Source organism: Malus domestica, chromosome 01, assembly GCF_042453785.1.
Source record: "Malus domestica chromosome 01, GDT2T_hap1".
NCBI classification, from domain to species: domain Eukaryota; kingdom Viridiplantae; phylum Streptophyta; class Magnoliopsida; order Rosales; family Rosaceae; genus Malus; species Malus domestica.
The window spans coordinates 15,788,844-15,931,926 of record NC_091661.1 but is presented as its reverse complement, the minus strand read 5'-3'; the positions used below and the strand labels follow the sequence as shown (position 1 = coordinate 15,931,926).

General features: G+C 37.7%; 9 protein-coding genes and 2 long non-coding RNA genes across 35 annotated transcripts; 4 read left to right on the top strand and 7 right to left on the bottom strand.

The window, feature by feature from the left end:
• Window positions 1-21,879: 21,879 nt before the first annotated feature.
• On the top strand, window positions 21,880-22,530 carry LOC139197472 (secreted RxLR effector protein 161-like). The gene has a single exon (XM_070824954.1). It carries the CDS (start codon window positions 21,880-21,882, stop codon window positions 22,528-22,530), a length of 651 nt encoding a protein of 216 aa, XP_070681055.1.
• A 6,100-nt stretch (window positions 22,531-28,630) lies between these two features.
• LOC139197067 (uncharacterized) lies at window positions 28,631-33,975 on the bottom strand. The gene is made up of 2 exons (XR_011582072.1): window positions 32,012-33,975; window positions 28,631-31,925 (listed from the first exon to the last, which is right to left on the bottom strand). It is a non-coding gene; the product is annotated as an uncharacterized lncRNA (long non-coding RNA).
• Window positions 33,976-41,253: 7,278 nt separating this feature from the next.
• LOC103423168 (trans-resveratrol di-O-methyltransferase-like) lies at window positions 41,254-43,890 on the bottom strand. Of its 2 annotated transcripts, none has more exons than XM_029092746.2 (3): window positions 43,192-43,890; window positions 42,024-42,446; window positions 41,254-41,747 (listed from the first exon to the last, which is right to left on the bottom strand). In XM_029092746.2, the coding sequence occupies exons 1-3, from the start codon at window positions 43,594-43,596 to the stop codon at window positions 41,421-41,423; spliced, it is 1,155 nt and encodes a 384-aa protein (XP_028948579.1). In that variant the 5' UTR covers window positions 43,597-43,890; the 3' UTR covers window positions 41,254-41,420. The 2 variants fall into 2 exon arrangements, with proteins under 2 accessions (XP_028948579.1, XP_028948602.1); XM_029092769.2 differs by having other exon boundaries at window positions 42,024-42,404; window positions 43,192-43,839.
• An 8,324-nt stretch (window positions 43,891-52,214) lies between these two features.
• On the bottom strand, window positions 52,215-52,793 carry LOC139197459 (uncharacterized). The gene is made up of 2 exons (XM_070824912.1): window positions 52,660-52,793; window positions 52,215-52,530 (listed from the first exon to the last, which is right to left on the bottom strand). Exons 1-2 carry the CDS (start codon window positions 52,791-52,793, stop codon window positions 52,215-52,217), a joined length of 450 nt encoding a protein of 149 aa, XP_070681013.1.
• Window positions 52,794-55,865: 3,072 nt separating this feature from the next.
• On the bottom strand, window positions 55,866-59,086 carry LOC103430235 (uncharacterized). 23 transcript variants are annotated; one of them, XR_011582053.1, is made up of 10 exons: window positions 58,873-59,086; window positions 58,727-58,789; window positions 58,151-58,449; window positions 57,874-57,940; window positions 57,684-57,773; window positions 57,533-57,607; window positions 57,246-57,416; window positions 57,073-57,151; window positions 56,331-56,472; window positions 55,866-56,161 (listed from the first exon to the last, which is right to left on the bottom strand). XR_011582053.1 is itself a non-coding variant. In XM_029092209.2 (7 exons), exons 1-7 carry the CDS (start codon window positions 58,903-58,905, stop codon window positions 57,294-57,296), a joined length of 750 nt encoding a protein of 249 aa, XP_028948042.1. In that variant the 5' UTR covers window positions 58,906-59,086; the 3' UTR covers window positions 57,081-57,293. The 23 variants fall into 23 exon arrangements, 6 of the variants coding, with proteins under 6 accessions (XP_028948042.1, XP_028948110.1, XP_070679717.1 ...); XR_011582056.1 differs by having other exon boundaries at window positions 57,246-57,344; XR_011582061.1 differs by having other exon boundaries at window positions 57,246-57,344; window positions 57,533-57,581.
• Window positions 59,087-68,715: 9,629 nt separating this feature from the next.
• Window positions 68,716-71,166, bottom strand: LOC139197060 (RING-H2 finger protein ATL7-like). Its single transcript, XM_070823592.1, has 3 exons — window positions 70,664-71,166; window positions 69,594-69,691; window positions 68,716-69,391 (listed from the first exon to the last, which is right to left on the bottom strand). The coding sequence occupies exons 1-3, from the start codon at window positions 70,820-70,822 to the stop codon at window positions 69,106-69,108; spliced, it is 543 nt and encodes a 180-aa protein (XP_070679693.1). The 5' UTR covers window positions 70,823-71,166; the 3' UTR covers window positions 68,716-69,105.
• A 6,186-nt stretch (window positions 71,167-77,352) lies between these two features.
• Window positions 77,353-95,383, bottom strand: LOC139197448 (uncharacterized). Its single transcript, XM_070824886.1, has 5 exons — window positions 91,959-95,383; window positions 91,062-91,787; window positions 77,630-77,866; window positions 77,469-77,573; window positions 77,353-77,379 (listed from the first exon to the last, which is right to left on the bottom strand). The coding sequence occupies exons 1-5, from the start codon at window positions 95,214-95,216 to the stop codon at window positions 77,353-77,355; spliced, it is 4,353 nt and encodes a 1,450-aa protein (XP_070680987.1). The 5' UTR covers window positions 95,217-95,383.
• A 12,040-nt stretch (window positions 95,384-107,423) lies between these two features.
• LOC103401317 (serine/arginine-rich splicing factor RS41-like) lies at window positions 107,424-112,029 on the top strand. Of its 2 annotated transcripts, XM_029092056.2 has the most exons (7): window positions 107,425-107,648; window positions 107,994-108,125; window positions 109,180-109,425; window positions 109,645-109,757; window positions 110,179-110,411; window positions 111,091-111,507; window positions 111,759-112,029. In XM_029092056.2, the coding sequence occupies exons 3-7, from the start codon at window positions 109,347-109,349 to the stop codon at window positions 111,793-111,795; spliced, it is 879 nt and encodes a 292-aa protein (XP_028947889.1). In that variant the 5' UTR covers window positions 107,425-107,648; window positions 107,994-108,125; window positions 109,180-109,346; the 3' UTR covers window positions 111,796-112,029. The 2 variants fall into 2 exon arrangements, with proteins under 2 accessions (XP_008338280.1, XP_028947889.1); XM_008340058.4 differs by lacking the exon at window positions 109,180-109,425 and having other exon boundaries at window positions 107,424-107,648.
• A 954-nt stretch (window positions 112,030-112,983) lies between these two features.
• LOC139197441 (uncharacterized) lies at window positions 112,984-113,838 on the top strand. Its single transcript, XM_070824867.1, has one exon. The coding sequence runs from the start codon at window positions 112,984-112,986 to the stop codon at window positions 113,836-113,838; it is 855 nt and encodes a 284-aa protein (XP_070680968.1).
• Window positions 113,839-121,919: 8,081 nt separating this feature from the next.
• On the bottom strand, window positions 121,920-123,020 carry LOC103403731 (uncharacterized). Its single transcript, XM_008342593.1, has 2 exons — window positions 122,914-123,020; window positions 121,920-122,541 (listed from the first exon to the last, which is right to left on the bottom strand). The coding sequence occupies exons 1-2, from the start codon at window positions 123,018-123,020 to the stop codon at window positions 121,920-121,922; spliced, it is 729 nt and encodes a 242-aa protein (XP_008340815.1).
• A 2,466-nt stretch (window positions 123,021-125,486) lies between these two features.
• Window positions 125,487-126,698, top strand: LOC114826554 (uncharacterized). Its single transcript, XR_003775452.2, has 2 exons — window positions 125,487-125,808; window positions 126,519-126,698. It is a non-coding gene; the product is annotated as an uncharacterized lncRNA (long non-coding RNA).
• Window positions 126,699-143,083: the final 16,385 nt, after the last annotated feature.

Genomic DNA, 143,083 nt, shown 5'->3' with positions numbered 1-143,083 from the left:
TAGTGTAAAAATATGATTTTTTGTTAAAGTGAATAGTACCGGAAGCTTTTCGTTAAAGTTCCGTTAATTTTATCATGAATTGAGTCCTTTTGTTAGGGCTAGTGTGTACTCTTATCATGAACATCTAATACTCTTATTTTATATTAATCTAAGTTATTTTTCATGTTGAGTAATTGTTATTGTGCTTTATTGTTATCAAATAATTGGACATTTATTTGTGTGAATAACTAAATTGTGACTGATAGGTTGTGTTTAGTAAATTGGCTCCCATAACAATCACTATGAATTACTTCATTGAGTAGACATGGTGGTTATGATTTGTGCATTTTCGTATAATTATCCATTGAGCGTAAAGAGTTTCGATTATCTAAATCTATTGCTAGACATAGAGTTGCTTGATTTGGACTAAGATCTATTATTAGTTAAGAGCAATTTGATTACTGAAGAGAGGAGAAGGTGCACTGCTACTTTGCTGCAGAAATTGAGCATTGCTGCTTCCTTGAATTCATCTACAGGTAAGTTTTTCCTTATGTGTTGAAGGGTTTATGGACATGGGTTTGTATTTGAAGTACTGTGGTTCATATTGCATGTTTCTGGTGATATGTTTATGTTAACATGTGGTATTTGAGCCTGAATTACATGTTTATGGATTCAGCCTTAAAATCGAATGGTTTGTAAATAAATAAAAAAACTGCAAACATGAGGAATCGAACACGGGTTCCAGGTTGCAAATAAACAGATAACAACAAAACAGCTTTGAAAATTTACCGTTGGATTTCTGAAAAATGTTACCGTTAGATTTCCTATAATTCTATTGGATGGGGGCTTTCTGATTAGGTTTCCATTAAAACTTCTTCATATGAAATCTTGTTTGGGTTTTCCCTTGTGAATTAAAAATAAACTTCGTTCAATTGGATGACTGATTCCGCTGCGCTGTTCCAAATTGAAATCATCTACCGAAGGTATGTCTTGTTTTACATACTGCCTTGTAGAAGTCATGCATCCAAGTTTATTCTGATGCATAAATTGAATTTAGGTTTTCTTTTGAGTTTTATCAAAATTCTGATGTAGAAGACAGGATGATCAAAATTAGTTCAAGGAAATTTAACATTCTGTGATATTAATGATGAAGCCTTTATATAAAAGACTAACTATTCTGATGAAGAATGCAATTATTTCGATATCTTGCAAAAAATATAAAAAATAAAAAATAAAATAAAATAAATCATCTGCAACATGCATGAGAACTGTCTATTATTGCATATCTGATTGTGATTTACTAAGTTCTTGATGAGTCAGTCATTCTATGTATGCTTATCAACCATGGGTTGATAAGTCTATATGTATGGATCATTAATTTAAGTTATGATGTGCAAACTGCAAAAGAAATCAGGAACATAATTGATTCATGTTTGTGATTTCATCTACAGTGTCTACAATATCCTTGAAGACTTTGAACTTAGCAAATATCCCAATTCTTATTGGCGGGAGTAACTACAAGAAATGGAGGAGAGAAATTGGCTTGTTGTTAAAAAAGAAACTCGACAAAGGCAAGAAAAATGCAAAGATGTTGAGACTACGAATTTTGTGCAAGGAGGAAGAGGGAAGAAATCATACAATACTAGAAATAATTCAGGTAAGAACTTCAAGAACTCTAGGAATTCTGATATGACTGGTATTTCTGCTAAAATATTTGAATCTTCCAAAGGGTCTAACAATCTTAAACCTAAAGTTAAAAACATAGCTAAACTTAAGTGTTTTTTCTGCAAAACTCAAGGTCATTTAAGAAAAGATTGTGAACTATTTAAGGACTATCTAAAAGCTAATGGGAAAAAAAATAGTTAATGTATGTGTAGAGTCAAACTTAATTGAGGTTCCATTTAACTCATGGTGGTTTGATACCGGCTGCACAATTCACATAACTAACTCAATGCATGGTTTTAATGTTTTTGTGGGGGAAGGGACAAAAGTTGCAGTTAAAGTTGTTGGGTCAATTAGGTTAAAACTGAATTCTGGTTTCATTTTACAATTGAATAAGTGCTTTATGTGCCAAAGATAAGAAGAAATTTGATCTCAGCCTCTAAACTTGTGAAAAATTGTTTTTCCTTCCTAGGTGATTGATAAGATTTTTAGTACCTAAAAAAAGAAGGGTAAAATCACACAAAATACTTGCAAGAGTACAAGGTTGTTGTAGTATAGATGCTCATGCAACGTCGTTCCCCACAAGAACAATTTTAATAATTTAAGCAAAAACAATTCCTAATAAACTACTTAAGACTAAAAGTTGACAAAGGAGATTTTGAATTTGGGTAATATTAAAAACAAATTTTAATTAAATACAAATAGTAAATTCGCCCAAAACTAATATGATAAAAGAAAAGAGTTTAAATACCAATTTATAAAAGCACTAGGGTTCCACTGTTACCTAGCAATATTATGTATTCTTACCAATTACTTATGATATTGTTGATCCTAAAAACTACCAAGCCTACGTGGCGCACATGCCGAGTAATTAAAAAGCTAACTACGTCATTCGGTTGTATGTTGGGCGTGCTAACGCATCGGCCGAGCTCGGCCAGGGAGTAAAATGTGTTGACGTCACGTTGGGCGCGCTGCTAACTTCTTGATCTTGCAACTGCAACCAAGGAAGGAACACGTCTCGACCTTCGGGTTCTAGAGCCTGAAGAAAAGGCTGCTAGTTCTGCGAAGTTCATGGATCATTGGCGCCAGGTTCGGTCATGGTGATTATATTCGAAAGAGTATAAGCATGCCAAACCACCAAACTATACGGACACAAGTACTCAAAAGAGATGTACGTCTTGATTATGAATGTGGTTCGGCCGTCAGAATGCCGTACTCTAAAACTTACTTGTGAATAACCAATCATAAACAATTCAACATTTAATGTGCCGAGCCCAATAATTTGTAACACCTCACTTCACCTAGAAGGCTAATGAGATGACCTCTGCCAATAAGGATTCGAAAATGTTTCTCAACCAAGACTTGGATAGATAACTAGTCGGCCTTGACGCAGTGCTATTTATCCAAATTGAAGGTGCTCCGCGATCGCCTAATTCCACGACAACAGTGTTGTTTATCCAAATTGAAGATGTGTTAGTGGAAAAAGAAAATAAAAATCTCAAGGTTGTTGAGAGGTTTTGCATAGAGCGTGGGTTTGTGCAGGGTAGTTTGTGTGTTGAATTGGAGATGACTTAAATGTTACACAACCTTATGTATTTATAGCACTATTTTCTTATGTTTCTCGCTGAACATCCGTAGTTGGCCACAATTTGAACCTCCTGAAGATAAGCAGTTGACACAAATAAAACTCTTGATAGCGATCCCATTCGTTAATTGACTCATGAAGATAAGTAGTTGATACAAACAAAAATATTGATAGCCATCTCATTCGTTAATTGACCACTTGACAATGATCCATCCTTATTGGACATTGGTTGTTGGATTTGACGGAATCAGACCAATTTGGATGCACATGAAACTCTTTCTATAGAATCCTGAGGAACCATGCAATGTTAGTGCCCATATTTGAGTCCAAGTGCATGCATCGCCAAAGTTTAAACACTTTAGCCCATGTCGTACTCATCTTGACTTATCTTTATCTCATTCTGACACATTTGATTAACTCAAAGCTCAACCCCAAATAATCATCTCATGCAAACTGGACCCACGTGTTCATTTGTAGCAAACTGACGTACTACCACTTTATCTTCAAGTCTTGCATGTGATGCCATTTGACTAAAACTTTTGGCATCCTACAAGGATATTCAGTCCTACCATCATTTCATAATCTTTATCTATGCATGCATGGTAACCTCCTGCAGCATTACGTCACTATTTCCTTATTTCATCTATACGTTGAAGCCTATCATCCAAATGGCTGACTTTTCAAACAAGATAAAAGCCCATCCTGACTTATCCTATCATGACCAAAAGCCTAGCCTATCTAGGCTTCTTACCTCATCATTATTTTAGCGTTACCTTATGCTTTCTACAAAGAAAAGCAACTCTGAAACTTTGTTATCACACGGCACTTAAGCCATGTGCACAGAACCGACCCATAAACAGCTACACTTTTAGAAATAATTTTCAATCCAACGGCTCTAAATTTTACTCATTCTATGGACTTGATTGCTCAGACCTATAGTGTTAAACATTGCCTCCTAGTTTCCTTGAGCTTCGGCTGGTAAGCTGAATGGTTAAGGAAATTAACGCAGTCAAAAAACCCCTCTATCACCGAAAATGAAGTGATTTGGTAAAGCAGAGGACTCTCTTGTGCACTCAACGACTGTCAGTTCAAAAAATCTAGAACCAATAATCGTACATTCCCTGACCACTGAGCACTTCTGAGTGACACCTAGAAATATATGGTTAAGGAGAAATGAGCATCCACCGCCGAATAAAAATTCACTCCGTACCATGTTGTTCTAAATTTGGGCCAAGTTTCCTGGCCTTCAAAAGTTATTTGGTTACATAACTTGGAAAGTATACCTCGATGAGTTGGCCAAGCTCAGCCTAAAAAAAACACTTGTCTTTCCAATGGTATTTTGACAGCTTGGAAGCAAATCATGATTCCTCATTAGCCTTGTACCTTGAAGCAGATCACGATTCCTCATGCCATAACATGTCCATAAGCTGAAGCCAATTACTTCTGTTGGTAGCTAAACCCCGTAATCACTTCGACCATTCAACATATACGGTCGATAGACTAATGAATTCCAAATGGGGCCGAGAAAAACCATTCTTGGCGGCTCAGCACATTACAATCACGTGGATAACTGGCTCTGTTCTGCCACCTTGGCCGAGAAAAACCATTCTTGGCAGCTCGGCCTGCCCCCAATCATGAACGTTCTAATCACTTCTCGGTAGTGGCAACCTGAATCAAGCTAACATTATATATATATATATATATATTATCAAAAAAATTTAGTCCGAGTCGATCGCAAATCTGCAAAACATGTTTTACAAAAAGATGTTCAAAACATTGCATCAAAACAAATTTTTGCACCATGGCAGGCCATATTAAGCATTTTCGATTTTGACATTGAGTACATTAAAGGCAGCCATAACAGCATCCCCGATTTCCTAACAAGAGAATTTTTGCAGGGGAAGAATGACAAACAAGAGCAATAGCAATAGCCAGATGACGCTTTCAGCCACTCTACCTCCACCACCAGTAAAACAGGAATATATTCCCGATTCCTCATCGGCCCTAATCATTACCAACCGTTTTACTCCCTTAGGTTCCACAGTAAGTAACCTTAGGCTAAATTATCATCAACCACAACCCAATTACCAAACGGAATTAGTCAGTTCTTATGATCTAATTCAATGGCCAGCACTAGCTCTAGATCTAGTTTAGGCACAGTTCCAGATATTGTTAATGAAGAACAAAAACTTGATTTTCAAACTGATGACAATGTTGATTTTGGAGATTGGAATATCCCCAAGGTTTCAAGTAAAAATATTTACAAAAAGAAATGGTCAGTAGCCTCATTTAGAAGTGAACATCATGTTAAAATAGTTGAAAAAGCTTATGCTCTTAGTAAAGAACATGAAACTTGTCAATTGTTTTCCCCTGAACAAATTAAAATACACAAGAAAGATGGTCATAACTATATCCACATAGGTTTAGTTCAAATAGCTATAAAACCATTAACACGTAGAGGCCTTAACACCTCTATTTTGTTATGTCTCCGAGATGCTAGATTTACTAATTTTAGTGATAGCATACTTGGAATGATTGAATCCAGTCTTTATAATGGACCTATCCATTTTGATTGTTTTCCAGACTTTACCATAAGTCTTTCAGATCTGCACATGCTGAAAACACTTACATTAAACATTAAAACTTCATGATATCAAGTCCTTGAAGGAACACAACCCTTGGCATTAATTTTTAGAATCTATTACAAAGTCACTGGCACAAATATGAATTTCCAGGCTGCTGAATTTTTGATCTTGCGACTGCAGCCGAGGAACGAACACGTCTCGACCTTCGAGTTTTAGAGCCTGAAGACAAGGCTGCTAGTTCTACGAAGTTCACGGATCGTTGGCGCCAGGTTCAGACACGGTGATTATATTCGTAAGAGTATAAGATCGCCGAACTGGCACCAAACTATATGGACACAAGTACTCAAAAGAGATGTACGTCTTGATTGTGAATGTGGTTCAGCCGTCAGAATGCCAAACTCTAAAACTTACTTGTGAATAACCAATCATAAACAACTCGGCGTTCAATGTGTCGAGCCTAGTAATTTGTAACACCTCACTTCACCGAGAAAGCTAATGAGATGACCTCTGCCAATAAGGATTAAAAAATTCTTCTCGACCGAGACTTGCATAGGTAACCAGTTTGCCTCGATGCAGTGTTGTTTATCCAAATTGAAGGTGCTCCGCGATCGGCTGATTCTAAAACAACAGTGTTGTTTATCCAAACTGAATGTGTCTCCGATTGCCTTCACAGTGCTGTTTATCCAAACTGAAGATGTGTTGGCGGAAAAAGAAAATAAAAATCTCAAGGTTGTTGAGAGGTTTCATGTAGAGCGAGGGTTTGCGCATTGCAGTTTGTGTGTTGAATTGGAGGTGACTTAAATGTTGCACAGCCTCATGTATTTATAGCATTATTTGCTTGTGTTTCTCACGGAACAGCCGTAGTTGGCCACAACTTGAACCTCCTGAAGATAAGCAGTTGATACAAATAAAACTCTTGAAAGCCATCCCATTCGTTAATTGACTCCTGAAGATAAGCACTTGATACAAATAAAATTTTTAATAGCCATCTGATTCGGTAATTGACCGCTTGACAATGATGCATCCTTATTGGCCATTGGTTGTTGGATTTGATGGAATCAGACCAATTTGGATGCACATGAAACTCTTTCTATAGCATCCTGAGGAACCATGCAATATTAATGCCCATATTTGCGTCCAAGTGCATGCATCGCCAAAGTTTAAACACTTGAACCCATGCCATGCTCATCAAGACTTTTCTTTATCTCATTCTAACACATTTGATTAACTCAAAGCTCAACCACAAATAATCATCTCATGCAAATTGGACCCCACGTGTTCATTTGTAGCAACCTAACGTACTGCCACTTTATCTTCAAGTCTTGTATGTGATGCCATTTGATTAAAACTCTTGGCATCCTGCCAAGGATATTCGGTCCCACCATCATTTCATAATCGTTATCTATGCATGCATGGTAACCTCATGCAGCATCACGTCACTATTTCCTTATTTCATCTATAGGTTGAAGCCTATCATCCAAATGGCTGACGTTTCATACAAGATAAAAGCCCATCCTGACTTATCCCATCATGACCAAAAGCCTAGCCTATCTAGGCTTCTTACCTCATCATAATTCCATCATCATTATTTTAGCATTACCCCATGCTTTCTACAAAGAAAAGCAACGCTGAAACTTTGTTACCACACGACAATTAAGCCACGTGCACAAAACCGACCCATAAACAACTGCACTTTTAGAAATAATTTTCAATCCAACGGTTTAGAATTTTACTCATTCTATGGCCTTGATTGCTCAGGCCGATAGTGTAAAATCGGGTTTAAATAGATATACACATGCTACTTTGAAGGTTAGGTTTTCCTAATATACATTCTACTTGGAACCTCCAACATAGAACGTATATCTAACATGCAATCCGTCCGGATATTTGGATCAAATATGAACATGAGAGACTCATTGTGCTTTATGAAAACCCTTTGGAAAATCCATGCAATGCTTAAGACGTGTGTTCATCTTAAGTGAAATTACAATTACTAACCACAAGAAGCCAGCATCAATTTCAAAGAACCCTCCGACCAAAATTGCATCAAATTACTTTTCTAAAGATCTTAATGGTCACAAATCACTAAGACACTTAGATGGTTTAAAACGGTAATCAATAATTCAAAGAATGCATGCATAATATCATAAGTAAATTGAAAATAAATTACATATTCTTGCTAGGGAGTTTAAAACAGTGATTAATAATTCAAAGAATGCATGCATAATATCATAAGTAAATTGAAAATAAACTATATATTCTTACTAAGACTCGTGAACTCGCCCTAGCACAAGAACGTCGAGTAATATTACTCATACCATGTTTTTATACCACATTTCTATATCACCTTAGGTGGCATGTAGACAACCACATTATTTGAAAAATTTGCAAAACCCAAGGAGAGGAAGGAGAAAGACTCCTCGTATACCACAATCATCATTTAATTAACTAGTTTTTCTTAATTATTAGTTTATTAAATAATGAACTAAATTTAAAAATCTGATTAATTCAAATGATGTGGCTGTCTACATGAAATGCCACCTAAGGTGGTATGAAAATGTGGTACAAAAACATGGTATAGATAACATTACTATAGACATTTAAACATGCTGAAATCGATTATTACTTTATTATTAAATATTAATGTGGTGACTTAACATTATCTATCATTGTGACATATGTTTTACTAGCGAGGGTGTCCGCGCGATGATGCGAAATTTAAAGCCATATAAAACATGTACAAAATTCTAAATAAATATATATACACACACACATATGGTAAGCATCAGTATTTACATACATGATACATGTGACTCATGTGCAAACTTTAAAATTTTGTTGTACAAACTTCCATAAAACATCAAGACCAAATATCTAACTTCACACATTTAAGTGAAATTTGATAAATCATGCGGAACAACAAAAGTAAAATGGAACTGAATTTTATTGCATCACGATCATAGTCTGAAATATCGATAATATCGACGAAATATCGAGGATATTTCAGTTTTTTCGAATCACGGATATTTCGGAACATATCTATGTACATATCGTACAAATATCGACAATATCAACAATAATATCGGAAAATATCGATGTCGATAATTTCGCTCACACTTCAGCAATATTTTGTCACAATATCGGTGTAATATCACTAAAATATCGAAAATATCGATGTAAAGGAAGGAAAAAAAAAGGAAAAAGAAGGAAAAAAAAAGGAAAAAAGGGAGGAAAAAAAACACAAAGGGGATTTGAACCCCTCCCATTTTACTCCTACAACACCTTAACCACGATATATCACTTATGTTTTAGTGATAATATGCTAAAATATTTATACTTATATGAGTCGCATGTTAACAATTACATGCAAAACTATTTTGGGGATTTATCATCTGATGAATACTCTTCACAATAAACTTACTCTACACATAAAGATGATGAAGATAGTGAAAATTTTGAACCTCATAGGAACTTTATGTGGTACTAAATCACTCATGTATCTTACCATGCAATGTATAAAGTGTAAAATATTGTAGTAAATCATTATATATAAATGATTATGGTGCATTTAATCTTTTTTTCATTAATTACTACATATTTTCTACACTCACAGTGTTTACCAGCTCACTGTATAATCAACTTAAATCAGTTAAATCCATCATGTAATGCATTTCCTTCTAATATTTTTTTTATAAACTAATAGATAATTGACTAAATAAACATTCTCCAAAGTTTCAATAAAAATTTCCAAGTTTTTCTTACAATTTCCGTGGTTTTTATTCAATTTTTATCAATATCGATAATATCTTGATATTTCCATTGACATTTTCATGTTTTTGGACTACTGATATTTCCGATATCATCGATATTTTATACCATGATCACGATCAGTGGGCTCATGAGTTTAGTTCTTCATAGTTAGAAATGATTAAGCATAATGCCTTGCTAGACCCTTAATAGAGCCATTAAAAGAAAAAAAAAAGTAGTTAACTTCGATCCTAATTACAAAACCTAATGGCATATTGTTAGGTTGATATTTACATATATTTTGTATCTCTTTTACCTAATTTTAGTCATAATTTTGTTAGGTTTAATACGTTTTGTGCGATTTTGGTAGAAATTATAATTGAAGAGAAAAACATGTATTTTACGGCGAAAATATGAAAAACACAAGGAGTTATCAAGGTTGGGCTGTGTGAGCTTTGCCGATCGGTGCAGAAATTGGATTATTCGACTTAGTGCATGTCAACACACTATGGTTGTAACTTGTATGTTTCCTACTCTAATTGGGCTAGTCTGTTCCCAGTCAAGTGGTGCGAATTGGTTTAATTGGTGTGGATTAATTGGTTTAATCTCCTTGTTGCGTGAGACAAAAGGAAGAGAAGAAGATAATATAAAAAGGGATATGCTACACAAATTGAAGAGAATCTCCCTGCGCAACAGGGAGGGAGAGAAGCTGAGAGCATGAGGAAGGAATTAATTGGACAATTCAAGCTTTGATGTGGAGCGGAGATTGAAATTCCGGTTGTTTTTCACTATGTTTTAGAATTTCAGCTTGTGTACTTTAATTTTATCATGAATTCAGTCCTTTTGTTAGGGCTAGTGTGTACTCTTATCATGAACATCTATACTCTTATTTCATATTAATCTAAGTTATTTTTCATAATTTGTTATTGTGTTTTATTGTTATCAAATAACTAAACATTTATTTGTGTGAATAACTAACTTGTAGCTGACAAGTTGTGTTTAGTAAATAGGCTCTCATAACAATGACTATGAATTACATTGTCAAGTAGACATGCTTGTTATGATTTGTGCATTTTCTTATAATTATCCATTGAGCGTAAAGAGTTTCGATTATCTAAATTTGTTGCTAGACATAGAGTTGCTTGATAGTTTGAAACATTGTTAGTATATTCTGACAAGAAATATTAGCGAATTAAGAGATAATTGCTGGAAATATAGAAAAGAAATAAATTTGCATGCGTGGATAGCACTATAAGAAAGAAATAAATTTGCATGTGCGGATAGCACTATTATTCCAGGAACCATAAAGCACAGTGAAATTTATGTTTGGAACTTTGGATTGAGTGAAATCAGGAGAAAAGACAAATAGATGCTGCAACTTCAAAATTTTCATGGACATATTATACTGTTTTCTTTAAAACTCCCATGAACTGACCTCTATCTGTTGTTTTCATTTCCACGAAATATTGAAGTGATACATGCTACCATATCACATACGAAAACTCACTTGTTATTTCCCCTATGGTAGAGAAACTATATCTTATAGTCCTCGCTTTGTTAAATTAGAACCAGCAAAACTCACCATCACGGAAGTTCAAGATTTTCGTCACACTCGTTGTTACCTAGATTCATATTATACAAAATTCAAAGTTAGTATTCTAAATTGGGATTAGAATTTGTCCACATTATTAATATTATAATACATTAGCCATAGAAGTATAGTTCATATTAACTTTATTATACATTAATTTATGTTTTCATACGTTAGCCCTTCGTCTTAACTGTATTAGAAAAGAAAGGAGAAAACACAAAAACCTGAGCGAACAGTACGTCATGACTTTTTTTGAGAAAAAATACAACATTCATTAAGGATTCAGTAGAATATGTACATATGAGGATATAATGCATATATGAGTTTCGATAAAAACCTTGTCAGGATTTCAACTCAATCGAAGGGAAAAAGAGTGTCTCGCACAATTAACTATCCTCAATATGACAACGAAAAGAAAACATTACAAAGGATTGTTTTCTAACAAAGCATCGCAAATTAAGTCTGGTGGGTCTCCATTCCATCGGGTCTCGACCAAGCATCCCAGTCCCACGCGAGCCAAACGTTGGGCAACATTATTTGCTTCCCTATGCACGAAATTTATCGTTATGTTCTCCAAACCTTGTAATAACCATCTGATATCATTGATTACTGGACCCAGAGTCGAATAGTTCTCCAAACCCTGTATAACTTTCCGTTGAGCTATCTTTGTGCGCGTAGGTAAAGCATCATGACAACCCCTCCATGCACAAACCTTCACCTTACCTGGTATACGAGCACCCCAGATTTTCCTCCACAGTACCACATCGTTGCCATTTACCCCAGACCGATCAGCCAACACTCCCATTAATGGCATCATTCCGTGCCGGTATGCACTGCGTATCGAGAACCGGCCGTTCTGTTCGTGGTGCCAAGTTAATCTATCATTTAAATTGCGAACACTGAGTGGTATACCTTGGATAGAAGAGAATGCTTGAATGGAATAATTGTGTATTTCATTGATACGTGAAGGAGAAATATATACAGTTGATATGTAAAATCAACTCCATAGAAATTGGCATTAACTTCCTAACTAGGCAAATACATAAAAAACTAAGTATACAAATATGGCTTCTTATATTAACACCTCACACATTATTGAATACACCCCACATTCTTAATAAACTCCATATTTGTTTTTTCAATTAAAATTTGTTTTAATACACCCCACATACCTTTCTATAAACACCCTCACACTCCACACTTTCAACATAAACCTTACACTCTTCACAATGATTTCGTTCTTTTTTTTTTTTTTTGTGCCATGTGCCTTTGATACAAAATCATTCATGTCATACATACAAGTATTTTCTTACTGCTACTGAGGATTCAAATAAAGGAAAGTAGAAGCTGCTTGGGGAACCATACAAAAGTGAAAGGGCAGAAGTTTTGACACAATAGAGAGGGTTAAGAGCATAGATGGTGAGAGCGATCTGTTTGAATTTTTTCCCTTAACCTTTTTCCATCTGATCAACATTGATCTGCGAGGGGGTGTATCTCAAAAATGATAATTTAGGAAATAAGGTGATGATGTGAGGAGCTTAGTTTCTCTATGTCCATTTGGTAGTTAAATTCGGCAGTATAAAGTATTGGCCTTGGCTGAGATGCACACTAAATGATATTTTATGCATCACATATCATACTCAAACACCATGCTGTAAATGCAAAAATTGTCTCTTGAAGGCACAAATGCAATTTAGTATTATCTGATCATTAGATTATTTTTAGAACATGGCTTTTGTGAACCAGCATCACCATTATCTTCTTTGCGAAAGAAGGGGAGGAATGTAATCTAATACCAATGAAGTTTAACCTTCATCCACCTGTGACAGTACATTTTGAACAAGGTGCAGCTTCCGAAACATCAATTTCATGTACTTTTCGTCAAAAATAATTTTTTTCAGTCAATATGTTTGTAGTTTCATCGATTAGGCTTTAGTTCTACAATGGAGAGTGAGAATGGTTTAGAGAGTTGAAGAAGATAAATAATCTTGCAATATACATGTAAAAGTGATTTGAGGTGTATTTAGTATTTTAAAAAAAAATTTAAACCCTACAAGGTTGAAATTGTCATTGCATAATAGAGTATATAAATCATTTAATATTAAATTTTAATGTGGAGTGTATTCAACATTATGTGGGTTGTTAATAAAAAAAAAGCCTACAAATAATTAGGGATTTGTTCCAATTGAGATCTCATTGATTTGTCAACACTCCCCTTTAAGTTGGTGCATATATGTCACTCATGCCCAACTTGTCTAAGAAACATGAAAACTTATGACTTGAAATAGCTTTCGTGAGAATATCTGCCAACTGATCTTTTGTTCTAATTGATGGTACTTCAATTATTTTTCCTTCCAATTTTTCCTTGATAAAGAATCTATCAACTTCAACATGCTTCATTCTATCATGTTGTACTGGATTACGTGCAATGTTACGGGCAGCTTTATTATCACAAATAATTTCATAAGCTGATCATTTTAATCCCCAAATCCTACAATAGAAGTTTAAGCCATAAAATTCACAAATTCCAAGGGCCATTCCTCTGTATTTGGCTTCTGCACTCGAATAGGCAACCGCATTCTACTTCTTACTCCTCCATGTAACCAAGTTACCCCCAACAAATGTAAAGTAACCTGATGTTGAGTGCCTATCATCAACTGAAATTGCTCAATCTGCATCAGTATAACCTTCAACTCCAAGATGGTTATTTCTTTTAAACAAAATCCCTTTTCCTGGACTTCCTTCAAATATTGGAAAATCCTCATCACTGCATTTATATGTTGTTCTCCAGGATCATGCATATATTGACTCACTACGCTCAAGGCATAAGCAAGGTCCAGTCTTGTGTGTGCTAAGTACATTAAACAGCCACCTAACCTCTGGTATTTCCCTTTGTCAACTGGTACTTGATTTGGATCAACACAAAGCTTTAATCCTTCCTCTAATGGTGTAGATATTGGTTGACAAGATGACATGCCGGTTTCATGTAACAAATCAATAATGTACTTTCTCTGAAACAAGAAAATTCCCAAATTACTTCTCGATGCCTCAATCGCTAAAAAAATATTTCAATGATCCAAGGTCTTTCATCTCAATTTCAGTAGGCAAGTATCTTTGTAAGGTCGAATGTTCTTCCAGATCATTTCTTATTACCACCATATCATCTACATACACAATAAGTGCAATAAGCTTCCCATTTCGTCTTTTCAAGAACAATGTATGATCAGAGTTACTTTGTTTGTAACCAAATGCTCTCATTGATTTTGTGAATCTTCCAAACCATGCTCGAGGGGACTGCTTCAAACCATACAAGGATTTCTTCAACCTACATACCTTTCTTTTGTATTTATCTAGAGTATTACATCCTGATGGAAGATCCATATAAATCTTTTCTATCAAATCTCCATACAAGAAAGCATTCTTCACGTCGAACTTCTGTAAGGGCCAATTGAGATTTGCAACCAAGGACAACAAAATTCGAACTGTGTTAATCTTGGCCACATGTGCAAATGTATATGTATAGTCAATTCCATATTTTTTTTATTCTACTCTTTAGCTACTAGTCTTACCTTGAAGCGATCCTACCGTCCCATCAACTTTGTACTTCATAGTATAAACCCATTTGCATCCCACATGTTTCTTACCAATTGGCAAGTCTGTGATCTCCTAGGTAGCATTCTTCAAAGACTTCAACTCTTCATTCATTGTTGCTTGCCAATGTGGATCAACTAAAGCCTTATGCACATTGTTAGGAATAGATACAGTAGATAATTACACAAATGACTTATTTGAGTCTGATAGGTGACTGTTAGACACATAATTACTTAACGGGTACAACACATTAGACTCAAGGTTGGGCTTATTCACCAAATACCTAGTTTTGCACTTAGGATTAGCTTTGTAGGTAGGTTTAGGAATACCTCAGTTGGCATGGTTGGGGAGACAACTTGGTGGTGGTGGTTCCAAAATTGAATGCAATTGATTATGGTTATTGGGGCTCAAAGATGGTGAGGCCAACTACTGTTCGGCAACGTAGGCTTGTCTCTTTCAAGGTTTTCAACATTATTTTCATGTGAATGATCACCACTTGCCTCCAATGAATTACCACTTAATTCCAAGTCATTCACATTATTTTCATGTGAATGACCACCATTTGTCTCCAAGACATTACCACTTAATTCCAAGTCATTAACAACATTAATTTCTTGTGAATGGTCACCACTTGTTTCCAAAACATCACCACTTGAATCCAAATCATTCATAATAACTGTATCTAGAATACTATAATCAAAAGTTTAAACTCTATCTGATTCTCCCCCTGAAGTGAAAACTTGAGATTGGCATGATACACATTATTCTCATGAAATGCAACATCCATAATGATGAACAACTTTTTCATTGAAAGGTGATAACATTGGTATCCCTTTTGATGTGAGGCATACCCCACAAACACACATCGTAAGGCCCAAGGTTCAAGCTTACTTTTCTGCTACTTATGAAGATGAACGAATGCCATACAACCAGACACGTGAGGTAGGAGATTGGGAACTGCAAGAGCATCAAAATGGGAGGCAAGAGCCTAAAACGGTGTCTAAAAATTAACCAATCAAGAGGGAACACAATTAATTAGATATGCAGCTGAAGTGAAAGCTTCTCCCCAATAGGATAGCGGAAGACGAGCCTCAAGCAAGAAAGCACAAACAACTTCCAAAAGTTGACAGTTCTTATGTTGTGCAAGCCCATTTTGTTAAGGAGTGTTTGAACGTGTAGATTGATGGACAATACCATGATGGTCAAGAAAGGCACGAAGCTCATTGTTCACATACTCACCGCCATTATCACTTGAGAACCTGTATTTGTGACTTATATTGTACTTGCACCATTTTGTAAAATCGTTGAAACAAAGAAGTAACTTCAGTTTTGGACTTCATCAAACAAACCCCAAGTCATATGTGTGCAAACATCAATAAAAGTAATGAACCAATGAGCCTCCCCAAACATCATAATGGATTATCATAAAATGAACAAAACTTTTAGTCATATTGGGCGGAAATGAAGTATGATGACTTTTAGCCAGTTCACAAATACCACATTTAAAGCTAGAAACATCACGCTTGACAAATAAGCTAGGAAACAACCTTCATAAATAACCAAAAGAAGCATGTCCAAGTCGACGATGCCACAACCAAACCTTTGAACCTTTATTCTTCTCCCCTTGAGATCCTTCCACTGCAAGAGCTTGAGTCAACATTCCGGTAATGTTCGATGTCAGCTCCAAGTGGTGCAGCTTGCCCTTCCTAATACCATAACCAATGGTTTTGCAAGTTCGAATATCCTTAAAAACATAAAAAGAAGACCAAAATTTCACAAAGCAATGTAAGGCAACTGATTTGAGCAACTAATAATCAATTATAGTCAAGGGAATGAACAACAGGTATGGAATCAAGATTAAGGGTATCAGAAAGGAAGACAGTGCCTTCCCCAATAATGGGGACAACGTTACCATTGGCAACACTCACGACAATTTTGGTGGATGGTTTTAGGGTTTGTACTTGTCCAGAATCACAAATCATATGTTCAGTAGCACCAGAATCAATTATCCATATATTATTTGTAATAGATGGAGAAACCTTTAAAGCCTTACCATCGTTATGTGTATGTTCAGAAGCTACCTTAGTTTTTGCAATCAATGCACGAGTCTGGACTACCATTGCTCTGGATGAATTTGGTGCAACGTGTATGGGTGATTGATAAGGTTGAAACTTCCAAATAAAGGTCTTATAAAACAAACAGAGACAAAAATGCCAACAAATTTCCTTTTTTCTGTTTTCTTCCTTCTTCCCCTTATTCTTTTTTCTTCTTTCTTTACTTCTTCACCCGTTCTTCTTCCTCATTTTCTTTTCTTCAAACAACAAGCTTTTTTTTTCTTTTTTTTTCACAACAGCACAACAGCTGTTTTTGCCTTTTTCTTTTTTGCAACAGCAAGTTTTTTTCTGTTGTTCTTCAAACAACAACAAGGGGGTCACGGAGTCTAGGCATAAAAACTAAACATAGCCGCTTCAATCGAATCTGGGCACACAAAACAGATTTGCAGGTCATAATCTGGGACAAATTTTAGGTAGGGGTTAAATCTTGATTCATGGTGGTGGATGCATGAAGCAACTTGGTGAACTCGGATAAACAATGACGGCATCGCTAGCTGGTCGGATGGCGACTGTACAATTGGTAGTTATGGTTCTCCATACAAAGCACGGCCTCGTCTTTTTTTTTTTTTTTTTTTTTTTTGGTGTTTTTTCTGAAAACCTAGGCTTTGGTGCTAAGAAGAGAAAGCTTGAATAGAATAATTGTGTATTTCATTGATATGTGAAGAAGAAATATATACAGTTGATATGCACAATCAACTACATAGAAACTGGAGTTAACTTCCTAACTATGCAAATACATAAAAAGCTAAGTAAACAAATAATTAGGGATTTGTTCTGATTGAGATCTCCTTGATTTGTTAACAAGTTTCACCTCTTCCGCGTTGAAGACTTGTTCCAGCAACATGCGGTCCCATTATCTCGTATATGAAAAAATTAATCGACTCACTGTTGTTTCCTCATCCCAGTTCTCTAGTATTGGACTGATGACTTTGAAAAAAAATCCTCACAAGGAACCCAGTTGTCCTTCCAGACTCTGATATTCGAACCATTGCTTGCCTGCCACCTCATTCCTTTATGGGCCATGCTCCATGTAGCAGTGATGCTCTTCCAGCAATATGAATCATTTGCTCTCACACGAGCGTCCAAGAAACCTGTTTGTGGAAAATGTTTAGCCTTGAAAAGGCGAAAGGCTAAGGACTCCGAACCCTGAACAAATTGTTGGATGATAAACACTTCCAGGTGGATCGAGAAGGGATGCAGCAACAACATCAAATGAAGCTAACGGCTAGTTTTTTAATTTGTAACGGCTAGTTAATTTTTTAGTGATAGTTTTTGACAAGTGTAAAGCTTAGATTAAAAGCTCCAATGAAGGGCTTAGATTAGCTTTATACTATCAGGTTGTTGTGGTTTTTGTCAGCTAGCTCTAATGGAGATAAGGGCTGACTGTACACACCAAAACCCTACTGACACCATATATATATGAGTGCTATGTGCTGCTGCAATGTAAGACTGCATATAGCCGAAATTCCCCTTCCATATTTATGTGAAGAACATTACCATTCTGCATAACACAAACCTTTCAAAACAATCATACAAAACATAAACCTTATAAAACACTAACATGGCCTCAGAGCCTAGTTCCTGATCTCAGAAATCTGGGCGTTGTGGAATCTGTATTTGGGGTTGTTCAGGTAGAGGCTGAAACCCTAGGTGTTAATACAAGTCGAAGATGAAAGGATCTTTGGATGGTGATCTTAAAGCTCCAATCTTTGATGGAGAAAACAATGACTATTGGAGGATCCAGATGACAACCATCTTCAAGTCGTATGATCTCTGGGAAATGGTTCAACATGGATATGAACTACCAAAAATGGAGATTGATGCTCTAGAAGAGGATCTTACAGAGAAGCAGATAGCTACACTGAAGGAGAATAGGATGAATGACGCTAGAGCATTGGGAATCATTCAAGGGGCTGTCTCAGACTTCATATTTCCCAGGATAGCAAATGAAGAAACTGCTAAAGCTGCTTGGGATACTCTGCAACAAGAATACAGAGGAGATGTGAAGGTACGGAAAGTAAAACTCCAGTCTCTTAGACGTGATTTTGAATATACACGCATGAGAGAAGATGAGCCACTTAAAGACTATTTTTCTAGGCTATTTGATGTTGTGACTCAAATGAAAACTTATGGAGAAGAACTGCCTAATGAAAGAATAGTGCAAAAGCTTCTAATTAGTTTGACTAAGCCTTATAACTCTATTGTGAGTGTGATAGAAGAAACTAAGGATACTGATACACTCAGTGTGCAAGATGTGATGGCTTCCTTGAGAGCTTTTGACCAAAGGCTCGAAAGACATGCTGATGGGACAACTGAGAAGGCTTTCCAGTCACTTAACATAGGGGCTTCTAGTCATTCTAATCAACATCAAAACAGACCGATGACAGATTGGAAAGGAAAAAAATAAGAAATGGGAAGGAAGACCAAGTGGGGAGAATAAACACAACAGTGGAAACAACAATGGTGGTAAAATTAAACCATTGTGCAAATACTGTGATAAAGCACACTTTGGTGAATGTTGGTTCAAGGGAAAACCAAAATGTCACAAATGCAATAGATTTGGTCACCTGCAGAAAGATTGCAGATCAAATACTACTCAGTAAGTGAACATTGCAAATCGAGTACAAGATGAAACAAATGTTTTTTGTGCTTTTAGTGCCAGTGTTGTAAAAGATAGTGAAGTTTGGTATATAGACAGTGGATGCAATAATCATATGACTGCCCACGAGTCTCTATTGACAGACACTGACACTACATATACTGGAAAAGTAAAAATGGGAAATGGCAATATTGTGGAAGCAACTGGCAGGGGCACTGTCATCATAGAAACCAAAAGAGGAAGAAGACACATTAAGGAAGTCATGTTGGTACCTGGTCTAGAGGAAAACCTTTTAAGTGTTGGACAGATAATGGAACATGGTTATTTCTTGCTGTTTGGAGATACTATGGTTGAAATATATGATGATAGAACTCTGTCGAATCTGGTTGTGAAAGTTCAAATGAAAAACAGAAGCTTCCCATTATTACTAAAGTGCTTGGAAGAAGTGGCAAGAAAGGCAAGCACAATTGACTCAGAAAGATTATGGCACAAAAGATTTGGACACTTGCATGTGCAGAGTCTGAAAAACCTGCAGAAACATGAAATGGTGCAATGTTTGCCCCAACTGGATGAAATGAATGAAGTTTGTGAAGGCTGTGCATTTGGAAAACAACATAGGGACAATTTCGAAATTGGAAAGGCTTGGAGAGTTGCAAAACCACTAGAACTAATTCACACTGATGTGTGTGGTCTAATGAAGAATGCATCCATCAGTGGGAACAAGTATTTTTTACTTTCATAGATGACTACTCAAGAATGTGTTGGGTATATTTTATGAGATTCAAATCAGAAGTCTTTAATATTTTCAAGAAGTTTAAAGCAATGGTGGAGTTGCAAAGTGGGTATCAAATCAAGAAGATAAGGAGTGATAGGGGAGGTGAGTATACCTCACTGGAATTCAATGCTTTCTGTGAGGAATTGGGTCTAGAAAGGCAACTCACAGTAGCATACACTCCTCAACAAAATGGCACTACAGAGATAAAGAACAGAACTATAGTGGAGATGGCAAAGTCCATGCTGCATGAAAAGAAAATGCCCTATTCATTTTGGGGAGAAACTGTGAACACTGCTGTGTATATCTTGAATAGATGTCCCACCAAGGCTTTGGAGAAACGAACACCATTTCAAGTGTTCAGTGGAAGAAAGCCTGGAGTCAAGCATTTGAAAGTTTTTGGCTCTGTGTGTTATGCACTTGTACCATCACAACTCAGACATAAATTACAAGAATCCAGCAACAAGTGCATCTTTGTTGGATATGGTACAAATGAGAAAGGCTATAGATTGTACAACTTGAAAACTCAGAAAATCAATCTCTCAAGAGATGTGATTTTTGATGAAGAAACATTGTGGAATTAGGAAACAACAGCAGTGGAAGAAGACAAAGTATCACTGCAAATTGGTGTTACTGAACAAAGAACTACACAAAATGGAAGTGGTGCAACTCATGAATCTGAAGAAGGAAGCATACAAAGCTCTCAGATTTCACCATATCAAACTCTTCAAAGTTCACAGAACTCAAGTGCAAGTTCAATGTCTCAACAGGAAGAGCAACAAAGCTCAAGCTCTAGCTTGGGATCAACACCAATTAAGATGAGAAGCCTGGATGAAATCTATGTTGCTTGCAATTTTTGTGTTACTGAACCAAAAACTTTTGAAAAAGCTGAAAGTGACAAGGCATGGCAGATAGCAATGGAAGATGAAATCTCAATGATAGAGAAAAATGGAACTTGGACTCTAATTGATAGACCAAGTGATAAACCTGTGATTGGTGTGAGATGGGTCTATAAAACCAAGCTGAACTTGGATGGATCTGTGCAAAAAAACAAGGCTAGATTGGTGGCTAAAGGATACTCCCAAAAGCCTGGAATTGATTTTAATGCGACATTTGCACCTATGGCTAGACTAGATACAATTAGAACTCTAATTGCATTAGCTGCACAGAAAGGTTGGCAGCTATATCAGTTAGATGTTAAGTCTGCATTCCTAAATGGTGTGTTAGAGGAAGAAGTCTATGTGGACCAGCCACAAGGTTTTGAAGTCAAAGGGTCCGAGAGCAAGGTGTATAGACTAAAGAAGGCACTTTATGGCCTGAAACAGGCACCAAGAACCTGGTACAGTGAGATTGATGCACATTTCACTAAGTGTGGGTTCAAGAAAAGCCTCAGTGAAGCAACACTTTACATCAAGGTTGAAAACAAGTCAGAAATTCTCATAGTATCTATCTATGTGGATGATGTGGTCTTCACTTGAAACAGTAAGAAAACGATGGATGAATTCAGAAATGAAATGATGGAAAAATATGAGATGACAGATTTGGGGCTACTTCATCACTTTCTTGGAATGGGGGTGATTCAAAAGTCGGATTGCATTTTCATTCATCAGATGAAATATGCACAAACACTTCTAGATAGATTTGGTCTTAAGGGATGAAACCAGTACGCACTCCCTTAATTGCAAATGAAAAACTCAAAAGTGAAGGTGGAAGTGAACCAGTAGATGCAAATCTCTACAGAAAAATTGTTGGCAGCCTGTTATATCTCACAGCAACAAGACCGGACATCATGTATGCTGCAAGCCTACTATCAAGATTCATGCACAATCCTACCAAAACACATTTGGGAACTGCTAAAAGGGTTCTCAGGTATGTGCAAGGGACAATCGATTTTGGAATCAAGTATAAGAAAGGACAGACAACTATATTAGTCGGTTTCTGTGATAGTGACTGGGGAGGCAGTGAAGATGACATGAGGAGCACATCGGGGTATGCATTTACATTTGGCTCTGGTGTATTCTCGTGGGCCTCAGTTAAGCAACAAAGTGTTGCACTATCAACAGCCGAAGCTGAATATGTGAGTGCTGCAGAAGCAACATCTCAAGCAATCTGGCTGAGATTTGTTCTCAAAGATTTTGGGGAACTGCAGGTTGAACCAACTAAGCTAATGTGTGATAATACCTCAGCAATAGCAATGACAAGGAATCCAGTATTTCATCAGAAAACACGACACATCAAAATGAAGTATCATTTTATCAGAGATGCAATACAAGAGAATGTCATTGAACTAATGTACTGCAACTGAAGATCAGGTAGCAGACATCTTTACAAAAGCACTACCAAAAGAAAGGTTCAATTACCTCAGAAGCCCACTTGGAGTCAACACCAGGAAGAGTTTAGAGGGGAGTGTTGGATGATAAACACTTTCAGGTGGATCGAGAAGGGATGCAGCAGCAACATCAAATGAAGCTAACGGCTAGTTTTTTAATTTGTAACGGCTAGTTAGTTTTTTAGTGATAGTTTTTTACAAGTGTAAATCTTAGATTAAAAGCTCCAATGAAGGGCTTAGATTAGCTTTGTACTATCAGGTTGTTGTGGTTTTTGTCAGCTAGCTCCAATGGAGATAAGGGCTGACTGTACACACCAAAACCCTACTGACACCATATATATATGAGTGTTATGTGTTGTTGCAATGTAAGACTACATATAGCCGAAATTCCCCTTCCATATTTCTGTGAAGAACATTACCATTCTCCATAACACAAACCTTTCAAAACAATCATACAAAACATAAACCTTATAAAACACTAACACAAATCTCCAAGCTTGTTTAGCTTGCAACCCAATATTGAAAGCAAGTCCCGAAGACCCAAGCCCCCTTCATTGTTTGGTTTGCATAACATACACCAATTTAACCAATGTAATTTCTTTTTACAGGGATCACCACTCCACCAGAATTTTGCAATCATCATATTTAATTCCTCGCATAAGGTTTTTGGAAGTAAGAAGCATTGCATCGTGTATGATGGTAATGCCTGAGCAACTGTCTTTATTAATATCTCTCTTCCAGCACTACTCAACAATCCACCCATGCAACCATTGAGTTTCTTCCACAAATGATCTTTTACATAAGCAAACGTCTTTTTCTTCGATTTTCTGATATACTAGCAAACCCAAGTAGCGATCGTGAAACGCCACTCTTTGAACCCTAAGATAATTAGCTAACAACTGTTGGTTAACCTTCGTAAGATTTTTACTAAAAGATACACAACTTTTATAAAGATGCACAGCTTGTCCTGAAGCCAGCTCGCAACTCTTTTAATATTGTTGCAATCTTCAAATGTCCCATTGGTAAATGAGAAACTATCGACCGTGAATTGCCGGAGCTCCATGACACAATTGAATCCCCTTAAGCCGACCATCAGTCTCTTCTTTCGTGAGCATCGTCGAAAGTCCTTCCGCACAAATTACAAATAGGAATGGAGATAACGGATCACCTTGTCGAATCTTCGGTGCGGCTGTACATATCCCACCAATTCCTCATTAATCTTGAAGGAGTAAGAAACGGAAGAAATACATACCATAATCAAGCGAATCCATTCCTCAGAAAATCCCAAACTACGCATCATTGCTTCCAAGAAATTCCACTCAAGACAATCATACGCTTTACTTATGTCGAGCTTCAAAGCCATGAAACCATTCCACCCAAATTTTCTTTTATGCATGTAATGTGTTAGCTCAGTTGCCACCAAACTATTGTCGGAGATAAGATGCCCCGAAACAAACGCACTCTATTGGTGAGTACCTTAATTAGCCATAATCTTGTACAGTACATTACATAAACTAATAGGATGGAAATGGCAAATTTCCGTTGGGTCTTTGATTTTTGGAATTAATGTCACATGTGTGTAGTTAACCTTTCTTAGCATGCATCCTAATTGTATTAAAGACCAGACACCATTGCACACATCCTTTCCAACAATCCCCCAATGTTTCTGGTAGAACCTCAGTGTCATTCCATCCGGACCTAGAGCCTGTGTCATTCCTTTCCAACAGTACATCCTGATTAAAAAAAAAAGATTGAGGAATTTTTTTCTCTGCATATTGATGTGAGAATAGTACAGGGGATTATATTTACAACGAAGAGCAAAAAGAACTCCTATATTTAAGCTATTCTAGATTCAAATCAAATATACAACAGGTATGTCAATTTCTTCCTTGATTCTTGTATATCAAATAATCCCACTTTGGTAGTAAATCATTGACTATCGTAACACTCCCTCTCAAGTTGGTGAGCAAATGTCATGAACCGCCAACTTGCTTACTTAATAAGGATCGAAAGTTTTCTTCCCCCAAGGCCTTAGTGAATATGTCGGGTAACTGCTTTGATGATGGAAAACAAATTAAGTGATTACTGCTCCTCCTTGACTTTTATCGTGCACAAAATGATTATTTCGACATATCGTGTTCTTAATTTCATGGAACCCTTGGCTCGTTGCAGTATGTAGGGCTTCTTGATTATGACAATAAAACACTGATGGACCCATTTCACCCACATGTAGATCTCGAAAAAGTTTTTGCAACCAAGATATTTCAGATCAAGTTGCTAACATGGAACGGGAATCCGCTTCTGCGGATGACAAAGAAATAGTTTTTACTTTTTACTCTCCAAGATATCAATGAATTTTCAAGAAAAACACGGTACCCGTAGTAGATCTTTGAGTTATTGGGCATCACGCCCAATTAGTATCACAATGAACATTCAATTACAAATATTTTTTTTAAAGAGAATATAATGCATTGGCTCAGAGTATTCTTGAGATACCGAATACACGTAGTGTTGCATCATAATGAGGCTTGCGTAGTTGTTGCACGAATCGACTCAAAGTATGCACATAAACTGTGATGTCAGGCCTAGTGATGGTGAAATAAATTAACATTCCTACCAATCTTCGATACTTCGAAGGATCTTGAAACAAGTCATCCTCATCGGTCAATACCATTAAATTTTGCTCCATTGGGAACCCGGGCAAGTCTCCCGCGTAATACACCAACATCCTTAAGAATGTCCAACAAATATTTTCGTTAGGAAATAAGAATACCCTTTTGAAATAGGCTATATCTATTCCCAAGAAATATTTTTGATCACCCGAATCTTTAATGCGGAACTGTGAAGTAAAAGCTTGTTTATATCAATGGGGTCATTACTAGTAATCAAAATGTCAACGACATAAATAAGAATACCACTTTTCTTTGTGAAGATAGTGTAATCAGATTTGGATTGAGTGTATCCAGCAACTTGAATAGCCTCAGAAAACTTGAAGAACCATTGTCGAGATGCTTGCTTTAGGCCATATATAGACTTGCTTAGGCAACACACCATATGTTACCCCTATCGCTGGAGACCAAGAGGTGGCACCATATAAATTTCCTAACAGAGATCCCGTGGAGAAAGGCATTATCAACATCCATTGATGAAGAGAGCAATTCTTGGAGGCAGTGAGGTCTAAAAGGCAGCAAAAAGTGACCAACTTTGCAGTGGGAGAAAAAGTATCCTGATAATCGATCTCTTCAAGCTTAGTGTAACTTGTGGCCACAAAACGAGCTTTGTAACGCTCGATGGTGCCATCAGAATGGTGCTTAATTTTGTAAACTCACTTGCAACCAACGGGCTCTTTGCCGAAAGGCAGAGAAGTGAGGGTCTAAGTGTGCTTGGCTTTCAATGCCTGCAATTTTGAGGTCATAGCTTTCTACCATTTTGGGTCTTTGACAGCTTCTGTATATGAGTTAGGTTTAATAAAATTGAGTAATATTGGCAATAAAAGAGTGATAAGAGGAAAAATGATGGTGTAAGAAATATAGTTACATAAAGGGTGCTGAGTTCTTGTAAAGGACAACGCTGAAGCTTTTGGAGGCGGTTACGCATCAGGCTTGCAAACATAATCCTGGAGATGGGCTGGTTTCTGTTTGGGTGGACTTTCGCAAATGAGGCTGCAACATAGGTGGATGGATGGTCTCGATGATAGGAGTTATTTGGTGTGATAATTCTAAAGTAGCGCAGGGTAGAAGTTTTGTATAATTGTATCACCATGCTATTAAGTATTTTGATTTAAGTTCTTTTATGGAAATTCCTGGGATGATCAGACATTGTAGGTGAAGATGAATCTACAGGACGGATAGTAATAGTCGCTGGTAATGCTAGAACGGATTAGCTTGGCTACGTACGGTGAGGTCAGCGAAACTGGTGATAAAGGAAATTGTGATTCATAAAATACAACATCTCTACTAGTGGAAACTTGAAGGGTGTTAAGATTGTATAGTTTATATGTCTTGGATTTTTTTTATCCAAGTGGGTGTTTGAAATGTGCCTAAAGATAATCATGAGATGCAAGTGGCCATTTACCACAGTATTGAAAAGGTGTTAAGCCAATGGCGTGGGTTCAAATTAATTATGTTCTTAGCTAATCTAACATCTAATCTAATCAAATCTATCGTTTGACAATATATATGTATGTGTATATATATATATATAATCATGAGATAATACTTTACAAACATTTACCATATTAAATTATTTCAATTTAATCTAAGGGCAAAGATGATTGTTTGAAGCCGTCTAATTAAATGTTATACACATTAAAACTAAGTCCAAGGAATGTGTAATTAAGATAATATAATATAAAGAAGTTAGATTCATAAGATCTTTTTCTTTATCCTATAAGTTCCTAATCATAGGATTGCCACTTGAGTATTTGACAATCCTGATAAATCAGTATATACTATGTTTTCTCTCTGAAGAATAACTGGTCTCGAGTCATTAGTGTGAAAGACACCAGACAAGTATGTAAGTGCTCAATAGAGAGTGAATACACTGAACGCGATTAACCAGGAGTTCTCATACTCATGTCACATGAGAACTCACTAATTCGGATAATGTAAAGTAGTATTTTGACCTGAGGCCTCATATTTGTCTTTAAGGGTGTCCATGACATTGTTAAGGTTTGTGGGGCCATGATTTTTCAGGGCCGGAGTAAGACAAATTTTGAATACGGACACCTCAGATGTCTGGTCATAGACTCAACAACTTCTATCGTAAAGTCATACAAATGGACCAACAATCCACCACATCATGTGTTCCAAATTAGTAGGCAAAGTTCGTTGACTTCATAGACAATAACCATTCTTGTTCTGGAAGATACAGAAATTTGATCTGATCGGGAAGCACATATGTTTCATATATTCTGATTTCTATAATCAGGGATTGGCGTACACTGCAAGTAATCACACTCCTAAGAGGACAATATCTACTCCTAGATATCTTCTTGAATTCTATATCCTAAAAGAACTCTCTTTATTATTATAAATTCTCCCATCTAGGATGTCATTGATGCACTCACTTATTGGGATGGTAAAACCCAGAAGAAGAGGTGTGAGTGAAGAAGAGCTGACCGAGACACCCTGCCTTACTCTCCTCATCGGAATGATAGGAGATGACACAATGATGGGCAAGCTCCACCTAAGACGAAGCTGTGCACAGCCTTGAATATTACCATCAACAATGCCCTTCGTAGCATCAAGGACAAACCTAAGGGTTAGAGTCATTATCTTTGACTCACTACATCTGGAGTTCATCAATGTCTCCTAGTGTAGATTAATCTAGAATATCACTTGTAATAATGGATTACGTATAGTAAATCAGATTAGTACAGGGCAAGTAGAAAATGTGGATTTGTGAATGATTCACAAGGGTGAGAAAACGTCATATCCCTGAAGTGTGCATTTTTGAGTTCTAATTTGATGTGGAATACTTTTTTTTACTGGGAAAGAGAAAAGAAAAAATACTTGGGAAAAAGAATGAAAAATCACATGCGATCAAATTTTCCAGTACCACCTTAACCACTCAAAAATAATTTATCAGCAATTGTATAATTTGGGACAAGGGACTTGCTTGATAACTGAGTACATCATCGAATTTTTTCAATCAATGGCCGGAATGACCTTTAAGATATCGTGCCACGATATATTGGAGACCTTCGTTCTCAGCTTAAAGATATTCTGAATTTATGTGATCTATTTTCAGCTTACTAAATCAGTCTACAATTTATTTGAAACTTTAGTAAGTCTTTCTTCTCCTTTCACGTGTGTGAGAGATGAAGAAAGAACAAATCAGCTCTAAAGAAGAAGGAATAACAAACGAGGCCAATTTGGTTTGCGCAAAATCTGAAACAAAAGATTAGTTTCGCTTTAAATTAACTTTCTCACACCATAGGTTTCTCATACCACAGCTTTACCAAAGGGTCTTGCAATCAAAACCTAATAAGAACTTTGTTTTAACGTTCAACGCATGGCACATAAACTCTGTTTGTATTATTACTCGACAATATACTTTTCTCAACATATCCTCCTTTGCACAATTAGTCTGCTATATATCTATCTCAAACTTGCAAGCTAAGTTTCTACACAATAACCACCTAACTAACTAACCATCCAATCTAATGACAAGTGTCAACCATCTAACAAGGGTTCAATGAACCAACAGAACATACACATATCTCATAATTTGGATAGCCCATCTTAGTATCCTATCATTAACCCCCTCATAAAAACAAACCTCGTTCTCAAGGTTGAAAACAAGGAAATCGACGCGTGAAATCTTCATACTCTTCCCAAGTTGCATCCTCCTTGCAATGATTCTTCCAATGAACAAGAACTTCAGGGACCTGAGAGTTGGCCTTGGTGACCACACGATGCTAAACAATGGCTAATGGGGTTGTTTGTAACAGATCGTCATCAGTGACATCCAGGAGCATAGTAGTAGGAGCCACATCCACACCCAACTGCTTCTTCAAACAAGATACATGGAAGATAGGGTGTAATTTGGAGTGAACTGGAAGTTTGATTTTGTAAGCTACTGTCTCAATCTTCTCCAACACCTCAAAAGGCCCATAAAACTTCGGTTGTAGCTTGTGAAATGGATAACTAGCCAAGGACTAGTGTTGGTAAGGAACAAGTCTGAGGTAGACCATGTCACCTACTTCAAAAGTACGTTCAGTATAATGTTTATCTGCTTGTTGCTTCATTCGTACCTGAGCAACTTCCAAATTAAACTTGAGTTGAGATAAAATCTGTGATCGGGTTTGTAAACATCTATCTACCATATCTAGTTTGGTGGTGCCAGATTCATGCGTTGAAACAGCATGAGAAACTTAGCCATACACAATTTCATATGGTGTGAGATTCGAAGATGAATGATAAGAGGTGTTGTAACTCCATTCAGCCTATGATAACCATTGGAGCCACTTCTTTAAATGAAACCTACAAGGACAGCGCAGGTATGTTTCCAGACAACGGTTGACTACCTCAGTTTACCCATCAGATTGGGGATGGTACCCAGAGCTTAAACACAGTTTAGACCCTTGTAATGCAAAGAATTCCTTCCAGAATGAGCTAAGGAACACGGGGTCTCGATCATTAACAATTGTAGTAGACATTCCGTGGAGCTTGAATATGTGGTCAACAAAAATTTGACCAACGGAATGGGCTGTGTATGGATGTGACAATGCCACAAAATGTGCATATTTAGAGAACCGATCAACAACCACAAAAATAATAGTCTTCCCTTTGCAAGGTGGCAACCCGACAATAAAATCCATGGAAATATCTGTCCAAACAGTTTGAGGGATCGACAGTGGGCTCAAGATACCTGGATAAGCCAATGTTTCATATTTGTTTTGTTGACACACCTGACATTCAGTAACCATTCTTCTAATATCAGCCTTTATACCTTGCCAATAAAAAGAGCAAGAAATTTGTTTATATGTCTTCAGAAAACCAGAATGTCCAGCCATTAAAGTACTATGATGCTCATGAAATATCTTGTCCCTCCAAGTGGTAGTAGGACTCAACACAATTCTTCCCTTATTCTTGAGAAAACCATTATCATAATGGTATTTAAAAAGAGACGTACCGACAGCACCAATAGAAACAGAGGACTCTTTGAGCTTAGAAATAATCCAAGGTTCTTGCTCCAAGTGTCTGCGCAAGTCATCTAACCAACCCATGTAAGGATAAGATATGGCACATAATTGAGCCTCCGAATGCAGCCAAGACAATGCGTCAACAACTTGATTTTCAGTGCCTAGTTTAAATTGGATCTCGTAATTGAAGCCCAACAGTTTCAAAATCCATTTCTGTTGGAATAGAGTATGGGCCCTATTTTGCAAAAAAATATTTCAGACTATGATGGTCTGTTCGTATAACAAAATGGTTGCCCTGAAGGTAAGTTGGTCACTTTTTAATCACATGAACGATTCCAAGCATTTCCCTTTCATAAGCCAACATAGCTTGAGATCTAGGGCCAAGAGCTTTACTTGTAAAGGCTATAGGTCTGCTCTCTTGTTGTAGAATAACACCAATCCCCGTGTTAGATGCATCTGTCTCAATAACAAATGTCTTCGAAAAATCAGGAAGGGCCAAAACTAATGGAGACAACATCGCTTCCTTAAAACTATGGAATGTAGCTGTGGCCTCTGAATTCCAGCGAAAAGCATCCTTTTTAGTTAAGGAAGTTAATGGAACACAAATTCGACCATAACCAGGGATAAATTTCTGGTAATATCCAGTCAACCCTAAGAATCCTCTCAAAGGCTTAATCGAAACAAGCAATGGCCAATTCTGAATAACTTGTTGAAGGGTCAGCTGCCACTTCTTGTAGTGAAACCACATGTCCTAAGTATTCAATATGTGACCTGCCGAAATCACACTTTGATTTCTTAACAAACAACTTGTGATGTTGTAGCAATTGGAAGACCGAAGTATGATGTGACAAATGATCCTCCCACGTCGCACTATAAACTAAAATATCATCAAAGAATACCAGAACAAACTGACGCAAAAAGGGATTGAAAATCTCATTCATGAGGCTATGAAAGGTTGTTGGAGCGTTGGTGAGGCTAAACGGCATTACAAGGAACTCATAATGGCCATTGTGAGTACATAAAGCTATTTTGGCAATTAAAGGAATCAGATACTTATCTTTGATGTTACCCGGCTCTTAAATTGAGCTTAGAAAAAAACTGAGCCCTAAAGAGTTCATCTAACAATTCATCAATTAAAGGAATCAGATACTTGTCTTTGATTGTCAACAAATTCAAGGCCCGATAATCCATACACATCCTCGAATTGTTGTCCTTTTTTTCTAACCAACAAAACAGGAGATGAAAATGGACTATTACTAGCATAGATAAACCCCGAGTCCAATAGCTCCTGAACACCTTTCTCAATTTCAGATTTCATAGGGCTAGAACAATAAGGTCTTGTAAGAAGTGGTTTACTGCCCTTCATAAATGGAATTTAATGGTCATGGGATCTTGATGGAGGTAAAGTAGTAGGTGTTTGGAAGATAGATTCAAACTGAGATAACAATTCCTGCACCGCTTGTTGACTATCAGAGAGATCTCCAATCATTGCTACTGCTATATTTGAGGCAAGAAGGAATAAAACTACCCCAAAAGACCCTTGATTCAACAACCGTTCCATTTGACACACTGATACGGAACTTGGTGCAGGAGAAGGAGAGCTATACAAACAATAGTGTTGTTGACCCAAAGCAAATTCTATCTTCAACTTCTCAAAATCGCAGAGAATAAGTCCCAAAGTTCTTAGCCATTGAGCTCCCAAAACAACATCACAACCCCTCAACTGCAAAACATATAAATCTGAGATGTATTCATAGTCTTGAATATTAATTTTGACCTGAGAACAACACCCTATACTTGAAATTGTACCTTCATTTGGAATCATCACATCAAAAAGGCAAAGTTGATGAAATTGTGAAAGTTACCCGAGTCGAAAAGAATCACTGCAGGACAATGTTTAATAGACCCCAAGACCTTTATAGTTGGAATACTATTAGGGGTAGAAACACCATACATAGCACAATCAGTAATACGAGCACTCGATAATTCATCATCACCATCTAACACAGGATCAACATCAAGAACCTCTTTAGATTTATCAGGTAAATCAAGTAGTAAAAGTTGCTGATTTTGGAAAACATGTCCTTTAAACCATTTCACAGGACAATAATCACAAAGACCTTTTTTCCGGCGTTCCCTAATTTCCTCAAATGTCATTTTCTTCACATTGCTCTGCTTAGGAACATTAACAAAAGAATTGGGAGTACTTGGATCCATATAGGCTGGTGTATCCTTACTGCCAACCGAATTATGCCAAGAAAAATTTGAGGCTTTTGAGAAATATCGGGTCTTAGAATCAACAAGCTTGGCAACTTTTAAGCATCGCTAGAGCAATCTCATGGGTTCGATTAGCCAAACGTCGGAACTCTGTTATATAATCTCTCACCAACCCAGTTTGCTTCAATTGAACCAAGGCCTCTGAGAAATCCTCAAACTTCGAGAGACCAAATGCTTGACAAAAAATCTTAACAAAATCAGGCCAACGAGGAAAATTCTTAAGGCAATTCCGCCACTAAAACCATTGAAAGGCTTCACGATCAAAATGAAAGGACGCCAATTGAACCTTGCAATCGTCGGCGACCGAGAAATAGTCAAAAAAGTGTTCCGCCTTGTACACCCAAGCTAAGGGATTGCCCCCGTCGACAAATCTTGGAAATTCAAGCTTGATCGGTGGTTGGTGAAACTGAAATTGAGGATCTTGATGGCGGAATCGAGGATCTTGACGCTGGAATTGAAAATTTGGATCAAGATTTTGATCGCTCAAAGTTTCTTCTGAATCAATTGGATTTCCCTCCAATTCCAACAGACCCACACGATCGCGGCCTTGTTCTTCCATGGTAGCAGAACGAGATTCGACCAACGAAAGACGGGTATCCATTGACGCCATGAATTTGGACATTTGGGCTACGAGATTTTGGACCAATTCTTTGATTCTAGAGTTCGAAGCTTCAAGGGCAATGACGCAAGCATCCATCTTTGTGGCATGAGTGGTTGCTCTCGACATACGCAAGGGAAAAGTGGGATCCAATTGGCTGATACCAATAATAAGAACCTTGTTCTAACCTTCAACGCATGGCACATAAACTCTATTTGTATTATTACTCGACAATATACTTTTCTCAACATATCCTCCTTTGCACAATTAGTCTGCTATATATCTATCTCAAACTTGCAAGCTAAGTTTCTACACAATAACCACCCAACTAACTAACCATCCAATCCAATGACAAGTGTCAATCAACTAACAAGGGTTCCATGAACCAGCAGAACATACACATATCTCTTAATTTGGATAGCCCATCTTAGTATCCTATCAAAACCTTTGAAAAAAATTGTCCAAATAATTTACCTCGAACGGACACTAGGGCTTTTCCTGACTGTTTGGATCACAAGGTGCGTCATATAATATCACAAACTATGGTGGTTATGTGTGATGATCTGGGACATAATTTCTTGGTTTAACAGTACTTTTTCAAATTTATAATATTCAAATCTTATCCCTCCATTTTAAAATTTCTATTTCATAAGAGGTGATATCAAGCATAAATTAAAAAGTTACGAACAAAAAAAAAAGAAAAACCGGAGAAAAATTCATCCAAACTAATGGGTACCAACCAACTCGAAATGGCACGAGGAATGCAATGGCGCCTTTAAATTCTTCGATCTGTGACTGGGAAGCTCACCTCGAGCTTGGTCCGTACGAGGAAGAAGAGAGAGAGTGTGAGTCCGAGAGAGATGCGAGAGTACGGGAATGAAGAGAAAGAAGGTAGGTGGGTGTGTGTGTGGTCTAGGATTGGTCAACAACCAAAATACACAATAACTTAATCCTAATTGGTTCCAAACAATTAGGATTTAAGAATAGTGACCCAAAAACAACACTTAAACCACATCACACAATCTAACGTCCATGGGCATTTTCGTCAATTCATGTCAACAAGAATTATCTCCCGGGATGGGCTGTGACACACTTCACTTATTATTTATTTGTCACATAAAACTGACACTCGATTAGTACACATGGAATATAATAGTAGGGCCACCAATATTAGCTAGAGCATGTGTCTACATAATTTTATGGAGAAATTAGGTTCACATCCTTCTTTTTTCTACTCCATTGATTAAAATCCTATTCATTTTCAATTTTTTATCAAGGTCCTTGGGTATTAATAACATCATTAATTATTTGAATAATAAAATATTTTTATTTTTAAATAGATTCCTTTAGTGTTAAAAATGTTACAATTAGTATATTTATATTTATGGCTAAATTTTTATCATATATTTGTATTTTTAGTTTGTACCTATTTTTAATTTGTACCAATTTTTTTTTCATTTTTAATTTGTACCCATATATTAGTTTCTTTTTTTGCCCATATTTTTTAAAGTTTTATTTGTGTTTGTACCCATATGTATACCGTCACGTAACATTGTATATGTAATCAATGATAGAAAAATTACATATGGTATATTTATGTTTTATGCCTAAACTTTGTATCATATATTTATATTTTTAGTTTGTACCCACTTTTAATTTGCAACATTTTTTTAAATTTGTAGTATATTCTTTTTAGTTTTATTTTGTACCCATGTATTAATTTCTTTTAGCACCTATATTTTTTAAAAATTCATTTGTACTCATAATTTTTTAATCTTTTATATGTACCCTAATTTATTTATAATGTACCCATTCTTCTTTATTAATGTACCACTTTGTTCTATGTGAAATGTACCAATTTTTTTTAACACTATGGATACATTCTTTTGCCATTTATTATTTCTTATTTTTTGCATAGTTTTTTTATCCATTTATTCAATTAAAATGTTTGAATTTTTTATTGTAACCATTTCTAATAGTATTATAATGAGGGATTTTAAATTTATAGGATTATAAATCTCATAAAATATCAAACAATTAATGTCAAAACTATAAAAAATATAAATATTAATTGTAATATAATGAGGTGTACAAAGTCAAGGGACTTTGATCAAACTTTGAATACCATTAAGGTTTTAGTCAAAGAATATTAAGGATTAGGGACCGCATCCAAAGTATCCCTAATTTTATTGATACAATAATAGTAGGAAGATTTATTTTCAAGGGTAAACTTCAATAAGAGACCTCAAACTGAGCGTATGAGTGATGTTATATATAGTGAGTGAATCCAGCAGCCAAAAAAATCTTTTCCCATTCTAATTTGCTACGCTCTTTGCCAATGATGGTAGACGTCATCAACATATCGAACCTGAGCTAGGTGTCAACTGATTTCTCATCCACCATCTTCTTCTTGTTATCAACATACCCCACAACACAACTACGTCTATAATGATAATCTTCTTATTCCCTCCCTCGTTTTTGCTTAAAAATATTACTTCTCTACACTTCTTCAATATCACGTTTTCTTCTTCACTCCAATCATGCAAAATTCATTGAGATATAGATCATTAATTATTTTCATACATCACACAATTAGTCACAACATTTCCCAATTAATCTTTTTATAGAAGGAGGATATGTACACACAACTACATTAACAATGTATGTATGCACATGATATACTTGCTTGTCGGCACTTTTTACATATCAATAATTCTATTTAAACACACTCGCTCATATTTTCTTTAATAGAGGTGGACCTACCATGTACGTGGGACAAAGATGCTAGCTAGAACTTCGCAAAGACAAGGGTGAGATGTTTTTACTAAAAAAAAGGTCATTGATTAGGAAACTAACTAACAAGATAAGATAAATAGTTAGAAAACTAGATTTTTAATCTTTAAATAAGATGAAGTTTAGAAAAATGTCTTGTACAAGATTTTTTTTTTTTTAACAAACGATAGCATTTACACTAGAAATGAGAGAGTGAGCTTTAACTAAAATTAATTTTTAATCTTGTTTTGTCTTACACAAGATTACAAATTAATTTTAGTCCCAAGACTCTATTTAATGTCAACGCATGCATTCAATGTCTCTTTTTTTAATAATTTTAAACTTTTCATGAATTAAATTTTATAAAAATATTTTAAATTTAGTACTCTTTTGAATTCCAATGAAGTAGCTCTTATTTTTTTAACATTTTGCATCAACAATTTATGCTAAGTATCTTGTATAAAAAAATATTTTGATAGAGACTTTTCAGTACACACGTTGAGCATGCCAAACATAAGCTATTCCATCTAATAAGATTTTATCAATCTATTGTAATGATTGCATGCATCATTATGATTCAAGTAATAAAAAATGTTAAGTAGACTCTCAAAAGTAGAAATCTTTGTGGACTCTCTGCTACTCATATTTTCAACACAATATTTTATAATATTGGTACATAAATCAATGTTAAACTGTGAAATGGAAGAAAGTCCCCTAAGTATATCTCTTCAAGTAATATATTATAACTAAGAATATCGTAACCTTTTTATAAATGACCTATTTGTCAATTTCCTCCCCTCAACATTGTATAGAGCTACCATTTTTCCCTCTGGCGTTATTTTAAAAAATTTCATCCAATTTGGTCAACCGAACAACACATGGCAATTGTATGAGGTAAAAAAAGGTAATTGTGTTTTAGAAAGGGCGCTTAGCCAATACTTTGTAGCTACATTGGACTCCCATGACTAATTCAAACAAAAAATGTCGGAGCCAACTAGCGAAAGATAAAACTATCTCGGAGCCAACTAGCGAAAGAAGAAAAAACAAAACAGTTTGTTGTCCACATAGGGATAGAACTACTTTATTGCCGTCAAAGATCTACCATTTGACCAAAATGGATAGAAAACTCCAAAAGGAAATTGGCTATTAAAAAAAGTTGAGGGGATAATCAGCTAAAATTAAAATTCATGGAAAAAAATAGCAATTCCTTACAAGTTTGGGAGGAAATCGGCAAATACGTCTTTATAAATTAATACATATACGTAGTGCCAACCACTCGAGTTAATCCAGTGATGAAGGTGAGTTGAAGACAATGAACAAAATATCGATATTATCGGCGAAATATCGCCGATAATATCGTTTTTTACAGAGAGCGATATTTTTACACATATCCAGTCATTTATCGTCAAAATATCGCGATAATATCGATAATAATATCGCGATATTATCGATATTACCGATAATATCGCCGAACTCCAAGGCTCCGTCGTCGGAAGGGAAGGAGAGGGCTTCTGCGGGGAAGAAATTGGGGAGGCTCTGGGAAGCAGTTATGAAAATCAATGGCAGGATGAGGTTTGAACAAATCTTACCAATAAAAAAGGGAAAATATACAAATGAAAACAAAAACGATAACACAATTCGCCCTTCGTTTTTCCATTTCCAAGGGCTGCGGCGATTGAAGGGTTGGGGGGGGAGATCCGCGGCGATTGAAGATTCGAAGGGTTGGGGGGGAGAGATCTGAGGATTCGAAGGGTGGGGGCGGATCTGAAGATTCGAAGTGTGGGGGCGGCGCAGCGGAGAAGAGATTGTTGGGGGGGGAGGGGGAGATGGGGGATTCAAGAAGACTGAAAGGAGAAGAGAGAGGGATTGACTGAGAGCTCTCGGTGTGCGTGTGTGGTGTGGGTTCTCTCGAACTCTGTGTGCATGTGTGGTGGCGTGTGTAAGAGTGTAATGTGAAAAAATTTATCTGTGCGTGTGTGTGGTGGCGTGGCGTGTAATGTGAAAAAAAAAACATGCAAATAATTTATAGGACGAATAAAGTGTAAAATATTATACTAATTCATTATATATAAATAATTATGGTGTGTTTAAACTTCTTTCATTAATTACTACATATTTTCTACACTCACAATGTTTGCCAGCTCGCTATATAATCAACTTAAATAAGTTAAATCCATCATGCAATGCATTTCCTTCCAATTTTTTGTGATAAATTAATAGATAATTAACTAAATAAACATCCTGCAAAGTTTCAATAAAAATTTCCAAGTTTTTCTTACAATTTCCGTGGTTTCCATATAATTTTTATCGATATCGATATTATCCCGATATTTCCATTAATATTTCCGTATTTTCGGACTACCGATATTTCCGATATCATCGATATTTAATACCTTGGTTGAAGATAAGAATAGGTTAGGTTTAGAATTAACCAAACGTATCAACTATTGGCTCGGGGGAAACATGTCAATTATTGCACGGGTTACATGAATCTTTCATCCATCTTTATTTGGTAATAAAGTGGCCAAGTCAGATTTGAATAATGTTATCATATCCCCTAAAGATTTCCAATCGTAGCTAGTGCTTGGCTCGGGGGAAACATGTCAATTATTGCATGGGGTTACATGAATCTTTCATCCATCTTTATTTTGTAATAAAGTGGCTAAGTTAGATTTGAATGATGTTATCATATCCCCTAAAGATTTCCAATTGTAGCTAAAGCAGACCACGCAAGCAATAGAAACATGCAGTTGCAAACGGCTATATGGGCAGGATGTTGAATTTCTACACATATGTGACAATTCGAACTCTTCCTCTTAAATGGGTTTGCTACTTGTAGGACATGCAAACAAGAAAATTATCCCCCTCCCCTTAACAATAATAAATTTAAAAAAAATAAGGGATGGTTTTGCTACTTGTAATGGGTTTGCTACTTGTAAAACATGCAATTTTTCCACATGTAAAATATTGGACACTTATGCCACACACTTATCTTTGATGTGAATACAATATTGGTTCGATTAGTCTCTAAACAGTGGTCATACATAACACTAAACATGTTAAAATTGATTATTACTTTATTATTAAAGTTTAATGTGGTGACTTATCATGATCTGTCATTCTGATATATGTTTTACTAACGAAGGCGTCTGCGTGATGATGCGAGGTTTAAAACATTATAAAACATGTAGAAAGTTCTAAATATATATGATATACAATACTATTTATATACATGTAATTCATGTGGAAGCTTAAAAGATGTTGTCGTACAAACTACCATAAAACAAAAAGACCAAATGTTTAGCTCCACACATTCAAGTGAAACTTGATAAATCGTGCGGAACACAAAAGTAAAATGGAACAGAATTTTGTTGCATCATGATCAGTGGACTCATGAATTGTGTTCTTCATAATCATAATATATGATTAAACATAGTGCCTTGCTGGACAATTTATAGAGCCATTAAAAGAAAAAAGCAACTTCTTCGACCCTAATTACAAAACCAATTGGCATATTGTTAGGTTGATATTTTACATATATTTTGTATATCTTTTACTTAAATTGTAGTCATAATTTATTTGGGTTTAATGTATTTTATGCAATTTTGGTAGAACTTTAATTAATTTGAGAACAAAATATGAATTTTACGGCGAAAATATGAGAAACCCAAAGAGTTATCCAAGTTGGACAGTATGAATTGTGCGGATCGGTGTAGAATTTGAATTATTCGGCTTAGTGCATGTCTGTTTGGCTTCGCGGCTATCCCAACTCGGATTTCCTAATGTGGTTGATTTTATTTATTTACCCTGTTGGGTTAGGGTTGTTGACCTTGCAACGAGGTAAGGGTAAGGATTTTGATGCGAAGCTTTCTCTTTTTTTGGTAAAGATGCGAAGCTTTGTCGGTTGCCCTGAGTTGATAGATGTTTCCCTAATCTAATTGGGCTGCTGCATTCCCAGTCAAGTGGTGCGAATTGGTTTAATTGGTGTCGATTAGTTGGCCCATATTTTTAGGAGCAGTGCTGCTCTTTTGTTTCCATCAACGATTGGGAATTATCTCCTTGTTGCAAGAGACAAAAGGAAGAAAAGAAGATAAAAGATAAAATATAAAAAAGGATATGCGGCACCAATTAAGGAGAACCTCCCTGCACAACACACGCACATACAGAGAGGGAGAGAAGCCGAGAGTAGGGGTGGGTTCAAAAAACCGAAAACCAAAAAAAACCGAAAACCGCACCGAACCGAAGCCGAAAAAAACCGAACCGAAACTGCCAAAACCGAACCGAACCGAATATGGCCAGTTCGGTTTCGGTTTTTGAGGTCCGAAAACCGAACCGAAAAAAAAAATCATATATAAAAAATAAAAAAATATGTTGGCATCAGGGTTTGAACCCCTGACCTCAGGTTGGGTAATCGTTTCAAGCCAACTTGACTGTCAGCTTTGGTTTGTTATAATTGTACCGGTAATTGATTTATAGGTTTCTAATAGTTAACACTTTATAAAATTTCTTAACTTACAAACCCTAGCCGTCATTCATATTCCCATTTCAGTTTTCACATTTTCTCAAACTCTCTCTCTCCCTCCGCTCCTCCTGCGTCTCTGCCTTTGCTTCCTCTATCTCTCTCTCTCTCTCTCTCCTCTTCATCTCTTCCTCCAAATCACTCTCTCCAATATTCTCCTGTCCTCCTCGCGGATTCTTTCTTCCAAATCATGATTGTTGTTGCAGATTTCCTTTTAATTATTTTGTTGTTGTTGCAGATTTCTTTTTAATTATTTTGTTGTTTCTGTGTGTTTTTGGGGTTTTTTCTTTTAATTATTTTGTTGGGGTTTTGCATGTTGGCAGTAGATGCATAAGTTTTTCTTTTAATCTTCCAATTTGGTAGCAGATGCATAAGTGTTCCATGGCTGGCAAGAGCTTTGGGACTAAAAATAAACCCCCAAGGTAAGAAACACTTATGGTTGCTATTTAGTTCTATTGGGTTTATTTTCATGGAAAAATCAAAAGATTTAACACATGCATGCATTTTCTCTGCGAGAGCTCTCAGATCCACAACAAGAAATATGCACCGACACCCAATAATGTCAGATCAATGGCCGATCGTCCCAGTTTGTATTCATTTGATGCAGAAGTTTCTGCATCTCCATTGCTCAATTGTTGCAGATTTCTTCCAGATTAAAAAAAAAATCATGGAAAAAAACCGAAAATAAACCGAAATCGAGCCGAAAAAAATCAAAACCGAAAAAAACCGAACCGAAAAAAACCGAATTTTTTTTGAACCGAACCGAACTGAACCGAAAATTCGGTTCGGTTTCGGTTTTGACAAAAAATCGAACCGTTTCAAACCGAACCCAGCCCTAGCCGAGAGCATAAGGAAGAAGGAAATGGAGAATTCACAAGTAATGCATTGATACAAAAACACTTCACTTATTATTTATTTGTCACATAAACTGACACTCGTTGGCACGCTCTTTATTCTAGTACATATAGAATATAATAGTAGGGCCACCTATATTAGCTGGAGCGTGTGTCCACATAATTTTATTGATACAATACTAGTAGGACGATTTACTTTCAAGGGTAAAGTTCAATAAGAGACCTGAAACCGAACGTATGAGTGATGTTATAGTGAGTGAAACCAGCAGCCAAAAAGATCTTTTTCCATTCTGATTCGCTACGCTCTTTGCCAGTGACGGTAGACATCATCAGCATATCAAACATCAGTTGGGTTTCAATTGATTTCTTATCCACCATCTTCTCCTTTTTATCGACATGTCCCACAACTATGTCTATGATGATAATCTTCTTATTCCCTTCATCATTTTTGCTCAGAAGTATTGCTTCTCTACACTTCTTCAATATCTTTACGCTTTCTTCATCGCTCCAATCATGCAGAATCCACTAAGATATAGATTATTAATTAATTTCATTCATTACCCAATTAGTCACAATATTTCCACAATTAACGTATAAATAAAATGAGGATACGTGCACACTACTACATCAACAATGTATATACTTGCTTGTCGGCACCTTTTATATATCAATAATCCTATTTAAATACACTTGTTCATACTTTCTTTAATAGAGGTGGGAGATGTTTTTACTAACAAAAAGGTTATTAATTACGAAATTAACTAAGAAACAACAAATAATTGAGTGTTATATATTACGTACCTTGAGCAAAATTGCATTTGCTGGGGGTATTTCCACAAACATGTCTCCCCCCACAAAACCCAAATTATGGGTGCTTCCTAGCAAGTTAGCCACCACATGTGGTTGGTCAAACACAATGCAGTTGATGCTGGGGAATGCATTGGCAATGGCCTTGGCCATGGTTCCTGTTCCTCCTCCAACATCCACCAGGGATTTCAAGCCCTCAAAAACTCCTCCACACTCTTCCACCACCTCCCTTCCGAGAAGCTTGGAGTCAGCCTCCATTGCTTCATCAAACAAGTTACCGAACCTTGGTTCCTGAGCTGCCAAATCCCAAAAGGGCATTCCATTTTCCATTTTAAATGGTGTACATATAGTAGCTGGATCATCACCACCGTTCATCTGCAACCAAGCTCCCATCAAGTGAAATGGGGTTGTCAGTACCTGATAGAGTATAACTTAGTTAGGATTCCTTGTTCCACAAGTATTGTAACTAAATGTAAATTAGTTTTTCTTGCTTTCCTAGTAATTCTAATATTCATTGTCATTAAATCCCAAGATTTATGATGTATATATAAAGATTCGGTCTCTAGCTATGAATGTTCTTTGACTAAAACCTTGTAGGTTTTCAGTTTTTTATCGAAGTTACTGACATTAATGTAATGGTGTGGTTCTATGTAGGCTATTTCAAATCAATGAAATAGAATGTACCCATATAAGTTTAAAAATGGATTAGAAAAAAAAATGAATAAATTTTATATAAAAAAAAGGGTACATTTTATATTAGAAAATGGTACATTTTACATATAGCAAATTGTATATTTAAGAATAGAGAAAATTGCAAAAATTATATGAATGGGTACATTTAAGATTAAAATTTTGAAAAAAAAATCCTTTTTATAAAGAAAACAATTAATGGGTATAAACTTATTCTAATTTTTTTGTTTTTTTTTTTTTGGAAATGTTTGAATTGAAAATTAATTAGGTAATAAGGGTGTGAGTATTAAACCCTAATCAACTACTAATTTTTATTTTAAAATTTATGTAACTAACATTTAAATTCATTAATGATAGGGACTTCAATCAAAATCTGAAAACTAATAAGGTTTCGGTCAATGAACATTCGTAAATAAGGACTAGCTACTAATTTTTCCTATAAATAATATATATCCAATTCAATATACACTACCGGATCGAGTATCATGAGTATAAGTGGTGTGGTGTTTGATGGCCCGTCTTTGAGAAGAAGCCTAGAAGTTGGTGTTAGGCTATACAATACAACAGCTTCTTCTTCCTCCATATCGTCACAACCACGATGAACATGATGATGTTGTGCAAAGAAATCGGAGTGGACGAGGATGCGCATCAGGCGTGAGACGAAATGAGCTCTCGAAGGGTGGACATTGAGCGCAGCGATGAGCTCGGAAAGAGAGATGGGTTGGCCGTGGTTGTGAATCACGTCTGGGATGCCTAGTTGAACTGCACATTTGAGTGCCATGGAGTTTATGAACTGGAACATGTGGTTCCAAATCTGAGCTTGAGCTCCAAGAAGCTCATGGCTAGTAGCACCCACTTCACCATTACTCAAACCCATGTGTGTGTGTGTGTATATTTCTATGTAGTAAGTCTGTGGCTTCCAGATTATATATTGTGATTGATTATTCTCTTGCTATATTAGTTTTGAATACATGGGTATGTGGATCGGTATATATATAGCACTGCCCAGTGCCCACATACAAATATTGAAGTGAAAAATCATATTATACTCGACACTCTTACCTATCGAGGTTTCATCTTTCACGCACACTTTAAGCATGTCAGGTGCTTTCTAATTATTCACACTTTGAGCCTGCCAAACATAGCTATCTAAGATTTTATCAATCTAAATTGTAATGATTGCATACATCACTATGATTCAAGTAATATGTTGTAGGGAAATTTTATGTGAATCGTATAACTTCTTTCTGCACAAATTACTCTCCAAACCATATTATTTTAAATCAAACTATCAATATGTCTTTAAATTCAAATTTATTACCTAAACTACCCTCATAAACTCCATTCAATATGTAAATTTATCTTTACACTCATTTAGAAAATGCTTAAATGTCAAAATGGTCCATGTGTTATAGCCATATGGCCAATTTAGTCCCTGTGTTTTCGATTTGGCTAATTTAGTTCTCATGTTTGTCTAGGTTAGCCAATTAAGAACATTCCATTCAATCTCTTTTAAGTCGTAAGAAAAATTATATGAGATATAATTACCATTTCTCTCCAATCTGAAAAATGATTAAGGTTGTGACATAAAAAAGAAAGGGGGTAATGTTAGGGAGAAAGTTGGAGAGTTGAGAGGAGAATAATTTTTCTTTTAATTTTTAATTTTATTTTATTTTTAAATATCTTAAATAATCAAACAAATAAGCCGAACATAATTTATAAATTTTTTTACAGAAATTAGATGAAAATGTCATTAATTGGCTAACGGAGATAAACACAACGATCAAATTGGTCAAATTGAAAACACATGGAGTTTATTAACCCAATGACTAAAACACATGGATCATTTTAATATTTAAGCCTTTAGAAAATAAAAATCCAAAAATAGTATTCATGAATATTTTGCAACTTCTAAACTTTTTTTTTTTGTACAAACAATGTTATCTACATTAAGGGGGTGGGGGAGTGTGATAAGCCTCACAACGGGCTAGAAATAATATGGTTCAAATTTGCGTTTGATGAGAATCAGACCTAAAAATAGAAATATATGATGCAAATTTTAGCCATAAGTAGTATTCCTCTTTATTTGTAAGTGAGATGTCTTAGCTTCGATTCTCGCCAAAGGCGAATTTGAACCACATTAATGCTAGCCCATTTTGAGGCTTACCCACTCACCATCCCCTTAGTGTAGATAATATTGTTTGTTAAAAAAAATATAAATATACCAAATGTAACATTTTTAAATATGCTAACATGTAAATATATTATTATTATTATTAAACTAATGACGTGAATAAAAATCAAAGAACCTTGATCAATAACTAAAAAAAAATAATGTTTCAATCAATGAAATAGAAAAATGAGGAATGAAAACCTAATTTCTCTTATAAAAAAAATTAGATTTAGAATTCAAAACCCTCTCTAAGGTAACCAAACGTATCAATTATTGGCTGGGGGGAAAACATGTCAATTATTGTAGGGGCAACATGAATCATGTTGAATCAGATCATCCATCTTTACTTGGTAATAAGGTGGTTAAGTATATTATTCAGGTTTAAATAATGTTATCATATCCTCTAAATAGAATGCTTTGTGCAAAATAAAAAATATATCCTCTAAATGGAATGCAATTGTAGATAGTGCAGAGTAGGAATTTTATGTGCGATGGGGGCCATTGACAGGCCATATGATACAAAAGATAAGATAAGATAATAATCGAATCTTTCAAATTTGACAAAATTTAGAAAAAGACAAGACACAAAACAATTGTTTACTCAATCGTGTATCTAAAGGACGGAAGAGGTGGATCTTGTGAGGATTTTAGGAATCTTCATATTATAATTTTTCATCATATATCATGATGTTAATTTTGGTTAGATACTATTTATGTTTACTTTTAAATAAAAATTTCAAAATAATTTCTAACCGTACGATTTATGATGAACAATTAAAATATAAGGATCTCTAAAATCTCTACAATTTATATCTGAGATCCAAATCCCTAATGTCATTTATGATTGACTTTTGACATTTCACAGAATGTCAAAATGATTCACGAAGATTTTTAACAGAATGAATAAAATGATTGACGATAAACAATTTCAAAAATCACTTTTATCGATTTTAAATTTTATAAGCCAAAATGCGAAATTATGACAATCTTAGTAACCTTTTAGCTAAAAAAAAACAATGGCCGTGGAATAACTTGATTTTCTATGCGGCTGCCATGCAGTCCTTCCTGGAGGATTTTTCGGGGTCAGGTATACAGGTAAAAGAATGTCACCATTTCAACTAGAAAACCTAAGTTATTAATATAAAGTAAACTTGTTATAAGTTCAATTTGTGAGTCATTATTAGGTTTCTATTCATTGATTATTCAGCATTCACATCAGATTATTTTTTATTATCTTTTTATTAAATTGTCATAAATATCATCCTTTATTTATACATGTGCAACTCAACTTTCTTCTCATTGTGATATGAGTTATAATTAATGTGCAATGTAAATGTCGTTTCAAAAAGAAAATTCATTTTGTTGTGATATGAGTTACATAACTTATGGAAAACAAATTACTAACATTAGTGAAATAAAACCAAACTCATGAGTTAAATAATACTTTGCATGGGGGAAAATGCAGAGGATGTGGGAACAAGTTGTTGGGTGATGGGTCTGGCAGAGGGCAACTAGAGTTTTGGAGGAGAGGAAGAGCCTTCATAATTTGCAGGTGGGTTAGAGACAGGTGGGGTAGGAGAAGGGGATGAAGGAGGTGGGGTGTTTAGATCGGTTGAAGAGGTTTTGGCAAGAAAGATGTAGAGAGAAGCCGAAGAGAGTTCATGAGAGAGAAGGTTGTGTGCCAATTTTTCAATTTAATTTTGGATTTTTAAATGTTTGTTATTATTACCTGGTTGTGAGGTTTACATAAAAAATAATAAAATTTGTGATCCTATATAACACTACTAAATTGCACATATTTTTATTTCTGTTCAATTTTAATTAGAGGGTTAGAGTGATAATTTTATAGAGATTTAGTTGATAACCAGAGTTCTATTAATATATGTAGTTTAGATATTTATCTTTTACTCAATTTTAGAATTAAATTAAAATATTGTATCTCATTTGTAGATCTCAAGAGCAGTTCATGCTTTTGCTCAAAATCCCCCCGGAGTACGAGATATTTTTTTCAATGTGCCCGGAATACGAGTGATACATCACGTGTCATTATACAAGTGGTGAGATACTTGTATTAAAAAATTAACAACTTAAAAAATAAAACTTCCTATATTCCGAGCACAACGAAAAATTTCTCGAAGAAAAGGCCATGGGTAGTGCACACACGGCTCCTTTACTGGTGTAGGAGAGATTTTGAAACCAACCAAACCCATACTGAAACCAAACAAATCCCTAATCGACAATACCAAAACTTTGGTACCTGAAACCAAACCAATACCGAAAATTTTAGTACGAAATACGATATGCCACTTGCATTAGGTTGGTAAGACCGAACAGAATCGACATAGAATCGACACATATATATATATATATATATATATATATGTTATAAATATGTAAAAATTAGAGAGATAACCTTTTTAGTGAATGGAGCGAGGCATGTGTAAAATATCACACTGTAATTATAACTCTATTGAATGACAAATAAAAGAGGGAGGAATGGATACTGATATTATTGATCTTTTTGTTTTCTGTGTATTGAAAGTATACGGAGTGCTCTATTTATAGAGCAACTCCAAACTAATACATTAACTGCACATTGAAGTTTACAGCACTTCCTTTGACAATACAATCTCCATGCATTTCCAAATTCAATTTCACTTTTCATGGGCATTGAAAATGATTGTGTGGGCATTCATAACAATGCCAACGTTTTCAACACTCCCCCTTGGATGGCCACATATCAACATGAGTTGCCTTGTTAAAACCTTGCTTGGAAAAAACCAGTGGGAAAAAAACCATGGCGAAGGAAAAAGAGTACAACTTTTCCTGGATTGTTGATATAGTGTTAAATATGCTTATGTTGCCTCGTTAAAACCTTGATATGAAAAACCCAGTGGGAAAAATCCTAATCAAAGGAAAAAGAGTACAACAGGCATGTATCATGGATGCTCCCCCTGATATATATCTTCCCCTGATTCTGCATTCTCCAAATTTAGCTATTTGGTAAGTCGACGTAATCTGATATTTTGCACTAACTTCTGAAACGTGCATTTTGGTAGAAATTTGGGGAACAAATCTACCAGATTTTCATTAGAACGGATTTGTCTTGACTTCAATAACTTTAGCCTTCTGAAGCTCATGTGCACTAAAAAACTATGGAGATATGTGTTTAGTCTTATCGCCCTTAATGAATCATTCCTTCATTTGGGCAACACAGGCTGCATTATCTTCATGGATGACAATTGGATTGTCTGTCTTCGAAGTTAGACCACATGAATTCCAGATATGATGGATCATTGATCTTAACCAAGAACATTCACGACTTGCTTCATGTAAAGCAAGTATTTCTGAGTGATTGGAAGATGTAACAACTAGTGTTTGCTTTGTTGAGCGCTATGAGATTGCTGTATCTCCATTCTTGAACACATCCAGTTTGTGAGCAGGCTTTATGTGGATCAGAGAGAAAACCAGCATCTGCATATCCAACAAGGATCTGGTCATTTGTGGATTTCTTTGAGTAGAAAAGACCCATGTCTGTTGTCCCACGAAGGTATCGCAATACATCTTTGACACCCTTCCAATGACAAATTATTGGAGCAAAGCTATACCTTGCTAACAAGTTAACTGAAAAAAACTATATCTGGTCTAGTACATTGTGCTAAATACAACAAAGCACCTATTGCACTCAGATATGGTACTTCTAGACCAAGGACCAGTTCATCATTTTCTTTTGGACGGAATAGATCTTTCTTAACGTCCAGAGAATGAACGACCATTGGCGTGCTGAGTGGATAAACCTTGTCCATACCAAATCACTTCAAGATTTTTTCAATGTAAGCTGATTGGTAGACCAAAATTCCCTTAGCACAATGCTCAATCTGTAGGCCGACACAAAATTTCATTTTTCCAAGGTCTTTCATTTCAAATTCGCTTTTCAGATATTTAACAGTTTTATTGAAATCTTCAAGGGTTCCAACTAAGTTCATATCATTGACATATACTGCCACTATAGCAAATCCAAAATTGGATTTCTTAATGAACACACAAGGGCAAATGACATTGTTGATATACTCTTCTTTGATCAAATACTCACTGAGACGAAAAGACCCATGTCTGTTGTCCCACGAAGGTATCGCAATACATCTTTGACACCCTTCCAATGACAAATTATTGGAGCAAAGCTATACCTTGCTAACAAGTTAACTGATAAAAACTATATCTGGTCTAGTACATTGTGCTAAATACAACAAAGCACCTATTGCACTCAGATATGGTACTTCTAGACCAAGGACCAGTTCATCATTTTCTTTTGGACGGAATAGATCTTTCTTAACGTCCAGAGAATGAACGACCATTGGCGTGCTGAGTGGATAAACCTTGTCCATACCAAATCACTTTAAGATTTTTTCAATGTAAGCTGATTGGTAGACCAAAATTCCCTTAGCACAATGCTCAATCTGTAGGCCGACACAAAATTTCATTTTTCCAAGGTCTTTCATTTCAAATTCGCTTTTCAGATATTTAACAGTTTTATTGAAATCTTCAAGGGTTCCAACTAAGTTCATATCATTGACATATACTGCCACTATAGCAAATCCAAAATTGGATTTCTTAATGAACACACAAGGGCAAATGACATTGTTGATATACTCTTCTTTGATCAAATACTCACTGAGACGATTATACCACATTCGTCCAGATTGTTTCAGTCCATACAATGATCGCCTTAATTTGATCGAGAGCATACCTCATGATTTATTAGTTATTTCAAGCGACTTAAATCCTTCTGGGACTTTCATATATATGTCAGTATCTAATTCTCCATATAGATACGAGGTGATGACATTCATAAGTCGCATGTCAATTTTTTCTGAAACCACTAAACTTATTAAGTAATGGAACGTAATTGAGTCCATTACAGAAGATTATGTCTCCTCCTAATCAATTCCAGGTTTTGCGAAAAACCTTGTGCAACGAGTCATGCTTTATATCTTGCAATCTTGTTTTTCTCATTGCATTTCCTTGTGAATACCCATTTGTAACCCACGGGGTTTACACCAGGCGGGGTTTAGATTACTGGTCCAAAAACATTTCGCCTTTCCAATGAATTTAATTCTGCCTGGATTGCATCTTTCCACTTAGGCCAATCTTGTCTCTGTTTACATTCATCAACAGAACGGGGCTCAATATCATCACCTAATATGATTTCAATGGCTACTACGAATGCGAACATATCGTCGATGATTATTCCATTCCGATCCCACAATTCATTAGTACATGCATAATTTATGGAGGTTTCTTTGCTCTCATGTACTGCTGTCTCTTCAGGGACATATGTCTCATCATAGACATTTTCTTTTTCTAGAAGTTCAGAATCATGAATTGTAGATTTGTCATTCATTCTCTCTTCCTGAATAATTTCATTTGGATTTAGTTGTGCCCTTGTCTTTCTCTTTCGAGGGGCTAAATCTTTGAACCTGGGGGTCTACCATGCTTCAGGCGTGCACCAAATGAATCATTCGCTGCCACTTTATTTTGTTCAACAGGAACATCAATCATTGCAGGTGCATTTGTAGCTGGTATATATGATTTTGTCACTTTCATAGCATCATTAAATGCATCTGTCATTTGATTGGCAATACTTTGAAGATGAACAATCATTTTCACTTCATTTTCACATTGAGTGCTACATGGATCAAAATGAGACAAGGTGGGAACAACCCATGTTAGCTTTTTCCGTTCTTCTGGACCGGTCTTTTCTCCCCTTAACGACAGGAATACTGTCTCATCAAAGTGACAATCAGCAAAATGAGCTGTAAACATATCACCTATCAAGGGTTCCAAATATCTAATGATAGATAGTGAATCAAAACCCACATAAATTATCAACCTATGCTAAGGTCCCATTTTAGTACGTTGCGGGGGTGCAATAGGCACATAAACAACACAACCAAAAACTCGTAAATGTGAAATGTTTGACTGATGCCCAAACACAAGTTGTACTGAGGAGTATTGGTGGTTGGCTATAAGTCTCAATCGAACCAGTGATGCAAAATGTAAGATGACATGTCCCCATGTAGAAACTAGCAATTTTGTTTTCATGAGCAGAGTGCGAGCTTTTAACTGAAGCCGCTTGATCAATGTTTATGCTAGACCATTTTGAGTACGGAAATGAGGAACAGGGTGTTCAACATCAATGCTCAATGTCATGCAGTAATCATCAAAGATTTGAGACGTAAATTCACCAGCATTATCAAGTCGGATCGACTTAATAGGGTAATCTGGGAACTATGCTTGTAATTTAATTATCTGAGCAAAAAGTCTCGCAAAAGCTACATTTCGAGTAGACAGGAGACAAACATATGACCATTTGATAGATGTATCAACCAAAACCATAAAATATCGAAATGGTCCACAAGATGGTTGAATAAGTCCACAAATATCCCTTTGAATTCTTTGCAAAAATGATGGGGATTCAGCATCAACCTTTAGTTGTGATGGTCTGATTACCAATTTCCCTTGAGAACAAGCTTTGCAAGGGTTATCATTTGAGATAACAATGTGTCTGCTCAATAATAGATGTCCATTAAAGTTGATAATGATCACACGCATCATGGTAGATCCTGGATAACCCAGACGGTCATGTCAAAGCATGTAAACTTTTGAATTAATGAACTTCTGGTTCATGACAGTATGTGATTCAACTGTCTTTATGTATGTATAATACAATCCACTCAACAAACCATGCAACTTCTCCAATATACTTTTCTGGGTATCATTGGAGGTAATGCATAGATACTCCACATTTTCTGCACTTTTCGTTTCAATGTGGTATCCATTTAAACGTATGTCTTTGAAACTCAACAAATTTCAAGTAGATCGAGTAGCATACAACGCATTTTGTATGGACAATATTGTTCCATTTGGTAACATAATCAGGGCTTTCCCTGAGCCTTCAATTACATCTGAAGGTCCTGATATTGTTGTTACCCTTACTTTTGTAAGCATCAATCTTCAGATATACTTTTGATCTCGAAGTATTGTATGCGTAGTTGTGCAGTCTGCAAGACAAATATCTTCGCCATTTCTCATGTTTTGAGAATGACCATAGTTTTTATTCATGCTCTCTGAGTAAGGGAATCAGAGTTAGAAGCAAGTTGTAATAGGAAATTTACATGCCATTTTTATTGAATCTGAAATGCTAGTTTCAAACTACAAGTTCAGCATAATAAAAATACATCAAACATAAGTGATTCAGTCGGATCAATATACTTCATTCCCCATTTCCACAATGAAGTCTGAAACATTTAGATGAGTTGTGTTCAACTGCCCTTCAACTGCCCTGATAAGTCACACACTGGATCAGGTATATCCATTGGTTTAGCCTGGTCGAGAAAATTGGTCTCGACACCCTTCTCCTTGAGGGAGGCTTGATACAGATCCACCAGATGTTTTAGGGTACGACAAGTACGCACCCAATGCCCATTGCCACCACACCTATGGCAGGCTCCTTCAGAGTTTCTGGGAACATTGTTCATATGAGCTTTGCCTTTGTGGCGATTCACATTTTTTAAGCTCGGGCCTGAATTTTTCCTTGGAACTTGGTTGTGAGACTGACCACCATGGTTCTTGCCTTTCCTGTTCCATCAACCTCGCTTATGACCAGATCCTTGTTTATGATTATCACCATCAGAGGATATGGCGTTCATTTTGAGGGAAGCAGCATATATTAGCTAGTTGTATTCAGTGAAGCCTCGCGCTCTATACTCCTGATGCAGGAGCATGTTAAAGGCATGAAATGTGCTGAAAGTCTTTTCCAGCATATCTTCCTCAGTAATGGTATCCCTATAGAGCTTCATTTGAGATGTAATTCTGAACAACGCAGAATTGTACTTTGCCATTGACTTGAAATTCTAGATCCTTAGGTGAGTCCATTCATAGCGAGCTCTTGAAAGAATCACCGTTGTCTGGTGATTGTATTTGTTTCTCAAGGCCTTCCAAAGAGTTAACGGATCTTCAACCGTTAAGTACTCGCTCTTTAGTCACTCATCAAGATGGCGATGAATAAAAATCATGGCCTTCGTCCGATCTTGAGAGGATAAGCTGTTATCTTCCCTGATGGTATCTCCAAGATTCTCTGCTTCCAGATGGATCTTGGTATCTAGTATCCAGGTAAGATAATTCTTCCCAATAATGTCTAAGGCAGCAAAATCAAGCTTTGCCAAGTTCGCCATTTTTTTTTCTGAAAGAAAATGAGATGTGTAAGAACTTGTAAGAATATGTATTCCTAAATGAATATAGTGTTAGAACTTCTGGTTCTTATAAATTTTTCATTTTGATCTTCAGGCCAAAATGATAAGCACTCGAAATTTCAGGCTCGAGATTTTTAAGATGAATGAGGAAGGCGATTGTACCGCACTATTCTCATTGAAACAATATAACATAGAATGGGCGATTATTCTGCACCACTCAAGTAGTAGGAAAAATTTAAATACGCATAGCAGGGTGGGCGATTATACCGTACCACCTAAAATTGCAATAAAATTAAACAGCAGGCAAATTTAAATATGCAAGGTAGGGTGGGCAATTATACCGCACCACCTAAAATTGCAGTAAAATTAGATTTGCAGTCCAAGATAGGCGATGATACTGCACCATCTTAGATCGCAGTAAGATTAAATTTTCAGTTCAAGATTGACGATTGTACTGCACCATCTTGGATTGCAGTAAAATTAACATAAATAAATATTGGGTTAGTAATCAAGATCTACACCAAACAATAAATCAAAGATATATGTAACTGTTAGGTTAAGAACTAGAAGCAGGCATGGAGCAAACAGTTCGTCGCGAGGGTATATCACGCAGTTAAGGCAGAGAAAGAAGATGAACAGTAAAAACCTTAGAGGAAACTTTTTTTTTTTTTCGTTCGGCGAAGAGAAATGAGAGAATGATTAGATTTTAGAGAGTCGTGCTGATAACGTGTTATAAATATATAAAAATTAGAGAGATAACCTTTTTAGTGAATGGAGCGAGGCAGGTATAAAATATCACACTGTAATTATAACTTTAATGAATGACAAATAGAAAAGGGAGGAATGGATACTGATGTTATTGATCTTTTTGTTTTCTGTGTATTGAAAGTATACGGAGCGCTCTATTTATAGAGCAACTCCAAACTAATGCATTAATTGCACATTGAAGCTTACAGCACTTCCTTTGACAATACAATCTCCATGCATTTCCAAATTCAATTTCACTTTGCATGGGCATTGAAAATGTGTGTGTGGACATTCATAACAATGCCAACGTTTTCAACAATATATATCATTTTAATTATTATAAGCCACTAGACTTGGTTGAGATTTAATCAACCTTTCATTCAAAATAAACCCTTCTCTCTCTCGACCTCACATCACTATGTGACTCTCTGTCTCTTTTGACTCCTCTGCCCAAACCCAAAGGACTCGAGCTCTCCTCCTCCCCAAACTTCATCACCCAATTCGCAGTCCACCCACACCACATCTACACCCATCTCTAATTCTCTCTCTCGAAACTCCTCTCAATCTTCATGAACTTGAACTTTCAAGTTTGAAACAATTTTAAATTCATTTAGAATCTTGGTTTGTAACTTAATTTTTTGCTTTTGTGTTTGTAACTTAACTTATTTCATTTTGGTTGTATGTATTTTTAATTTAAGTAGTTTGTTAGTATAGAGATGGTAATTACAAATGATACATTGATACTAATGAACATGATTTGCTTGTAGTTTGTTATTATAAAATTATAAATTGTGCAAAGCATTGTGGTGATAAATAGAATTGGTATGAATTGGACTGACAAAATTGGTATGAATAGGTATGAATCGGGTTAACCAAATTGGTATGAATAGAATTAGGTTGACCAAATTAAGATAAGTTACACATTCAAAAGGCCTCAAAATTGGGCTAACCAAATTTCAACCCAAAATCTAGATCAAATTAGAAAGCCCAAAAATTGGACCTGAAGGTCCATTCCCGATCCCAAACCAAAAAATCGAAATAATTTTTGTATTACTGAATTTCAGGAAACTGAAATTTCGGTTCGGTTTCAGTTTTCAAAATTTCGTCTCGGAAGTTTTCAGTTTGGTTTTTGATATTCAAGTATCGGTTTGGTTTCCGAACCACATAAATTCTCCTCGTGCAAATGAGGTATTGTTTGGGCCCAAAATAACAATTTGAGCCGAGAGTAACAAAATGGGCCGAGACTCTTGATCTAATGATCTTCCAGGGGTATCATGGCCCGACTAGGCACCTTGTCTAGTCGATTTTCGATCGAGTCCTTTTGCGAGAATGATTGATTTGGATAAAGATGAAGGTTGAATCCTTATACCACCAGGGTTGTTAATGTTGGAGGAACTGAGAGTCAGGGAATGAATATGGTTCATTATGAAGGTGGGTTCAAAGTCCCAATTGAATTAGGATTAGACGAGCCTTAGTTAGATCAGGATAAAGAGTCCAAGTCCGAGTGTGGTTCTAACTCGGCCAAGAGTAGGTCCACTGCTATTAATAGAAGAGGGAGTACTGTTCTAAGCCCCTCCAATTCAACACACAAACTGCCTTGCGCAAACTCTCACTCTACGCAAAATCTCTCAACAACCTTGAGATTTTTGTTTTCTTTTTTCGCCAACACATCTTCAGTTTGGATAAACAGCACTGTGAAGGCAACCGGCGACACCTTCAGTTTGGATAAACAACACTAGAGCCGTAGAATCAGCCAACCAAGGAGCACCATCAGTTTGGATAAACAGCACTGCGTCAAGGACGACTGATTACCTATCCAAGACTCGACCGACAAGGATTTTCGAGTCTTTGTTGATAGAGGTCATCTCATTAGCTTTCTCGGCAAAGTGAGGTGTTATAAGTTACTGGGCTCAGCATATTGAACGCCGAGTTGTTTATGATTGGATATTTACAAGTAAGTTTTAGAGTTCGACATTCTGACGACCAAACCACATTTACCATCAAGACATACATTTCGTTCGAGTATTTGTGTCCGTATAATTTGGTGTCAGTTCGACGTGCTTATACTCTTACAAATATAATCACCGTGACCGAACCCGGCACCAACGATCTATGAACTTCGCAAGACTAGTAGCCTTGTCTTCAGACTCTATAACCCAAACGTTGAGACGTGTTCCTTCCTCAACTGTGGTCGTAAAATCGAGAAGTCAACAACACAACATCAACATATTTTACTCCCCAACCGAGCTCGGCCGACGAGTTGGCACACCCTGCACATAACCGAAGGACGTAGTTAGCTTTTTAACTACTCGGTCTACGCGCCACGTAGGCTTAATAGTTTTTAGGATCAACAGGTATCAACTCAATATAAACAGGCTAATTAAACTGCTTTAAAATTATTAGCGTTGGTGAATCACTGGTAGGGGTAAGCTTAGATACCTCTATAAGTCTTCCCAGCTATCGAAATAGTGAACTATCATGATGGTCCCCTTTTCATAAAAGAAATAAACAACTTTCAAAAATTAGCATGCTATGAACATATCAGTGATGGGTTTGCCACTTTAACACGCAACTTTTCCACCTGTAAAACAATATTAGTTCGATTAGCCTCTAGACAATGATCATGCTTAACACTAAATATGTCGAAATCGATTCTTACTTTTTTTATTAAATAACTAGCCTTCATGCATGCACTCACGTGCATGTAGAAGACATTTTTTGAATTACGACGTGCTACGCACGACTTACACATTTTAAATGTATTTATATGCATCAATTGACATAAAGAAAGTCAAATATTTGAAGTACATAATTAATCTTAGATCATGGTAAAAGAAACCAATTTCTTTCTGTCCGGACTCAGTTAAGGTGGTCACGGCCAACCCTGCCGATTGATCATGCGCAATGGTTATGGGTGTAAACGTATTATTGAAAAGGTAGCACATGTTTGTTCCCCGATTTGATTTGGAACGCAAATCTTATATTTTCATTCAACTGATAAAAGAACTAGACTGTTTTTTTATGTAAAATGGAATTAAATCTTAATGTATCGTAACCATGACTCATTTCTCATCACAAAAAGAATAGAGTACAAATATATTGGTTAAAAGTTTACTGCATCTTTGAATACTGAAAGTAAGAGTATAGAAAGGAATTTCAGTATAGAAAATTAAAAATATACCTGCTAAGTAAAAGCTACAATCCTAAGTTGCATTCAGAATAAATTTGATGCTTTTACATTGTATATGAACGTTTAAAAGCTGTGCAACAAAAAATAAAACAAATTTCACATATTATTGAAATAAAATTCAGCAACCAATTCCCTAAAAGCCGAAAAAAGTGAGAATAGTGTACCAGGTCGATGACCAAGTCGTTATAGAGAGCTTCGGTCACTGATTGTGCCTACTCGGTTAAAAGATCTTGATGAGAAAAGTAGGCATTTTCGTAACCATCCTGAGAAGTGAATTTGACATCCGAAATTGGAATTTCAAAACCCACCACAGAGGAAAACAGCAAAGAAGAAATCTAGTGAAAGTTATTTTGTGATTATTAGTATTCTAACAACCAAAGCAATTTCCAACTTCAACATTGAAAACGAAAGCCTACAAACTCTATATCAATCACTTCATAGTGATGCTTACATTTTGTACCACATTTTGGCTCATCAATGTTTCCATACTCGTTTTCAATCTGGTACAATTTAAACAACAATTAACCTATAACTCAAATTGGAATATTCTTAAAACCAAAAACATTGGGCGAATAATATAAAGAATCAAGAAAATTTTAAACCTGGGATAAAATGATGGGTCCTCCCTGAGATGCATAAAGCTTCTCCTTCATCATATCAACAATTTTTTTCGTGAACCGCTGCATTTCTGCCTGAACCACGTAAATTCTACTAAAACACTGGAGTTGAGAAAACACCAAGAAAGGAAACACTAACACAGAGGCAGTTGGGATAAAGTGGAGAAGAAGAAACCTTGAACGGCTCATTGTCCGTTCGCAACCGAATTCCGGGTATGAAATGCAACCAAAGAGGAAAGCCACTGTTGAAAATTTGAAACACAAACACAATCACACAATAAAACTTCTTCAGAAAGTATTGAAAAGTAAGTTGATCATCATAAAAGCAACTTCCTTTTTCTATTTCTCCAAAAAAGAAAAATGGAAAAAGACCAATTAAAATTCAATTAAATTCATAATACCCGTAGTTCCACTATGCGCACACATATGGACCAATTCGAAGGTGCACATACAGGCCAGCTTCTGCTACTGTCTTCACAAATTTAACCAAATCCTTTCTTCCCCCAAAATCATACTGCAAAAGTTGTATGTTCCACCGGTCACCATCATAACAAAGACAAAATGCACATAATTCAAGATAACCAAAAGCACAAAGCGAGACAAAACATCGAGAACGAAGAAAACTGTGCATAAATGAAATTGAGTCGGTGAAGACCACGCGTGACCATTTTGCTCTCACAGCAAAGCAAATCAGCAATGTTGAAATAACAATCCCTTTGCTAATCTTTTCCCGGTCGACTGAAACTGGGGACTGCCAAAACCCAAGAATTCAATCACTGAGAAAACATCAAACAATAAACACCAAAGAAGTCAGTCACTGAGAAAACATCAAAAACCAAAATCAGATGCCAAAAATCCGTAAAATTAAAAGAATTAAAATATGGATTTTATTAATCCGGTGCTGAATCACTAAAATACCACGAATGATGCTGAGAACTAAATCAAACAACAGCAAAAATTAAACACTACTTTATTTTTTTTTTTTAAATTCGAAAAAGGAAATAGGGTAATGATTTTTCTTCACACACCTCTCTAACCCAATGAAGGGAGCTCCTATCAAGTCCTTCAGTGCTTCTGGCTTCTTCCTTTACCTGCACAAACAATCATAAAATTAAAAACCCACAAACCAAAAACTAAAAAGAAAATCAACTTTTTTTTCTGCAGAGATTCTGACAGAGAAAATTGAAGAGATAGCTAGAAAGATCATCGGGAGAGGATCAACTTTCTCTCTTGGGCGGAGACCAAATTCCGGCGGTATTGGCCGATACGAATCTATAGGCTCCGACCTTGCGCGATGAAAAAGTTATGATGAAATGAAGTTTTTGGAGTGGAAAATGGAGGAGGAGAAGAACAGCAGTGCAGCTGCTGATCTGCACGCAGGGAGGAAAGTGGCGTGTTTGGTATTTTCTATGAAAAAATTATAATTTAAAATAATAATTATTTAAAAAATACTATTTATATGACGAAAATGTCCCTAAATTATTTGATGTATTATTTTGGTCTTCTTCTGAATTTTTTTGTTTTGAGGGCATTTATGTCCAAAAAAATTGTCGAAGACGGTAACCCCAAAATGAGCCTCTGTCTTTATATAAATATAAAAGATAATGTGGTCACGTATTGTCGTATCATGATCTGTCATTGCGATATATTTTATTTCTACTCACAACCAATCGGCTGATGCGCTCAAATTGAAAGTTTGTTATTCTTCTAGGCCAATTTACAATTCGTGAAGCTCCTTGAGCTTAATTGAAGAGCATGAAGGGAAATTAAGGGGCTCGTTTGGTACGGCGTATGTTCAATGTTAAGAAAATATTATGTCACCTAGTACTGTAATCTAGTAATATTTTCTTTCATTTATAAGCAGGGTCAAAACCTTAAGGATTTTCATGTAAATATGTACAATCATATAACAAAAACTTGGAAGAAGGGTCATGCGACCATCTTGGCCTTCATTGGCTCCGTCAATGCTTGTGAGCAAATAGTTCATGGACGGCAAGTTTCAATACCAAACTATGATGACATTGCCCAATGCGTGGCTTAACTCAAATCTTCTACCCATTAGTATAAATATATCTTTGTATTAAATAAACAAACAAACATACATACAAACAAACATGGAAACAAAAGTACTTACTAGCAAAAGTGTTTCCTGCAAAAGCATTCCTAACTTGAGGAATTTTTGGATTGGCTTAGTTATGTAAAAGAGGTTATGGAGTTCAAGTACTTATACATCCTTAAAATAAATATAATATCATCCAATACCAAAATTTTACACTCAATAATCACCAAAATCTTACAATTATATAAGACATACCAGCATGGCGATCATAGCTCTTCATATTATGTGCCTCTTGTGTAAGGTACTCTGCTGCTTTATGCATAATCTTTTACTCGTATGACGGAATCCACAACTTTTTGGTTGGACATCACTTCCGTATGCCAACACAAGGAACTCTATTTCATCATCTACTACCCCAAAACCTACTTGTTTGATTTGTCCATAATTCTTTTCTCAATTCCAAGATATGTTGTCCCGAGTGCATGCGCCATGGCTATACCAGGTCCAAAACTAAGGATCTGCTCTGGTATTTTCAAAAAGATTAGATTGCAAGTATGCAGGAACATCATGACCCAGTAAGCCATACATAATGCTAAATAGCCCTATGTCATGATCACCGAGAGGGTTACCAATCTGCCTAAAATCTGCAACAACAAAACTCTGTAAGGTTATTTTATGCATCATTTACCACATGGAAGCCATATGTGGCATTTACATTCTGTGAGGCATTTGAAATCTCGCTTCCTTTCCCAGAAACAAGAATATCTATTCATGAAAATGAACCAATTCTCGGACAGGAGTATCTTAATTCTGCCTAACCCAAATTTTTTTTCGTGTTGTCGGGAATTTGACTAAATATCATGAACGAAGTGGGGATAATACTTGTAACTTTAAAGTCTTCACTAGAATTCAATGTTTTAAAATGCTCGCCTCAGAGTGCACCTAGCCACCCTGTGAGGCTGGGCGTGAAGGTTGCCACCTCTGTTTTGAGGGAGTGGGTGGAAGGCGTCGCCTAAGCCGCCTAGGCGGTGGAAGGCGCGCCTCAGGGTTTTTTTTGTTTTTTTTTTTAAACTCCCAAACCCAAATTTTGGGTAGGGGTTCAACTGCCTCATACCTCTTCCTTGCAATATCATCTTTCTGCCTTTTTTCTAATTTTTATTTTTTATATAATGGATGTGTGTGCTGTCTACGTGCATTGTTATATATGTGTGCTCATTGTGCTTTTCATCCTCTATTATATATATATATATAATATGTATATATATGTGTGTGCTCAGGGTGATTATTGATTAATAATCTTCTTTTTTTAATATAATATATGTGTACGCTCAGTGTATATATTAAAAAAATTAGGTCCCGTGAGGCTTCGCCTCACGCCTAGGCCGTGCTATCCCTCGGACGCCTTACCCACGCCTCATGCTTTTAATACACTGCTAGAATTAGAAGCAAGTGAAAAGAGAATTGGGGAATGATGTGAAGAGAAATGAAGAGAAGATCATCAGCTTCCACAATCATTAGTATTGATAGAATAGAATATGCACAGCGATAGTTGTATCTTTTCATTTTGAATTTAGCTGCGGTAATTGTATCTTTTCAGTGAAGGGAACATATGGAAAAGCTTAAGATGGGCCAAAGGGGATCACATGTTTTTCTCCCTGTCATTTCTCCAATATCTTCTCTATTTCAGCTAAAAAACAAAATGATTAGCAAACGTGCTCCAAAATGTTTATGTTTTGTGTTTTGTTGTAAGACTCATTTGACGAGTAAGAGGATCGTTCCAATTGAAGTTCATACCCAGAATTCAAGATTATGTTTTTGTGTTTTTGAAGTTTCTGTTATGATGAAGAATACTATAACGAACACCCTATTCATAATTTAATAAGAAACACATACTTTATTGATGATGCATGACTAAACAATAGTAACCCATAAAAATTTATAGTCAGAAAGAATCTGATTAGTTTTGCCGATGCAAACAACAAGAACAATATAACACTGAGAAACAAAGTTTTACTCACCTTCCTCAATCAGTAGGGGTAGAAAACCCTTGAGCCTGTAGTTCATCAACTGGGGCACAGCTATTCCACGTGTTAATTTCTAATTCGAAAGGCTTGAATTGCATACCTTGACTGCAAAGTGAAACTATATAAAAAATGAGAAATATAATTAGTCTTTCAACCAAACACTTGTTCTACTGATGAAATTTTTTGAAAGGCCAAAGAATACAAAAATCTGTTATAGTTGAAGTTAGCAAATAACTACATGGTACCTGGCACCAAGAGACCTTAACCCTTTACGTTTGATCTGGTTACATATGCTCTGGGCACTAAACTTTCTTTCTTCAGTGCAAAATACAAAACTAAAAGACACAAGTTTATAAATGGTAACCTGGCTTAGCATACGAAAACTTTACAATGACCTTATTACTGGACAACTACTTCCCTACCTGAATCTTACTTGATATTGCCGCATCAGATTAGAAAATAGTTTCAAGTGCTTTAGCAGAGAGGACCTGAAGAAAAGCCTATATGTTACATAAATAATCAGACTAATAACGTAACTGTAACAAGAGTAATGTGTATACACATATTAGTCAAAGGAAGACGGTGATAGATACAGTAAGGCTGGGATGGTTACCTTGTTCCAGGAAAGAGTATATACGCTTATCGGTTGTACTGATGCCCCCTAAGGATGTGAAAGAAGCCTTGAAACTTTTATGAAGAGAGGGGGAAACAATGAGAATTACCATTGTGTATGTTTTTTGTTTCTTATAACAGAAAATAGAGGAATTCAATTCAGTAAAAACAAGGGAAGAAAGTCTAACAATTCTTTTGTTTGAATGGGCTGACAACATCACAGAACAATTCAGTCAAAACTTTAATAATTATTGATGAACCACTAGTACTAGAGATTGAGCTGAATTGTTTTCTTCTGGTGGAGGTTGATGCTGCTTTTGTTAAGTTTAAGCTGAAGCAATCGCCACACTTAACCCCTAATTTCCTCACTGAAGGCTTCTCTTTGATGATTGTTCGATTTCCAAACGCAAAATTCATTGGCAAAAAAGATAGAAAACAATTTGATGGCAAAAAAGTAAAATAAAACCGTTCCTGACACGAAACAAGAGGAAGAATTATTGTAGTCTCAACCTTATCAGGTATCTAGCACACAGTAGTAAGGACTAGGGTTTGAGTAGTCATTCTCCAACAATACATGAGTTATCATTTGGATTCTTTCCCATGTTTAGATGATATATAGCATGATCAATTAGGGATTAAGGTATTGACACAATTCATTCTGCACTTAATCGGATATCCAAGTGGTTTAGCAGAAATGCACTCCGATGATGATTGAAAATGCTTGGGGAAATGTTGGTCAAGACTCAAGTATGTTCTGCTAATTTATTGTTGCGATTGGTTGGCAATCAAGACCAGAAGAGCTATCCAGGGATGATCTCGTTTGCATAGTTTGAGTTTAAAGTATAACAATATAGATAGCAAGCCTTCTCTAGCACATGAGCTATAGGCTCGAAGCATATTTCACTCAATCATGAACGCAACAATATATACAACAAGCTAGAAAATTTCCAAATACTATTCCTAGAAATAGAAGAAATCGTTCGCGAACTTGTTTCAAGCACTTTGTTTGACTAATAATTATGGTTTGCAATGCATAATGCTGTAATATTATGAAGTTGACAAAAAAATATTATCACTCTTGTCGTCGAGTTTGTTACAAGACCCGCAAGAAGGTTGCCCCCAATTAAATTTTGTGCACATATATGAACAAGAACAATTTTCTCATTCAACATATTACTACTAATAATGTTTCTATAAATCGACGAAAATCCATAATCATCAAACCCACAATGTCATACATTTCCATTCCATGACATAAACAAAACCATAAATTAGAAAAAACAATACAACAAAAAAAACTCATTGTATTCATGTCCTTGCGAATCGTCGGATTCATCGCATTCATCTTAATGGAAAATGCAATACAACTCCTCTGTTTTTGCTTTGTTTCCACCCAACTCACCCATGAAACTGGTACATAAGCTCCAAAGCCCTCTCCTTTGAGCCCTGAGGGTCAAAACCCTTCACACTGCCCACAAACCCATCACTATTAAGCTGCCTCTCCTCTGCCAGGGTGGCCGCAGAAGGAGAAAGTCGCCTTTTGGGCCGCTTGTTCTTGAAGCAATCCCTTATCTGCTCCTCAACCATGTCAATTGTGGGCCCAGAATTCCCCTCTCCAAAGCTATCACAGTCATCGTCGCAGTCGCCGACTTGCATGGGCTGGTTACCGGTGGCAGAGGAGAAGGAGTTCTACCGCTGGGGCTGGGGGAATTTGGGTGTGGAGAGAAAATTGGAGAGGTGGTAGTGGGCTTAGTGGAGGGAGGAGTAGATGTGGAGAAGGTGGGTGGGGTCAGCGGTGCAAGGTAGCTGTTTGGCCATGAGGGTTGCTTGTTCTAGGGAGAGGATAAGGTCGGATAATGGTGGCGGTGGTGGTTCTGGGTCTGCTTCCGCCATGGATTCCATTGGAGAAGTCTCAATCTTTGCAGTGATCAGTATCTTTAGAAATCAATCAACCTGTTGTGTTAACTAGAAAATGATGAAATTAACTAGAGAGTGATGAAAGCTGCTTCTGCTTCTGCTTCTCCAATAAGTTGTTTGCTTACCGGTGTGACGACACTCGGAGATTCTAAGGATCAGACATTGCGTTTTCAATTTGGGTTTTTATTTTGATTCTCCAACACAACTTGTTAGGCCATCTTAGAGCTAGTCAGAGGGCTCGTTTTCTGATATTTCAAAATATTAATATTTTAATGAACAGTACAATGTCATATTTGTCTCAGTTTCCAACCGAGGGCCATAGGGCTCATTTTAACCTTGTCACAAAAAACCATCTTCAACCGAAAGTCAAAAGGCCATAAGGTCAAACATAATTTATTATTTAAAAATTAAAACTTAAATTCAAATCCAATGACTAAGTGATATCAGCTAGCCGTTGGTAGCTGACGTCAACTAGCTGTTGGATTTGAATTTTATTTTTATTTTTTTGCTATAAATAAGGTGGCTATTGGGCTATAATTCACACATCTTTGAATTCAATCTATTCCAATTCAATCTCTTTGAATTCAATCTTTTTCAATTCAAGTTTACAATGAATTCCAACTTTGGATCCTCTTCAGATTCCAAATGGGGGTCCTCATCCAATTCCAAATTGGAAGCAAAATGGGCGCAAATGAGACGAGAAGATGAGGAGTTTGATGAGGAAGTTCAAGTAAGGTGCAAAAAACAAAACAGAGCAGCAGCCATGGCTGCCGCCATGGTGTGTCAGCCAATTGAGGAACAACCTCAATGGGGTGGCTCTATTGCTGGTCGCTCTTACAAACCACGAAATAGAGCGATAGCGCATGCCAATCTGATGAACAACTACTTCAACCCCAACTCGGTGTACACATAAGAGGATTTCAGACATCGCTTCCAGATGAGGCGTCATGTCTTCGAGCGTTTACTTCGTGATGTCCAACAGGTCAATCCATACTTTCGACAGAAGCGGGACAGAGCAGGCCGCCCTGGTTTCTCACCTCATCAGAAGGTTACTGTTGCACTTCGAATGATGGCCTTATGGCTCCCCAGCTGATTCGATGGATGAAACCCATGGTATGTCTGAGTCTACATGCCTTCATACTCTTGAACAATTCTGTGACACAATTGTTCAAGTTTACAAAGACGAATACCTCTGCGAGCCAAATTAAGAATATCTAAATCAGCTCCTTCGCAAAGCTGAAGACCGTGGGTTTCCGGGCATGATGGGGTCATTAGACTGCATGCATTGGGATTGGAAGAACTATCCCACCGGATGACAATGAGGCTTTAACAGAAGGTCAAGAAAGTCAACTGTTGTGTTAGAGGCGATTGACTCATATGACACATGGATCTGGCATGCTTTCTTTTGAGTCCATGGATCCTAAAATGACATTACAGTTCTTGGGCGTTCACCTATCTTCAATAACTTGACGGAAGGTAAAGCACTTCAACTTGACTACTACATCAACAGTCGTCAATACAATATGGGGTATTACTTGGCAAATGAGATCTACCCAAAGTGGGAGACACTTGTCCAACCAATTCCAAAACCTAGGAATGACGCAGAAAAGTTGTTTACCTTACACCAAGAGGCATATCGGAAAGATGTTGAGAGAGCTTTCAGTATTCTACAAGCATGGTGGAAGATCATCAGCGAACCGGCAAGAGGGTGGAGTAAAGAAAATTTGGACTCCATCATGATGTCTTGCATCATATTACACAATATGATAGTGGTGGATGAGCGAGATAGGTATATTGATGGAGAGTCCGATGACGACCAAGAAGATCCAAATAGGTCAAAAAGGCCGCGTTAAAAAATATATGATGGGCCTAATTTGCCTTTCAATCCAAGAACTGGTAGTATCTCTATAAATGAATACATGAGGCGTTATAGAATGATACGTTCTCGTGCCACAAACAAGTACCTACAACAGGATCTTGTTGCACATCTTTGGCCCAAAAGAAGCATAGAGTAGGCGTTTAAGTTTTATGTTATTAAATGTTTTTAAAAATGTTGTTTAAGTTTCATGTTGTTAATTTTTTTTTTATGTTGTATAATTTGTATGTTGGTTAATGTTATTTAATGTTGTTTCATATTGTTTAATGTTGTTTCATGTTACTTAATTTAATTTAATGTTGTATAATGGCTTCTGAAGTTATAGGAAAAAAATATAATTTAAAAAAAAATATGAAACAAATTTTGTGAAATAGAAGTTATAAGAAAAAAATAGAATTTAAAATAAAATGAAACAAATTTTGTGAAATAGAATTTATAGGAAAAAATGGAATTTAAAAAAATATATATGAAACAAATTTTGTAAAATAAAAGTTATAGGAAAAAATAGAATTTAAAAAAAATATGAACCAAATTTTGTAAAATAGAAGTTATAGGAAAAAAAATAGAATTTAAAAAAAATACGAACCTAATTTTTTTAAATTGAAGTTATAGGAAAAAAAAGAATTTAAAAATAGAAAAAAAAAGGTTTAAATTCATAAAAAAAATATAAAAAAATAAAATTGAAAACAACGGCTATAACCGACACAATTGCAATTAATCAAAATTATTCCTGTCTAGCCGTTACTATTGTGTCAGTTATAACCAACACTATTGCGATAAACAAAATTATTCCTGTTGGTTATATCCGACATTTTTAAACAAAATTCTGGCTAGCCCTTTCAAATTTCGTGGGGCCCACGAGCCCTCTGGCCTAGCCTTCAGTTGGAGACGGTTTCGGGCTATTTTTGGCTCTCTGAACCCTTCGGTTGGAGATGGCCTTACTTCTTCTATTTGCTTAGACTGCGATGTGGTGACTTCTCATGCCTTCCAGTGTAGGAGAAATTTTTAATTGTGACGGGAACACAAGTGGTACACCACATGTTTTAATAGGAGTGGTGGAAAGTTTTATTTTTTAAGTTATTAACTTTTTAGCACACATATCCTACCATTTGTATAATGACACGAGAAATTTTTAGTTGTGACAGGAATATGGATGGTACACCACGTGTTTTTATGCAAGTGGTGGAAAATTTTAATTTTTAAGTTATTAATCTTTTAACACACATAATCCACCATTTATATAGGGACACGTGGTGTACAATCTCGTGTGATGGTTACACTAAAGAATCTCTCGTGTACCACCCTATGTACCAGTCACACTGAAAAATCTCCCCCAATGTACGTGCTTCACGTGTATGCTTTTGATGCCATGCCAATTTGAGGGGATTCTTGGTGCAAACGAGATTCTTGTTAATATCTCTCTGTGACTTGGCACCAATTGTCCTCTTTTTTAAGAAAATTGAATATCTCTCGTCACATGACATGATCCGAAATATATGTTAAAATATCTCCAAATGCTTTAACCAACCATTCATTATCTTTATCATTTCTAGAAATTAATTTATTTCAAAACCTTTTAGCTATGAGTAATGATATTCATACCATGTTTTTTTACCACATTTTCATATCACCTTAGGTGACATTTGATGTGGACAGCCACATCATTTGAATTAATCAGATTTTTAAATTTAGTTCATTATTTAATAAACTAATAATTAAGAAAAACTAGTTAATTAAATGATGTTTGTGTTATACAAGGAGTCTTTCTCTTTCTCTTTCCTTTTCTTGGGTTTTGCAAAATTTTCAAATGATGTAGCTGTTCACATCAGATGCCACCTAAGGTGGTATAAAAATGTGGTATAAAAACATGGTATGAATAGTATTACCATTTGGCTATTCATATGTTGAACAAATCGACAATTATAGTAACAGGTAATAACACCATCTAACTTGTTTGATTCATATGAATACAATCTTCGAATAAAATAATCTAGAAATGATCTTTAATGATGATTAGTAATAAACAATTTGAATTATAACGTATGTGTCTGGAACAATGTCACGTAGTCATGTAAACGAAGCAGTGGCCTTTGAAGATGTCCGAAACCGGAAATCCCGACCCTCCCTTGTCAATCAACTGGGCTTTACAATTGTGTCTATATATCATATGAGAAATTTCTTTTAAGTTAACCATCTATAGTTGAAGTCACTCAGTACTACATCTGATGGTATTTCTCTTCATTTGGAAGTGAGAAGTCTTAGGTTTGAATCTTGTAGATGACGAATTCGATACCAAATTAAGCTGCTCATGTGTGGCTTAGCCGAACTCACTCCCCCTTCCTTTAGTGTAAAAATATCAATGTACTCAACACAAAAAAACAAAAAACAAAAAAAAATCATCTATAGTTGAAAACCCTAGAAACCAATTTTCCCTTTAGCAGAAACACGACTTAGGACGTAGATGATGGACTTTACTACGGTACATGCACCGATAGTAAGTAGGATGAATTGACTCGCACAAAGCAAGAATAGAGGTGAATAGCGCTTATATACAGCATTCAGATTATATGAGTAAGCTCCATTTTCAAACTTTCTACTCTACCTACAAATTCAGAGTTCTGTCGCAGTTTTAGTTCCAATGATCTACAACGGATAACAACATTCTAGGCAAGGTATGAGAATTCTTCGATCAAACCTACCCGGCCTACCATGTGAAACAACTCCCCGCCGACAGGGAAGGAAAAAGAAAGGGCAGTCACCCTACTACATGTCCACATATGAAGAAGCATTGCTCGCTAGAAGCAATCGCTTTTCTGGTTCCATGGACCAATCTCTTTGATTGTATCAATGCCTTGTTTCTGGTTCTCCTCTAGATGGGGTCGGTTCAGAGGGGTTTCCTGGAGCAGATTCTAAATGCTTTTAGTTGCTAACGTTTCCTGCTGAACGCTCAGTGGTGCCAGGTAATAGCCACTGATGAGAATGTTGAGTTGAAATCTCAGACTCTTCAAAAGATCGAGCCACGCTAAATGTTGCCGACCTCACATGTTTTGTTCCGAGGGATTCTTTTAATGGTAAACGGCAAATTGGGCAGGTAGATTGTTTCCTCAGCCATGTATCAATGCAAGAGAGATGAAAACTGTGGCCACATTTGGGCATGATTCGCAGTACTTCTTTCTCCTGGTACTCCCCCAAACATATTGAGCACCTGCAAAAGCATACGGATTAGACATTCTCGCCAGTGTCCAAACGCATGAGTACCAAAACTCAAGAAAATCTCACAAAAAAGTGCGGCAAACTAGCATCCTCTAAATTCAAGATATTTGTCAATCAATATTAAAATCAGATTTTAAGATGGAAACAATATGAGAGTTCTTAGGCACTAGGAGAAATGAAATTGCGAAGCTTACTGCGCATCTTCTAAGGAACTGAAAGCCTTTTGATCGTACTTCATCGTAGGGATTGCAGAAACCACAACTTGTTCAAGGCCACTAGCCTGATGCTCTGGCTGCCAGCAAACAATGCAAACTTAGCACCCATTGCTCAAAACTTAAGTTATTATTGACAAGATGAAAAACTCTCAAATTTTAGCGGAATGACATCAATCTCGATCGCAGTGGGAAAAAATGCAAAAGGGCATGAACGAAAATATTTAGTTTTCGGGTAATCAAAAATGAAAAGCACGAAAATTTAGGTCCATTTGATAACCATTTGGTTTTTAGTTTTCGGTTTTTGTTAAAGACATATAAAAGGGAAATGCGGGAGAGAAATGAGGACTAAACAATGGAGGAGGAAGAGTTGTAGGAAAGATGTGGAAGGAAAGGAATGGAATGGGCAAATACAAAATGAAAACTAAAATCTAAAAACCAAAAGTTAAAATGGAAAACTAAAAACCAAATGGTTATCAAACAGGCTTTTAGGTAGGAATTCTTCATATTGTGGAGCATAGAACAATCAAATATCAAAGCTATTGACCAAGCAGCCTGTCCAAACAAGAAAGATGATAGGAAAAGAAATAAGACAGCATCCCAAACTTCCCCATCATCTTTTATTTGTCCTTCCTTATCCTGTAATTGCATTTTCGGCATACAACAGGAAACTAGTACATTTCAACGTCTGTTGTTTTTATTATCATTTCTTCCATTTCTCAGAGTTGACTCTCAACTGCAACAAAGTTCATATCAAAACTAGAACATAATAAACACCTAAAAGGTCGAATCCCCCTCCTCGTAAATTAGAGTAATTTAGAATAGAATAACGCATGTAAAAATAAATACATACATAAAAGGTTACCCAAGTATGCTATTGAGATGCTAAATTGGGAAGTAATCAATCATACATATATACATAACCAAGTCAAAACAGAAACTCCTACAGAAAAAAAAAAAAAAAAAAGCTCAAAACTGGGAAAATTACCCAAATCAGATCATTCTCAGCTGAGGAAACAAATATAGTTCAGCACAGAAAATCCATCACATACCTGATCAAGATCAACCCTTGATTCAATCTCGAACATAGGCCGCGATTCGCTACCTCGCAGCCTCCCACAGATGATTCTTGTGCAAACAAACACGATAAATGTTGCACTCATACCGAAACCTATCACAGTAGTAATCAAGTTCATACCCGAACCCATCATCTGCGAAATTCCCAACTTCTCACACAATCCCCAAGCACTAAAAAGATGAAAACCCCCACTAAAATTCTAAAACAATAAAAACCCAGAACTTAAAAATATCGAAAGAAGGGTGAAAACTAATGGAAAATGAAGTTTCACTGAAAACCCAGATCAGGATTTATCCAGAAATGGCTGGTTTTCAATAGAAAGATTCAGGAACAACAGCATGAAGCAAAAAAGGGTTACCCATTTGGAATCTGAATCGCTTTGGGTGGACTCAAAGCAAAAACAAAGTGGGGTGCTGCATCCTTCTACAAGTATCAACAGGGGGTTGCATAAAAATATGGGTCCATTTCAATGGGACCCAACAAGTATTAAAAAATTGGAATTATACATAGGAGGATGATTATCTCCTTTCTTATTCTCATCTTATTTCATCCCCTTCTCTCACACATTATTTTTTATCTTATTATCTCTATAAAAAAATCAATATAAGATGTTAATGTGGCTTAACCTTAACCGTTCAAATAAAAGGGCATGTAAGGGAGGAGGATTCTCTACCCTCCTATTCTCATCCCCTTCATTCCTCTTTCATCCCCTCCTCTCACACATTACTTTTTGTCTTATTATCTAGAGATTAGGAGAATAGAGAACCTCCTCTTGTACATAATCCGACAGTAAAAACTTGGATTTTATATTTGATAAGATTCACATATGTTTGTTTAAGGTACATAGGACTCTCAGAGGAGAAGAAGAGAATCCGTATTGCCTTTTTGCATTTGCCTTTTTGCATTTGCATCTCTCTGTACACCATACTATTTGATAAGGCTTGGACCTGGGTCCAAAATAGCACTCATATGTATGTTCTTACACTTTTCAAAGCATCTTCAAATCAGATGTCAAATATTAAATATTAAATATTTTTTATGGTTGATACGACAAATTGAATACAAATGTTAAATTCTCTTATTTTTCAATTATGTGTCATATATTTATTTTATTATTTTATTGGGCTCAGAGTTACATTAACTATTAAAAAATAATCAAAATTAGTTTCAGTTTTTATTCTATTAGTTAGTAATGGGACTCATGCATTAAAAAATTAACTTAAATATATTTGACTCATTATTTGTTTGCCGTCAAAAATGGCAGTTAGAAAGTAAAGAGTCAACTGATTCACATGCTATATCATATATGACATATTCATTAAAGAACACCTGAATGTCTTTTAATCATATTTGACATCTCTTTTAAAGATGGTCAGGCAAATAATTTGCGTACATTATTTTTCTTTCTTTTTTACTTTCCGTAAATTAGGTATTTTTTTTCTTTTTTAATTTATTCAATTACAATATTAAACATAAACACAGATGCACTTAAAAAAAAGTCACACTAATACAAATTTTCTTAATACAAATTTTCTGCATCGAAAACTTTTTGTAACTGTGTGTCATCTCATTGTTTGACACATCTTCAAACTTAATCTTATTTAACTCTGTCATTGTCAAGTCATACTCATATACCAACTCCAATCGAAAGGGCTAAACATAGCCCATTCAATAATTTATTAGTTTTAAGTTTATACTTTAAATTTATTAGTTAATTTAATTAAACTACCTTTGGATTTTCAATTCTAACGTTTGAATTTGAATCAATTTTTTGCAGCTGGGCCCTAAAAAGGGCTAAGCGGGGATACATTTGGTAGCCTTGATGCCCATTTAGCCATATAATAGTCTAGTGGGCTCTATAGAATTATAGTCCAAAAATCGGTTAGAGATGAGTTTTTTGGCAAATCAGGTCATTTTTGACTTTTGGACCTTCAGCCAACTTCTTTGGAGATGGCCTTATATAGGTTGCACCCGCAGTATTTGATGATTGGTTTGTTGAATTAAATCAGTATCGTGGCGCTTGAATTAGACCGGATCTAGTGATGATTTGAGGATGCGTATGGATTGTTGCAAGATTGACACAAAGAGGGGAGAGATAGAGATGGAGAGTGAGATAGAGTGAGAGGGGGGAGGCCTGGTTGTGGTGATGGAGGGAATGAGATGCAATAGGTTGGTTTGGGGTGGTTGTTGAGGGCGGGTGAGTGGTCGTCTCAGGCATGGTTACTGGGATTCTTCCTTCTTTAATTTTTTTTCTTCTAATTTTATTTAAGGGTTTAGAAATTTGGTTTAAAATTTTGTCTCCCTAACATTATCTTGTGTTTAATATTATTAAGAGTTAATAGAGTTAGATGAGGTTAAATTTGGAAACAGGTGTCGAGCAATGAGGTAGGAGAAAGGCCACAAAGAGCTTTGGGTGTAGAAAATTTGGACTCTCTTTACACACTTAAGAGCAGTTCCAGCGTTGGCTGGTGCTCGGGGGAAAGGCTAGTGAACAGGGTCGTAGAGCTCGAGTAAAGTGCTCCAGCGTGTGGGAGCCCAAGGGATAGGTCAGGCCCGAGCAACAGGCCTATGAGGAATTACCAGCCCGCGAGCCCGAGTGGATGTGACGCCAGGGCTGACGTCATCCTGGCGTCAGCCCAATTTTTTATTTTTTTCTGTCAAGCGCGTGCACCTCACCCGCGCGTGGGGACGTGTTAGCCGACACCTTTTCAGAAGCCGGGCCCGTGTCGCAGTCTGCCGATGTTACTGTTGGGAAGCCACGTGGCTTCCCACGGCCCATTCGATCTCAACGGCTCTTTAAATTGGACCGTCCTATTTGCAACGGTAATAAAAATAAAAATAAAAACTTATTTAATATCAACCGCTAGATCTGAGATCAACGGTTGATATTATTTTGCTTTATAAATAAATAAAAGAAAAAATAGTTTTAAAATTAAGAAAAGTTGCCGTTGTGACACGTGGCACAATCTGGAGTGTTGGAATTCAATTTTTTTAAATCCAACAGCAGAGATAATTAGTTCAATAAAAAATTTAAAAAAATTGTAAAAAAATCCAAAAAAAAAAATCTTATTCGAAATTACAAATAAAATTATTTTGTATTATTTTATAACTTTTCGGATTATGACACGTGGCGCAACGAGAACTGTAAGATCCCACATCGCTCAGGGGAGTGATCCTTATATGTATATTCTCTTCTCTACCTAGTACGAGGCATTTTGGGAGCTCACTGGCTTCGGGTTCCGTTGGAACTCTAAAGTTAAGTAAGTTCGCACGAGAGCAATCCCAGGAAAGGTGACCCACTGGGAAGTTCTCGTCTGAGTTCCCAGAAACAAAACTGTGAGGGTGTGGTAGGGACCCAAAGCGGACAATATCGTGCTATGGTGGAGTCGAGCCCGGAATGTGATGGGGGCCCAGGTCAGGATGTGACAAGAACGATTAAAAATTTTATCCGAAATTACAAATAAAATTATTTTGTATTATTTTATAAATAAAAAAATACTAATATTTTATTGCCTATTGGGAGGGGGAGGGCTCTCACACTGAAGATGCAAAAGGCAGTTATTGTTTATTACGGGCAATTAATGTTCACTGGGTGGATTGAATAGTGAATTGCATGGGGGGAGGGCTCCCACACTGGAACTGCTCGAAAGCATCCCCAATGGGGGCTTTATCTTCCATAAGGCTACTACATTTGAAGCTCTAGTGAAAAATTGGATACCCAATGAGCCAGAAGATGGGGTTAGATCCACTACTTGGACTAGCAATTTCCTTCACTGGGTAGCAGAAAATTAGGCTACATCTAGCCCCAAAAAATAGTGAGTTCCACGAAAAAAGTAGCAACCCATGTGAGCTAAATTGTGCCACTCTTTCCCCCACTAGCGAATACATTTATGAGAAAGAAGAAAAAAAATGTCACTGCTGTAGTTCAACAGTTGGGAAGATGTCAAGCTACATGTACTATGCACTAGATTCTCATTCTCATATGAGCACCTTGCTTTATGTATCTTTGTTTTCGTTACGTGATGCTAATGACAATAGCTCATGCGCATTAAACGGATGACAATACAAATATCTAACAGTTTAACTAACATATATTTATTCTTTATGGAGGCCTTTAAGGGAACGGATCCCAAATTTTTTATAAAAATAGGGATTAGTTGTGGGATCCACACCTTATAGAACTTCAACGATTTGAACCGTTTATTTTTTCAAGTTGGATCTCATAGATCATCCTTGCAAAATATTAGCCAAATTGGAAATATTTGAGATATCTAATTGAGTTCAAAGAAATTGACAAACACTTTGTTCTACAAGAAACAATGAAATTTCGTCGTGATAATTAAATAAGCAAATAGTTTCAGATTAAATTGAATTTTTGCAATAATGATCTTTTGAATCAAGGCTTCCAAAATCGACGTTCGGATCGTTGAAATTCGACATGGAGTGAGCACTACAACTAGTCCACATTTTTATCCAAAAATGAGGATCCCTTTGGACAAAAGGCATGATTCTTTATAGCTAAACATATATACCCTCTATACTTTTATTGATTTGTTGGTTGTGAAAGACGTACAAATGTCAATATAAAGTAACATCAATTTTTGCTTTATGTCTTCCTCTAAGGTTTAATTGGAAGGAGCCTAGGTAGGAATGAATCTTTTAACATAAAGATATTTGTTCAGTGTAATCTGTCTTTTGGATGGACTCTTGGAAAGCATGATTGGCATCCAATTACAGTACAAGTCATCGTATGCGTGTGTGTGTGTCTATATATATGTGTGTGTGTGTGTGTCTTAGTGTGTATGTATGTATTCTTTGGTACATAAAGGGAAAAATAATAATAAAAACAAAGACTAAAACTCAGTTAACATAGTTTAATGGTTTTGGTTATCGCAGGTTATAAGATCTTAATCAGTTGTCATATAAAAATTCCACCAGTCATACCTACCAAATTTGACTTCACCTCACTTTGGAAGTTTGAAAGTTTCGCTTTGCTCTGATTATTTTTTTATAGGTCCATGATCTTAGAGAAGTTGGAAGTTTCAATATTCAACTATAATTTTGGAGTACGAATAATTTTCTAAATAGTATGGTTTTGTAAGTTAGTAGCAAAGTTAAGGAACTTATGTGTAACATTCATATGTCATTTGAATGTAACCCCGTAACTCGAAAATTATCTATACTTAACTTTTTTAGTTTGTAGACTTGTAACTTGGGTCGTGCCACTTAGTTTTATAGTTTGTATAAGCATAAGTTAAGCTTGAGAAAGGATGTGTTTCTTAGAAGACTATTGAAAAAGGTATGCATATGGGGTTTTATTGGACAAAGAAAGGACACATTCTCTGTGTCAATGATAAGCGCTTAGCTATTTCCTCACGCCTGCTGAAGGATGACTTAATCGGCACAAAAAAACTAAAAATGGTGATGTGACAACCTTGTGCACTTTCTTTTAACATTTAGCTGCTGAAGACGGAATTAATTAAAAGAAAAATTAACAAAAAGTTTAGAAAAAAATTAGTTTTTATTATAAGCATAATTTACTGAACAATTATGGATGTCATAGAGAGAGAAAGGGGTGCGGCATAGATAGAGAGAAAGAGAGATATATGTAATTGTGGGTGTGTTCTATTCCACCCCATTGTACCTTTATTTATAGTAGTAGGATATGTAAAAACATTTTCTTTTAGGATTACAACATTTAATAGGTAATTAACTCCTAATTGGAATATAAGAGATATTCCAAGATATAATAGGATTTACACAATCACATTCCTAATCTAATAGGACTGCAACAATCCCTCTTGAGTGTGTAAATACTCAAGTAAATGATGCATCAGGTCTTCAGTGATGAAGCAAGTATAGTTGATGAAGTCGTTGGCACAATGAGCGAATGCGAGTCTCATATAAACGGAAGAATGCATAAAAAGTAAAACTCACAAAACCTCACTATGGTAAAACCCAAGGTGGGAGAAAAATTCATAGTCTAAGGAGAAAAGTGAGAAATTGCATTAAGTCAAAACTATACGTCTTTTGGACGCAAGTAGAATAGCTCACAAGGGTATGATCAGTCCAGGATAGGTGCCTCGTTAAAACCTAGTTTGGTAAAAAAAACCCAGTGGGAAAAATGCTCATAATCGTAGGGAAAAAGAGTACATTAAGATCAAGTGAGTATTCTTCTGGATACTCCCCCTGAGTTTGACATAACTTCCAAATGAGAACTACAAGCATTGCATATGAATACTTAGGTATACCAATTCCTCGGACAAGCTTCTGGAAGGTTGACTTTGGCAGTGACGTTGTGTAGAGGTCGGCAAGGTTGTCTGAGATCGGCTTGCATGACTTCAATCTCTTGATGCTTTGTTGATGTTGATGTAGATGTAAACACAATATGTCTTGGTGTTGACTTCGTTGATGTATCATTGTTTGGTCGGATGGATACATGCGGCATAATCTTCATGGATCGTCGTTGGGACTCAACGATGGATAAAAAATAGCAAGTACTTCGAATATGCTTAACAAGAACTCCTAACCATGTTTCACTTGTGGCGTAGTGAAGTGAGGTGAGTCTTGGAACGATTCGAAGATTTCACAACTAAGGTCATATCATGGACCTCCAAGATATTGCGATATCCCTAACGGTAAAGACATAACCGTTTTGGAATTTTACCTTGTGCGGGTTTGATAAGTAACCTGCGTCATAACAAACAAGGCAAACATTATTTCGAGGATCAGGAGGGGTTGGATTCGCTTAGATGCGTTGGGATTTGCCCATGTAGTACCTTCATGGTAATCTTTAATACCAATTTAATGGATGCGTGTAGGCGCGGTGCTGTATCTTTACCAAGATCAACAGCAAATGAGATGTCCTGTCTAAATACAATGAGCTAAGTACAACGAAGCGCAAAGTTGAACTTAGATATGGAATTTCAGATTTCATAACCTCTTCAAGGGTCTCATTTGCATATAACATATGGACGATCATAGGTATACTCAAGGGTAACACATTCAGGGTGTAGTTCAACTGGTAGACCAAAATACCGTCAGAACAATGCTTGAACTTCAGGTCAAAGCATAAACGAGTTTTCCCAAGATCATTAATCTCAAATTCCATCTTCAGGTGCGAGTCAGTTTTCTTAAGCTCTTCCAGAGTCTTAGTGAGATGTGTCAACGACATAAACTGCAACTTTAGCAATTTAGAATAAGACTTCATGGTTTAACACATAAGGGCATAATTCATATCCCTGACTGATCAAATAATCACTTAGACGGGTATAACATATCCGTCGGATTGTAAGTGAACGCCTCAAACAAGTTAAAAGGGTGTTCCGTGGTTTTGGAATTATTTGAACCAGTCCATGTAATTCTTCGAGAACTTACGTGTAAATCTCCGTATCTATATCCCCATGGAGAAAACACTAACCACATTTCATAATGATGCTATCAATCACAGGACGTTTTGAGAGAAATCTTGCGCCGTAAGACGTGCATCATATCACACTATTTCATTCATTTCATAACGTTTCCTTTCCCATTTGTAACACAATAGGGTTACCTTGGGCAGTGTAGAAACGACAGGTCCAAAACACACTTTGGTAAGGAATTTGACCTGGATTGTAACTTTAGTTGTCCAATCAATTCTACGGTGTCACTTAATCAATGGAACATGGCTCGATGTCGTCGCTTTTCATTTATGTCGGTAGCTACCATATAAGTGAAAACATCATCGATGATAATCTCATTTCAATTCCATTTAGCTCATCCAAACTAGTATACTGGACCAAGAACTTTAAGTCTCGGTAGAGATCCGGATTAATCTCATGAGATGAAAATTATTTGAGACAGCGATCGAGTTTAAATTCATTTTTGTGTCGTGTCTTCCTCTTCTAGGGAAGTGAATCCTACGAACCGAATGATCTGTCGTGCTCCAGGCCAAGACAAATTGATTGGCTATCTGCCGATGTACCGGACCGTTCAACATGGGCGTCCAAACCGTCCAATAGGGGTGGCACACCCTTCAGGGATGTTGACTCAACATCCGTTAAGTACGTCTATCCTTACAGGCATGTTTGCAGGTAGTATGTGATCTCGTCACTTTAGCTAGATCATAAGAATGCGTCTAGAGCAACATTTTGAAAGCTAAAATTCATCGCACTTGCTTATCACACTTGTGCGGTATGGGGATCGAGATGAGACATAGTGGGCAACGTCCACGCAAATTCGTGTCGTTCTACAGGAACGTTGATATTCTTATCTCCCCCTAACGGTGGGAAGACTGTCTTATTAAAGTGACAACCCGCAAATGAGCAGTAAAGAGATCGCATGCAAGGGCTCGAAGAGAGCTAGTGTGAAGGAGAATCATGATTGACAAAGATTCACATCCTTCTTTGAAAACCCATGGTGGTACTTTGCGGCGGAACAACTTGGCACATGGAATGCACAACCAAATGCGTAAATACAAAAATTGTCAGGTTCGTACCCACTAACCAACTGTAACGTCATATAGGTTGGGTGGCAATGAGCCTCAAGGCGAACCAACATAACTGCGTACAAGGATTGCATAGCCTTAGGCAGAAACCGAAAACTTGGTACATTTACCAAAATTTGGGTGATCATTTAAATTGCGCTTTATGATTGCTAGGCGAGGCTATTTGGGGTGAACATGGGAATTCGATGTTTAATTATAAACCCAAAATACATGCAATACTTTATCGAAAATCGTTGATGTAAACTCTATAGCATTATCCAGTCTCCCGGACCTTAAGGGATAAGTAAAATGGTGAACCCTTAATCAGCCATGAGTTTTAGCAACAATGTGTGTGGACAAATATGTGACCAGTTTGTCGATTCATCAACCAAAACCGTAAGTATTTATATGGTTCGCATTTTGGTTGGATTAGTCCACATGTATTCCCTTGAATCCACTATGAAAAATGAGTCGTGTCGTATCTTTGCGAGGAATGATGTAGAAAATCAATTTCCCTAATGAGCATGCTTGGCAAAGTATGCTTGTGGGCACAAGATCCTTAATTCGGGTAAGGAGATGCATCGTAACATCATTGTTCGACTTAAGTGTCCCAAATGGTCATGTCGAAACAAGTAAACTGCTCAATCACCCAGCTTCAGGCCGGCCACATGTGGCATGTTCCCAGTTGGGAGACAACCCATTGGCCCCAAATCAAAACTTCAGGCTCATTTTTGGAGGTGGTGCAAAGATATTTCACTCTATTTTCTTCAGTGGTTTCATTTATGATCATTGTCATCTCGAATATTCTTAAAAACTCAACGTCAGGGAGAATTTAAGGTCCCTTAAATAGTGATTCAGTACCATTCATACAACAAGGAGCGTGCTAATGCTCTTAATCAGGTTGGATGGACCTGAAGTCGTTGTTAAAGATGTGATTTAGGTGTAAAGTTAGTGTGTATAGTACACATTCATCCAGACAACTAACTTTCCCACATTCCAACCTAATCACGTGTTTAATTGAATCGGTCACATGTATTAAGAAACATGATTCAATTAACTCATATTCGAGGACAATCTTAATAAGATCATCTACAAGTAAAACATACCCCAAGCTTGAATCCAGGAACATGGGAAAATGTTCACAAAGTAAATGATTTACTAAAGGGATTCGGGCAACAAGGCTATCCATGTCAGAATTCTGCTCTTCCAATGGTGTTCGGTGGAGCAAAAATAATCTCACATATTGACTACTAGAATGGTACTCCTCAACAACATTCGTAGGGGCACGAACAAGTGCATAACCAACGATCTATTCCATCAAGACGGAAGTAAATTATGCAGGGTTGAGGTTCGGGAATATTATCCCTTATTCTTGAAGTTTTAGGTCTTAGGTACCAAGGATCACGCTTCGGACATGATGCCACACCTTGGCAGGCCCTGATTCTACCATATGTTTGCGGTAATAATCAGGTCCGAGAATTTGGTAAACTTCCGCTTTCTACACTGCTGCTTCAAGGGCGAGTTAGAAGCAAGGAATGACGAGAAAAGTATTCTCCAATCAAAATTTGATCGGATTAATAAACTTCATAATTGTACTCATTCATGGACGTAATCATAGTGTGCTTCAGGCAATGTCTTTCATGATTAGACAATCTGTATGAGCGACCAAAGAGCCATGGAATCCTCGATCGGAAGGTATTTCCATTTGTAATGCTTTGAGCATAAGTCTTCGACTGAAGATCATGGCGGATGCTTATTCAGCTCTTCCATGCCATTGTTAGCTTCAATGGTTTCTCAGCTTCGTGATAGTTAAGTGGAGATTCACGTCTTGTATCCCACATAAAATGGTTTCTATTAGAAAACGTCCAAATCAGGAAAATCAAACTTGTGACAGTTCGATAATCCATTGAATTGGAGGGAACAATATTGTGATTGGTGTTATGGGAATGAATCATCCATAAGCATCAAAGTTAGAACATTCGAGTTCTAAGACATGGTTTTCATGAAAAACATTAGGTTTTCATGAGTGTATTGTTTTTATGAAAACTTCGAGTTTCAAAGGCACTAAATTTGAAACTACAGGTTCAATTTAGTTTATGAACGTTTAGTTCATAAAAAAAAGGTTCCTGCAAGAACACAGAATGCAATATACAACTAAGTGTAGTGGATTCGAGGTTATTCGGGAACTCAAGTGTGAGAGCTTCGAGACTACGAAAGTGAATCAACGGTTTAAAGTATAAAAATAAATTATTGAATCGTTAATGTCCAAAAGTGATCTTCAGGTCAATAATTTTGGATTCATTATCAGATTAATGGATTGCAGGTCACTTTTAATTAATTCAATAAATTGGGCCTAAACAGGGTCGATTGTAGAAGCAAAAATAATACTAACATTCGAGTTAAAATGATTTAAAATGCTAAATAATAGCATAGGGTCAAAAAAATATAGTCCCAAAAAATTTTGGGCACGAGTTGGGTGCCTTGAGTAAAAGGCATGGCCCAAAAAGGCCTCGGGTGTGAACTTCAAGTCACGGGTGAGGGAGAAACCCCAGCCCCAGCTGGGTTTCAATTTTGGATTGAGGGGATGGCACAGGAGCAAGCCCAAAAAGCTTGCGAATAGCGAAGGACACCCCAACCACATTGGGCTGGCGTTATGCATGGCAGGCAGTGGGTTATGAAATAAGGCTCAGCAAGATAGGCTTGCTGGCAGTAGACCGAAGGCCAGGGCTGTAGGCCCATGGCTGTTGCACAAGCCTAACAACCATAAAGGTTGTAACGTGCGTCGAGAAAGAAAGCCCATGGGTTGTGTGAAGCTGCTGCAGGCAACAGGGAAGTAGGCGGAGGGCTGCAGGTCTGTCAGATGGGAAAAGCCCAGCATAAGGCTTTGGTTTCGTGCACAGAAAAGCCCAAAAATGAGCTTCTGTCTTGGCTTGGATTCAGGCCAGCTGGGCACGGCTTACTTAGCTCATAGTTTTTGGCCAGCTGGGCATGATTTTTCCTTTTTTTTTTTTCTTTTTTCAACATCTAGGGTTTGAAAAACCCTAATTGCTTATAATTTCTTTCGATTCTTTGACTCACAAATTCCACATAGCAAAAATTGTGTAATGCATGAAACAAATATATATATTGACAAATATATGAACATATACAATATATATTGGAAGGAAAATATAAACATAGGAGGGTTCATGCATCATGGGGAATGTTTTCATGCTTCATGGTTGATTCAAATATCTTACTTTATTTTAAGCGTACCTGATGGGTAAAAAACAATAAAAGCCTTTGAATTTGTAGATCTTCTTAAAAGCTAGAATTGCATCTTTAATGCGTTGTATCAAGTTCAACATAAAAAATTTAAATTGAATCAATATCATGTAGATCAATTCAATAAAATAATAAATTAATCATAAAAAGAATGATTAAAACGTAATACTCTCTTGATTGAAGAATAAACTCGCTTTAGCGCAGCATTAAGAGCGTGCTGATAACGTGTTGTAGGCATAATTTACTGAACATTTATGGAGGCCATAGAGAGAGAAGGGGGTGTGGCATAGATAGAGAGAAAGAGAGAGATATGTAATTATGGGTATGTTCTATTCCACCCTATTGTGCCTTTATTTATAGTAGTAGGATGTGTAAAAACTTTTTCCTTTAGGATTATGTTTGTACCATACTTAGGGCCTTCATATTTAGATCTTGTATAAATACTCGAGGAACTCAAATGTAATTATGTAATAAATGAAGGGGCAAATATGTAATAAGTGAGGATCTCTTATTCTATAAAAGGACTCCTCACTCTCCTCATTAGGGGAGACCAATTTTTAGGCCATGGGAAAGAAGCTCTCATCCTCACCCTAAACAGAAGATCTATCTCCCTTACAACCTTCTCACAAACAGAGAAATACAATATCAGTGTGGACGTAGCCCAAACATTGGGGTGAACCACGATACATCTTGTGTTATTTACTTTCTTGCAGATTCACGATCGGATTTACGTTGTTCCAAGACCTCTCCGGTTTTGTGCATCGACATTTGGCGCCGTCTGTGGGAATCGAGCCCTTATTTTATGTACTAAGGAGTGAGCTTTTATTTTATAAAAGGGACTCCCTCACCATTATTAGAGAGCATTGCCGCCTGCTGAGTAACCTCCTCGCCGCGAGCATCACTCCTAACCCATTATTCATGTACTGAGAAGCGAGTCCTTATTTTATAAAAGGGACTCCCTCACCTTCATTAGAGAGTATCGCCACTTGCTGAGCAACCGCCTCACCGCGAGCATCACTCCCAACCCATCACTTATGTGTTGAGGAGCAAGCCTTTATTCTATAAAAGGGACTCCCTCACCATCATTAGATAACATCACCGCCTGCTGAGTGATGCGAAATATATAAGCACACAAATTAAACCCTCTTTTTATCAAATGTAGTAAAGTATGTAAGTAGGGATCGTTCTAGGCCGAGGATTAGGAGGGATTGCTAAACACTTGAAAACTGACTTAAAAACATAAAAATAAAATTTAAAACACTAAACTAGACTCAAAGAATGCAAAACTATACTTTAAAATACTTAAACAAACATAAAACTCAAAACAGCAACCTAATGACTCAAAACTACCTAAAAACCACTTTCTGGGCAGTTTTGAGAACCTAACAAGAACTTGGACGAAGTTGGATAAAAACTTGAATAAAAACACTTAGAAACACAAATCAAAACACTTTCTAACTAATCTAAGACTTCAAAATAAAGGGGGATTTGTTTTGGACGAAAATTGAAAACAAAACAGAAACTTTAAAACAAAACAGATTGTAAAACGTTTTTGGATGAAAAGGATGGATAAAAGGCTAGTTAGGAGGTTCTTCTCCACACATGACACACTTGCAAACAAAATGATTTTCAGTTGTTCTTTCAATAAATTATGAAACTCAACACCCCAAGTTAATTAGATACGCTTAAATTAACCTTCAAGTTCTCCTTAAGTTAATGAATTGGATGGAAAAGCGCATACAACAATTCAAAGCATTCCTCAAAGGTTCCTTACGTGATGAGCACAATAAAGATACAATCAAGAATCATGAAGCACAATGAGAACTATAAGTGTTGACGAGGCATTCGTTACTATGATGAGCATGAAACTAGTGCCAAGAATTCATTCAACGCGATCGTTTTCAAGCGACCTTCACTACTTGTGATTATAAGATTGTAACTATTAGGTGAAACTCCCTCATAATCTAGCATCATATTCATGCATGAAAACTAAGCGTGCACTCTCAATCAACATACACAAATAAGTTATCAATCAAGTAGATGAACGAATTGAATCCGCAACTTATGAAATAACAACTGAATGTAATCAAATCATATTGCAAGCATGTACATGGTTTCAAATCACCCCCCAACTAAGGGGGTTTAGTTCCTCATTCTTGCAATACAAAGATACATAAAATTAGACATTAAAATCAAAGGAAAGAAAACACCTAAAATGCTCCAACTTGGAAAGCAAGTGCATCAATGGATCTCCCTTCCTCCTTGTTGCGGCATGAAGCTTGTGGACAGATTTTTGGGTGGATTTATGGTGTAGAATGGATGGGGAATGATATGGAGGGGTTTAGGGTGAGTGTGGAAGAGTGTTTGATGGTTGGAAGGTGGTGGAAAACTAGGCAAAGAGGGTGGAAGAAGGTGGAGTGGTTGTTATGTTTTCTAGGCACTAGAATGGTGTTTTTGGGGTGTTTTGCTTCCTAGGGTGTGTATGGACGAATTTCTGTGATAAAATGATGAATATGGGGGATTGTTCTTTGGCCAAGGGGTGTAAACATGTATTTATAGGCCCCAAAAACCTTAGAAAATAAGGTTAGGTTAAGGATGAAATGCATGGCAATTTGTGTGTGTGGTGTGCAATGGTCCAAGGGTGAAAATGAAGTAATGATGCAAAGTGTGAAGGGTAAAATGGAGTGGTGTTGTAGCTAGGGAGCATGAATGATTGTGTACATTGCATAGAGATGGAAAGGGAGGTGAAATGTGTCAACAAATGGGTCAAAGGTGCAACAACATGTGTTGCACATGGCATTGGATTCCAAATGTGAATGATGGAGCATCAATTGGTGCATGTAATGGATGTAAAGGTTGTCTAAAATCTAATGGGTGAAGGGAACAAGAGGTATCAAGCAATTGAGTGAAATAATTAAATGAATTAAAGCATGAAATCAGAAATTATGTAGGGGACAAGAGTGATCAAGCATGGCATGGAATCCAAAGGGAATTCTATGTGGTTTGCATGGCAAGGAATGCAAGTTGGGGTGACAGATTTTTGGGCTGTTTTCTTCATCTTTTGGACCATAATTCTTCATATTCTTGGCCTCTTTAGTTCTCAAATTCGTCCATCCACTTGGCCCATGCATTTGCTATCCATTCCAAGCCCGAAACATGCTCCAAAGGCCTCCAAAATGCATCTTCTTGCATACTTTGTACTTAGAGTCTTTCACTTTGCATGTGGGCTTCTTTGCATGTGTATGAGTTGTCATTATTTATCCTTGCAATTACACACACACACTTGCACACACATATGCCCAAAACGTCCATCCTCATGCATGCAATCCATTTGAGCCCAATATTGATCCAACATGCACCAAAATGCACTTTTCTTGCCAAGGTTGTTATTAAGACCTACAAACAAAAGAAAATGGCTTTAAACACTAAAATAACTAAAGAAACACAACGTAAACGCACAAGAACAAGCCAATTAAGTCGCATAAATATGCTCCTATCAAATTCCCCCACACTTAGCTTTTGCTAGTCCTCGAGCAAAACAAAGAAATAAAACGAAACAAAACAAATAAAACACAACCTAAACCTTCCAACATTTGCCTCAGGGATTTCCAATGCACATGACATGTTAAAAATCATTATCCCCACAGATTTGAGTCATCTTTACACTTAAGCACATACTTAATCATAGTCACCACTTACTAGTTCACAATTAATCAATTAAAATAATGTTTTTGATGTAGTAACATGCCTTAGAGAATTCACTCAATTCCTTACAAGATATGCACTCAATTTTCACTCAGATTTTCCAACTACACACCCTATACTAGTTATATGTGAGAAGATTGATGTAGATATGAAAACGAATGCTCACATATATGTATCACAAAGAAAGCAATTTCTGGAGTTAATAAGCATGTTTAGATATGATCTCATGAATGGAATGCTATTACTTAGACGCGAGAACCAGTGACACCATATGCTCATACCAAATTCAAACTCCACAAATTGAAACACATAACACTCAAGATTGAAGTCAAAGGTTGTAACGGGCTTGGGGTGTTGGCTAACAAATGAAGGATAGGGATAACAAACGTTCTTAAAGCAATAGCAAGAAAAGTAATGAAATGAAAACTTAGAATTCACTTAGATTGCAGTAATCAACTTTTAAACACGAAGGGAAGATTCAAGCAATATTTAGGGCCGAATTCAATGTTTTGGACCCTTTCTTCAATAAGCAACACTTTAAAACTCTTTTTCACATATTTTTCAACTCCTTTTCTCTTCACAGCTCTTCTTCTTTTCATTCTATTTTTCACGAATCTTTCTTTTCTACTCGTGCCTTATGAATGATTTTGGCATACACACACACAAGAATCACTTCCCCCACACTTGTTTTCTGCCATACATTAATCAAAAGGAATTCAATTTGACTCATACTTTACTATGCTTCAAGAACAAGGGTATGGATGGTCCTAAACTAGGCTAGGTAAGGATAATGTGGTTTAACAAAGAATGTAGGCTATCAAGGCTCAATGGGGTTAACTTAAACATATAACGATATGGGATACATGGCAGTTTGGCTTTGGTGGTGGTAACTACACAACTTCATCTTGAATATGTGTTATGCAAATCAATAGCATGCTTTGAATGAAATAGGCATGAGTTCTAGCATTTGGAACTAAATGATGAAACGCCTTCTAAGTAATAACCAAGCAAAGAATAATGAGATCATGCAACGACTTTAGAAAACAATAATGCACAGATTTTAACTCTCCAAATAAATATTTAGGCTCAATTCTCACAAGGTTGTAGCGTTAGTTTGAGTTCTTTCCTTCAAGCATGTTACAAAAAACTAATTTTTTTCTTTTATGATTACATGTGATTTCATAAGTTATAACCACAATCACGCATAAATAAAGAGTAAATCAAACTTTCATCCATGTTTATAACTCTCTTTAACAGTCATGCAATTACAAACTGAATCCTCATCATTGTGTTGGAAGGTACCCTAAGACACAAATAAGCGCACAAAAACAACTCTTTTTTTGGATTTTCAAAAACAATTTTTCAAATTTTTATGAATTTTTGGATTTTTATGTCAAAACACACTGAAACACTCCAAAACAGCTTAAAAATACTTAAAACAACAAGGAACAACACTAGAAGTAATGGGTGATAAATTTCTACGAATTTCATGCAAAACAATGGTTACTCAATAATTCCCCCACACTTAGCTTTTGCTAGTCCTCGAGCAAAACAAAGAAATAAAACGAAACAAAACAAATAAAACACAACCTAAACCTTCCAACATTTGCCTCAGGGATTTCCAATGCACATGACATGTTAAAAATCATTATCCCCACAGATTTGAGTCATCTTTACACTTAAGCACATACTTAATCATAGTCACCACTTACTAGTTCACAATTAATCAATTAAAATAATGTTTTTGATGTAGTAACATGCCTTAGAGAATTCACTCAATTCCTTACAAGATATGCACTCAATTTTCACTCAGATTTTCCAACTACACACCCTATACTAGTTATATGTGAGAAGATTGATGTAGATATGAAAACGAATGCTCACATATATGTATCACAAAGAAAGCAATTTCTGGAGTTAATAAGCATGTTTAGATATGATCTCATGAATGGAATGCTATTACTTAGACGCGAGAACCAGTGACACCATATGCTCATACCAAATTCAAACTCCACAAATTGAAACACATAACACTCAAGATTGAAGTCAAAGGTTGTAACGGGCTTGGGGTGTTGGCTAACAAATGAAGGATAGGGATAACAAACGTTCTTAAAGCAATAGCAAGAAAAGTAATGAAATGAAAACTTAGAATTCACTTAGATTGCAGTAATCAACTTTTAAACACGAAGGGAAGATTCAAGCAATATTTAGGGCCGAATTCAATGTTTTGGACCCTTTCTTCAATAAGCAACACTTTAAAACTCTTTTTCACATATTTTTCAACTCCTTTTCTCTTCACAGCTCTTCTTCTTTTCATTCTATTTTTCACGAATCTTTCTTTTCTACTCGTGCCTTATGAATGATTTTGGCATACACACACACAAGAATCACTTCCCCCACACTTGTTTTCTGCCATACATTAATCAAAAGGAATTCAATTTGACTCATACTTTACTATGCTTCAAGAATAAGGGTATGGATGGTCCTAAACTAGGCTAGGTAAGGATAATGTGGTTTAACAAAGAATGTAGGCTATCAAGGCTCAATGGGGTTAACTTAAACATATAACGATATGGGATACATGGCAGTTTGGCTTTGGTGGTGGTAACTACACAACTTCATCTTGAATATGTGTTATGCAAATCAATAGCATGCTTTGAATGAAATAGGCATGAGTTCTAGCATTTGGAACTAAATGATGAAACGCCTTCTAAGTAATAACCAAGCAAAGAATAATGAGATCATGCAACGACTTTAGAAAACAATAATGCACAGATTTTAACTCTCCAAATAAATATTTAGGCTCAATTCTCACAAGGTTGTAGCGTTAGTTTGAGTTCTTTCCTTCAAGCATGTTACAAAAAACTAATTTTTTTCTTTTATGATTACATGTGATTTCATAAGTTATAACCACAATCACGCATAAATAAAGAGTAAATCAAACTTTCATCCATGTTTATAACTCTCTTTAACAGTCATGCAATTACAAACTGAATCCTCATCATTGTGTTGGAAGGTACCCTAAGACACAAATAAGCGCACAAAAACAACTCTTTTTTTGGATTTTCAAAAACAATTTTTCAAATTTTTATGAATTTTTGGATTTTTATGTCAAAACACACTGAAACACTCCAAAACAGCTTAAAAATACTTAAAACAACAAGGAACAACACTAGAAGTAATGGGTGATAAATTTCTACGAATTTCATGCAAAACAATGGTTACTCCCCCCCACACTTAAATCAAACATTGTCCTCAATGTTTCAAGCATATACTCACACCAAAAACAAGCAAATAACAAACGACAAATAAACATGACAAATATGGCAAAGTAAAAACCAGACAGAGTAGAGTTTAAGAACGCAAATCTGGTTTTGGAGATAGTTGATCTTGTTGACTTTCCACAGCTTTGAACTTGAACTGGATTGGAATTGTACGGCGAAGCTTTGCTGTTCATTTCCACGAAGTTTAATGTTAAAATCCTTTGCATATTTGTTAATGTTTCAAAATAGAAAGTCATAACCAAAAATAATTAAACAAGTAATAAAATAGACAATCAAACAGAATAAATGGGTTGCCTCCCTTAAAGCGCTTGCTTTAACGTCTTCCAGCCGGACGATGAACACCTTCACTTCTCCTTGGAACCCACGGCATGCAGTGGGATCTCCTCCACAACATGCTCCACAAAGTTCTCGTAGTATGGCTTCAAGCGATGTCCATTCACCTTGAATTCTTGCCCGGTTCTCAAGCTCTTAATTTGGACTGCACCATGTACAAAAAGATTAGTAACAACAAACGGGCCAACCCATTTGGAACGTAACTTACCAGGGAATAGACGAAGGCGGGAGTTGAACAACAACACTTTCTGCCCAATTTCGAAAGTCTTGCCTCGAAGCATCTTATCATGGAATGCCGTGGTCTTCTCTTTGTAAATTCTAGCATTCTCATAAGCTTCATGCCTTATCTCATCAAGTTCACTCAATTGAAGCTTTCGATGAATTCCAGCTTGGTCCACATTCAAATTGAAGGTCTTGATGGCCCAATGAGCTCTATGTTCTAATTCCACGGGAAGATGGCAAGGCTTGCCATACACAAGTCGAAAAGGAGACATACCAATGGGGGTCTTGTAAGCCGTTCGATACGCCCATAGTGCATCATCCAGCCGTAAGCTCCAATCTTTTCTATTTGGCCCAACGGTCTTCTCCAAAATCTGTTTGATCTCACGATTAGATACCTCGGCTTGGCCATTGGTTTGGGGGTGGTAAGGTGTGGAAACCTTATGCGTCACATGATACTTCTTGAGTAATGCCCCAATGGTACGGTTGCAAAAATGAGACCCTCCATCACTGATTAGCACCCTAGGCATCCCAAATCTAGAAAAGATATTAGTTTTCACAAAATCTGCCACAACTTTAGAATCGTTAGTTCGAGTGGCTTTCGCTTCCACCCACTTTGAAACATAATCAACGGCAAGTAATATGTAGGTGAAACCAAAAGATGAAGGAAAAGGACCCATAAAATCGATACCCCAAACATCAAAGATTTCAACAACAAAGATGGGTACCTGCGGCATTTGATCTTTTTGGCTAATATTACCTGTCCTTTGGCAGCGATCACATGTTAAACAAAAGGTTCTAGCATCTTTAAACAAAGTAGGCCAATAAAAACCACATTCAAGAACCTTAAAAGCTGTCCTTTGGGTGCCAAAGTGACCCCCACATGCATATGTGTGACAAAAACTTAAAATTGAGTGAAAATCTGATTCATGCACACATCTTCTTATAACCTGATCTGAACAATATTTCCACAAGTATGGGTCATCCCAAACATAAAATCTAGCATCCTTTTTAAGTTTATCACGTTGGAATTTGTTTAGGGTGCTAGGAACTTGTTTAGTCACCAAATAATTCACCAAATCCGCGTACCAAGGCTCACTTACCTGGATAGACATTAGTTGCTCATCGGGGAAGGTTTCAGAAATTGGCGATGCTTCCTCATGCACCATTCGACTTAGGTGGTCAGCCACCACATTCTCCACGCCCTTCTTATCCCGAATCTCAATGTCAAACTCTTGTAGAAGCAACATCCATCGAATTAGTCTAGGCTTTGCCTCCTTTTTTGTGAGTAAATACTTGAGAGCTGCATGATCAGTAAAAATAATAACTTTAGTACCAAGTAAGTATGATCGGAACTTATCTAATGCAAATACCACAGCAAGTAATTCTTTTTCAGTGGTGGAGTAATTTAATTGAGCATCATTTAGTGTCCTAGAGGCATAATAAATAACATGAGGTTGTTTGTTCTTTCGTTGCCCCAAAACAGCACCAATCGCATAATCCGAAGCATCGCACATCAACTCGAATGGAAGGCTCCAATCTGGAGGTGTGATAATGGGAGCCGAAGTAAGAGCTTCTTTTAATTGCTTGAATGCCGTGGAGCATGCACCATCAAACTCGAAAGCCACCTCTTTTTGAAGCAATCGGCATAGTGGTTGTGAAATCTTGGAGAAATCCTTTATGAAACGCCTATAAAAACCTGCGTGACCAAGAAACGAACGAACCTCTCTAACCGAAGTTGGAGAGGGTAAGTGACGAACAAGGTCTACCTTAGATTTATCCACTTCAATGCCTTCTTCAGAAATAATATGTCCTAGAACAATACCTTGCTTAACCATGAAGTGACATTTTTCCCAATTAAGCACAAGATTCGTTTCAACACAACGTTTCAAAATTAAGGTCAGATTACTCAAGCAATGATCGAATGAATTACCAAACACACTGAAATCATCCATGAATATCTCAATAATTTTCTCCACATAATCAGAAAAGATACTCACCATGCATCGTTGAAATGTCGCAGGGGCATTGCACAAACCAAATGGCATGCGCCTGTATGCAAAGGTGCCAAAGGGGCACGTGAACGTTGTCTTTTCTTGGTCCTCCGGAGCTATCACAATTTGGTTATATCCGGAATATCCATCAAGAAAGCAATAAAATTTATAACCGGCTAACCTTTCTAACATTTGATCCAGGAATGGCAACGGAAAGTGATCTTTCCTTGTCATGGCATTTAACTTCCTGTAATCAATACAAACACGCCAACCGGTCACCACACGAGTGGGTACAAGCTCTTGTTCTTCATTCTTCACCACCGTGATCCCGGACTTCTTTGGAACAACCTGCACGGGAGACACCCAACGACTATCAGAAATAGGGTATATAACACCACAGTCAAGCAATTTTATAACCTCCTTCTTTACTACTTCCAACATGGGTGGATTAAGGCGACGTTGAGCCTCCCGAGATGGCTTAGCTCCCTCCTCCAAAAGGATGCGATGCATGCACGTGGTGGGACTAATGCCTTTGATATCCGCCAAGGTCCATCCAATGGCAGATTTGTGCTCCTTTAACACCCTTATCAACTTGTCTTCTTCTTGGGCTGTGAGTGAGCTAGATATGATGACGGGTAGTGTTTGATCTTCTCCCAAGAAAACATACTTCAAGTGACTAGGTAATGGCTTCAACTCAAGTGTAGGTGGCTGCACAATGGATGGAAGTAACTTGTTAGCCAAAACCGAATCTAAAATTGAGAGTGAAGACTTACCAGAATGTGATGTCAATGACTCGAGGGCCGCGACCATTTCAAACACTTCACCACAAGGGGGCACGGCAATATGGTCAGATTCCATGCCGTGGGTTGCTTGGATTCCCCCACACTTGTTTCTTGCTCCTATGCCGTGTACTAAGGCTATTTCAAGTGCATCGTCGTTCATTCGATCCAAATGTACCTGTGCCAAAGAATCAACAATGTCAATAGCGAAACAAGAATGGTCCTCCATTGGATATTTAATGGTTTCAGAAAGATTAAAACGAATAATGTCTCCATCAAACTCCATGGTTAATGTTCCCATAAACACATCTATTTTTGTTCTCGCTGTTTTCATGAATGGTCGGCCTAGCAAGATTGGCAATGATGGAGCATGGCTTGAATCCTCCATTTCTAAGACATAAAAATCTGCAGGAAAGATAAGATGATTGACCTGCACTAAAACATCCTCAAGGACTCCCTTGGGATAAGCGTTAGAACGATCGGCCAATTGAATTATCACGCCATCTTGTTTTAACTCACCAAGGTTCATTGATGCATAAATGGAATATGGCATAACATTAATAGAAGCACCTAAATCTAACATGCATTTTTCAAATCTAGTGTTTCCAATTACGCATGGGATAGTAAAGCTCCCTGGATCCTTACACTTTGGAGGTAACTTCCGTTGCAAAACCGCAGATACATTTTCACTTACCTTCACAACTTCTTTGTTTGAAATTCTTTTCCTAGTTGTGCATAATTCTTTTAAAAACTTTGCGTACCTGGGCACTTGCTTAATAGCATCAAGTAAAGGAATGTTCACTTGGACTTTTCGAAAGGTATCCAAAATGTCCTTTTCGCTTTCTTCTTTCTTCGATTGTGCAAATCTACGAGGGAAAGGAACATTGGGCAGATTAGTGTTCGAAATCACAACATTTGGAACATTCTTACCTGAGGTGGACGGATGGGATGTCTTAGATGGCTGCGGCATGGGTGATGGTACCCTTGCCGTGGGGTAGGTGTTCTCATCTTCCTTGAGTTGTATCTTCTCATCTTCCTTGTTTCTCACCTCTTTTCCACTTCGTAATGTGATAGCCTTTGCAGATTCGAAGCCACCCTTTGGATTGACCACCGTAGTGCTTGGTAACTTACCATTTTCACGGAATTGCCCCAAAAATTCGGCCATTTGTCCCATTTGCTTCTTCAGCTCATTAACCTCCTTTGCTTGGTTCTGCATTCCCTGCGCCATGGTGGTTAGTAACTGATATGTTTTATCATCATTCATAGACGTACCTGGGTTGGTTTGGGAAGATTGTGCCTGAGGAGGTGGTTGTGGTTCCATTGGCCTTGGAAAGAAACCCGGGGGTTGTCGGAATCCACTTTGTTGGCCATATTGTGGTGCATCTCTCCATCTGAAATTGGGGTGGTCACGCCATCCCGGGTTGTATGTATTGGAGAAAGGATCATTCCTTGGTTGGTTTTGATTCCCATAACCCACAGCATTGGCCGATTCCCATCCTCCATTCTCAATTAATTGAGGGCATTGATCAGATTGGTGTCCTTGAATGGAGCATACACCACAGATTGTAGTTCCTTGCGTTTTGGGGCCTTCAACCAACTGCGATAACATAGACGTAAGGTTAGCCATTTGGGATTGTAACTCAGAAATAGAACTTACCTCATTGACATGATGTGGCCGTGGGGTGTCTCTTTGCCCAACACCTTCATATTGTTGTGCATTGAGTGCTCGATTCGCAATGAGAGTTTTGGCATCCCTAGGTGTCTTATCCACTAGAGCTCCTCCCGCGGAAGCATCCAACATTTGCCGTTCAAGTGGTAAAAGACCTTCGTAAAAGTATTGAAGAAGTAACTCCTCCTTCATCTGATGCTGTGGACAAGAAGCAACAAGTGATTTAAATCGTTCATAATAAGATGGAAAAGATTCACCTTGGCTTTGCTGAATTCCACTTATTTTTTTACGAAGAAGAATGATACGAGAAGTTGGGAAAAACTTCTCCAGAAACGCCCTCTTCATACTCTCCCAAGATGTAACTGTACCGGGAGCCAACTCGTATAACCAATCCTTGGCTTTGTCCATTAAAGAGAATGGAAAAGCCTTCATCTTTAAAATACTTCCGTCAACGGTAATCGGAGTCATACTTGAGCACACCACTTCAAATTCCTTCAAATGTTTGTTCGGATCCTCCATGGAAAGCCCATGGAACTTTGGAATGTGGTGGAGCAAACTTGACTTTAACTCGAACTCTTCGGTTTTACCTTGAGCAGCCATGGGATATTGGATACACAATGGTGCGGCATTATCCAAACCCGAGGCGGCAAGCTCCTTGAGTGTACGGTTGTCCATGGCTATACCTTGCTCTTCTAATTCAGGCTCGGGACTAAGAGGATTAGACTCTTGCAATTTCTTTTTCCTTCTCAAAGTCCTCTCAAAATCACCGTCAAAGTCGGAGATATGCTCACGAACAGGTTGTGAGCTACGGGTCATAAACTAGTACCTAAAAACAAAGAAAACAAAACAAATCAGCAACTTAAACAGAAACTTAAACAAAATACAATAATTCGAAAGAAAACAATCCAAGAGATTAGCAAAGTTGCTAATCCCCGGCAACGGCGCCAAAATTTGATGCGAAATATATAAGCACACAAATTAAACCCTCTTTTTATCAAATGTAGTAAAGTATGTAAGTAGGGATCGTTCTAGGCCGAGGATTAGGAGGGATTGCTAAACACTTGAAAACTGACTTAAAAACATAAAAATAAAATTTAAAACACTAAACTAGACTCAAAGAATGCAAAACTATACTTTAAAATACTTAAACAAACATAAAACTCAAAACAGCAACCTAATGACTCAAAACTACCTAAAAACCACTTTCTGGGCAGTTTTGAGAACCTAACAAGAACTTGGACGAAGTTGGATAAAAACTTGAATAAAAACACTTAGAAACACAAATCAAAACACTTTCTAACTAATCTAAGACTTCAAAATAAAGGGGGATTTGTTTTGGACGAAAATTGAAAACAAAACAGAAACTTTAAAACAAAACAGATTGTAAAACGTTTTTGGATGAAAAGGATGGATAAAAGGCTAGTTAGGAGGTTCTTCTCCACACATGACACACTTGCAAACAAAATGATTTTCAGTTGTTCTTTCAATAAATTATGAAACTCAACACCCCAAGTTAATTAGATACGCTTAAATTAACCTTCAAGTTCTCCTTAAGTTAATGAATTGGATGGAAAAGCGCATACAACAATTCAAAGCATTCCTCAAAGGTTCCTTACGTGATGAGCACAATAAAGATACAATCAAGAATCATGAAGCACAATGAGAACTATAAGTGTTGACGAGGCATTCGTTACTATGATGAGCATGAAACTAGTGCCAAGAATTCATTCAACGCGATCGTTTTCAAGCGACCTTCACTACTTGTGATTATAAGATTGTAACTATTAGGTGAAACTCCCTCATAATCTAGCATCATATTCATGCATGAAAACTAAGCGTGCACTCTCAATCAACATACACAAATAAGTTATCAATCAAGTAGATGAACGAATTGAATCCGCAACTTATGAAATAACAACTGAATGTAATCAAATCATATTGCAAGCATGTACATGGTTTCAAATCACCCCCCAACTAAGGGGGTTTAGTTCCTCATTCTTGCAATACAAAGATACATAAAATTAGACATTAAAATCAAAGGAAAGAAAACACCTAAAATGCTCCAACTTGGAAAGCAAGTGCATCAATGGATCTCCCTTCCTCCTTGTTGCGGCATGAAGCTTGTGGACAGATTTTTGGGTGGATTTATGGTGTAGAATGGATGGGGAATGATATGGAGGGGTTTAGGGTGAGTGTGGAAGAGTGTTTGATGGTTGGAAGGTGGTGGAAAACTAGGCAAAGAGGGTGGAAGAAGGTGGAGTGGTTGTTATGTTTTCGAGGCACTAGAATGGTGTTTTTGGGGTGTTTTGCTTCCTAGGGTGTGTATGGACGAATTTCTGTGATAAAATGATGAATATGGGGGATTGTTCTTTGGCCAAGGGGTGTAAACATGTATTTATAGGCCCCAAAAACCTTAGAAAATAAGGTTAGGTTAAGGATGAAATGCATGGCAATTTGTGTGTGTGGTGTGCAATGGTCCAAGGGTGAAAATGAAGTAATGATGCAAAGTGTGAAGGGTAAAATGGAGTGGTGTTGTAGCTAGGGAGCATGAATGATTGTGTACATTGCATAGAGATGGAAAGGGAGGTGAAATGTGTCAACAAATGGGTCAAAGGTGCAACAACATGTGTTGCACATGGCATTGGATTCCAAATGTGAATGATGGAGCATCAATTGGTGCATGTAATGGATGTAAAGGTTGTCTAAAATCTAATGGGTGAAGGGAACAAGAGGTATCAAGCAATTGAGTGAAATAATTAAATGAATTAAAGCATGAAATCAGAAATTATGTAGGGGACAAGAGTGATCAAGCATGGCATGGAATCCAAAGGGAATTCTATGTGGTTTGCATGGCAAGGAATGCAAGTTGGGGTGACAGATTTTTGGGCTGTTTTCTTCATCTTTTGGACCATAATTCTTCATATTCTTGGCCTCTTTAGTTCTCAAATTCGTCCATCCACTTGGCCCATGCATTTGCTATCCATTCCAAGCCCGAAACATGCTCCAAAGGCCTCCAAAATGCATCTTCTTGCATACTTTGTACTTAGAGTCTTTCACTTTGCATGTGGGCTTCTTTGCATGTGTATGAGTTGTCATTATTTATCCTTGCAATTACACACACACACTTGCACACACATATGCCCAAAACGTCCATCCTCATGCATGCAATCCATTTGAGCCCAATATTGATCCAACATGCACCAAAATGCACTTTTCTTGCCAAGGTTGTTATTAAGACCTACAAACAAAAGAAAATGGCTTTAAACACTAAAATAACTAAAGAAACACAACGTAAACGCACAAGAACAAGCCAATTAAGTCGCATAAATATGCTCCTATCACTGAGCAACCGCCTCGCCGCGAGCATCGACTCTAGCCCATCATTTATGTATTGAGGAGGGAGCCCTTATTCTATAAAAGGGACTCCCTCACCTTCAACGCCACAAGCCGAGCCAACCAAGGCAACATAAGCCACAAGCAGAGCAGCCTATCAACATGTTCTACTTCTAGTTGAGCATCATTTCAGATTGAGCACCGCCTCATATCGAGTATCAGTTCTAGACGACATCTAGTTACTTCAGCCCACACATGGACTGATTTTCAAGTCTCCAGCCAAAAGACTCTCTTGACTGAAGACTTGGGGGACTACTGTTTGTACCATACTTAGGGCCTCCGTATTTAGATCTCGTATAAATACTCGGGGAACTCAAATGTAATTATGTAATAAATGAAGGGGCAAATATGTAATAAGTAAGGAGCCCTTATTCTATAAAATGACTCCTTACTTTCCTCATTAAGGGAGGCCAATTCTTAGGCCATGGGAAAGAAGCTCTTATCCTCACCCTAAACAGAAGCTCTATCTCCCTCACAATCCTCTCACAAACAGAGAAATACAATATCAGTGTGGACGTAGCCCAAACATTGGGGTGAACCACGATACATCTTGTGTTATTTACTTTCTTGAAGTTTCACGGTCGAATTTACGTTGTTCCAAGACCTCTCCGGTTTTGTGCATCACAGATTACAACATTTAATAGGTAATTAACTCTTAATAGGAATATAAGAGATATTCCAAGATATACTAGGATTTACACAATCACATTCCTAATCTAATAGGACTGCAACAGTTTTAATAAAAAATAACAAATAAATGTGTAGTGAATAATAGCCAAGAAAGATAAAAATATAGTTTTTCGTTAAAAGTGAACAGTACCGGGAGTGTTTCGTTAAAACTCCCTTAATTAAATGAATAAAGTTTTGGGTAATGTTATGGAGATTAAATTGTAAAACAAATGATATGAATGTTGATAATTGGATTATTACATATGACTATCTCCAACTCATGGGATAAAGCTTAAAATATAATCCTTAAAACCCCTTTAAGCCATCTCTAACCATTGGGCTAAAATAAGCCCTAGGGAGAAAATATATCTCTGAGCTAGATTTACCCCAGGATTTATACCTGGCTTAAATTATTTTGGATCCATTAAACTGTCATATTTCAATTTCTTTGTTTTTATTTTTTACTTATAATATAACGGCTGTAATCAAAAGAGACCAAATCTAATGGTACAAAAAAGATTTGACGGTCCAAAATTAAATCTAAAGTCTAAATAATTTAAGAAAATAATTTAAATCAAATTTAACTTAAAACTTTATAAATACCTATGTATTTTTATATTTTTTAATTACTTATCAAAATTTAAATCTTTTTAGATTAAAATGGTCATAAAAATAAATTAAGATAATCTACATAAATTTTATTTTCAAAAAAGTTACCGAAAAGAAAAAATTAGGTTAAAATCATTATTTAGTAATCTTGGGCTAAAACTTTAAGCCATAAGAGCAAGTCCACCGGGGGTGGGATAGGCCGGCACCTAGTGGAAAAAATAGGCTGAAACTCAGCCAATCCACTCCAGCCCATGGAATCGACTGGCACCTAGCCCAAGCCAGTCCACAGGCCGGCCTAAAATCGACAGACCTTGGGACCGTCTCAAGTGACGCCTAGCTGATGCTAGCGTGGTGTCAGAGGGCAAGGAGCCATGGAGCCGTCAACATCGCCATCATGAATAACGCCGCCAAATTAGCTGCAACGACGAACATCAGCAGCAGCCACAGCAGCACTGTGGAGTCCTCCTCCACGTCGTCTCCGCGTCCGCTCGACCTCACTCTCAAAACCCCCTTCTTGTCCACCGACGACGGCTACTTCACAGCCGTGAGAGGCTTCCGCCCACTTCCCGCTTCTCGTCCCATGATCTTCTTCGACGCCTTCGCACGGGCCAACAGCACCGCTGCCCTCTAGCACATCCGCGAAACTTGCAGGTTTGACCCCCCCCGCCCCCACATCAGGCTCGGGCCACAGCGACTCGTCCTCGTCCTCAGTCGTCGACTTCGAGTGCACCTTCCGCAACGGGCGGCTTGATCTCGACCTCAACCTTCATCCCCCCTCAGAAGTCGCTTAAACTACTGCCGCCCACTGCGAAAGATTTCTTGCTGGTTATGTAAGAAACAAAACCCCTCTTAGCTTGGTGCCTAGCTTTATAATAATTATTTTTATTATTTTATAATAAAAAATAATAATATTTTAATAAAATTGACTAGGCTATTTTTTGTTAGGGATGGAGATGTATTGGCCTATTACTGTTCATTAGAGTCTATTACTTCACTGGAATGGATAAATGCGCTGGGTGCTGGTATAAAGTCCTTAGGGGTGGACTTGCTCTAAAGGGTTGGAGGAGAAAAACAGTTTCTGGGTTATGGCTTAAAATTTTCTGGCTTAAATTTTTAAGTTTTATCCCTAAGGGTTGAAGATGGTTTAAGTGTTGATTACCGTGCTTATTTTCTATTGATGACACATCATTTGCTTTACAAATTTGATTTAAAAATTGGGTCTTTCTATCATTATCAATAAGTTTTTATGCCTTCAACTACTAATCCTTCAAGCTACCATTTTTTTCGATGCTACGTAGTATATATGGTACAAGCATTGAATGATCTAAATTTACAAGACCTCAACACAAATAATAATTCAAATAAATCTAAATCATTAAAAGTCGTATCATTTAATGCTACATAACATGGAATAATTTTCTCATTTGTTGATATATTTGGCTAATTCTTCTTCCTTTTTTTTAAACAAAAATAATTACAAAAAGAAATTCTTGGAGAGAATTTTTATTATAAAAAGCCCCAAGAGTCAATTGAAAGGAAAAAAAGAAAGAGTGCAAAAAAAAATGAGAATGTAATAATTAAGGGCCGTTTAATAATCATTTCGTTTCAATCTTTCAGTTTTTGTTTTCTCTTTCTAAAAAAATTGAAACTAAAATCTTATTTGGTAACTAATTTCAGTTTTCAGTTTCTTTGAAAACTAAAAACTACTTTCTTGGGGCCGTTGGATAACCATTTCAGTTTTCAATTTTTATTTTTACCTTTATGAAAACTGAAAACTGAAATCTTGTTTGTAACTACTTTCTTTTAAAAAAACGACTGAAAACTATTTTCTTTAGTTTTCAAATTAGAGGCCTTGAGTTTTCACCTTTTTTTTTTCTTTTTTCTTTTTTCATTTTTCACCTTTTTTAAAGCTAAAAACTAAAATTAATTACTATGGGACCATGATTTTCTAGGGTAGGAGTAAGGCGAATTGCAATATGAATACCTCAGAAGTCCAGTCATGTATTCAACAGCTTCCCAGCGGGGTTGCATAAACGAAGCATCAATGCCACCATCATCCTGTTCTTGAGTAGTGGGCGAAGTCTAACGACTTCGTGGAAATTGACCATGTTTGTTCCACAAGATACAGAAACCTAATACAGTAGGAATTGGCAGGTTTCCTACATTCTTGGAGTCCTTACAATCTAAGGATTGTCGTGCGCTATAAGTAATCATATTCCTAAAGGATGCAATATCTCCTCCTAGATTCCTTTAGGATTTTTCCAGTTTAATACTGATTCCATATCCTAAAAGGTCTCCACCTTGACTAGTATAAATACATCATTTTAGGGTTCATCTTTGATAACACAACTATCGCACACTTATTTTCTTACCTACTTCTGAAGTCTCATAATATTGCTTACTAACTCGATCATCGGAGAGCCTTTGGCCGACACCCCCTCCCCCCCATGGTCCTTGGCTACTTACGGTTGTTTGTTTTTTTAACTGGTAAACAAATTTGTATATCTTCCTCCACACGTGCGGTGTTGCCTGAATTTGGTTCCAATAATTGATGCTTTCATTAAGAGAGAAGCCATATTCCTGACCAAAAACTCTACCACAAGTATCTCTACTCATCACTTCAAGCTTTTTTAACCACATTTTTAAAATCAGGGTTGTTGAGCCACATAGCTTCAACTTTGAAGACATAAGTCCCAAAGCTTTGGTTACAATTATTAGTATTATGCTCAAGTTAAATTAAACTATGATTGGGCCAAAAATATGATAATTATGAAGAAAAGCATTAGGAAAAGGATTAATCCAGGAAGCATTTGCAATTGCTCTACCCAGTCTTTCATAGATAATAGTACTATCCTTATGTCCATTACACCAAGTAAGTGGAACTCTTGCAACATTTAAAGTGATTAAGTGGCCATCTCTTAAAAACTTTGCAAAATTTACCATGTACATATTTGGATTTATATCCCCTCCCACGTTTTCATCCATACTAAGGATAATATTAAATTCTCATATTAGCAACCAAGGTCAATTATTTGAGTTATTAGTAATAAGGTCAAGTAAATCACTCCAAAGTTGAGCTTGCATAATTTTTTGGGGATAAGCATGCACAAATGTACTTTTTTTTTCGGTCAAGGAGGAATTTTATAACAAAGTCCAAACGGACATAGTACAAAGACAGCAGCCTCATAACTGAGGAAGGTACAAAAGAGACGCCACTTATGTATTTATCGCATGAGTAAAGGTTCTCAATTATACCTAAAAGCAAAAAAAAAAAAATTACATAAGATGTGGCTCGGCCCAAAAGCCAGAGTCCACCCGAAGAGGCCAAAAAGTGACCCCTCTGCAAAACTGATAACCCTAAGCCAAAGAACACCCGCCACCATAACCGTCGTAAAAAAGATGGAGACGACCGGCGAACGAAAAACCTATGAGATACCACCGCATAGAGCAATACAAAAACCCATCAAAGCTTCAAAGTTGTAGAAAAGAAGCCCAACCTGCAGATCAGGAAGACCCCAAACCATCCTAAACGCCACACCTTCGGTCCTCAGACGAACACAAACGCAAATGAATACTAGAGCCAAGATGTAACCAAAAAGGTCAGGTGGTGTAAACACCATTCTAAAGAGATACCAAACCTTTGTAAGGGTGACAACATATAGTTATCTCTGACCAGAAGCAGCATACAAGAGATAAGATGAAATCCCCCAAAACAAGAGTGGAATTGGAGAACAGATTCGAAGTATTGGAGTTGTTTAAGAGAAGAATCCCAAAGTAAACCCCAATAACCCCTAATCTGATCCCAAAAACCCCCAAATCAAAGGAATAGTACCTTGAAACGTGGGCACAAAACCCAAAAACAGATTTCCATCCTTACCACCTCTAGATGGCTGGTTGCTCCACCGATCCAAGAAGAGGATCGGGGTGATCGCATTTATAGGGAGGGATAAAAACCCTGGAGATAGATCTCCAACCACATCAGGAACCTGGACCATAGCCAAGCGAGGAAGAAAGATGGAGGAGAATAACACGAAAATTGAAAGGGTAGCAGCCACCGGCCCCAAGCAGGAGCTGGAGGCCGGCGGCATAAGGGTTTCTGCTAGGGGTTTTTTTTTCGCTTTTGCTTTCTCATGCACAAATGTACTTAATAAGTTGATATCAAACTTTAAATCTTTAACACGATAATGTATAAAACCTTGAAGTAGAAGCAATAATATTAATATTTACATTTTGATCATTTCAGAAGAGGTAAAGCCCAAGTGCTTGCCCATCACCATCAATAACCAAAAAAAAAAAAAAACTATCATTGGGATCTTATTCGTACCAGACCTGGGTTCAGTTATGCAAAATATATCTAACTTAATTTAACGACTTAAAATTTAAACTAAGAGGCAAAATCAAGCTTGCCCCAGCCTTTGCAATTCCAAACTAAACACTTCATTAGTCCACGTGCTCAATATTACGACTCGTCCCAACTCTTCCCTTACCATCTTTTTGTTACTCACGAACTGCACCAGAACACTTGTTTCACAATCAACTTCCATAAAAACCTCATCATCTTCAACAACATTCTTCCCATTGTCTTCATGCTCACAACCAACACCACCATCAACAACACTAGTAGCCCCAGAATTTTTATCAGCAATAGGCATTCATCTCGAGACCAGATCAGCCCTGAAGACCCATGTTTTGTTTCCCCCACAATATTATCATAGTTTCTCCCATCTCTTCTTGCACTAACTCTGCCCATATTAGCATTCCTACTCATTGTACGGATCATAGTGGTCTATCCCTCAGTATTTTCCACTACCTAGGCATGCAAACTATTCCTCAACCTCAATAATTTCTCCTTCCCCAGACGCATTATCATCAACAAAAGCAGGTTGAGGAAAGAAAGCATGACACCATCATGTAGTTCCCTTATGGTATCCTTATTAATAACTGTCTCAGAAAAACAAATCAATGGCTCATCTTTAAAATTTTTGTTCACAAGAAAGCAGCCATCATTGTGTTAAATAGCAGGACATGAATGTCCCTCAACACTCCTTCTTTCATAGTAGCAACACATCACAAACATTTTCTCATAGCTTAACATAATAGGGCTATCATCATCATCATCATTAACCATTAGGACTCTCTGCAGAGACAACGTTAAGTCTACCTCCAAAAGGATTTTAACAAAAAAAGCCCATTCAGGCTAGAGAGAAAATTCTCTTCGGCCTTTATAAAATGCCCCACAAATGAGTTATCACCTTCAAGATCTTAGCATCCCTATAATAAACAGAGAGTCTACAAATTCTCACCCAAACCCTCAAATTGGAGATCATATCCACATCCCTGAAATGAGTACTCCACCTTTCCAAATGAAAACCTTGACCTCTCATATACCAGGGGCTGTTACCAACACATAGTACAATTATTCTTGATCAATGAACTCCACAGCATACCATCGATAGCTGAAGTGGTAAAGATAGAAAAGGTTTTTGACCCCCAGAGCTCAATGCAAGGCCAAACTCCCACTTAATTGTCCTAGCATCAAACTGTTTACCGACTAACTTACCCATTAGTACCCTACTCTGCATGTGTTCAACATTCAGGTTGAAATAGAGACTAGTGGAAACTCTAGTAACTCCATTTTCTAAGGTAAAGGTACCTCACTGTCTCTCAATAACCATTGGTGGTTGGCCAGGTTAGGGAGGGAATGAGACCCTTTCTGGATCCTCTTTGTGGGGATCCGAATGATCAATCAATCGTATCCGTTTATTATACATCGTGCGGTTATAAATTATTTTAAATTTTCAATTTAAAATTGAATATAAATAGTACTTAACGGTTGATCCCCGGATCCCCATAAAAAGGACCCCAAGAGGATCCTAAAGCGTTGGGGAATGGCAAATCTATAGGCCCAAGAAGGTAGTCTATGGCTAGTAGGAATTTTTGGTTGTCTGGCATAGGAGGCTTCAAGGGAGATGACTGTCATGGTTGTGTGGGAAGTAAAAAGCTTTAAAAAGGATTTGAGATAGGGTGAGGATGTAATCTCCCAAGACCTATAAATACTAGTACAAAAAGCAACCATCAACAAGAAAAAAACAGCTTGAATGTGAAACGCCATACATTGGAAAGTCCAAAGAAACCAGTAAACACCCTATAGTCTTGCCCACTCAACCAAATGATTATCAAAATAGTGGCTGGACATATCTTGAGAAATGAGAGATTTTTTAGTGTAACCGTCACACGAGATGTGTACATCATGTGTTTCTATATAAATGGTGGGTTATATGTGTTAAAAAGTTAATAACTTAAAAATTAAAATTTTCTACCACTTGCATAAAAATACGTGATATACCATCTGTGTTTCCGTCACAAATAAAAATTTCTCCTTGAGAAACGGTAAATGGTAAGAAAAATAACACATATCCTACCCCAAGAATATACGCACACAATGATTACTTTCATATCTCAACAAGTTAAACACAATAAGTGAACTGTTTATCATCTCAAAGTTAGTATACTTAAATTGATGTTTATTAGCCGCTCTTTGTCAATTATTTGCCCGCAATCCTTCCTTGGAAATCCATCCGGATTCCGGCATCTTTCAATAATTATTGCACATTTATCAATCAGTAATCAAATTGAGATAAATTGAATTAAAAAAGAATTGGAATAATGTGGAATTAGAATAAAATTCATGTTAAAGTTGTTTACTAAAACTGTATGGAATTGGAGTGCAAATGATGCATATTCTATATTAGCTGTTTACTAATTCACATGAATTAGAATCAAAAGCAGTTTGATTATTAAAATACCCTTTTACAAAACAGATATAAATTTTATTTAACTAATTAATAATACAATTCTTTTGTATATAAAAAACTAATACAATTATTTATCCTAAAAAAGCCTTTAATTACCATATAAGAAGCCTTTAATAATACAATTATTTTGTATATCAGTATATATGACATTAATACAATTATTTATCCTAAAAAAGCCTTTATTTACCATATAAAAATCCCTCATCGTATACCAATTCTATGAACGCCGTCAATTAAAAACAACGAAACTAACGCAGGCCCTCACCCTCCTCTCCTCGCCCTCTAAAATTCCCCATCTCCTTCCCTTATGGTTCTTCTTCTTCTCTTCTGATTATTCTTTCTTCTTCTTGTAAATAACTAATTAATTCCAAATATTTATTTATTTATTTATTATATTGGTACTCTGTCTTTGTCTCTCTCTTATGTTTGCTTCTTCACTAGGTTTTGATTTGAAACCTGAAGGTGCTGGGTGCTGTGCTACCAGAGATGAGGGAAGAAGATAAGGGTATATTGGGTAGAAAAAACTGATTCCGGGTTGAGGCTTTCTTTCGGAATCCAAATACCACATATTAGTTGGTAATCCGATTCCAAGCAAATCAAGGATTTGATTCCCTATTTTTGGTGGGCCCCACATACAATTTCATTCCCCCAATGTTAGTAAACACATGAATCACTTGGAATGAATGCAATTCCCATTCCTCTCACTCCATTCCCTTTACGTAAACACGCCCTTAAGCCACTTCATGACCCCCATGTATGGGAAATTGAATCGACCAAAAACAAGAGTTACTACTATCAAATTAGGTTGAATATGAATCCAGATCCTCTTCGGATTGTCTTTGTGAGGATCCCGAAAATTTGTAAATCGTGTCCATTCATTGTACATTGTGCAATTATAAATCATTTTAATTTTTTTATTTAAAATTGAATACAAATAATACCTGACGAAAACTGACTGCATAATATACGATAAACATATACGATTTATGGATTCCCGAAATCCTCATAAAGAGGATTTGGAGAGGACCCTATTGGGTCGATTACACCTAGAGCACCCTAGCTTTTCCAAACTTCTCAATTTCCCTTCGACTCCATTTCCAATCATGACACTTACTTGTATAAGCTCAATTGAAAATTACTCTAATTGCCCCCAAAACGCAATTCCTTAGTATCAAAAACCAAGTTATCCAACTAATTAACTTAATTGGGATCGAATTGTAAGATTCAAAATCCCCTGGACAAAACCCTAACCCTAGCTGCCCTCTTTTTCCCCTATCCTCATTCTCCGACAAAAAATAGTTAAGTTGATACAAGGATATTCTAAGAATTTTAGTGGGTGAGAAAGTTAAATTTTTTTTGGGAAGTGTTATTTGCACTTTAAAAATCTCATTATAAATTCTTTACAAGTATATTTTTCTTTTTAAATATATAAAGTTTGAAATGTAAATTGAGATTTTTAGAATATCAATAATAATATTTTTTTTTCCACCTTTTATGGGGGTGAAAATATATAGGATTGTGAGGTGGGTTTAGCGACTTTGTTTATTATTTTTTTATCTTTCTTTTGAAAATCTCCTTTTGCGCTAATAAGAGATAGGGCTGGCATCACAATCATACATCGCCGCTCGACTGACTTTTCCTCTTTTAGACAAAATCTGTCCGAAAATTGTCTGGGAGCTGAGCTACAAATCGATTCCACCGAGCCCTTCCCCAATTATTCCTAGGGTTTCTCTGAGCTCTCTCCATCGCCATCGACTTCAAGGTACGAAAACCAAGCTCAGATGCTTTCCTTTCAATGTCTTCAGCAGATCTAGGTTTTTTCCATTTCACAATCTTACTTTTGTTTTGTTCTGCTCGTTCACGCTAGGGTTTTGCAATAATTATCCTCTCCCTGACTAACTTTACTCAATTTTCTGTGTAATTAAGCTTCGTAATCATTTAATTAGTTGCTAAAGTCACAATTTTACACTTTTTATCTATGGAATTTTACTTCTGTTTTTCCATGTGGTACATTGGTGCTGTTTGGAGTTCGAAAGCTCACCAAGTGTTTGTAGAAATGCCGGTGACACAACTACTTACTTAATTGTCTACTTGTTGTATCTGGAAGGGTTGGAAAGTTTGAAGCTTGAAGAAATGAGGCCAATATTTTGCGGCAACTTGGATTTTGACGCGCGGCAGTCAGATGTTGAGCGGCTTTTCAAGCGATATGGGAAAGTCGAGAGGGTGGATATTAAGTCTGGTAAATAAGTTCTTTGGTTAAATAATTAAACTTTCGCTGTGTTTTCGTAACGGTTTGTTTTGGTTCTTTATCGAGATTACTAGTTTTGTTGACTGTTGGTAGCATAGTGGTTGTGTTGTGTTGTTTCGTTTACTTTTTTTTTTTTGCATATGAATTTAGTGGCCAAACTTAAAGCCTTGTAGTTGTTTTAAGCTATTGTGGATTTTAGAGCTATATTATCTGATTTCTACTTTTGGTTCCAAGGTTATGTTCAAAAGTTTCGTTATGTTTATTGTGATGAAATCTGAAGTGGGTCATTACTGAATCATCCTGCTGGGATATGGTCTTTATAGTTAGTGCAGATTGGGGTTTGAGCACCTTCAATTTATCCCTATGAGATGGTAGGGATTTCGGGTAGAGAAAAAATAAATATGTGTTTTCGGGGTTTATCAGCAAGTCCTACAGCAGCAGAGTTATTTAATGTGGGACTTATACCACCGTGCAAATGTGACAGCTGCTACTTCCATGATTTTCTGCTGTGTGTGTGTGAAAGACTATTCTGGCTTTATTTGCCTCCTGGTATGTCTAGAAAGGAATATGTGGTGTACAACCTGAAAAATGAAAAATGATTATTTTAAGATTGGCTCATTGAACCTTTTTGTATAGCAGCAAATACATGGATAAAACATGAAGTCTGGTTTTCTTCCTTGGCCCTTTTTCCATTTCTTTTCAAAATCTTGATATGCAGAAATTCCCTCTCTGTAAATTGAAAATGCATGAGAGATATGTCTTTATGGAAAAACTAGGATGAGATTGCAGTGCATTCATGCACATGACATCTCCTTCATGCTGAGAACTGAGAAGCTTGAGCTCTTTCACTGGGCTGTTTGGTTGGAGTAAATTCTAAAAAGGAAATGTTTGCGAAGGAAAGATTTCAGCTGTTACTCAAAAGGGCAATATGTTATTCATTAGAATATTATTTGGATGGGTGTACTCGCTATTTTCCCTTTCAGAGAAACAGGTTACTTTTTTATTGCAGTGCAAACCCCTGTACTCAAGAATTTCTTTGGCGCAGGATTACTTGGAATGTCTATGGTCTTCTTGGATGGGTCCGCTTATCTACATTTCTTTTGTAGCATGTGCCCAAGCATCACTTATTGTATTTTTCCAGAAGAATTAATCTGATCTGCCTTAGTCCTGCCATCATACTTTCCTTCAGACACCATTGCTTTTTCATTCATCATGACTTTTGCTCCACTCCATGTTCAATTTCCGACATGTTCCAACATAGATTCCATGATGATATCGCACTCACTGGCAGGTTTTGTGTTACTTCCTACCAGATGATTTTGTATGCATATAATTTGTTTAGTGTATGAGACGTCAAAATTTCCTTATATTTTAGATGTATGCCTAACAAACTTGCATTAAAAAGTATGTTTTGGTGACTTTGTTGTACAGTCTGTGGTTACTTCACACGGTGGTTTTAATAGATTGCTTCCATATATATATATATATATATATATATTGGTTTAAATAGGATTTGCTTTCGTCTATATGGATGACGAACGAGATGCTGAGTATGCAATTCGAAGACTTGACAGGACAGAATTTGGTAGGAAGGGACGCCGACTTCGTATTGAGTGGACCAAGGTAAAGTTGAACATGTGGTTGGGTTTCAGAAAAATGATTTAGGATTTTATGGTCAGTTGCATAGCATACTTATGAGAATGCTGGCATTGCACATAGCACAATCCCTATCGCATACAAGTATAATACTAGAATTTGACTTTTCTGTCTAGCATGTGACTTCTTACTTAACCTGTACCTTTACATATTTTTTAGTATTGTGATTGTGTCAATCAAAGCCATATCTTCTACTCCCCTTCATTTTCTAAGTTCATGCATGCAAATGGTACATATGTTGTAACTGCTTCATGTTTCTTTACACTTCTTTCAATTATATAAATTCATACTACATGTGATAAAATGGATAAACTATAAGTGATGAGCTTTACTTGATTATTTTCTTGGACTTTTTTTGCTCATTTCGTTACACTATTCTGTGTTGAAGCATGAAAGAGGGATTAGGAGACCTGATTCAAGAAGACCTTCTGCTAACATGAAGCCCTCAAAAACCTTGTTTGTTATCAACTTTGATCCAGTCCATACCAGGACAAAGGATCTGGAGAGGCACTTTGATCCCTACGGGAAAATAACGAACATAAGGATTAGAAGGAATTTTGCTTTCATTCAATATGAATCACAGGAGGATGCTACCAAAGCTCTGGAGGCAACAAATACAAGGTTCTGTTTTCCTTGACAACTTGTATAGTGCTGTTTGCTTGATTTACACGTTCAGATATTTTTTTCCTTTGGACAAATTGTTTGGAAGTGAATTCAAAGGGAGAATGGCCCCTCAATTTCAAGCCATCATTGCAACAGAAAAATTCTGTAAAAAATTTTACTTCAAAAAGCCGCTAATGCTTGTAATGAAAATTAAATGCACTGATTTGGTTTGTCATGAAAAAAGGTCTTAAACGAAAAGTGAAATATTCAATGGCTTTATTGTGCAAAAGACTATGTCTGAATCCATCTCTACCAGCGTTCTAAAAACCTAGTTTTAGGACTCGCCTGGGCTGTTTTTGGGTCTGGGCTATGAAGAAAACGCCTCTGCCCAGTGGGTGTGGGCTACAGACTAGCCTAAACGCATAGGTGACCTGGGCATTTGAATTTTTTATTAAAAAAAAAAAGGCAGCCCAAACCCAATAAGACGACGTTATTGGCAGGGTTTTATAAAATTCATGCTAATTTTATGTTCCTAACTTAGTTTCTATTAGTTTGTTATGACTTTATGATGTGAATCAGAAGTAATAATAATAGTCAAATATTTGATTGCTTGGCATGCTTGCTTGATTAGGCTAACACGCCTCTACAATTACAACTGCTTTATACTAACTTTAGTGAACTTATTTTTGAAATACAGCAAGTTCATGGACAGGGTTATTTCTGTGGAATATGCTGCTCGTGATGATGATGATGATAAAAGAAATGGGCACAGTCCTGACAGGAGGGGCCGTGATATGTCTCCTGAGAGAAGAAGCAATGATCGTGGGCGATCTCCAAGTCCATACCGCAGAGATAGGGGAAGCCCTGATTATGGCCATGGTGCCCGAGTAAGTTCTAGAACTGAATCAAGAAGAAGTCCTGATTATGAGAGAGCTGCAAGCCCAGTCAATGATAGATCCCGTCCAAGTTCTAGACCTGGACCTAGAAGAAGTCCCGATTATGAGAGATCTGCAAGCCCAGTCAATGATAGATCCCATCCAAGTTCTAGACCTGAACTAAGAAGAAGTCCCAGTGATGAGGGAGCTATAAGCCCCGTCAATGATGAATACCGCAGGTTTGTTAAGATCGCAACTTTTAGTTCTCGATTGTATGAGATGTTATTATCCTTTAAGAGGTGCGGGGGTGTTCTAATGCATTAATGAAATCATGTTTAACCATGTGTTTAAATCCTAGAGGACACCGTCACAATCCATCTCTTTTAACATGGATTATTTCCTTTGCATGATTTGTCAAGATTGTATTTTAATGTTAACATACACACAAACTAGCACCATTCTGAGTATATTTTTGTTGTTGATATTGCAGCCGTTCTCCCCCACCGCGGGAAAGATCTCGTTCCTGAGAACCAGCCAGATATGCAACCTCCTTGTAGTGGTTAGCTGGTGTATTATTTAATCTATAGTTGACATTCCGAAGTTGGTTATTCCCTCTTTATTAGTATTCAGATACATGATCAGTTTGAACTTGAACATGTTTTCAAAGTGGTGAATTCGAAGTTTATTTTGTAGCCAATCATGGTTTATCGGGCACATCTGTATTCGATTGTTATCTTTAACCTATAGTTGACATTCCTAAATTGTTATTTTTCTGTGAGTTTGACAGTAGTCGCAGAGGGTGATCAACTTGTATTGGTGCAATTTCGTGAGCGTGGCTTTGGCGTGAATGTTGGACGTTGCACCTCGTTATAAAAAACGATATATTATCTGTGTTTTTCCTTGGAAAAAGAAGGCTCTTATTTTAGGTTGTTTGGGGGAGACACTGAGACAGAACCGTCTCTTTTGGCACTTGGCACTGGATTTTCTTGGGTTTTGCATGATTATAATTTATACTTCTTTAGGGTTTGGGGTATCAAATGGCAGGCAAGTTAGCGACATCTTTGAAGCTACCAAGGTCGATGCCGGAAACCACCGCTCTTGGGTTTTGTATATTCTGCATTTTACTCAATTTTTGCGTTATTTGACTTTGAGAGTTTACCTATTGATTTTGAATTACAGTATTGCAATAGGTTTTTCAAACAAGCCTCTTTTTTGTTTTTTGTTTTTTTTTTTTAATTCAGTCAACGGGAAGAGGGGATCCGAAGTTGGAACTTCTCTCTCCAAACTCTCTCTCTCTAACTTGTGTTATAGTCCTAAAAAAATACCACAAGTAAAGTAACACAACACATGTATTTCTATCCTCACCTTTGTCCCCCCTTTGGCTCTCTAGCTTCATTTATCGGAATGGTTTGTTTTTAGAATGGAGGATTGCTGAAGTAGGAATCAGTCATCACCATCCAATGTTCTGAAGTTGCTGCAAGCCAACTTGCAAGACAAGCACACCACCTGTTTGATCAAATGTGTAGCTGAAACTTGGAAAGTGTTGGTTTATAACTCTGGCTCCAGGCCGTGGGTTCTTAATAACTTCGGCTTCCTTGCTGTGAGTTCTTTACTTGCTCCGGTATCTCTACTGTGAGTATTTGTGGGTTAGGTAGTTTTTCAAAATCTTGCCGTGAGCTTTTGTGGGTTGAACGGTCTTTCTGTTCAAAGTTCATATGGATATTGAGGAGGAGTTGATGGACAGCCTTAATATTACCTTTGAAGACAGTTTAGATTTGGAGGAAAGTTTTGACAACAACATCCATTTGGTGGGGAGACTAATTGCAGATAATGAACCTTCCCAAACGGTGGTAAAGGAGACTCTCAAGTCAGCTTGGAACAAAATGGGGGTGGTCAGGGTTCAAAGGGCCAAAGCAAATATATATGCCATCACAGTTGGAGATGAGCAGGTCGCCAAAAAAATTCTGGAAGGCAACCCCTGGTTTATCAGGGATTATACTTTTTCTGTGAAACTCTGGCCATCTTTTCACTCCCTTGACGACATTGAAGCGAATCGAGCTGCTTATTGGATACAGGCTCATGGGATACCCAGGAACTACTGTACAGTGAAAAATGCTAGAAGTCTGGGGGCAAAAATTGGAGCAGTTCTTGAAGTTGAAGATCCAGCAGAGGTGGGCTTTCGGGGTTTCTTGAGATTAAGAGTAGACTTTGATGCTTGTCGGCCATTGATTACATGCTGCTTAGTGTCATGCCCAGCTTGGGGCTCCTATACTATCCAATTCAAGTATGAAGGATTGAGAATTTTCTGCTACCAATGTGGGAGATTAGGCCACTCAAGTGCATGTCCTCGTCCGGCGCCACTGTCGATGGCGGGTGGAACTCGATTTAATGGTGATCTCCGGGCCGCACCTGCATCCAGGGCAAATTCTATGTTATTTCCACAAAGAAGGGGAGCAGCGACGACCGGGGCTCGTGAAAACCATTGGAGAAGAAAATGGGAACAATGTGATGGTCGTTTCTACGGCCTGCCGGACACGGAAATGGACATCCCGGCGAACAGCTACTTGTAACGTCGAAAGGCGGAGGAACAGGTCAACATGGCAACAACAAGTATTGACATGAGGCAGAATTGCACTGCAGTGACAGGTACGTCTGCAGGCCTGGTCTCCCACTCAAATCAGGAAAGGACACTACACCTGGCAGGGACAAACTCTGAGGCTGGGCATATTCCCAAATCGCGATTGGACACACGGCCTGATTACGGGCATATGTGGCATCCAGATAGTTATGGGACCCATTTTACAAACGGAACTCTTACTATAGCTGTTAACGGGCTCTCTCTGGAGAAAAACTGGTGTGACCCAAATAGGATTCCCCCATGGGCCTTTGAAAATGTTGATGGGCTGCTCCTGGCTGCGGAGGAGGTGCGGGCCAGGCCCACAAATTTTACTGTGAAGGATTGTTTCCCCCCAGGAACAATTATTTCGGATGTGAACGCCCAAAGCCTGGCAGCGGCGGCCCAGATGGTCCAGGCTTCAAACGTTGATGTTCAGAGTTAGGTGGATCCTAGTGTGAAAGCAATGGGGAATGGGGAAACTAACCAAGGCCCAATGGATGGGGTTAATACTCAACAAAAAGGAAATAAAAAAAAAGGGGGGAGAAATGATGTGGAGCTCCTTACTCCACAAACAAAAAAGCAAAAGACACTGAGATACCCTAACTACGGGCGCCCTTTACATCTCTCAAACCTGAAGAAGAAAAGCTCTAGACTTAGAGGAGGGAATCGAGGGGGGAGATCCACGGCGACCAGCTATGTTGACCTCGAGCAGCAGGAGGGCCAATGGTGCGAGGTGGTGGTCAGCCTTTCAAAGGAAATGGAAGAAGCAGAGAGATGCGGGTTGCTGGGTAGAGGAAGTGAAATAACAAGACTTGTATCATCGGTGGAGGCTGACGATGTTCAGCCCCGCCGACAGCCATGAATATACTAATCTGGAACTGCCGAGGGCTTGGGAACCCTCGGAAAGTTCAGGCATTGCAGGATATTATCCGGCAAAAAGTTCCCAAATTGGTTTTCCTATGTGAAACCAAGTGCAAGGCAGAGGTACTAAACGACTTGAGGGTGAAGCTGGGCTTTAGAAGAGTGTTCGGGGTTAGTTCAAATGGACAGTCAGGGGGTCTTGGTTTGTTTTGGACAGGGGACATAAACCTGAGAATCATTTCTTCATCAGAGAGATTTATTGATTCTGAAATAGGAACAATAGGCGATGCAGTTCATTGGAGATTCACTGGTTTTTACGGGCACCCGAGAACTGAGGAACGCCAAATGTCCTGGGATATTATGAGGCGATTGGCTGCGAGTTGCTCACTTCCATGGCTGATAGGAGGGGACTTCAATGAATTACTCGGTATCCACGAGAAAGAAGGGGGTCCAGTTCGTCCAGTAAACCAAATAATGGCTTTTCGGAATGCAGTGTGCGATTGCCATCTACATGATCTGGGGTTCTTGGGTACTCCTTACACCTGGGTTACTACTAGGTCAGGGGGTATCAAAGAACGGTTAGATAGGATGCTTGCAACTGATAGGTGGAAGGACTTATTCAGCAATGTTAAGGTCACCCACCTGGATCCTAGCAATTCTGACCATGTGCCTATTCTTCTAGAGGTAGATGGAACACATAGCCATGTTAGACGCAGAAGCAAACTATTTCGATTCGAAAATTTTTGGGCTGACCATGAGGATTGTGAAGATATTATCCGTAATGCTTGGAACCAGCCGGGTACTGGTGTGTTGATGTTTCAGATAGTGAACAAAATTAAAGCCACTAGAATAGCTCTACTGAAATGGCAACAATCAGTATTTAAAGGGAGGCGGGAGAAAATTAATGGTGTGCGTCAAAAGTTGGGATTCATACTTGCCCAGCCACTTACAGAAGAGGCTTTGGCTGAACGGCACCGACTAATGCAGCGGCTTGATCAACTCTTGGGTCAAGAGGAGAAGTATTGGAGGCAGAGATCACGCGCTTTATGGGTTAAAGCTGGCGACCGTAATACACGGTTCTTCCATCAACGTGCTAGGAACCGAAGGGCAAAGAACTCGATCAAACGGCTGAAAAATACAAGGGGCGCTTGGGTCTATGATGATGCGGGGATCGAAAGCACTGTGACTCAATATTTTCATGATATCTTCCAAACCACTGGGAATAATCAGGATGATGAAGTTATTGAGGCTGTGGATTCAAGGGTAACGGCAGAAATGAATCGCATGCTGGAAGGGGAAATTTCGGCTGAGGAAGTTCAAGAGGCGGTCTTTCAGATGCAGCCATCAAAGGCTCCGGGCCCCGACGGAATGAATCCTTTCTTTTTCCAGAAATTTTGGAATATCATTGGGGATGACATTACAAATGCGATTAAAAACTTCCAAGCATCAGGGAAATTGTTGAAGCAAATAAACTTTACATATGTCAGCCTCATTCCTAAAACAAAGCAACCAGAGGAAGTAGCTCAGTTTCAGCCCATCAGTCTATGCAATGTCCTGTTCAGAATCATTTCTAAGGTACTTGCGAATCGCCTTAAGGTATCCCCAACATCATCTCACAAACTCAAAGCGCCTTCGTGCCGGGTCGTAATATTTCTGATAATACCATTTTAGCATCAGAAGTTGCTAATTATCTGTTTAGACGGCGCCGAGGGAAGAAAGGTTTCGCGTCATTAAAACTAGATATAAGTAAGGCATACGATCGGATTGAGTGGGGGTACTTACATCGAATCCTTACTAAAATGGGCTTTTCTCAGACTTGGATCAAACTCATCATGCTCTGTGTGACTACGGTTTCATATTCTGTACTGGTGAATGGCTGTCCACGAGGGTATATCCTCCCGTCCCGTGGATTACGCCAGGGTGATCCTCTATCACCATATTTATTTATACTGTGTGCAGAGGGACTGTCAGCTTTGATCGCTCTACGGGAACGGCGGGGGCTGATAAATGGCATATCAATTTGCCCAGAAGCACCATCGATTAGTCATCTATTATTTGCAGATGATAGTCTGCTGTTCTGTCAAGCAACGGAGTCGGATTGCAGGCAAATACGGGAGGTCTTAAAGGTGTATGAACGTGCTTCGGGACAAAAAGTAAATCTTGAGAAAAGTGAGGCATGTTTTAGTCGAAATGTGAAGCGACCTGCGCAAATGAAGTTGGCCGAGATCTTTGGGGTGAACCGGGTAGATCGACATGACAAGTACTTGGGTATGCCAACGTTTGTGGGAAGGAACAAGAGCTTATGTTTTGGGAATCTTAAGGACCGCCTATGGAAGAGATTAAAGAGTTGGCAAGGAAAATTGCTAAGTGCCGCAGGGAAAGAGGTGTTGGTGAAGGCAGTGGCACAGGCAATTCCAAATTACTCTATGAGCTGTTTTCTGTTGCCTAAATTATTCTGTGACGAGCTAAATAAAATGGTTGCATCCTATTGGTGGAGTGGCGATGAAGGAGAAAAGAAAATGCATTGGTGCTCGTGGGAACGCCTGTGTAATCCAAAGATGGAAGGTGGACTTGGGTTTCGGTTCTTATATGCATTCAACTTGGGTATGTTAGCAAAGCAGGGGTGGAGATTGTTGGCTAATCCACAGTCTCTGGTTGCAACGGTCCTGAAGGAAAAATACTTTCCGACTAGCTCCTTTATGGAAGCTCCCTTGAAGCCGGGAGCATCGTATGTATGGAAAAGTATTTATATTGCTCGAAATGTGTTAAGTTTGGGTCTAAGATGGCAGGTGGATACTGGGCACTCTATTCGGATCTGGGAGGACCCTTGGATCCCCATCCCGCTTCGATTTCGCCCCTACTCTCCAAAACCGATGGGATGCACACTGACAATGGTGAATGAGTTGATTGATCATGTTGCAAAGTGTTGGAAGATTGATGTGCTTCAAAGTCTCTTCTCTGCAGAGGAGGTAAATCTGATCCGGAAAATCCCATTAAGTGTACGAAACTCGCCGGATCACTTGCTGTGGCACCATGAGAGACACGGAAGATTTACGGTCCGGTCGGCTTACCATGTGGCAAGGAATTGGCTACATCCCACAAACTGCGGGGCATCGTCCTCAAATGGAGATGGAGCTAAGGTTTGGGCGAAGGTATGGAATGCACAAGTACCAACAAAAGTCAAAATCTGCGTATGGAGACTTGCCAATGAATTGGTCCCTACTAGGGCCAATTTGGTGGCAAGACATATTACCATGGATGTGGAATGTGTATTGTGTGGAGCCTATGGTGAATCTACCATACATCTAATGAAGGATTGCCATTATGCAAGATGTGCGTGGATGAGCTCGCAGGTGGGTACACTTGTGAGAAATAATCACCCTCCTTCCTTTATGATATGGATCAATGAAGTGGCTGATCGTATACCCAAGGCAAGTTTTGATATTTTTATGATGGTTTGTTGGGCATTATGGAGGGCAAGGAACATGAAACTCTGGGAGGAAAAACTGGAACCTCCCGAGGTATGTACTGATCGAGCCATCCAATGGTGGCCGGAGTTTGCTAGGACCACCAATACAGGTTCGGAACAGGACTGTAGGCTGAGGAACACCCCCAGATGGAGCGTCCCACCACAGGGACGAATCAAGATGAACATTGATGGGTCCTGGAATGCAGGAAGACTCATTGCTGGTTTCGGGGCCATTATCAGAGACATCGATGGGTCTTTTGTGGCTGCTCGTGCTGGAAGATTTGAAGATATATCTTCCCCATTGCTCTCGGAAACTATGGCAGTAAGGGCAGGTTTGCTATGGGCGATTGACAGGGGTTATCAATCCCTTATTATTGAAACTGACTCACTTCAGATTGTGGAGGCGCTGAGAGATCCTACTCTTAATTTGTCAACCATTGGGCAAGTTGTGGAGGATTGCAAATCTCTGCTCAACACAATCACTGAAGCAAATATCACCCACATTCGTCATAATGCGAACGCTGCTGCTCATCACCTTGCAAAAGTTGGGCTATCTCTGATGCAAAGTTGCGAATGGACTGATTCTCCGCCTAGTATTATAACTGATATACTTGTGGATGACTATGCTTAGCTCCATGCTTAGAGAAGGATAAACTCTTGTAATGAATCTTTTGATGAAATGAAAACAACTATCGTATCTTTTCAAAAAAAAAAGAAAAAAAGAAAGAGAAGTATCACCGAAACAATGGCGAGTTGGGACCTCTTCTTGTGGCCTCCACGACTCCAATTTAGAGAACGATGATTAAAAAACGGGTGTTGAAATGCTACGGTTCTTCAGATGTTGAGATGGTGCAAATAGCAAAGAAAAAGAATGTTGAGAGTAGAAATTTAAAGGAATCCAATTAGAAAATGTTGTTTGCGAAAAGTTCTACAATGCTTTCAGTATGGCATGCACCGTATCAACAAGTGTTAATGCTTCAACAATGTCAAATATTTTGGTATATACTATACTAGGAAACTATATGTATAAAGAATTACACACATGAGCACAACTTATATCCAGCGTCAATGACACAATCACTCGGATAAAAATTTACACATTTTTAATTTATTAGCGCGGAATGTCATTGTGACGTTATACCTATGCATGGGGAAGAAAAATTTACATGAAACGAGTTTATTGTCATGTGGTATTCTTATCTAATAATGCATTATTATGTACAATTTTTTTCCACAAAACAATATTTCATTTAATCAAGATTCAAGCAACTGTAAATTTGTTCTATATAAATTGCTCCCGTCACGAGTAAGTGTAGTGGTATTCGTAACTTGATAGTTGATAATAGTGGTATTCCTAGCTTGATAGATGATAATGATAGAGTGAGTGAGTGAATGACAGAATGGGTGAGGAAAAGTGGAGCACGAAAAGGACAAGAGTACGTGGGAAGGACACAAATACAAGAATTTAAAACAAACAAACAAACAGCCGACACGGGAAATAGCGTCACGTCCAGGCCACGCATCGCCAAAGCCCAAGGCCAGGGCGTCTTGGTTCACTCGCCGAGAGTAGGGACGCTCCCAAAAGCTGGCTACTTTGTCTCCGCAGCCTTTGGCAATTGGCACCTTCGACGTAATGACTTAAAATCATTAATTTATGGATTTTTGAAAATAATTTACTCATTCATTAGTTAAATTTGATCAGAAATTATTTCAAAATTTAAAATTAAAATTAAATATAAATAGTACTTAATGAAAACTGATCATAAGATGTACGATAAACGATCATAATCACGAAATCCTTAGGATCCTCAGAAAAAGGATCCTGCGAGGATCCTTTTCTGTAAAATCAATAGCCCAACAAGTGCACAATTCATATTTCTCTCTTTCTTTTAACAGTATACATCCAGTAACATTAAATTTGTGTAGGTCACTTGTAGGCATAGTCTGAAATATCGATAATATCGACGAAATATCGAGGATATTTCGGTTTTTTCGAAACACGGATATTTCAGAACATATCCATGTACATATCGTACAAATATCGACAATATCGACGATAATATCGAAAAATATCGATGCAAAGGAAGGGGAAAAAAAAGAAAAAGAAGAAAAAATGCAAAGGAAGGGGAAAAAAAAAGAAAAAGAAGAAAAAAAAGGGAAAAAAAGGAGGAAAAAAAAAACACAAAGGGGATTTGAACCCCTCCCATTTTACTCCTCCAACACCGTAACCACCATATATCACTTATGTTTTAATGATAATATGCTAAAATATTTATATTTATATGAGTGGCATGTTAACAATTACATGTAAAACTATTTTGGGGATTTATCATTTGATGAATACTCTTCACAATAAACTTACTCTACACATAGAGATGATGAAGATAGTGAAAATTTTGAACCTCATAGGAACTTTATGTGGTACTAAATCACTCATGTATCTTACCATGCAATGTATAAAGTGTAAAATATTGTAGTAAATCATTATATATAAAAGATTATGGTGTGTTTAATCTTTTTTTCATTAATTACTACATTTTTGGTACACTCACAGTGTTTGCCAGCTCGTTGTATAATCAACTTAAATCAATTAAATCCATCATGTAATGCATTTCCTTCTAATTTTTTTTTTGGATAAACTAATAGATAATTGACTAAATAAACATTCTCCAAAGTTTCAATAAAAATTTCTAAGTTTTTCTTACAATTTCCGTGGTTTTTATTCAATTGTTATCGATATCGATAATATCTCGATATTTTCATGTTTTTAGACTACCGATAGTTCTGATATCATCGATATTTTATACCATGCTTGTAGGCTTAGGTGGTGATTGTTACATTATATTATTTTCGATTGGCTTAGGGGGTGATTGTTACATTATATTATTTTAGATTGGACTAGCTTTATAAATTAAGTTGAACTGACTTAAAATAAACTAAGCTGATCTCAATTAGTGAAGCGTTTGATGCAATGTTCAAATAAGAAACAAGATAATTAACAAACTTTAATTATATTATTTAATTCATATTTATTAATTTTGTTATTAATTCAATTTTTTTTTCCATAAACATCTGTCCCCTCTCCCTCTTTTTCTCCATCTTTTCCCGTCCAACTCCCTCTCGATTCCAATCTCTATTTCTCTCTACTCCCTCCCTTTCTCTCTGTAGCTGCGAGGATCCTGCGGCTCACGTTCAACGAGGACCTAAAACTCGATCCACCCAAGAAGCGTTTCGAGCAAGAAGATGTGGTTACATGGGATTTCAAGAAATTATGGTTGTAGACGACAGTGCAAAGTAGACACGAAGGGTTTGGCGAAGTAAATGACACGGTGTGAAGCAAACGCGAAGCATTTAGCAAGGTGGTCTTAGTAGCCCCCTACTTTTTGATGGATCTCACTAAGACCATGTAGTGAAGCATTTATATAACATGAGTTCAATTTTTTTTTTTTTTTGGGAAACTGGTAGATTAAAACCAGGGTAAAGATGCCAAATAGTGCAAGGAGAGCCTACAACGAGGCAAGCCAACAGTAAGAAAAAAGAAACAATGGGCAGTAGAGGGAGTTACAAGGAAGATGTAGTAACCAAGTTAGCGCGTCGCCCCCTCCACTGCCCTTGATACCTTAAGGAGGACAAGGTAAACCATCATTTTGAAGCACATGAACTAACAAAGATGGGGGTTTATTGATCCAAGTAACATCGCACATCTATGCACATATGTGTGATGCCAATGCATCCGCCACTATGTTGGCTGATCTTGGTATCCAAGACCAGCGACAGTCCTGGAAAGTTTCCCTTAGCCTTTTAGCTTTTAGTAAGGAAGGGTAAGCTTCCCATCTACTATTGCCGAGCGAGTCCGACAGAGAGGAAATGGACTCCTGGGAATCAAACTCCACGACAACCATTTGAAGCCCCAATGATAAACCAAGCTCACAACCTTTAAGGAGGGCCAATGCTTCAGCTGCACCCACACAAAGAGCACGAATATCGTACCTAATCGCTGCCACAAAAGATCCCTCGGCATCCCATAACATAATTCCAACGAAGACAGAGCGCGTCAGCTCTGACCAACTAGCATTAACATTGATTTTTGTATACAACATGGTAAGGGGGAACCACTTAGTCGATCGTCCAGCCACTGAAAGGATAGGAGTAGGTTGTGGATGCCTCTCACGTACAGCAGCACCAAATGCACCCGCCGAGTTTGTAATTGCACGTAGAACCTGTGTAGGGTTGATTGGACGCTGATTAAACAAAAGATTGCACCGAGCCTTCCATATATGCCAACACGTGAAGGCTACATACAAGAGCAAAGACGGCCGGTCACCACTGGCACCCACAAGCAGATTAGAGATTGAGTCGAACCACTCTATCTAACTGGAAACCCCATTCCTATTAATCTTAAAATTAAGTATCCCTCTACACCAGATGGGCTCCACCCATGGGCATAATAAGAATAGGTGTTCAATTGACTCCTCCTAGTTTTGGCATATCGGGCATATCAGGTTAGGGACAGATCGGCGTTTAAATAATTCCTCCATTATGGCCAGAGCTTAGTAGGGGGTATTCCACATGAAATTCTGAATTTTGGCTGGGGTTTATAGCTTACAAATGATCTTCCAAACCCGATCTGGGCTGGCTCGAGACGAAGAGAGGTGTTATGGCGTCGGGGGGCAGGCTCGAGCCTGAGCCCAAAGGTACCCAAATTTCATCGTGTAAAAGTCATTCTTGGTGATTGGCCAGATGAACCGGTCCCCACCCATTGAATCACCGATATAAGTATCATTGATAGCTTCCAGCTCCTCCATAAATATGAAGGGTTTGAGGGAATTTAGGTCATAGGTTCTAGAAATTGGGCATAGAAGAGTTTCCACCAGTGTATCCTTAGTAACCGACACCGCTCCCCTTGGAATGGGGTGGCTCGAAGGGAGGGAAGGGAGCCATCTGTCTACCCAAATCCGTACATGTCGCCTATCCATGATTTGCCAATGCGCCCCCTTTAAAAGTATATCTCTACCCACAAGTAAATTGGTTCATGCCCAAGATGCATGGCTTCCCCATTAGGCGTCAAGAAAAGAACAATGTGGGAAGTACCTAGCCTTGAGAACTAAAGCCCATAGCAAATTTGGCTCCATTATCAACCTCCAACATTGCTTGGCAAGGAGAGCATCATTAAAATTTTTAAAGCTCCTAAAACCCATGCCTTCTTCTTGTTTCGGGTGGCCTAGCAAATTTTTTTAGACCCAACGAATTTTTCTTTCTCCATTTTTCTGACCCCACCAGAACCCTGAAATCATGGAATCCAACTCGTTGCATATTCCATTCGGAAATTTAAATAAGTTCATCGGGGTATGCAGGAATAACCTGAGCGATAGCTTTTATCATGACCTCTTTGCCAACTTAGGATAAGGTGCACTGCTTCCATCGTTGGATTTTCCCCATCATTCTACCTTTCATATAGGCAAGGCCACGACTCTTATATCGGCCCCAAATAGCTAGAACCTCACAGGTAAGTCCTCGAATCAGACACCACCGGTATACCAAGAATATTCCCCAGCTCATCTGAAACTACCGTTGGGGTGTTAGCACTAAAGAACACACACGATTTTTGCAAGTTTACCACCTGACTCGAAGCTGAGCAATAGGCCTTAATGAGTCAGCCCAAATTGTGGCAGTTCAACCTATCAGCCTTTAAGAATATTAGGGTGTCATCAACAAATAAGATATGGGATATGGATGGGCCATGAGGGCTCATCCATACTCCATGCAATTGCTTAGTCTTAGTAGCTATGCTAATCATCTTAGACAGGACTTCACTAACCATCAGAAACAAGTACGGAGATAGCGGGTCACCTTGCCGTAGTCCTCTCAAAGGGGTAAATTTGTTGCCCGGAAGACCGTTGGGAATCACAGCAAAATTAATCGAGCTCATGCACCCCATAATAAGCCACCGCCAGCTGGGATGAAACCCCATCTTATCCATTACCGCATCTAGGAAGTCCCATTTCACTCGGTCATAGGCTTTGTGCATATCAAGCTTTATGCCAAGTTTGAACTTATATTTGGTTTTTCTGAGCTTAAGGAAGTGGAATAGCTCATGTGCAATCCCGATGTTGTCCTGAATTTGTCATCCCCCAACAAACGCGTTTTGCATGGGAGAACTAATTCTCGGGAGTAAAGGCTTTAGTCTATTAGTTAAAACCTTGGAAAGCACCTTGTAAGAAAAGTTACATAAACTTATAGGCCGAAATTAAGAGACTGACGTCGGGTTCGGAACCTTTGGGAATCCTTATTCGCACCAAATGCAAACTGAGAATCCTAGGTAATCCAGTCTAATGAAGCTTAGTGATGGCAAACAAATGTACCCTTAGATAGAAATTTCACACCCTATGGACAAATAGTTTAAAATATTGCCTTATAGAAAAACATACAAAATAATTGAGTAAAAAACAATATTTATGATCTTAAAACATATCAAATTGTCGTGAGTGTGGATGCAAATTTCCGTCTTCTTCTCCTTTGAGGAAAATGCACCTGCTAAATAATAACACATAAGATCAAGGCCAACAGCCTCACGCGCCCACGATAAATTAGGGGGGGGCTTTGGCCGAAGAATCTCTGATGCCAAAGTTAGAATTTGAGAGAGAAAATGTTTAGAGAATTTTAGGGAGAGAATGAACTTGCATTTTGGTGTGAAGATGGGGCTATATATATATATATATATATATATAGGGGTGTGGCCCTATTTGGTTGTATTTTGAATATAATCGCAAGATATTATGTCAATTTGAAAAGAATACCTTGTGGGTGAGGATTTGATGAGGAGTGATGAGAGGGTTTTGAATAAATACCATTTTGATTACCTTTGACCTTGACTGAGCTGTTATTGTTTGTTGCATGCACGTGGGAATCCCGGTGTGCCTCAAGGGTAATTTTGTCCTTTTCACCCAAAAGTTCATGTGTCACCTCCATAATTTTCTTGATTATTTTTTACTCCACAAATGCCCCTACACCTGTTGGGCTGCTTGCAGGAAAGGGCAACAGGTGTAAAGATATTCTCTTGCTTTAGGAAACATAAGATTGTTTCGAATTTATTCTACCCTACAAGAGAGTGAAAGCTAGAGGATATTTGTTCCCCCTCCCCTGTAACACTTATATATATATATATATATATATATATATATATATATATATATATATTATAGGAGTAACATTATTTTAGTTAAAAAAAACACAGACCAAACAAATAGTCAACGATGAGCTAACATAACGCTTCTTCTTCTTCCCAACCATCACATGGTGGGGGAGCCAAGGGAATCATATTTTGTCCATAAATGTTGGGGTGATGTGGGTAGTCTAGGGGGTGTGAGTAAGCATTCTAAATCTGGAGAGGTAATGATAGGCTTAGAGGGAGTATTTCTAAATTTTCACTGAAGAATTAGAGGAGAGTGCGAGGTTTTGGAAAGGGAAAAGTAAGAAATCGAAAGAGGGAAGCTGATAGGGTGTTGGTGTATTCTTCAATTTGTACAAAAGGCCTGGGAGTGACTCCGGACACTTCGGAGGCTTAGAGAGGTATTATAGTTAGCTGGACAAGAGGTAGGGGCTCTATTTCCGATGATAGATCTATATCATGGTTAATCTTTGTGATATTAGTAATTATATCTAATACAGTAGTAATGAAATGCTTGGGTGAAATAGAATCAATTGATTGTCATGGTTGTGTTTAGGGTTAATGGTTTCTTTTTCGGTGTATTATATATATTGACTATGTTAAATGTTGTTATGTTTTGATGAATGGTTGAGTTATGTAAAATTGTTGGACTGACTACGTTGAGGGTTACAATTATGTTTGTTAAATTGAATTGCTCGTGTTGCATTACATGTTACAGAGTTAAGTGTTGGGTTGTGTAAACTTGGTTAAGCAAAGTGTTGAAAACTTATATATGTTCAAGCGTAGGGTAAAGGGCTTGAATGTATAGTTGGGCGTCGGGGGAAGGGCCCATGTTAATGAAACTGAAATTACTAATAAAATTAGGGGTTAAGGGAGGAATGGGAGTTAATTTATATTTTATGGTATTCGGAACCAAGGGGTATAAGCATGGTATGGGACGTGTAGGTTTGGATGCCATAAATATAAGTTAGCGAGATTAGAAGGGAGTGAGTTCATGTGTACTTCTTTGTCATATTATTTGTATTTTTACCATATTGTTTAAGGCTTGCTACTTTGATTAATTATGGTAAATGAACTTGAAGGACATATGGTTCCTACTGAGCATGAAATGCTCACACCCTATTAGTTATTGCAGGTACCGGTATGGAGGAACAAGATGATGACCTGTCTCTATATGAATAAACATATCCTATGTGTGTGCTGGTTTCCTAGTTGTACTTTAAATAACGTGTTCTAGTATTTCAAGAGTGTGTTGTAAGAGTTGAACTCTTTAAACTCATGATGTATTAAATAAACAGGTCTAAGTGAACTTTTAGTTGGCTCTGGTTCCATCATACTCTCGTTGTAATATTTTAATTTATTTTAAATTCTATTCACACCCTAATTTGATTATCATTCTTATTTTTGAATTTGGGGTGTGACATCCCCTAACAATCTTCTACACTTGCCCGTGCAAAGGACCGCCTTTCCTTGCTTTCTTCGTCTTCTCCGCGCCGCACTGAGGTAAGAAAAGTTTAATTTTCCTTGTCTTCTTAGATAGTGATGTCGAGGGGCAAACGTTGGGATGGTGTAGCACGTTGACTGCCAGGGGCCAGGAGTCAGCTCGGCATGGGCCAAAGAGTGTTGTGGCAAGGACCACTGCTTTGGTTACTGATGCGAAAATTACTTAACACACAAATTAAACCCTCTTGTATCAATTGTAGTAAAGAATGTAAGTAGGGATCGTTCTGGACCGGGGATTAGGAGGGCTTGCTAATAACCTCTAAACTGACTTAAAAACATAAAATTAAGTTTAAAACACCAAACTAGACTCAAAAGATGCAATACAAACTAAAAAGACTCAAAACTAGTTTAAAAGACTCAAAACAGCTTAAAACAATGAATTAGACTCTAAACTGACTCTAGGGATGGTTTTGGATGAAATTAGGTTCTAACTTGACTCAAGACACTTAAAAACACAAATCAAAACAGATTTTGACTAATAAAACACTTTAAAGTAAAGGGGGATTTGATTTTGACGAATTTGAAAACAAAACAAACAGATTGTAAACTAAAATAGATTTTGGACGAATTTGGGTAAACTATGGATGATGGGCTAGCTAGAGGGTCATTCTACACACATGACACACTTGCACATAAACCAATTTTCAGTTGTTCTTTCGATAAATCATGAAACTCAACACCCCAGGTTAATTAAGTCCGCTTAAATTAACCTTCAAGTTCTTCTTCAGTTATTGAATTGGATGGGAAAGCGCATACAACAATTCAAGCATTCTTCAAAAGTCCTTTTTGTGAACAGCACAATAAAGATACAATCAAAGATCATTAAGCATTATGAAAACTATAAGTATTGACGAGGCATTCATTACTATGATGAGCATGAAACACCTGCCAAGAATTCATTTAACGCAATCGTTTATAAGCGACCTCCACTGCTTGTGAATATAAGTTTGTAACTATTAGGTGAAACTCCCTTATACTCTAGCATCATATTCATGCATGCAAACTAAGTGTGCACTCTTAATAAACATACACGAATAAGTTATCAATCAAGCAGTTAAACAAATTGAATTCACAACTGAAGGTAATCAATTCATATTGCAAGTATGATCATGGCTTTGAATTCCCCCTTAGCTAAGGGGGGTTTAGTTCCTCATACTCACAAAGAAAAGATAAACAAATTTAGACATTGAAAACAAAAGAATGAAAACACCTAAAAACGCTCCAACAATCCAACTTGAATGGCAAGCACGTCCAAGGGTAGTTATTCTTCTCTTTGTTGCAGTACAAGGTGTGGTTTGATGGATGCATATGGATATATGGAAGGGAATGGCTGAATGTGTTTAGGTGGGATGGAGGTCACGGCAAGGAAAGGGAAATGAAGGTGCATGGAATTGTGTTTTTGTTATGGGAATGTGTAGAATGGTTAAGAAGAAAAGACTCTGCCTTGTGGTAGAATGTGTCTTCATCCTTTCTCCCTAAACTGTCCCCCCTGGATGTGTCTTTGGATGAATATATTTATAGGCTAGGGAGAGGATGTAGTGGGTGGTGGTAATGAGTGGATGTAGTGGTAGGTGAATGTGTTGGGTGGTTGAAATGAGTGGATGTAGTGGTAGGTGAATGGATGTGTTGGGTGAAATGAGTGGATGTAGTGGTAGGTGAATGGATGTGTTGGGTGAGATGAGTGGATGTAGTGGTAGGTAAATGTGTTGGGTGGTTGTAATAAGTGTGCTAAAATGGTTATTTATAGGAAGAGGATGATGCACAAACTTCAAATTTCGTCTATTCCTTTTGCTCCAAGCATATGCTATCCATTCCATGCCCAAAAATGCTCCAAAATGCACTTCTTTGCCACATTAACCCTTTGGACCTACAAACACATGAAAATAGCTTAAAATACTAAAATAACTACGAATTAACAACATAAATGCCAAGAAACAAGCTAACTAAGTCGCATAAATATGCTCCTATCAAATTCCCCCACACTTAGCTTTTGCTAGTCCTCGAGCAAAACAAAACAATACAAAACACAACCTAGACCTTCCAACAATTGCCTCATGGATTTTTAATGAAACATGACGTGTAAAAAATCATCATTCCTACAGATTTTGGTCATCCTTACACTTGAGCATATACTTAATCACAGTCACCACTTACTAGTTCACAATTAACCAATTAAAACGATGTTTTGAATGTAGTAACATGCCTTAGAGAATTTGCTCAATTCCTTACAAGATACTCTCTATTTTCACACACATTTTCTGACTACACACCCTACACTAGTATATGTGAGAAGATTGATGTAAACACGAAAGATTAGGACTCACATATGTTATAACAAAGAAAGCAATTTTCTGGAGTTATTAAGCATGTTTAGATATGATCTCATGAATGGAATGCTACTACTTAGATGCGAGAACCAGTGACACCATATGTTCATACCAATTTCGAACTCTACAAATTGAAACACACAACACTCAAGATTGAAGTCAAGGGTTGTAACAGGGCTTGGGGGTAATGGCTAACAAAGAAAGGATAGGGATAACAAACGTTCTTAAAGCGATAGCAAGAAAAACAATGAAATAGACACTTGGAAATCACTTTAGAATGCAGAATCAACTTTTAATTACAAAGGGAAGATTTATGCAACACTTAGGGCCGAATTCAATGTTTTGAACCCTTTCTTTAACAAACAACACTTTAGAGCTCTTTTTCATACTTTTTTTTTTCAATTCTTTTTTTTTTCTTTTCTACATGTGGCTGATTAAGGACTTTGGCGCGCACACACACACACACAAGAATCACTTCCCCCACACTTGCTTTCTGCAATACATTGATAAAAAAGGAGTTCATTTTAAGTCATGCTTTACTATGCTTCAAGAACAAGGGTATGGATGGTCCTAACACTAGGCTAGGTAAGGATAGTGTGGGTTAACAAAGAACATAGGCTTAACAAGGCTCAACGGGGTTAAACTTAAACACATAATGAAATAGGGGCATGTCAATTTGGCTTTGGTGGTCACTACACAACTTTATCTTGAATATGTGTTATCAAATCAATAGCATGCTTTGAATGAAATAGGCATGAGTTCTAGCATTTGGAACTAAATGATGAAACGCCTTCTAAGTAGCAACCAAGCAAAGAATAATGAGATCATGCAACGACTTTAGAAAACAATGATGCACAGATTATTACTCTCCAAATAAACGTTTAGGGTCAAGTCTCACAAGGTTGTAGCTTTCATTTGAGTTCCTTCTTTCAAGCATGTTACAAAAACTGATTTTTCCTTTATGATTGCATGTGTATTCATAAATTATAACCACAACCAAGCATACACCAAAGAGTAAATCAAATTTTCATCCATGTTTATAACTCTCTTTAACAATCATGTAATTAAAAACCAAATCCTCATCATCATGTTAGAAGGTACCCTAAGACACAAACAAACACACAAAAACAACTCTTTTAGGGTTTTTCAAATTTTTATGAGATTTTCGGATTTTTATGTCAAAACACACTAAAACACTCCAAACCAGCATAAAAACACTTACAAACAGCAAGGAGTAACACTAGAAGTAATTGGTGATAAACTCCCACGAATTTCATGCAAAACAACTTGGTTACCCCCCCCACACTTAAATCGAACATTGTCCTCAATGTTTCAAGCATAAACTCACACAAACACAAGCAAACAATCAAACAAACAACGATAAACATGACAAGTATGGCAAAGTAAAAACCAGACAGATTAGAGTTTAAGAACGCAAATCTGGTTTTGGAGATAGATGATCTTGTTGTCTTTCCACAGCTTTGATCTCGAACTGGTTCGGAATTCTGAGCGAGTTCCTTGGTTTCAAATCAGACTCATTCTGCTGGGTTGATTTGATTGTGCAGTCTGCATTCTTATCTGCTTGTTTCTTCTGCATGGCAGACAGGCATGAGGTAGAGGTGATGGTCTGTTTCTTTCTTCAATCTTTCCAAGTGCTCACCTCTTACTTTCTTTCTCCTTGTCTCTAGCTGAGGATGAATTAGCACATTGTCTCCACATGCTTCGAGGTATCATTTTTACTTCCCTTATCTGTTCCCCAGGCAGATGTGGTAGACGAAGATGAAGCATAAGATGTTGAAAATGAGTACTCGAGAGCAGGGCTAGGTAAGCAATCAGGAAGGGGTTCCAGGCAGTCGGTTCCAGATCAGAAGATTGATACCAAGTGCTAGCTGATTGCTCTCTGATATAAGATACTCTTGCTTTCAACCTTCATGATATGAAATACTTTTGCTTTGGATGAGTTGTTTGCAGAGGTACCCCAAGGAATAAGGAACCCTGAGTGACTCGAGAGGCTTCGTTGGGAAGGCATTCTCGGAGATGATGGAAGGTTATGTATGTCTGCCTTGCTATGGAGGGTGAAGGTCGACATTTATAGGAAATAATAATCGGTATTATTCTTTCACTCTTGTCGACAACCGTTGGATGATTGAATAGTAAACTTCACGTGCTTTCTACTTCACCAGAAATCTTCAACAGATTGTCTGTAATTTTTGCAAGGCTGAGTGTGTATGTGACAGATGCTGACACGTCTGGATAAAGTTGATGCCTCTTCCATATCTGGAATCGGCGCTTCGACAAACTGCTTGTGATTTCCGCAAAGCTAAGTGTGTATGTGACAGGCGCTGACACGTCTGGAAAAGCAGATGCCTCTCCGATTTCTGAGCTTGCCTCTTCGAGTTCTGAGCTCGCCTCTTCGAGTTCTGAGCTCCGTCGAGTGCAGAGGTTGCATGTGATAAGTGCGGACAAATTTGGAAAAGAAGATTGGCCCGTGGTTTCTGAGCAAGCCCAGCTTTTGAGAAAGCTAGCGCCTCTTCGATTTTTGAATTGGCCTCTTCATTTCTGAGCTCCCTTCTTCGATCTCTGAAATCCCGTCGAGTGTTGATTTTTATAGAGGTATGCAGTTTGTTTCAAAGCACACTTAATGTTCCTTTTTTTTTATGAAAATGAATGTAAAATACCTTGCATATCTGTCAATGTTTCAAAAATAAACCCACACAAAAAACAATTAAACAAGCAATAAATAAAAATGACAATCATGGCAAAATAAATCAGCAGAAAAGGGAAGGTTTTTAGGAACGCAAAACCAATCGTGGAACAATTCAAAAATCTTCCTTATTTGAATACATGGATTGCCTTCCAAGAAGCGCTTGCTTTAACGTCTTCCAGCTGGACGAAACTTCCTTCTAAACTTGGATAGGGCCCATAGCATGGAATTGATCCTTGAATGGAAGGTGATACTTGACATGATCCGGCAATGGTTTAAATTCTAGTGTAGGTGCCAGAATCATCAAAATCAGCAAGTTAGTATATAATAAAATCGAAGTTGGAGAAGATGGCTTACTTGCTTGCTCCAACACAAACTCAATTACGAACACCACATCAGGGATATGGGACTTGGCCAGATTTGGTGTTTTGAGAGTTATGACTTTTCTCGTGTCATAAAATCCAACTTCTTTGGGAATTTTCGTCTCAAGTGTATCTTCTTTGATGAATTCTAGACATTCCCTACCCACTTCTTGCTCTTGATTCTTTGGAAAGGTTTTGAAGATGCCTTTCTCACCCTCTTCTTCCTTGGATTGCATGATCCTGCAAGAAATAAGGACATTTGGTGAAACGGGGTCAGGACAAATTGAATTTAGGCTTACCTTGGTTGTAGTGGATGGCATAGAGGGCATATAAGGCTGCGGCAAGGGTGGTTCTTCCCTTGCAGTGGCCTTGTTATTTTCCTCTTCTTCGAGCAGCAGCTATTCATCCATGTTTTGGCTTGGTTTAGATGTCTTGGGGTTCACCTCCAACCTCCATAGCACTTCCCAAAGTGATAACATCATGGATTTCAAAATCTTCCTTCAAATCTTCAATAGTTAAGTTTGAGAGTTCACTTTGCTCTTGAATTTGTGCCATGAACTTCATAATCTGCCTAATTTGCTTCTCCAATTCACCCGTCTTCTTGGCTTGATTTTGCATCTCTTTGTTTCGATTTTCTACTTCCTAGTTCAAATAGGTGAGTAACTTATTAAACATATCATTATCCAAAGATGTACATGAATTGAATTGGGCAGATTGTTGTGGTGGCTGTGATGGTTCATATGGCCAGTGATAGAACTCATCCGATGGCGGCAAATATTCTTCTTGTTGTGAGCCATGCGTTAACGAGGTTAGTATATCAAGAATTTCATCATAACTCATAGGCATACTTGAATTTGATTGGAATTGTTGTGGAGGAGGTTGTGGTGGCTGCATAGGTCTTGAATAGAACTCTTATTCTTGCTGCCAATATCCATCTTGTTGGAATTGTTGAGGTTCTCCCCACATGTAATCTGAATAATCTCTCCAATCCGAATTATAAGCATTGGAAAACATGTTGTCCCATGATTGGCTATGGCCTTGATAACCTCAAGCATCTTCATTCGCAGTGAATTGAGAACATTTATGAGTTGGATATCCTTGCCTATAGGACACACAATATGTAGGGACACTTTGCATTGTGCTCCTTTCGGGATATTGTGACAATTGAGAAGTAAGTTTCGCCAATTGAGCTTGAATGGTAGCAAAATCCATGTCTTACTTCTCTAGTACCTGAAATCAAGGAAACAAAACTAAATCAAATATCAAAAGCAAAAAAAAAAAAAAAAAAAAAAAAAAAAAAAACCACAAACAGAAACAAAGTCAGTAACTAAAAACAAAAGACACGAAAATATACAAAAAGAAATAACAAGGGATTAGCAAAGTTGCTAATCCCCGGCAACGGCGCCAAAAATTTGATGCGAAAATTACTTAACACACAAATTAAACCCTCTTGTATCAATTGTAGTAAAGAATGTAAGTAGGGATCGCTGTGGACCGGGGATTAGGAGGGCTTGCTAATAACCTCTAAACTGACTTAAAAACATAAAATTAAGTTTAAAACACCAAACTAGACTCAAAAGATGCAATACAAACTAAAAAGACTCAAAACAGCTTAAAACAATGAATTAGACTCTAAACTGACTCTAGGGATGGTTTTGGACGAAATTAGGTTCTAACTTGACTCAAGACACTTAAAAACACAAATCAAAACAGATTTTGACTAATAAAACACTTTAAAGTAAAGGGGGATTTGATTTTGACGAATTTGAAAACAAAACAAACAAATTGTAAACTAAAACAGATTTTGGACGAATTTGGGTAAACTATGGATGATGGGCTAGCTAGAGGGTTCTTCTCCACACATGACACACTTGCACATAAACCAATTTTCAGTTGTTCTTTCGATAAATCATGAAACTCAACACCCCAGGTTAATTAAGTCCGCTTAAATTAACCTTCAAGTTCTTCTTCAGTTATTGAATTGGATGGGAAAACGCATACAACAATTCAAGCATTCTTCAAAAGTCCTTTTTGTGAACAGCACAATAAAAATACAATCAAAGATCATTAAGCATTATGAAAACTATAAGTATTGACGAGGCATTCGTTACTATGATGAGCATGAAACTCCTACCAAGAATTCATTTAATGCGATCGTTTATAAGCGACCTCCACTGCTTGTGAATATAAGTTTGTAACTATTAGGTGAAACTCCCTTATACTCTAGCATCATATTCATGCATGCAAACTAAGTGTGCACTCTTAATAAACATACACGAATAAGTTATCAATCAAGCAGTTAAACAAATTGAATTCACAACTGAAGGTAATCAATTCATATTGCAAGTATGATCATGACTTTGAATTCCCCCTAGCTAAGGGGGGTTTAGTTCCTCATACTCACAAAGAAAAGATAAACACATTTAGACATTGAAAACAAAAGAATGAAAACACCTAAAAACGCTCCAACAATCCAACTTGGATGGCAAGCACGTCCAAGGGTCCTCCTTATTCTCTTTGTTGCGGCACAATGTGTGGTTTGATGGATGCATATAGATATATGGAAGGGAATGGCTGAATATGTTTAGGTTGGATGGAGGTCACGACAAGGAAAGGGAAATGAAGGTGCATGGAATTGTGTTTTTGTTGTGGGAATGTGTAGAATGGTTAAGAAGAAAAGACTCTGCCTTGCGACATAATATGTCTTCATCCTTTCTCTCTAAAATGTCCCCCCTGGATGTGTCTTTGGATGGATATATTTATAGGCTAGGGAAAGGATGTAGTGGGTGGTGGTAATGAGTGGATGTAGTGGTAGGTGAATGGATGTGTTGGGTGAAATGAGTGGATGTAGTGGTAGGTAAATGTGTTGGGTGGTTGTAATGAGTGTGCTAAAATGGTTATTTATAGGGTGAGGATGATGCACAAACTTCAAATTTCGTCCATTCCTTTTGCTCCAAGCATATGCTATCCATTCCATGCCAAAAAATTATCCAAAATGCACTTCTTTGCCACATTAACCCTTTGGACCTACAAACACACAAAAATAGCTTAAAATACTAAAATAACTACAAACTAACAACATAAATGCCAAGAAATAAGCTAACTAAGTCGCATATATATGCTCCTATCAGTTACCTGACTTGGCTAGAGCCAAGGGCAGCTGTGCAGCTGGGATTGCGAATTGAGGCACTGGGGTGCAGTGCTAGGCGCACCGTATGGCTCATGTCCGTTGGGTTTTTGGACTTGACACTGGCATGCAAGCTTCCTACTTGTTGGTCTGGGAGAAAAAATAAGGGAAAAGCCAGTATGGGTTGAGTTGCCCCACTGAGTACCGTAAATGGCGTTGGCTGCTTAGTCCTCTTCGCTAGGAGAAATATGGGCTGCTTCCGAGAGATGAGGTAAAGAGATCAAGGCGGATGCATTGGCTCGTCCGATCGCTGTCGTGGAACCTACTGTGAATGAATGTGGAAATAACAGATCTTCCCAGCCTGCTTAAGAGATGTCGGTTAAGAAAAAACCGAAGACTTCCTTCAATGCTCGTGAAGGTCCGCCTGCTGCTGAGAGGCTTGTGATTGACTTGACTTCTTCTAATGGGAAGAAAAATGAGGCTGCTAGATCTGAGCCTATGGCCCCTGCCATGTCGAAAATGGCTAATACGATTGCTGATAAGATTGTTTAACGTAGAGGTTCTGTCATGCCCCAGCGTTGAAGTTTGTACCAAGACGTCCGATTCACATTTGGAGAGGCTTACTACTATGAAGAGCGATAAGGTGGACTATACTGCTAAAGTGGCACCAAGGCTTACTCATTTTGTTGCAGAGACTAATTTTCCTGCTGAGAAAGATGAGACTGCTCGTGTAGGCAGTTGTGGGAAATCCACCAAGCCTGTTTTTTGGGCGGCTACTAAGATATGTGCACTCTTGAAACCAGATCTGCTTTAAGACATGGACTTGTGTGCCAAGCTTGTTGATGGTGTTAAATGGGTTGTTTGCCCAAGTTCCTTTGCGAAGTATACGACCGAATATAGAAATACTGCTCTGCTTGCTATGATGAAAAAAAAAATAGCGATTTTGGCAACCGAGTCTATGCTCATTTGACCAAGAGGATACCGAGGTTGCCAAGGAAATGGCAATGATTACGACAGTTCAAGCTTATTCCTCTGCCTAGAAGATCAAGAGGTTGGAGTATGAGATCGTTACTTTGAAGAGGTTTAAGATCTCTGCTCCCACTTCTCTGCAGCTTGATACCGCTCGCCAAGAGATCGTTGACTTGAAGACTAGGCTAGATGTGATCCAAGTTAAGTATGAAAGTGCAAAGAAGAAGATTGGATGTTAAATACCTTAGATTCAAGATCTTGAGCGTATCGTTTCTGAGCTTCGTTCAATTACTTACGCAAAGGATGAAAAGCTGATTGCTGCTTATAATCAAGTGATCCACTTCAAGAAGATCGTCGATAGGCTTGAACCCCAAGTGTTGAAACTCCAAGGTGCACTGAAGATCAACGAAAGTCTGAAGAAAGAAATGGATGAGTTGCAGCGCATTCGTGTTGGTCTGCTCGATAAGAATGAGTAGCTAAAGGGTGAGAAGGCTAAGCTCGAGGCTTCGCTTGTTCGGAGTCAGGCTGATTTCTACAAGCTAGGTTATGTAGATCATCTCTTTGGTAATACGTTTGACTTTGAGTTTTCTAGGAAAGACTTTGAGACATTCTCTATTTCTCTGGAAGACTTGCTTGCCTTTACTTTTGAGGCTTCCATTGGTAAAGTAGTCAAAGAAGGTGGTTCCCAGGCTGGAGCAGCCAGAGGTGAAGCGCTCGATGATGCCGCTACTGGGAGCGTTACTGCTGTTGAAGGTGTGGCAACCAAGTAATCGTGAGATGTCCAATCTGTTGAAGAGTAGCTTTCTGGGTAGCTTTTAGGATTTTCTTTGTTTTCCTTTTGTTTACCAATTTTGCTAGAAAATTTAATGAACTTGCTTCATTTGCTTTTCTTCATCTTCGCTTCTTTTGTTTACGCCCAACCTTTGAACATTAGACTAGCGACATGCGTGCTACTTTTCTATAAGTAGACAGGCCCGCGTAACCTATGCAACCGTTAGTGTTAGTGTAGAATTTTTGCAAAGTTGTTAACCATATGGTCGACAGCAGGACGCCTTACTTACAGAAGCAGATGAGTCAGTGTGACCACTTGGCTATTAACTTTGGTTTTCTTCAATCCTTTCAGCTGTGTGGTCTGCATCACAACATACTAGAGATTTTTGGATCATGAACTTCACTAACCTTTCATATCAAAAGTATGCGGTTGTATGGAATTTCATAAGCAAAGGTCCGAGAGAACTCCTTAGTTTTTATGTAACCAATTATGTGGGTTGTGTAGCAAATATCACAACACTTTAAGAATTAGTGCAGATCTAAATGATCATTTCATGCTTGGCAAAGGTGAAGCATATCAACTACGTAGCATGTTGGCAGTGGATAGAGCTTCGTATATGCAAGCTAATTGTTTAACCTTTCACAAAAAATGTGCGGTTGTATAAGTTTGGCAAGGCTTACTACTCGAAGGGAAAACTGTAGGCAGTCTTCTGGAAATAGTAGGCTACCTTAGTGCACTCAGTAGCAGTTTTAGGGTTCCATGATAGTTGTCTATAGGGCGTACTGCATAATGTGCCTCATATGTCTCTGAGACCTGGTTCCTTATGGATTAGGCAAAAAAAACCCCAAATCCTTCAGTTAGCTAAGCCTTGAAAAAGACCATTGTGGCTACTTCTAGGAATCTCGGCACAAGCCATCGTGCACCTAGTACACTAGGGTAGCCCGACTCATCCACGTTTGGATATTCGGAGTGTAAGTTTATCCTCCCGCATTGGAGAGCAAACCCATATGGGTGTCGGGAAATTGGTTTACTATCTCGCACTGGAGAGCATGGTTAGTCCCCATGGGGGCGCAATTCTTACGATAAGTCCCTATGAAGGGAACGGTTTTCTTTTGAAGTGCAGGAGTGATTAGTTGTTGTAAGCATGTAGCCGAGCCAAGTTGTAGATTACTTTTGAATTCCTCATTAAAAAACGAGTGAAACGAACGAAAGCTTAGTTGGAAAGTATAACTGCATAACAACTGGATAGTCATCGATTTGCAAAGTGGTGCCCGTCGAGCTACTTAATTCTTCGGGCTTTAATGTAGCGGGAGGTTACGCATGGTACTTTCTCAGATTATAGGCGTTCCATTGTTTTTAGATTTTTTTGTTGTTCACGGTGGCGAGGGTGTAGCTATCTTTTCCGTTTACTCTGTTGATCTAGTATAGACCTTCTCAGATGTGATCCATCTTTTTTTAGCCTTCTTTGCGAGCAGTAATGAAGGCTTTTCTGAGGGACTAGATCTCCAAGCTGGAACTGCCAAATCTTGGCCCTTTTGTTGTAGCTGGAGAGCAGCTGCTGCTGATAGGCTGCGATGTAGGTGATGACCTTCTTGTATTTCTTCTGTGCCTGATCTAAATTTATGGCCATCTCTTTTTTGTTCTACTCAATGCTTGGCAATAGAATGCTAACACTTGACATGATGACATTGGGATGAATGATTGCATCTGGACCAAATGCCAAAGAGAAATAAGTCTCACCAGTTATTCGTTGTTTGGTTGTGCGATACACCTATAGACATCCGGGAAGTTCGTCTGGCCATTTTCTCTTCTTGTCGGAAAAGAATTTCTTGAGGCAGTCGAGAATCATCTTGTTGGATGCTTCAACCCGCCCATTGCCTTGGGGATACCTCGGCGTGGACATGTGCTGCTTGATGCCATATTTATGGAAGAACTTCGCCAAATCTTTGCTGACAAATTATAGGCCGTTGTCGGTGACGATGGATTAAGGGATGCCAAATCGGTAAATGATGTTCCTCTATATGAAGCGCTCTATGTCTATTTGAGTTATGGTTGTAATGGGCTTTGCTTCCACCCACTTGGTGAAGTAGTCAGTTGTCGCAACCATCGTGTCTCTGCCCCCAGTAATGGGTAACATTGGCTTTACCAAGTTGATTGCCCACTGCATTAATGGCTAAGGACTCGTCGGCGAGTGTAGTTTGCTGGCAGACAGTGCTGGTACCGGCTTGTAACGTTGGCAATGATCGCACTTTTGTACTAACTTCTTAGCATTTTGATGTATAGTAGGCCAATAGTAGCATACGTTAAGAGCCTTCTATGCTAAAGATCAGCCTCTGAAGTGATTTCCACAAACACCTTCGTGGATTGAACTTAGAACCTTTTGGTCATCGGAATGCGCTAGGCAGCGATGATGTGGTCCAGTGTAGGATTTTTGGACGAGAATGTCGTTCTACACGTAGTAACGGGCTGCCTTTGTTTGAAGCTTTCTAGACTCCAATCTTTCCATGGGAAGTGTGCCATTGATTAGGTAGTCTATAATGAAATCTTGCCAGTTTGGAGTTTTACTAACCTGTGACACCTCGGCTGTTGGCTCCGCCTTTATGCTTGGCTTGTCTAGATACTCAACTGGAATAGAGCGTTTGAGTTAGTGGTCGAGGGCAAAGCTTAGGCCAACTAGCGCGTCCACGTGGGCGTTGTCTGCTCGTGAAACTTAAGTGAGGGTGTAAGTCCGAAACACCTTAAGTTGCTTTCGTACCTTGTCTAAGTACTACGCCATCTTCGAGTTTTGTCATGTACTCCGCAATAGTCTGGCTGGTGATTAGCTGGGAATCAGAATGAAATCGAAGCTTTTTTACCGCCAAGTCTTTTGCCATTCGGAGGCCTGTTAGTAGGGCTTCATACTCTGCTTCGTTGTTGGGTGCTTTGAATATTATAGTGATTGCTTGTTCAAGCATCAAACCATTTAGGGTGGCAAGGACCATACCTGCTCTCGAGCCCTTGTAGTTAGATGTGTCGTCGACCTGAAAATGCCAGAATTCTCCATCGGATCAAATAAGCGTGGTTAGGGCGTGCTCGATTGCCTTTGAGGTGTCGTTGGGCTGTTCTGTTGCGTCGCTAAGCTAGGCATGAAGGCTCGGTAGGGAGCCGTGGTGCTAGGCCACGTAACAGTAGTAGAAGATGCTCAACTGCTGGTATTAGGCCACTCTAAAGCTGAATTATGGAGCAACAGTCGAATAGGGCCTTGTGATGCACAACAGGAGGTAATGCTCAACTACAGGTCCATGTTGCTCCTATGTAGAATCTTTTGGGCCACGAGGATAAAACTTGCTTCCAAGTATGTCATTCTAGTGTTCGTTTGCCCTTGCCGCGCTTTTTGGGCTAAGTTGTTTCGTTCGTCAGAAAACTTTGCATTCATCAATGTTTGTGCCTTTATCTTCGTGCATCTGGATTGGGTAGAATAGTGTGTTATGGGGATGACTGCTTGCGTCCAAAGGTATAACTTGAGCTTTCGGGTTGCAACAATTGTCGCCCAAGTTAGCTTTTGATTTCTGGTAGCTGGTTTCCTTATCGATATGAGCTTTTGAAATGTGGAATATAGGTAATCGGACCCCTAACTCTTTTCATATGAAGGTAGAGCTTATTGTTGCTTCAGATACCGTCAAGCATGTGAATAGGTCCTCCACTGCTTCCGGTTTGGATAGTGGGTAAGTGATATCAGGTACTTTTTCAAGTCCTTGAATGTTTTCTCGCACTGGTCATCTTGTTTGTCTTGTTGCTCTTTTTCGATTCAGATGAAAAAAAAGGCTTATGTTGATCGGTGGACTGCAAGGGTAAACAGTTGAGTGCAGCTGCTCGTCTGGTCAGACCTTAAATCTCGTTTAGAGTAGTGAGGGACTTCATATTCAAGATCGCTTGGATTTACCTTGAATGTGCATAGGCGAGCCTCGTCCCAAAGTGCATACTTTTCTACCAGAGCGAAAGAGTCTGCTAGAGTTAGATCATCTTTCATGATCAATTCTCCGAACAATGGGTGGTTTGCTAGGAGTCATTTTTAGAAGGCTGCACTAACTATCGAGTCGTTGCATCTGATTATCTTTGCTTTCTCTACTTTGAACCTCATCATGTAGTCTCGAAACGACTCATTTGGTTTCTTTTTTACGTTGAACAAGTGGTCGGACTTCTTCTTGATTGAGCGATAGGATGAATATTCTTTGGTGAAAACCAAAGAAAGTTCGTCGAAACTTCGGATGGATTGTGGCGGCATGTGGAACCAATCTTGCGCCTTACCTTGTAAAGTGGTGGTGAATAGCTTGTACAGAAAGTCGTTGTTCTGATAAAGGGTCATTGCACTTCGGTAGTGCTTTAGATGTCTTTTTGGGTCTCCATCTTTTTTGAAAGATGTGAAATGTGGCATGCTGAACTTGGATGGAGGCTCTGCCTGCTCGATCTCGTCTATAAAAAGGTGATTTGCTTATGTTAGTCATGTTCCGTCATAGCACCTCATCAGTGACCTTGTTGCATTGGAAATAGCGTAATTGCTCGGTCAAGAGCATCTCTACTTCTTCTTGAATTTGTTTTTGTTGGGGGTAGCAAAGCTCTCGGCTGCCCCCAGTCTTGACCTATTAGTCTAGGCCACTCTTCTATATGTTCAACTCATCTATGTCATGGCTACGGTGCATGTGGTACGTTTCTAGCAGGTGAGCGAATTTCTCGTAGGCTGTTGGTTAGACTTGAGCTGGATTGAGTGTCTGCTTCTCTCCATCCATCATGCTGCCTACTCCAATGTAAGGTGGAAGATGTTCCTTGCGGACATAGCCGCGAATGCACACTTTGCTTGGAAGGTTGCTCATGTTGATTATCGGAGTATGGCCCCAACTGTGAATGTATGTTTGTCTGTGGGCCTAACCAAGAGTGCACGCTCCTCCGCATGCTAAGATAAGAGTATACGCTATCTCGAGGGCCCAATCAAGAATGTACATTGCCAAAATGCCCGGTTCGTGATTAGGCTGCTGGTATGGACTGGGCCATGTGTATAAGCTGCTCCACGTACGATGTGTGTAGGTGATGAGCCTGGGCTAGGCTCGGAAGTGCGCTGAGCTCGCGCTGGCCTTGTGCCTGCGAGCACTGAGCTTAAACAACTTGGATCGTGCACTAAGTGGAGGCGTGCAGGGCTTGGGTTGCCTTTGGCGTTTGGGCTTGCTGCTGCATAGTGGCGTGGGCTTAGGCTTAGGCTTGTGGCTGCCTAATTGCTTAGACCTTAGCTGGTTAGGCCTCAGCTGCCATTGCAGCACCGTGGGCTTGTTGAATACTGGCTGTCTTACGCTGGGCTAGTTGCGTTGTGGCACGGGCCTGGGCCTGCTGCTGCAAGGTGGCTTACTTACCGTGGGTAGTGGGCTCGCTTAGGGCCACTGTCGTGGTTACTACCATAGTGGCTGCCACGGTGGTGCCTTGTGGGGGTAGTGCCGCTCCACTAGTCATCGCTTTGACCCTCGTGGATCATCGTGGTAAGGCTACTAACGATCTCCATCACTTGGTCCAAATCCTTGAATGTAGGAAGTTCCGTTCGTCGTGGTTTCCAAATTTCTAGTCATTGTACTTTTCTTTTACGTTTATTCAAAGAATTTTATTAAAAAAATTAGAAATAAGAACATACGAAAAATCTACAAATGAACAAGAAATGAGAAACTTCGAATGCAAGAGTCTTTTTCGAGCATGTGAATCAAGACTCTCAATAAAAGCATCAATTTGTGGATGCAAATTTCCGCATTCTTCTCATTTGACGAAAATGCATATGCAAAATAATAACACTTAAGATCAAGGCCAAGAGCCTCACACGTCCACGATGAATGGGGGGCTTTGACCGAAGAATCTCTTATGCAAAAGTTAGAATTTGAGAAAGAAAGTGTTTAGAGAATTTTAGGGAGAGAATGAACTTG

Excerpts from the sequence above, each read along its gene's own strand:
- LOC139197472 (XM_070824954.1), top strand. The coding sequence starts at position 21,880 with ATGAAACCAGTACGCACTCCCTTAATTGCAAATGAAAAACTCAAAAGT.
- LOC103423168 (XM_029092746.2), bottom strand. The coding sequence starts at position 43,596 with ATGGGTTTGAGTAATGGTGAAGTGGGTGCTACTAGCCATGAGCTTCTT. Across the intron at positions 42,447-43,191 it reads TACTCATGATACTCGATCCG|GTACTGACAACCCCATTTCA; the intron begins GTAGTGTATATT and ends ATACTCTATCAG. Across the intron at positions 41,748-42,023 it reads CAAATGCAATTTTGCTCAAG|TGGATTCTGCATGATTGGAG; the intron begins GTACGTAATATA and ends TCTATATCTTAG.
- LOC139197459 (XM_070824912.1), bottom strand. The coding sequence starts at position 52,793 with ATGGCAAAGTACAATTCTGCGTTGTTCAGAATTACATCTCAAATGAAG. Across the intron at positions 52,531-52,659 it reads AACATGCTCCTGCATCAGGA|GAAAGGCAAGAACCATGGTG; the intron begins GTATAGAGCGCG and ends TTGATGGAACAG.
- LOC103430235 (XM_029092209.2), bottom strand. The coding sequence starts at position 58,905 with ATGATCTTTCTAGCTATCTCTTCAATTTTCTCT. Across the intron at positions 58,790-58,872 it reads CTATCTCTTCAATTTTCTCT|GTAAAGGAAGAAGCCAGAAG; the intron begins GTCAGAATCTCT and ends TTGTTTGTGCAG. Across the intron at positions 57,941-58,150 it reads ACAGTAGCAGAAGCTGGCCT|TGGCTTTCCTCTTTGGTTGC; the intron begins GTATGTGCACCT and ends AATTTTCAACAG.
- LOC139197060 (XM_070823592.1), bottom strand. The coding sequence starts at position 70,822 with ATGATGGGTTCGGGTATGAACTTGATTACTACTGTGATAGGTTTCGGT. Across the intron at positions 69,692-70,663 it reads CAAGGGTTGATCTTGATCAG|CCAGAGCATCAGGCTAGTGG; the intron begins GTATGTGATGGA and ends GTTTGCTGGCAG. Across the intron at positions 69,392-69,593 it reads AGTTCCTTAGAAGATGCGCA|GTGCTCAATATGTTTGGGGG; the intron begins GTAAGCTTCGCA and ends ATGCTTTTGCAG.
- LOC139197448 (XM_070824886.1), bottom strand. The coding sequence starts at position 95,216 with ATGACCCGTAGCTCACAACCTGTTCGTGAGCATATCTCCGACTTTGAC. Across the intron at positions 77,867-91,061 it reads AGCAACTAATGTCTATCCAG|TTTATGTCGTTGACACATCT; the intron begins GTAAGTGAGCCT and ends CTAAAGTTGCAG. Across the intron at positions 77,380-77,468 it reads TATTAAAGATTACCATGAAG|GTTACTTATCAAACCCGCAC; the intron begins GTACTACATGGG and ends GTTATGACGCAG.
- LOC103401317 (XM_008340058.4), top strand. The coding sequence starts at position 108,020 with ATGAGGCCAATATTTTGCGGCAACTTGGATTTTGACGCGCGGCAGTCA. Across the intron at positions 108,126-109,644 it reads GAGGGTGGATATTAAGTCTG|GATTTGCTTTCGTCTATATG; the intron begins GTAAATAAGTTC and ends TGGTTTAAATAG. Across the intron at positions 111,508-111,758 it reads GTCAATGATGAATACCGCAG|CCGTTCTCCCCCACCGCGGG; the intron begins GTTTGTTAAGAT and ends TTGATATTGCAG.
- LOC139197441 (XM_070824867.1), top strand. The coding sequence starts at position 112,984 with ATGGATATTGAGGAGGAGTTGATGGACAGCCTTAATATTACCTTTGAA.
- LOC103403731 (XM_008342593.1), bottom strand. The coding sequence starts at position 123,020 with ATGGAGGAGCTGGAAGCTATCAATGATACTTATATCGGTGATTCAATG. Across the intron at positions 122,542-122,913 it reads TTTTACACGATGAAATTTGG|TGGTGACCGGCCGTCTTTGC; the intron begins GTACCTTTGGGC and ends TGTGGGTGCCAG.